Source organism: Oreochromis niloticus, linkage group LG22 (genome assembly GCF_001858045.2).
Source record: "Oreochromis niloticus isolate F11D_XX linkage group LG22, O_niloticus_UMD_NMBU, whole genome shotgun sequence".
Taxonomy (NCBI): domain Eukaryota; kingdom Metazoa; phylum Chordata; class Actinopteri; order Cichliformes; family Cichlidae; genus Oreochromis; species Oreochromis niloticus.
In genome coordinates, this window is record NC_031985.2 from 28,329,666 (window position 1) to 28,445,879 (window position 116,214).

Here is a 116,214-nt window from a genome sequence, read left to right on the forward strand (position 1 = left end):
TTACAAATTTGCAAATGCAATTTACATCACTAATGACAGTTAGGATTAATCAAGAATTTAGCTAACCTAATACTCACACAACATCACTGGCCAGCTCATGATGATTACATCATGCACCTTTAAATCTAGTGGAAACAATACAATTATATACATTTCACTCTTGCTGGGAAACACGTACCTTTTTTTAATACTTGAAAGAGTACACATAATTGCCTTCCAGTCCAGTATTTATCCCTAGGTGTAGCAAGTACCTGTAGGGACACTTAATCCTATTTCTGAGCGCGTGACAAAACAGTCATATTGTGCGAATACGAGTATTTGATTCCAAACTTTCATATTTTTCCATAGCTCATGAAATATGTGTATCCTACAAGACAAAATCCTTTCAGTGGAAGTCATTTATTATCCCCACAGGGCTACAACAGAAACTTTTATGAGCTTGTAATCAGACCCACTGTTTAGGAACTTTAACAAGTAATCAGCATTTAATAATCAACATCCCTTTCCTCCCACGTTCTTACTATGTAAGTCTGATCACTTTATTCATTTCTTGTAAACGAGGAAAAGTTATACTTGTGTGTCTGAGTTGCTGACAAAAACACTTGGACGTCAGCTATGAGTGCATGTGTATGTGTCCTCGTATATGCAACCCACTCAAATCTTACTTATCTCACCATTAGAATAAAAATCACTGGAATTTGAAGGTAGGAAGAAAGGATTTACAGACTGTGTGGTGAAGTATGATAGTATGATGTTACTACCACAGGCTACAATTCCTCCACTATTTCGTTCTGTGCTAATTATCTCCTTGGCCCAGTCATGTTAACAGCTTGATCGCACGTCATATTCAGGTCACATGTAACACCATGTTGTACTTTGTGCAGTCAAACTCTTTCTAGTACCTTAGAATATAAGGCTGGTAAATTCTCCAGGGTGTACCGCACATTTTGCCCTTCGAGTCTAAAGTGGATAAGCAGAAGAAGGATGGATGGATGGATTTCCTGAATCCTGAAAGGATGCATGACTGTGGCTCCCTCTAGGACTCTAGGACCCTCTAGGACAGCATGTATCAGACGTGTACTGTTAGAAAGACTGAATTCCTGAGTTTCACGTGTTTGCTGGTAGGTAGCATAACAGCAGCTGTGACTGCAGTCACCCCTGACATGCTCATAAAAGTATTGGGACATATGCCGTGTGTCCAGAGCAGGACACACTGAGCACTTACGAACAGTGTAATTTTGTATGTAAAACATTATATTCAGACATGTATTTTAGTTTAGTTTATTTCCTCCACAATTATGTAATCCTTTTTATGGGACAGTGCAAAAAAAAAAAAAAATTCACATAATCCACCATGAGATGTTCACAAAAATAAATAAAAATTAGAAATCTCCTTCCACAAGCTACATTAACCCCTACAACATCACTAACTCCTGACACCTCTCAAAGCTCCTCCCTTGCTGCCACAAACATTTTACAGGCTGAGCAGTGACACCTGAGCACAGCTTAATGTGTAAAATCACTGGATTGCTTTTTGCTTGTCAAATCCTGCTGCACACATTACCCACAAGCCACTTCTTAAAATGTGGGGAAATTGAGTTTTTCCACTCTTGTGCTTGTGTAAGTGCGTTGGGGCGTTTGTGCACGAGTACCAGCACGTGCATTGGTTTTGTTGGTTCAGCTGGGGCATTTAGCAACATCACACTTCCCATGTAGCAGGAGGCCTGGTCTTCCTGCGAGGACTGTGCAGGTGCTAATTGGCTCTGAAGCTTCTGAATGGAGGTGCCTGCCATGAATGGAGTGAGTGTGTTAAGCCCGGGGTGATGGGGGGTCAGCATGTGTACTGTACATCAGGTGTGTCAGCATTGCGACAGACTGCATAAACACACCTCTTCTCCCGTACACACTGGTATCGGTTTCACTTGAGTTAAGTAAACCCTCCCGCATGGAGGGATGGCACCCCTTTGGGAATGATGCAGAAAAAGAGATGCAAATCCATTTAGTCACAGGTCCCTAAGTGGAGTAGAAGGCAGACGTGAGGAGGGGGAAGGAATTAAACCAACACAACAGTCGGCTGCTAAGTGTGTCAGCGTTTATGAACTGAGGCGGGCGGGGAGCTGGTTGATGGCGTAGGGTTTGTGTTTCTTTAGGGGTATAATCAGTATGACTGATCGCCGCTTGATAATGTATTGCAACCTGTGGGCAATGGTTCATTCACTCTGAGTAATTCCCCAATGGGGCCAAAACTCAAACCCACCCTAAAGCCCACACAAATAAGTCGATCTTAGAAGAGGAGAAAATATCAGATGAATAAACAGGATCTTGATTCAGAGTTTGGAGATAAGCCAGTGCTCATCATCTCTTCTCTCAGAAAATCTAACAGTCCTATCTCTCCATCGGGTCTCTGAATTGACATTTCCCTTGAAGAAATTAGAGAACTAAAACTATCGAGGAGGAGATGAGACTTGATAACTCTCCCTGCTGTGTCAGTTATGTAAAAAGAGCCCATGATATAACCCAAGAGGAGAGGTGGAGATCGGGGAGAGAGTGAACTGAAGGACAAGCAAGAACGAGGTCATGGGTTTGCAGTGATGGAGGCTTGATGACAGGATGATTATGTACAGATATATAAACACATACTGAGAGTGGCAGCAGCAGCACAGAAGCAAAATATTTGTAATTAAGAACATAGTTCAGTGGAGAGCTGACAAACAAAAAGCATGTAAGAAAAAAATTGAAAATATTACTATTTATTTATTTATTTAATATGGTTTATATATATATGTATATATGTATATATAGTATTGTTTTAAATAATTTTATTTGATATAGTTTTTATACCATGGATGGATGGATGGATGGATGAATGGATGGATGGATGGATGGATGGATATCTTCCATGTGTCTTAATAGCCATAAACAAAAAGTGTATGGCTAATTTGCATTGAGCGAATTAACCTTCCATACATGGGTTGACTTGGTCTGCAACGACATTTGGGTTGGTGGCGTATGTCAAAACACATACATGAATAACAGGAACCAGTATACTTGGTCTACAATCTCCACTTTACGATTCAATGGTTTTAATGTTGCAGCTATAAGATTAAATTCACATCTTTTCAAATGTAATCTGGATTTATTGTATTTCCTTCTTGTTTGACCTAATTAAATCATTCCAGTTAAAGCTAATAAAAAAATTAAGGGGTTCACAACCTTGTGGAAAGTAGAAAATCAAATAATACTTCTACCATTTCTACCTTTTTCTGGTTTATAAGTGTGTGTATTTTATAACACTCTATTTAAGCTAAGATAAACTAAGCTCTAGTTAAGCTAAGATGTTAGCTAAAACGTTAGCTTGTTGATAACATATTTTAGCTTTTTTTAATTTGTTTTTGTTTGTTGTGGATGGGGGTGGGGGACAAAACAAAAACAAATTTTTGTAATTTGTCAATCTCATCTGTTTAAAATTCTTCTGAGTTGTTTGCCGCTAGCCTGTCTCATTAGCTAGCTTGGCTCTTTACCTAGCAGCATAGTAGAGGTGGTGATTTTGATTTTAGATTAGATTAGATAGATTATATAAAACTTTATTAATCCCTCTGGTGGGTTCCTCAGGGAAATTCAGTGATTTTAAGGTTATGTACATTTTTGGGGGTTATTGTATGGTGAAAACAAAACTGCCATAAATGTGTGTGTGCACAGCAAACATAGCTAACGTGAAATAATAAAACAGGTAATTCAAAAGTAAAACAAAAGTCTGACCCTCTTATTCACTTTAAATTTGTGGAGAAAGAATCTAATTTACGCTTGTAAAATCTTCAGTCTGAATCTGGTTGAAAAAGCCATGTTGACTCATTCTGTGGGCCAAATTGTTAAGAGATCTTTGTTTAGCTTTAGGGGTCAACAGTGCTTTACTCAGGATGACAGTTGATGCTAACTTTGAGAGCAGTGGCTCAGATCGTCATGTGGCACACATTTGGGTTAGGCTGTGACCAAACCGTCACCGGGTAAGAGAAATGGGTAAATACAATATTTGTGTATGAGTGTTCATCTGAATCAGTGCCAGCAGGGGAAGCTGCAGGGCTGGGGGGATGGGGTGTCCCAGAAATTGGCAATTGCCCCCCTCCTCGCCATCCACATGGTTAGTGTCAGACGAGAAAGGGAGCAGAGAAAGGGATGGAGAGATGCCAGCGTGTCTTCCCCCTTGGCACCCAGATGATCCTCGTGGTCTGCATGCTGCACCCTCTTTGTGCAGATCCACTTTAAACACTATCAGCTGAAAACAGATCCTGGATTAATGCGGCTTTAGTGCATGCACGTTCCCTCTATAGTGCATAAGAGCAACGACTCCACTACATGCTCTTCACTGTGTGCGTCTAGACTGGAGTTTCCCTCCACTTTCCCCCGAGGCTGAGCTGATTAACAGTTACGGGGAACAACACAACGCATGATAATGTGAATTATAATGGACCGATGGAGTTGGCCTTTGGCCCCGTGCTCCACATGAGGACAGTGGCACAGTAATGGTGTGCGCGCGCCCTGCAGGGACAGGCCAGACAAAGACAAAGCCATGCCAGGCTAATCTAAGTGGAAAGAACATACAAGGCCTTAAGGGTGTGTGTATAGATTCCCAACATGGTCTATAAACACAGACTAGTATGAGGATATTAGTTTATTTTGAACTGCACATATGCTCAGGCCTGCCACTGTACACAAATTAGGGCAGTGAGGTTATTTCTTGGCTTTAGCTTTCATAATGTTAAGCTTAAAAAATGAACAGCAGCTTCAAAAACACTGCATTTTTCTGTTTCCTGGAAGACAGATATTTCACATGTTATGTCAGTGTGGTCAGAGTGTTTGGTTTTGGCAGCAGCCAAAGCAGTTATTGGCCCTTTTCGGTCCTCGCTCGTCTCCTTTCAGTGGCCAGCTGTCTACTCCCTGTGCCCAACACACTGGGCAGAAATATACAGTGCAGTGAACTGGAAGCGAACACACACCCTGATTGTGAGATTAGAGGTGAAGAGGTCAGGCTATTTTCTCTGGATTCTTCTTTGTGTCTCCGGTCCAAACACGCTCACATAAAGCGAAACAGAGGGAGAGAGACGGAGTTTGTCTCCTTTCACCTCGTCTGTCACTCGGCAAATTGGACTCCCGTTTGGTGTGCGGTGTCCAACCGGAAGGAGCTGTAAAACATGGAGCTGACAGCTGAAGGATACTAATGAGATTCTCTTATTCTCAAACTCCTCACTCCTCCTCTCTTTTTTCCCCTTTTCTTTAAATGCTGCATAGAGATTAAAACCGAAGACTGTGGAAGGCTCAAACCCTGGTTTCATGATCTTAAGCTTGATGTTTCAGGAGTTCGCAACTATGAAGAACCATGATTGTTGTTTTTTTCTAACAGAAATATCATCCATCTAAGCTTTAATCATGTTAAAATGTATATACTTTGGTTTAAAATGTAAATGCGGAGATATAGCAATAACCAGGACTCCTCTGAGGGTTATTTTTCCATCCCAGACACTTCGCACTCTGTCCAGAACTTATGTGAATTTCTCCCGTGGCAGGCGCTAAAGAGCTCCGAAACAGGCTGACACAAGAACTGCTTCTTCCCACAGGACATCACACTCATAAACAGTTCAGTGTGTGAACGTGTCCCAGGGTTATTCTAGTTTCGTCTCTTTGTTTTATATTAGATTTTTACTTCATTTTGAATTTTTGCTCAGTTTAGTTTCACTTCAGTTTGTATTAGTTTTACTTTTAGTCTTTCTAATCATCATAGTAATTTGTGGAAAAGTAAGCGGTACTAAAAGGAAACAGCTGGAGAAACAATTTGCAACTAATCGGGTTAAGTGGCAACAGGTGAGTAACATGAGTAAAGATGGGTAAAGTTCACCGATCTGCCAAAAAATAAATAAAAAAATAAAATGTGTCAAAGATCGTAAAAAAAAATAATGTGTTTCAACCTTAAATTGCAGAGACTTTGAATACCTCGTCAACTACAGTAAATAACATCGTCAGGGGACAGAGGACGCTACACCTCGTGGTAAACATGGCCCAGTACAAACTTTATAAAGACTCGTTTCTGCCATCAAATGAAAAATGACTTTAATCGTTTACTTAGAGTTTTAAGTTTTCTCAGTTAAAACATGTCACGTTTCCTGTGTTCTAATGTGAATAAAATAAGTTTATGGGATTTGAAAATAATTGTTTTTATTTACATTTTATTACATCAAACCAACTTTTCTAGAACTGGAGATGTGAAGCAAAAGATGTGATCAAACTGACAGAAACTACAGAGATTTCCTGTATATTGTAATCTTGTTGGTTAGCTCGTGTAAGCAATAGTGTTTATGTTTTATTTATGTATTTTAAATGTGGCTTGATAAGTTGATTTAACCTGTTTAATGTTTGTAAAATATGCACAATTTAGCGTTTTTATCCTCGTGTGCACACGGAGCACTTGTTTGTCGTGCTGCTGTCTGGTAATATTTTATGTTACGTAGTTACATTTTAATCATTTAAACTGTGAAAGTGAGGAAAAAGTCTTATCATTTATTTAAGTTTGTTTGCCTGGATGTTGGCCCCATTCCATTCCTACATATTTTTACTGTTTGCATGAAAAATCCACAACATTAAGCGATGCAGACTTACTAAGCATGCTCTGTAAACTCGGCACACTAGAGTTTGAGTTCTGATTATTTCAAATGACCCGTTTCAGTAATAAGAGAAATACTTATTTAGTGAAATTCTGTATGCTGCTTAAAAATTCATCTCTTATTTGTTTTATTGTTGTTATAAATACTAATAACAAGAAAGAGGAAAGATTAAAGACAAGTCAGCTTTTTGTAAATGATGAATGAAAGTGAAGCACAGAAGATGAAGGACTATGTTAACACATCCGTCTGACAACAGTAGAATTAGCTGCAGATGCTGAGTGGAAGCACCTGTTCCTGTGTGAGGACAAACGTGTCCCAGAGCTTGCATTTATACCCTTATCCCTTAATCGAGGAACTACTGCAGCTCCAAGTGGGCATCCACACGGAGTTACACTAGTTACTCAATGGGAGGGTGCAGGGGACAATTGGAATTAGGTCATTAGCACACTTGACCAGTGTTCAGCAGTAAGGCTGGAACCTGTAACATTATAATGATGCAGTCTTCTTCCAAATAGCTCTGGCTCCATCTAGTGGAGATCTCAGGGAATTGTATTTTGGGTCTACAGGTTGGATCTTCAGTTCAGGTCCAAAACACCACATTATCTGTCAAACACTGTGTTAAAATTGAAAATCTGCACTTCATATTTTAATTGTTTAAATTAAAATAATCTGTGGTGGTGTACAGATATTCAACTATTTATGTGTTTATTGCCTGTGGTCAGGAAATACTGAGATTAGATTTCAACATGAGCACACAGAAAAATTGAGTTTTTTTTGTCTGTGAAGGTTCTCAGTCATTCAGGTCACCGTAGTTTAAGGAGCTTGGAAAGAAAAGCTCCTTAGGCATTTTTTAAATTCCTGTTCTCCGTCTAGCTTGGTCATCAGAGCTAAAACTCTAATTAGACAAAATCTAACTCAAAGCCATTCAACAAGCTATCAACACATTACTAAGAAGTCTTATTTGTCTCTACCCATCTTGCAGCCACTGTGTGGCTGTGGTCTTCCTTACAGGAAGAAAAAAAGCAATAAATAAATAAACTGTACCAACCACAGAAACTTTACTCAAGAAAAAAATCTCAGTAAAAATCCAGGTTTATTACAACTTTTAAATATAAGGGCTGTGTACACTGTGTGTGATCTGTTCAGCTCATTTCACACAAGAAAATAAAAAAAGCACAATAAACAGCTCATTAAGGAACTGAGTTAAACTGATACCTACACACAAAAACCCCAAATGGCACAAAGTAACAAATACACAACCAATAATAACAATATCGTCCTCTTTCACTGGCAAAATGAAAATACTGGAAAACAAAATCCTCGACTTCTGAAATTTGTAGTCTCTGTCCAAAACAGCAGGGATGGAAAAAAGAGAACTCCAACAAAATGAAGAAGAGAAGTAAAAGAAGAATCAATATCTGTATTTTGTAGAGTAATCCTTGGGAGACACTACCAGACCTCGGCCTTTTCTTGCTCCTCGATACACAGTTTCAATAATGTCTATCATCTCCTGCTTGTCCTCCATTGTCCAGTTGATCTTGTTGTTGTTACCGGTGCCCAAATCAATCATGATGTGTTTGTTCCTGAAAATGGGATGAAATGAAGTTTGATGTTGAGTTCCTTTAAATCACATTTAAATACCAAAAACTGGGTTTCCATCTGTGTTCTAATGTGGAAAACAGATTAAAACTAAAAACTGAAGGGTTTTTTTTTTTTTCTTTAAATTTCAGTGACATAATGTGAATTATTTCAAGTATTCTTGTTTTAACTTTTATAATTATGGTCTTCAGTCCAAAACAAATAAGTAACTGTCCATCTGTCTAGTTTGATACAGCCAATCATAATCATGAGGAAGACTGCTGATAGATGATGCTCCTGATGATGATCAGAGCATAAACTGATGAACCTTCCTGCTCTATAGGAATATAACCAGAGTACAACCAGCTGGCAGCCGGATGAGTCGACTTGCCTTCAGCTTTTAACAAAGACTCATTCAAACTGATGGCAACATGCTGGCAATCTGTCTGCATTTACAAATTAGACAGCACGTATTTACAAACCTTCGGCAATCTCTCAGAGTGTGACTGCTTATTCAAGTCGGACAGCAACTGTTTGCATAAAGGTTGCCTCCCATCAGGTACCTTGTGTAATCGCCTTACAATCAAAAAGTGATTGTTTGCTCTGAATTAGGGGGCAGCTGCGTTAAGATAAGCGTGTCCAGTGCTGGGAAAGTTTTCGGTTAAGTTTTCTCAAGATGGTCATGCATGAGTTGAGCTCTCTTGTTCAAAGTATTCCCAGAGTATGTTAACTTCTTTATTAAAATATCAGTATCTGGTGTTTTCCCCCACGCACCATCATACCTCTCTAGTACAGTCTTCTGGTCTGCTTATTTAATGTGTTGTGAGTTTGATGTGAAGCAGAGTCCAGAAGAGCACAGCTGAACACTTTTAGTGTTAAAAGAACTAGATTATCCTTACATAAATGAAGTGTACAATGACTGCAAGATTTAGCAGTTTTGTTAATATGATTAGTTTTAATAACTAATAACCTGAGTGCATTCCAGCAATGCCAGTCTACTAAATAACAACAACAGTGACAGAATGCAGGGCTGACACTGACAGCCTCACCTGAAGAAGAACATGACAGTGCAGGGGTCGTACAACTCGTACATCTTGTTGAAATCAGGTACTTCTGTGATGTCCACCAGGTAAATGACTGCAAAATTCTTAACCTGTCAAGGCAAAGTAAAAAACAAAAGTAAATACAGACAGAAAAAAAAAAAGAAGAAGAAAAGTGCTGCTCTTAGCAAAATGTTTTCCTGGACATCAAGTCAATTTTATCTTTTAAAAATTACACAAGGCCAGGTTTCTTTTTAACTTTAACAGCTCTGGGTAGCAAGGTTACATCTGGAAAATCATCAACCAATTGCTACCTCAGAGCCAAATCCTCCAGCAAAAGCCTTGGTTGTAAAATCAGCAATAATCTTCCATGACCAGTCAATGTAGTACGGAGCCTCCAGGCCCCTTTAAGAGGCATTAGAAAGTCTCAAACAAAAAAAATCTGGGTTTAAATAAATAAACAAATACTAGCTCTGTTGGTGAGCAGGCCTGTGGCCAGATAGCAGCAGGCCTGGGTTCGAGTCTGACCTGTGGCCCTTCGCTGCATGTCTTCCTCTCTTTCCCCACTTTCCTGTCTATCTATGCTGTCTCTATCCATTACAGGCTAAAAGGCCAAAAAAACTAAACTAAACTAAATTGAATCAATGGAAATTGATACAGTAATATTGAATCAAACTGCACTGACACTACAGTTATCATAGTGAAAATGTAGTTAGGTGCACTTTTTTTCCCTCTTCTTGACTTGCTGTATCCATAACACTGCTCTCAAGGAGTGACCCAGAAACATGGGTGAAGTTGGCTCTCTGAACTGAGTCATTACTAAAGTCATACTGTCTTTTATGGCTACTTTTCCTCCGGGTTTTGAGTTTACCAGTGAAAAAATAAAAATTGTTGCCACACTATAAGGACTAACATATGTCAGCAAATTACTGAAGGTAGCTTGCTGAAACTCAAAGACTTGGGAAAAACCTGAACCATGAAAACAAACAAAATGACCAAAACAAAGACTACTTGGGAGAGGGAGGGGGAAAAAGTGCCAGCATTACATTTGTACAAGTTATAGGCTCTACAAACTTTCACCTCTTAAGTTGTAATTAACAGTAAGAGAAAGACTTGCGTTTAGAAAGATTATTTGCAGGAGAGAAAAATCACTACATCCCAGAATAAGACCCCACCAAGGATGCTGTGCATATATTTTCAATTTGTAAGATTTTAAGACGTATTTAAATGTTACAATAAATGGTAAAATATTCCACGTATTGCCCTTAAAGTACTAAAATGACCTCCTCTATACTGAATTTTATCAGCTTAATAATATTACATGCATCCGGTTAAACCCCCACAAACAGCGCCCTCTACAGGAGTTCAGATAAGAAACATAAGCTAGCAAACAGTCGTCGTTGATAAACTACTCAGACCTTTTCCGCGATGCTGTAAAGAACTTCGTCCATCTTCATACATGTCGGGTCCCAATCGTGTCCGAAGCGGATAACCAGGACTCGGTCCTCCTCAGACAAGATGGCTTGGTCGACCTGCCAGCCGTTGTGGAGATGTGGTAGCATGTACGACATGTTGATCCAAAGTTTTTGATTCCTAAGCTGCAAATAAATATGTTTCATTATAACAGTAGCAAATGTGTAAATTACATTATAAATTACATCCAATAAAACCTCTGTTTTTGTTTGTGTTAGTCATAATAGGCAGTAAGCCTGCTGCTAACGGGGCAGTCTGGGTTGAGGTTAGCAAGGAAAAATCTGGAAGGAGAAATAGAGAGCCCTGCATAAAAAGAAGTGAACAAACTTCGGAAACACTTACCTAAAAACGTAAATAAATCCGTGTTATTAGGCCACGAATGTAGTGTTTGTGGTAACAATGCAATTCGTAACTCCAAGAAAGAGAAACTTTGTTGAATAATACCTCTGCTACAGCTCTTGCCGCTGTGTACTTTGTCGCAAATGGTTCGTTTCTAGACACGTGACGTCATCAATCCAGCGCCAGACGTGTTTACGTCACGTCCGTGTGTACGTTTTAGTCAGATGCAACCACATTTTAGGTTTTTCCTTAGTGAATTATGCTGTAAGACGTCCTGACCCTATTCAATCTGCTTTAGGTAACCTCTGTTTTTCATTTATGAGAAAAATGACTTCCAAAATCAGATTTCAGGAAAACACGGCATCCTTTCCAGCTGCAACATGGAAGAATTTTCTTAATATTAACTGGAACAAAGGGCATTTCCGGGATTTTTTTTTAATGGGGTGGCACAGCGGGTTGGTGGGGTGTGGAAGTCATAGGAATTCAGAAAATCCGATCAGAAACAACTTGTCACTTGTTTCTACGTTTTTCTTTTCGGGTAATTTTAGTGTTTCCACACCTGCCAAATCTCGATGTAGCCCTATAGTCGTTTTTCTATTTAGGTGTGGAGGCAAAGTCAACGCTCTACAATTTAGACAACAGCAAATACAGCTACATTTTTTACTGCCTTTGTTAAGATTTTTTTTAATAATAATAATAATATAACATGAGTTTTAATTAGTTGTCAAAAAATTCAAAGAGCTACTTTTTATTTTTGTATAGAGTACATTTCAGAGCCTGTACTTTTTAAAAAAAAACAAAACTTTTGAGTAAGGACATTGAATGGGTATGTTAATATTTACTAGAGCATTTTTAAATACAACTATCTGTATTTCTACTTAAGTGATGAATGTGTGTGAAGAAGAGGAGCAAACAAATTTCAGATATGTCAGTGCCACCACACCCCACCCCTTTAGCCCCGCCCCTGTCTGGAAGAACTTTTGGTCTTTACCAGTGATTGTAGAAGACAGGTTTATACTGTGGTTACACTGAAAAACATTACACAGTTACAGGTCCCTGCACAAAAGTACTTTCAGACAAATACGGTTTAGAAGAGCTTCATTTAAGGTGATTTACCCAGTGAAACATTTCTATAAAGGTTCGAGAATGACATAGACAAAGTACTGTGAGCTAATTACTGAAACTTGGTGCCATCTATTTTGGTCTTATCTTAATATCTTGATGCATGCTCAATCATCCGGGTAAGTAAATCCCAAAGGCTGATTCTGTGTATCTGGATGTAGCGTTTTCAGTGGGAGAAACATTTCGTCACTCATCCAAGTGACCTCTTCAGTCTCAGCTGACTGCGGGATTCCACAATCTTATAAACAGTACATTTGCATAATGACTGAAACTAGCACCACTGAAGGGACAATGGGTGGAAGGTCAGTTCCTTGATCATTAATATGCAAATTCTCATGACCATTGATCAACAACTACTGATCAAAGACCACTGATCATTGGCCATGAGTAGAGAGTTGATAGAGAGCTGAGCTGAGACTGAAGAGTGATGAAATGTTTCTCCCACTGAAAACTCTACGTCCAGACGAACAGAGTCAACCTTTGGGATCTATTTTGGTCCTTTCATTTTACACATGGGCTGTGAAAAGGTGTTCATGTTTCATAGTTGATAACATTTTATTAGATTTTATTTTTTTATTATAGTAACATTACATTTGGTTACTGTTTAATGTGACTAAGGCGCAGCTGCATTTTATCTACTATATTACATCATATCAAATGCTCCTCCTTGAAAATGTATCCAAAAGTTGATTGTCACAAAACTACAAACCATTAACTCACCAAATGTCTTTGAGTGAACTTAGATCAAGCTTATATATATATATATATGTATATATATGTATATATATATATATATATATATATATATATATATATATATATATATATACATATACATATATTATATATATATACATATATATATATGTATATATATATAATATATATATTATATATATATATATATATATATGTATATATATATGTATATGTATATATATATATATATATATATATATATACATATACATATATATAGAAGGCAACATTGCAGACATAGAGGACAGTTACAAGTACCTGGGGATCCCGCAAGCGAATGGGAACCACGAAGAGGGCGCTAGGAAAGCTGCAACCACCAAGTACCTGCAGAGGGTCAGGCAAGTCCTGAGGAGTCAGCTGAACGGTAAGAACAAGATCCGGGCCATCAACACCTACGCCCTGCCCGTGATCAGGTACCCTGCTGGGGTAATAGGCTGGCCAAAGGAGGAGATAGAAGCCACTGACATAAAGACAAGAAAGCTCCTTACCATGCATGGAGGGTTTCACCCCAAGTCCAGCACCCTGAGGCTGTATGCTAAGCGGAAGGAAGGGGGCCGGGGACTGGTGAGTGTCAGCACCACAGTCCAGGATGAGACAAGAAACATCCACGAATACATCACGAAGATGGCCCCAACTGACAGCGTGCTCAGTGAATACCTCAGGCAGCAGAAACCCAAGAAAGAGGAGGAAGGCGAGGAACCATCATGGAAGGACAGGCCCCTGCACGGTATGTACCACCGGCAGATAGAGGAGGTGGCTGATATCCAGAAATCCTACCAGTGGCTGGACAAAGCTGGACTGAAAGACAGCACAGAGGCACTAATCATGGCAGCACAAGAACAAGCTCTGAGTACAAGATCCATAGAGGCTGGGGTCTATCACACCAGGCAAGACCCCAGGTGCAGGCTGTGTAAAGATGCCCCAGAGACAATCCAGCACATAACAGCAGGGTGCAAGATGCTAGCAGGCAAGGCATACATGGAGCGCCATAACCAAGTGGCCGGCATAGTGTACAGGAACATCTGTGCCGAGTATAACCTGGAAGTCCCGAGGTCAAAATGGGAGATGCCCCCAAGGGTGGTGGAGAATGACCGAGCTAAGATCCTGTGGGACTTCCAGATGCAGACGGATAAAATGGTGGTGGCTAACCAACCGGACATAGTGGTGGTAGACAAACAGAAGAAGACGGCCGTAGTGATCGATGTAGCGGTTCCGAATGACAGCAACATCAGGAAGAAGGAACACGAGAAGCTGGAGAAATACCAAGGGCTCAGAGAAGAGCTCGAGAGGATGTGGAGGGTGAAGGTAACGGTGGTCCCCGTGGTAATCGGAGCACTAGGTGCGGTGACTCCCAAGCTAGGCGAGTGGCTCCAGCAGATCCCGGGAACAACATCGGAGATCTCTGTCCAGAAGAGCGCAGTCCTGGGAACAGCTAAGATACTGCGCAGGACCCTCAAGCTCCCAGGCCTCTGGTAGAGGACCCGAGCTTGAAGGATAAACCGCCCGCAGGGGCGTGCTGGGTGTTTTTGTTTTTTTTACATATATATATATTATATATATATAATATATATATATTATATATATAATATATATATATTATATATATATAATATATATATATAATATATATATAATATATATATATAAATATATATAATATATATATATAAATATATATAATATATATATATATATATATAAATATATATAAATATATATAAATAAGCTTGATCTAAGTTCATATATATATTAATTATATATACATATATATATATATATATATAAATATATATAAATAAGCTTGATCTAAGTTCATATATATATTAATTATATATACATATATATATAGGTATACATGCATACAGTAGTATGTTGATTTTTGTTTTTTGGACTTCTGTAAGGAGACTTTCAGGATTCCTAGAAGTTTGTTTTAAAGCTGTCTAATCTTGGTGGTAGTAAACTACTATCATCAAGACGTATTGTCATATTTTAACTTGTTATAAGATAAGAGATAAGATGGCCTTTATTAGTCCCACAGGTGGGAAATTTGTTTTGTTACAGCAAAAGTGCTTGTTGTGCTTTGCCAGAGGACATTTTCCCTCATATGAAAATACCTTCTCTGGCACGCATACATTTCATTACCAAACACTCTGTAACCAATGAAAAGATTGCAAGTCCTCAGACAAACAAATAACTCCTGGCTCTTCATGCCTCTGCTCACCCACTTCTAAATCGGTATTACACATCATCCCTGCATTTTTGTAGCTGGTAGTTTTAGTACTTACTGTCAAAAGGAATGGTGCCATTAAGATTTAATTTTTCTTGGCAATTAAAACAACAAAATAATGTTTCCAGGATAAACTGCAGATGTTATGTAATACCGTTGCGTGATTGTAAGCAAGTACAGCTGTTGGTTGGAAAGAATGCAAACTTCACACTTTTACTGAATTTTTAATTGGAGGGCGAGTGTAAAGACACATAAATGTACATTAACAGTTCTCATGCAGGAAAAGGACACAAAGACAAAACATTTATTGTTGTGCAACTCATCACAGTACAAACAGAAAGAACATTGACCGAAAAGGTTCAAAGGTTATAGAAAAACTTTCCAGTCTATCACATAGCAGCATATTATGGCACTCTTTAGAGAGAGAGAGAGACAGAATGAATCACCATTAGATATGTTACAACCCAACTTTTTAAAAAAACAACAAAAAAACCCACAACTAAACTACGCAATCACAGTAATGTGGTTCTAAATGGCCGAGTGGTAATGGCCGAGACTGCTTGGTCTATGACACATGATTGTTTACCAAACAATATCGACAGCCTATTTTGCAATAACATTGAGATCTGCTTCGTTACGTCAACACTGCAATCATCCCTTAAAGCTGATAAAGACATTTTTTTCCCTCCCCATTCCCTGTGGCTGCTTTTCATATTGCACAACATCAGCCTTCTCATCGTCTCTCTCCACAGTCTGTTGGCCTCAGTCCCTCCTGAAGAGAGATGTCAGTCTTAGAAGTCCTCTCCTATAAAAACCACGCCCAGCTCAAGAAAAAACAGCCCGGCTCATATTCCAGGTTGCATGAACCTTCTTTAGGCCAGTAGGTGACACGAGGGATGTCACATATTTTGAAATGACTCCACCGGTGTGGCTCCTTGAACATTTCACTTCACCTAAAGAGGCATATCCAAAGTCCATGAGGCAATGTGAAAACTGCACGCAATAATGTCTTATAATCCCTGAGGAGCGCTGATGCGTGACTGGAAAAGACAGTGTTGGGATGAGGTCAGGGCACACAGTCGATCCCAGTGATGTACTGTGGTAGCGGACATTTGCAGCTCCTAGTCGCTGGGATGTTCCGGGCAGGAGCGATTCACCTCAAACCACGCGTCTATACACCTGCAACAGTAACAAGGAGGCGTGATTCAAACGGAGCTGGAAACATATTTAGTGTTTGTGAACACAACAAATGGAACCAGTTTGAAGTAAAAAAAACAAAACAAAATATTTTTATTTATATTTTAATTTGTATATTTTTTAAGTTAAAAATGGAAAATAAAATATTATCACAACAATTATGAAGAACTTATTCACTTATGCCAATGTGCTTGTGTATCGTTTTGTTCCTCTCACTGATTTTTATTAGTTTTTTAAGATCTATATGGAAAAGCTGTAATTCTTGCTCTTAGAACCAATGAGGTTAATGTAAATATTATGCTTGTTTCAACTCCACATTTTTATTCTGGGACTCCTCTAGTGTATCTTGGCATTGCTCCCAGTCGAAACACTTGACTTTATCTCAGATTGTTATGCGGCCCCTTAGTCCAGCCTCTGCATGGAACTGCTCATGCTATCCCCAGGCTTCCTTCAGGCCCCACTTCACTAAAATTCTTCCCGATTGGTCAACTTCTGAAAGTCTGCGGAGGGGACAGCACCCACTCGCTGTTAGCGCTGTTTATTCCTCTCGCTGGCTTAAAAGGTTCCTAAACAAAACTGTAGCACTACTAACTACATTCCCATTCCTGATTGGGAATGGGGCTTTCTCACGACCTTCTGTACATGTTTGAGCCCAGATCTGAGCACCTGCACCAACAAAGGGAACAGCAGGATCTCTGTACATATTATAGCCTTTACATGCTAACTGTGGGACATGCATAACTCTACAGCTGATGATAGGTGCCCATATAAGAAAAGTGCTAAAATGCAGATTAAAAAGAAAAGAGCCTGTTGTTAGGAAATGTCAAATATGAAATAGTGAAAACAATTGTATAGTGTTTCCTTGTAACATCTGCTTTTTGAATGCTTTAATGCATTAAATGCTTATAATACCACCAAAGCAGACTGATTGGTGAGGGATATTCTGCTACAGTTGGTGGCAAGTTAGCATAATTTTGTTCAAAAAGTGAAAAACAGCTAGCCTGGTTCTAGTCCAACCTAACAAAAGAACACACAGCAAGCACACCAAAACAACCGCACTGAGACCTGTTGGAGGTCCAGCTCCAAACAAACTCCAGAGCGGTTCGTTTATGGTGTGAACGTAATCCCAGCAAACTACAAGGTGTATGCTGCAAGTTTGAGCTAAATGCTTTCTTGTAGCCAGGTAGGCTTTGCATTCTGGGATGCTGCAGGGTACCATAAATGTCCAAAATGCACAAACGGGGGTTTGGGCTAGCAACTAGCTGTAAAATTAATGTAAATTCTTCATGTTATCCACAAGACCAGAACACAGCACCTTCTTCCAGTATTTACTTTTCTTGCTCCAGACCTTTTTGTTGTGACGTATTTTAGTTCAGAGTTTGCTGAAAAGTTAAAAGTTAAGTTTCCAAACTTAACTGATTTGGATCAGATCGAACAAACTATAGGTGCAGGAACGCACTTTACATATCACCAGACTAGCTGCTTTCTCTTGTTTTCAGACTTTGTTAAACTTAGCTGCTAGTAATAGATTCATCATTTTATTTTATTTCTGCAAGAAGGCTAACGATGCTTTCCATTTACAGGTCTTTTTTTTCTTAATCTGACAGGTTCAAACTTGTCGGTGCTTTGCACAGATAATCAAATAGGCCGGTTAATGGTGAAAGCTAGTAAAAGAAAAATTAAGATTGCACTATCTTAGCTTAAAGATTAGAAGTAGGGTGAAATTGCTAGACTGGCTGCTAGCCACTATGACGCAACTACTTATGTCTTAGTTTTTTGAAAATGCATGCCATGCACGAGAGGCAGGTCTGACTTTGAAACTGAGGGACTCGACATAGTCATCTAGGAACTTGTATATCACAAGGTAAAACATGCCCCATTTTCTCAGACACTGATGGAAACCACAGTATTTTACAGGATGCAGTAAAGTTTCACAACCTGTTTTTAAACAGCTTTCTGTATTTTTTTCTAAGCTGGCTTTACATTAATGTGGTCTATAGGTTTAAACATGAGTGCTTTATTATCTTCCCATCTAACAACAACAACAACAACAACAAATGGCCCTTTGAGCATTAATTGGAATGTTTATTTATGTTGTGCATATACGTACTACAGGTTTTAAATTAACTTTGTCCATTAGTCAAAGTATTCCCAGCTGATTCTGTTTATCTGCGTGTGTTTGTGCACATTAGTTACCCTTTATGGTAGATGCAGAGGCAAGGCAGTCTGGCAATGGTGTCTCCTTGCTCCAGCTCGTCTAAACAGATGGCACATTCCCCAGAGTCTCTGGACAGGATGTCCTCTGAGAAAGACAATACAAACACAGACCAAATGAGCAAAAAGCTGCCTCGCACACCAAACCTTGTATCGAATAATCACTTCACCGAATCCCACACAAACATCTGTTTAACCTTTGATACCAGAATACCTGCTATCATCTGTGCGGAAATGTGCTGCTGACTGGGCTGAATGCAATTTCACTTTTTGTTCTCCAGTTCCTCTGTATGAAAATGTGAAGGTGTAGTTTAATAATGGTGGAGAAAAACCGAGCCTCAGATTAAGCTGAGATGGATGATGATTATTGCGTTGCGTAACAGCCTACATAATTAACTGTAACACCCTCTTGTGCCCATGCCTGAGGCTAAGGAGAGAGTATTGCCTGTATGTCAAGTTTGCAGTCAAATACACTTTGAAAAAATAAAGACATCTGAATGTCTGTGCTAAGTTAATAAACAGTGTACAGCAGGGGGATCAAACACGAGGCCTGGGGGCCATAACTGGCCCAGCAAAGTCTTCAGTCCAGCCCATTTGACAGCGCACAGATTCTGAACTTCCATCTGAATTTTCATACTTTTTACAGCTTTTCTATTAATAAACTCCACCATGGCCAATGTGTGTGTGTGTGTGTGTGTGTGTCTGGGAAGAGTTAACGGTGAAGAAGAACCTAGTGTTATGTACTTTTGTTTATTTAAATGGAACAAGCCTGGGAGTCTCTAGCAGGAAGGGTGTGCTCTGCCAAACTCTTTGTTTATGATTGTTTTTGACAGAAAAGATGTGTTTGCCGTTCCTGTGTGTACATTACACAGGTGTTGCTGTGCATATTTGCACTATGCATGTGCACACACAAACAAAATCTCCATGCAGACGAGTAGACGTGTAGCTGTACGGCCGCTTTTGCTTTGATGTTTCAAGTTTAGCATTTTATTGCAGGTGCACTGGTGTCGATGTATGAACTCGTAACATAAAGTTACATATAACACATGTATAATTATATATCACGGATTTTCTGAGGATTCTATTTTTATGAGTAAGCTCTGAATTATTTTACAAATTATATCATTTTATGTTATAATTTAGAGATTAAGATTTTACTACGGTGTGTGTACACTGGATATTCTACATAATTATTTATCATAATTTAGACATTAATATTCTACTCAGAAAAGTTGTGAGGATAAAATAAATACACTAATTCAAGCTAAACACCAGTACATAACAGCTTTTTGCAACAATAAATTGCTACTTACACAGTAATGACCATTACAATAATTATATTTTAGTGGTTTCTAACATCGGAATTAAAAATGAAGAAAATTAACGACGAACAAGATAAAGCTTAGAGATCACATGATGATTAAATTGCTAAAAAAGAAAAATATTTTGACATTTATTCGAGGACAACTGATATTTTGATTCTAGCTATTTGTCGATCTATCATTAGGATTATCTCAGCATTTATTAATTGTCGCGAAATGAAACTGAAAAAAACTAAAGACAACGTGGGAGAAACACCATTCAACCATGTTACGAATGTTGGCATGGCATAGGTTGCCCACCAGGGGGCACTCTAATACTTAAAACGGGACTATCATCCAAGAGGTGTTCGGCAAGGGCAAACAAGTAATTGGTGACTTGTTGTAAAAATAAAACAAGATTATTTTTAAATTGCATTGTCAGATCGTCTTCGTAAGGACTCAAAAGAAACATAACAAATATTATGGACATCTTTTTGTGTGCCTATTTATCGGGATTTTAAATCAACAAATATCGGCATTGGTCTGACAGTCCTATATCAGTCAGGCTCTAGCGCTTATATTTTCAAAGCATAAAAAGATTTATTTTAAAAAGGTTAGGGGGCCGCAGGTTTAGCTCAGTGGGTGATCAGGCGACCATACGCTGTATGGTTTCCACCGTCTCTACCCAATAAAGGCTAAAAAGGGCCCAAAAAATAATCTTAAAAAAAAAACAAAAAACGCTACGCTCTGATGGCAGCTCGTTTGCACCTGTAATTAGCTAGGGCCGTCATAAAATTAGATTTGCATTTCACAATTATCAGGCTAATAAAATCTCACATTAAGTTCAGTATTGCAGAAAATGGGGAAAAATGGAAATAAATCTGTAATGCACTCACATTTATATAGTGCTTCTCTAGTCTTACTGACCATTCAAAGCATTTTAGACTCTAAGTTACATATAACCATACATTCATACAGTGTTGTATTCCATACACTTTATCTGAACAATTGAGAATCACTAATAAACTGTGGGAGAAAGTCGGAGAACCCAGAGGAAACCCAGGGTTCGAACCAGGAACCTGCTAGCTGTGAGGTCACCCCATTATTATCAGTCAAAGTCTTTTCTCTTTTTGGAAGATTATCTAAAGTCAAAGACTGTGGAGATGAAAAGAGAGTTGGTATCCATTATCACATGCATATCAGTGGTAGAGCTTTAAATATCAGTTAGCTGTAACCACTGAAGCCAGGGCCGTTATAGTAACCTTTAGAACAGCTGTACATCAGTGCAGCAGGTTGAGACCTTAAACCACTAGAGCATTTTATTACAATGTAGAATTGCTACATTACTTAAGGACACAATTTAAATGTTCTTGCTTTGTCACTGTGCAGTTTCATTTAATAATTAGCAGTGGGCAACAAACTAAATCAATAAAATAACAGTCCCAAAGGCTTTCAGAATCTCCCCCTCAGTCTTACTGTTGTAGGTGAGGCGCGTCTTGCTGAAACACATGAGCAGGTGCTTCTCGATTTCATCCGACGCCATGAACTTGGAGCAAACGGGACAGTGGAAGCCTGGAGGGGAAAAACACAAAGAGAAAACATTAAGGGACCCTGATGTGGCAGTGCACCGATCATAACCTATTATTGTACACATGGCAGGACGTGGGACTGTTGGCTTGTAATTAATCTTGTGACCTACGGGACCTTTTGCCTGCATGAACTTGGTTCTCCCATAAACTAACAATCTGCTTACCTCACACAGTTTGCAGATGTCACTGCAGTGCTGCAAACTTACTGCAAGCGCACACTTAAACGCAGATGTGATGTTTACTGCAAAAGCATCTATAAAACATGCGATTGGCTGATCGTTTGGTTCCTTCTGACCCCCTGTATCTGCACAGCTGTGCAAAGATTAATAGGCCAAGAACCGCTGGATGTTAGATAAGCTCGCCTCAAGACCTGAGATAAAGTCTCAGGCCTGCAGAGTCCCAGTCATGTGGTTCTCTTGAGCGAAGATTATTGATGGTGCGATTAATGATTACATTTCCTCATCGGGGGAATTATATGCCGGTAAGGAAAAAGGAAGAGAAGAGGGCAGGAACACAGCTGGATATGGAGATCATGTCACAACTTTTTAGGCCTCTAACAAAAAAACCTAGAAAATTCAATTCAACCTGTGCTTAAGCAGCGTTTGAGCTCTCAGCGACACTGGCGTTTAAAGGCTGTCTGAGTGTCGTGTTAAGTTAGTTTGACTCAGGCTTTTGTTGCAGGTTGGCCCGGTGAGACACCCCTTCAGTTGAGAAACAGCAAGACCTGCGGATTCAGGAAGTTTGTTGTGCATGTGTGCGCGTGGTGTGTTTCTGTCAGGCAATGTGTAACCAGCAGGAAGCTCTTATCTGCTGACCTACATAGTGCACTACTCTTCCCTCTCATAGCCAGAGTGACAAAACAGGCTGGTTTTGCAAAACAAAGAAGCAGTAGAAGAAGAAAGAGTCCCCAAAAAAGGGAAAAAAAAGAAAGAAAGAAAGCAAGCATGGTGCAGCAGAGCCACCTGTGGCTAGAATAAAAGTGCAGAAGTGCAAAACAAAGGGCTCAGTCATCAGACAGCCTTAGCCATATGCCAGGTATCGCATGTCAAATGGAAAAATACTAAGTAACTCTGACACCAAAATTACGCATACAACTTTGGAGATGAAACTGAGAAATAATGATAGGGTACCTTACATTAAATAGAAATGTAAGTCACAATGAAGTTGCTCGGATATGCAGTGTGGGCAGTTATGTGCTGCAGGATTTTAAATGTTAATTAGAATCGTTAGAATAATGAGTAGTAATATCAGAGAAGGCGAAATGCATTAAATGCATAAAATGCATAAAATGATATTAAACCTTTACTGACACTGCGGAAGTGCACCTCGAGTACAAAGAGGAAATCAGTGCATTAAAAATCTAAGTGTGCACTGAGCAATAATGGGCCTGGGCTCTCCAGGTGTACTTTTATGAATTTGCGCCTTACCCCCGAGCAGGCGTGAGGACAGTTCGGCCGGCAGGGACCCTATAAGCAGCCTGTGTCCCTCTGGGGGCAGCTGGCCCTCATCGTCACCATCTGTGCCGTCGAGGTTCTGGTTGCCGCCGGCCGGTATGTTGAGCCCAGAATTTGTTGGCCCTCCACTCGTGAACCGGATTCTTGGGCCATCGGGTCCATTTGTGTACCTGAACCCCGCAAACCTTTCTCCTCTGCTGGAATTTCCAGATGGAAGATCGGAGCTGGAATAAGCTCGAGTTCTGCTGTCAAACACAGGGCTGCTCTGCTTGGACCCCATACTGCCGCAGGTTTTAGGGGTTTTGTTTGTCAGTGCGTTTTTCTTTCTAAAAGAAGTTTTTTTTTAGCCACGACACATGATCACAGCAAGCCCCGAAGAGTCGAAAACAACAAAGGAAATGCAGCCAAACAAGTGTGCAGCGATACAGCCGAGGTTATTCAACATGTCAAAGTTTCACTGTGCGCACTGTGCGTAAAGTGCGCACTCACTGACGCAAAACTTCCTTTCCAAAGGTTCTTTTTTTCTTCTTCTTCGTTTCAAAGTCCTTCCCCTTTGTTACAACAACAGAAGTATTTTTTTTAAAAAAAGAGAGAAAATCTCTTTAGTAACACGGTTTGTGTTTCTCCGCTTTAGCCGAGAACACACGCACAAGTGTTGACCCCACAGCCCGTCTGGTTTCAAGTTTGTTTTTGTGATCAACTGTGGCGTCTGGAAAGAAAAATATAAGCAGGGATTGCCCTCCTCTTCCGGTAAGCCAGCGCTGTCAGTCGTAATCAACTCCACCGGATACAGTACATTTTCTTTCAAAGTAAAAGCATCCAATTGTTCAATTGACAGATGGCGATTCCTTTTATTGTTTACTCTATGAAAGTATTACACAAGCTGTGTGCCACGCTTTGCAGCAGCCTAATTTATTACATGAAGTTCAGTGACTTTGCTGCTGCAAAGCATGGCACACAACTGACCTGCTGTCAAAGAGGACTTACCAGGATTGCAAGTACTTTTTTTCATTGCTGCGTGTATTTTTGCTGGAAATTTCATTTCTAGAAGTATTATTTTGAAAATTAGCATTTTACTGTCATAGTTTGTCCAGCTGATGTTAGATTTTAAACAATTTCATTCACTGTTGAGCAGTTTTTGTGGGTAAACTCATCATATTTTCCTCCTATGTAAAACCTAAACGAGCAAAATACACAAAGCTCCCTCTATAACTGTTACAAATACTCAAATGTATCCTATAAATGTGCATGTGGGGACGAGACAGAGAAAAATGCACATTTGCAATGAATTTTGTGCTTTTAATTTGAATACTAAACCACTACTTCCTGTCCGCGATTCCTGTTTCAGTTCGAAGCTTAACTCGGCCCTGAGTGGCTGCGTGACGTCAACCCCAGTAACACCAGCAGGCCTTTGGCACAGCAGCAGGTCACCAGTCCACTCTGATATGAAATGCCCTCCATATTTGGAGCTTTGTCTTTCATTAACTCATGGCGTTTGAGATTAAAGAAAAAGCAGCTCTCGGGACACTCTGTTCACACTGTTTATTGACCAGTTTCACACACATGAGGACAAACAAAAGATACACTGAATGAGGAACGCTCAGGCAACAAAGAAGACAAAACTGTACAAGCCAAAAAAAGTAAATGGGTAAAAGGTCTGAAAGAGTCTTGCATGTAGATCTAGTGGTTGAAGGCAGCTGTGGGTGGGCGTGGGTGGCCTGAAGCGTTGCAGTGCATCAGGTGTGACACTACAATACTGAGGTTAGAAAGTAACAAGGCTAAGCTGAGGGTGGCTAAAAACAAATATGTCCCCCCTTCCCTGTGATACCACTCAGGGGTCTGGGTGTGTGCCCTTATTACATTTATGATGATGTACAAGCTTTAAAGAAGGTATCTCCTCAGATGCTGCCGAGAAAAGAGGGCAAAGTGTGAACCACCAACAACCAGGAAGACTACTGGATACAAGAACTTGGAAGGGGGCAGTCTGGGACACCCAGTCTGGGTAAGGGCTTATCAAGCTGCAGCATGGGTCATAGCTGTGACGGTCATACCATAATTACATGATTAAAACATCCTCATAAAGTGACTTGAAAGTCTTTTGAGGTGTGCTGCATTTGGAAACATTAACACAAACACACCTTGGGGGTTGGGGGGGAAAAGGTTCCATGCTACTGTTAAGCTGCACACTTTGATTTCCACGCGAGGAGCGACTGTAAAATGTCTTTAAAACGGTTTCCTATATGACTTCTCTAAGCGTGTGTTTAAAACAGGGAAGGGTCTGAGAGCCGTTATTCAGTTCCCTCCCTCTTTCCCTCCATGAGGTGGAAAATGAACTTTGCTAGAGCGCCGATTGCCTCACGTTGCCACAAACCGTTAGTTTTCACCCCTTCGTGTGTCAGGTAAAGAAAGCAGGCTATCTGCAACATTCATCTCCCCGTTTGAGAGCAGGTTGGTGGTGGTGGGGGGGAGTGGGTATTGCGGTAACATCTGACTGTATTCCTGCATAAGAAAGCCAGCTGAGGCTGATGTAATATTGCTGTGCTGTGGAACTTTAACTAACCAGATGGTGAATGATTAAGATACTTGCATTGTACATGGCTACTGCTCACGCAGCCTCCAAATTGTTGTGTAAGTGTGTTCATTTTATTTTGAGAGGCGAAGGGGAGGGGGCTGAAAAAAAGTGCCGCAGCGTGCACTCTTTGGGAAGCAAAGCCACTGAGACATTCAAGAACATGGCGGTGCAATTTTTTTTGTTTGTTTTGTTTGTTTTTTTTAAAGCAAGTTCACTTTAAATATGTACGAATGTGTGTCATTAAGTGATTGGGCTTAATGTGTTGAGGCCCGGGCTTCTCCTTGGGCATTATCACTGCTGGCTGACCCCCATCTGCTGGTGGTCGGGCCCGGGTTCCCCCTCCATGTCAGCGTGGTAATGCTCAAAACTGTCGTCCTCTATGTCTGGGAGACCCAGCAGCTAACAGAGACAGGGAGGAAGAGAGAGAGAATGCAGTGTTAGACCATGAAGTGTGTTTACGTTGTCTCTCTCTCTCTTTTTTGCTAATTAACATGAAGACAGTTTCACAAAGCAAACAAACTCAGTGTCCTTCAGAAAGAGCCTTTATGTCAGCCGTCTAGTTTCTCTCTCTTCCACTAAATAAACAATCCTGCCAATTCTGCTCAGTTATTCCTTGATTCACTGCTGAAAAACACACCTTGCAGTGAGAGCGTTATATAATATGATACCCCTATCACGTCTGTGCAGTTACAGCCAGAAGGCAGTGAGCTCAGTTTAGCATAAAGACTGGAAACAGCAGGAACAGCCCAACTCTACCTCGAAATAAGTAAACATTATGTAAAGCTTTTTTTGGAAACTAAACATTTTTCGTTTCTTTGATTTTTTCTCCAGTTTTGACTTGATACAAGACGCCTTCTTCTCTTGTGTAACTTACTATCATCTAAATGTGTCTCCAAGCCTCACCAGTTTCAGGTTTGCATATTTATTTATTAACATTGATTAAAATATTATAAAATTAAACATTTTCATGCAGTTTTTTTACGTACACTGTTTAAAAAAAAGGCAGAAAATGTCCTGGTAATTTTCTGCTAGTACATTATCTGTGTTTTTAATGCAGGCTTCCATAAATGGTAAATGTTGAATTGAATGTGTGGAATAAAATTCGTGAAAATGTCCATAAAAAATGAATACGGTACAGTGTACTGTATCTTTACAGATGTTTTTACTGTGTAAGTACCGTGTAAACCGTTAAATTTAGCGACAGCTGTTCAAATGAAATTGACCTGATTGATATACACTCAGTTTAAACCAAATGTATTTTCTTTCATGATTATTTTTTTGAGTGAATCTTTGATTTGATATATTTCAGATGCATTTTACACAAAATTATTGTTTCACGTTTATGACGGCAAAGAAGCGCTGTTGCTAAGAGTAGTGCAACTTGCAATACTTAAGTAAATAGATAAATGGATTGTTGTTTTTGTGATGATAACCTCCAAGCAGTAAAACCTATTTCTGATTTTTTAAAACTGATTACTGCTTGTTACACCTTTTAAATGTATTATTTACCAAAAAACTGCTTCAGATTTACATTTTGGGAAATAAGGATCATTTCTCTTATTCCTGAGAGACAAGAACATTGCACAAATGCACAAAATCCTTAAATGATGAACAAGCCAACAGTGAAATGTCTGATTTCTAAGAGTATGTGTTGTGATGTTTTTGAGAGAGAACAGAATTTTTCAGGACTACAAAAGATGCAGCAAACAGAGCCGTGGCTGATGCAGCGTGTTGGGTACAAAAACAAAAAGTGAAACGCGACCCCGGGAACATCCCTGCTTCTGTCTACTTACAGGCCTGAAGGATGTGAAGACTTTCTCCAGCACCTCCAGCAGAGTCTTCTTCCCGCAGGAGGAGATGTAGTCCTGGGCCAGCTGGAGGAAGGGAAGGCAGTCCTCGCTCTCACTCCACACATGCTGCACACACAGATCAGGAAAATCTTTCAATTTCTGTCCATGCACTTTAAACACAGCACATGATGTAACAGTGTCACACTTCCTCCACTGGTGTAGCCTCATGTGGGCTGTACACATCTTAATTAATGGATAAGTGAGCAAAACTAAGTCACAGCAGATGTAGCACAGGAAAAAAAACCAGAGCAATGCAACTAAATCTGACAAAGACATGTTGTCATGATGTTGTCTGTTGATACACAGTCTGTTGTTTTAATCCTCAGTGTTTCTTTTGCTTTTTGGGGGATTTTTACTTCCTCACACTGCTTCAGTAATGTTGAGGTTCAGACTTTAGATCATGACCGATTTTGTGTTTTACTGCATGGTCAGTGTGTTTGGGATCAGTGCCATGCTTCAGATACAGTTCAGATGGAATTTTATGTTAAATCAAAATCTTACTGTGCTTTTTTGTGTTCACAATTCCGTCAGTTTTGACAAGATCCCAAACACCACTGGCTGAAATGATGCACCACATCATTACAGAGCCTCCACCGTGTTTCACAGATGGCCGCAGACGCTCACTGTTGTGCCGCTCTCGTGATCTCGTCCAGGCTACTAGCAACAAACTGCCTAAAGATGCCATTTAAAATTGATTCTTTCCTAAGTGTTTTGTTATGTGTAGGCGTGACACTGGTTTGTCTTTTGAGTTAGGTCCAGTTTTTGATGCTCAGTGCTTGATTCACAGGTCAGTGTTAAAAACATTCCTCCGAAAATGAAACAAGAGATGAAAGTGAGTGAAAAAGCAGCCGATGTCCAAAGAAATCCTGGAGAACTACTACTCAAGATCACATTAAAACTAGTGCTGTCAGCGTTAATCTCCTTAAAATGACGTTAACGCCATAACCGCATTAACGCGGCAAATCTCCGTTAGCGTGGGGCTGCACGGCGCTAACACATTAACGAGCTAACCGCGCTAACGCGTTGACACCGTGCAGCCCCACACACGGGGTGATCTGTGCTAACTTACTAGCTGAGATTTGCCGCGTTAATGCGGTTATAGGGTTAATGTAATTTTAACGAGATTGACGCTGACAGCACTAATTAAAACATTTTTTTAAAGAAAGTCTGGTTCCTTTTTTTTGTTTTTTGGTTCCTAAAAAGCGAAATGTAATCAGATGAGAGTCGGCTTGAGGCTTTTGTACAGAATTCTTGAGCTCAGACTACTAAACAATTCCCATCTCTGTGAATTAGATACATGCTGTTTAGACAATAAGGACAATAACTGCCTTACATTGTCTGTATCTTAGGACAAAACGCACAAACCACAGGTGCAGTTTCGAGTTGGGATCAGTTTACAGCATGGGTTGACGGTTCAGGCACACCTCAATGGAAATGGAAGTGAGTGTGTTTATGGTCAGCACAAAAGCACGGTGAATTATCACCGTGTACATCTGATACGTCAGATGTACGAGTTCCACGCTGATTAAAATCAGCTTCCTCATGAGTACATATTGTCGGCCACCTCAAAGCCTTTACAGGAATTGTTAGACAAATACTGATGACTAGCAAAGCCCATTGGAGCTGCTCTATTTGGCTTATTATTATAGTTTATAGTTTAATTAGAGTCTAAAGGCCATTGTGTTAAGTTATTTATTAGGCAATGTCGTCAGCTAAACCAAATCAAATGTGCAGAATGACATGGCAAAAAAGGAGCAGATGTAAAACAAACAGAAGACGTTGTTTTACATGTAGCTGTGAGGCTTTGTTGGTTGGTTATTGTAGCATTTGATACAATGATACAGTGATCATTGTTATCCTAACATCCTGGGGAAAAAGACAATGAAATTTAATCTCAGTTGAAAACTGAAATCCCTTGAGTACTCTTGCTTCATTATACTGCGTCATCCGTTGATTAGTCCCTTAAAATCTCATCAAAAACTATCTTAATGTCATCACTGCTGATGATTCAGTGAAAATCCAAGATAAGAAATGCAAGAGTCAAGAGAGAGAGCGATTCATGTGGGATGGTATAAAACAGCCCAGGAGGGGGGGGTTGAAAATGTAAACACGCTGTTACAAACTGCGCCGGCAACAGGCTCTTCAGCTCCGACTTTTCTGGGAATGCGGCTCCACTTCGACCCCGATGGACGGCCTCTCACGTCAGCCAGCGTCTCCACTGAAACAGCTGACCCCACCTACCAAGCACAGCTGTGTGCGTGACTCTGTAATTGATTGTGCGGCAGCTACAGCTCTGATAAGCAGAGAGGCGTCTTCGGAGTCACGTGGAACGTTCAATTCTTCTTGTTTTTCAGCAGCTGAACGCCACACCGGGTGATGTGGATTGCTAAAAACAAACACTACTGTATCATATCCAGAGGGAAATTACAGGGAAGGAAACAAATTATCATTATGGTTATTGTTATGGTGCAGCTAGGTGACAAGATGATGCCCTGCATGTGTGTGTGTGTGTGAGAGAGAGAGAGAATGAGAGAAAAACAGCATGAGACGTCCTGCTGATAGCAGTATTGATCGTGGGGAGAGTAACTAGATCTCAAGAGTCCTGCAGAAAGACAGAGAGTTATTCAAGCTTATTTAAATGTGCATAGGAGACGGAGAACTGTTAGTGTGTGTGTGTGTGTGTGTGTGTGCTGTGTGTGTGTGTGTGTGTGTTAAAAACAGAGAGAGAGAGTAGCAGGCCTGCAGCAGTTGGCGAGCACCAGATTAAAAAGCTGTAGAAAACTGTGAGTTGAGAGAGAAACAGAGAGAAAAAAGGAAGTTGGTGCTAACAGACATCGAGTCACATGATGCATTTAAGCACCTGCGCCTTATGTGTGTCTGTGTGTGTGAGAGAGACCGGGTAATTAATTGTGCAGCAGCTATAAACGTCACAGTTTCTTCACACACAGCTATGGAAAACCCCGGCTCTAATGCTGCTCTCCTGTCTGCAGGACAGTCCAGACGATGCCTGCAAACACACAACGCAGACGGGGACTGTGTGACATAATGTGTTATTGACCGAGCAGACGCCCTGGCTCCTGGGTCATCACCATCTGCTCCCCGCCCTGTTGGCCCCTGTCACTGAGCAGGAGGAGCGAGGAGGGCGGGCCTGGCCTCTGGGGCTTTAGGACTCATAACGCCACCACTGCAGCACACTGATATATGATACAGCTATGCTTCAAGACAGCATGTGGCTGATCACAGCAGCGCTGGAGCTACAAAGACACTGAGCTCACAGCATAGCTGCAGTGTAGTGTGGTTGGAGGTTTGGGGCTCTATTGAGCAGCTAGTGCATGCTGTTTTTAAGGCAGATTCTCTTGTTTAGCAGGGCCGTACCCAGGATTTTTAAAAATGGGGTGGCACGGGGGCCAAATGAGTCACGACCCTATTAAAAAATGGCAGTTGCTTCGAAGTACAAGATTCAACTGCAAAGAAACTGAGCTAAAAATTTCTCACTGATTGTCTTATTTTCACGTTCACTTTTGAAAAGTAAAGAAGAGAAGGAACAGGAAGGCAGCGGATCAAACCACTGCGAGGCATGTGAGCGAGGCCATTAAAAATTAAGACTATAGTTTTTCATCTATAAGCAGCACTTTTAGCGCTTTAAGGCCAGATGAAATTGCAGCCAGGGGTGGAGGATGGGTGGTTCTTTAACCACGCTCCTTTTATTTAGGACATTTTCAGAGAAAACATCAGGAATCAGTGTTTCATCACAGTCACAGCTGTTTGGATTATCTTCTAAGGAGGCACATTTGGCCAAAGTAAATCAAGTGTTAGAAATAAAACGTCAGCTGGTAAACGTTGCCGTGTCTAGACAAACATTTCTAATAAGAGTAGGCTTAACCTGAAACCCAGCAGCAATAACTCTTTCAAAATAAAGGCATGATGACAAAAATGTAAAATATTTTTTGCATTTGTGAAAACAATCACTGGCCTTTAAAGTTTTTCAAGTAATAAAATTGACTTCAAATAGGGGGAAACATAAAAGCCCGAAATAAGAAGCTTTTATTTTTATTTCTAAATCAATTTCAATTTAGAAATAAAAATGAACTGTTTGGTGTCGCAAAATCCACATGATGGCGACGGCTTTTATTCTGAAAGTCAAAAGGCTTGCCTGTTTTGTGCCCGTAGCAGAGTTGATTATATGCTGGAGAAATAAGCAACATATACACTTTGAGGGGAAAGGAGGGCGGGTGGTGGAGGGGTGGGTGGGGTGCACCCAAACTGAAATGACATCATCCCATCCTCTCCTCTCCCACATCCATCAGCTAGAAAACCCGGGGCCGAACGCGCACCTTCAGCCGAACCTCGACACACCTAGGAGAGAGCGCGCAGAAACGAGGCCCTGCAGGAGATGGAGCACTTACAAAGCTGTCGGTGCCGCCGGGACACAGCACGTAGAAAGAGACGCCGGGCTCTGCGTAAAAGTCCAGCCGCCTCTCGTCGTCCTCCTCGGCGAAGATGAGGTCGAAGGGGTTACCGGAGCACCACTTCTCCGCCGCCTCCACCAGATGCTTGAACTCCATCCTCCGTTATCCGCTCTGCGGTGTCCCTGGTGTGTCTGTCTCTTTGGCCGTCGCGGCGATGATGCTCAAGACGCAAAATAGGCCTAACAGCTGATTTGCCCGCAGCATCAGCAGCCTCCACTATACCGCATCTCCCTCAGTGCGCCTTCTGCATGGCCCGGGAATAAAGATAACGCTGGTGGCGCACACAGCCTAGCGGGGTCTGGCGCTCATCCGTGCTCAGAGCCCCATTCCTCTCTTCCTCCTCACGTTATGAAATCAGCCCTTCGGTCGCATGCATGCATACGCAGGAGGACGCTGGAGAAAACGCGATGACGACGAGTGGAGCCGGGCAGCCGTCCATAACGGAGACGCTATAAGCCTAACCCCAACTTTCTCACTGCTGGCTCAGGACGATAACAACGCCAGCGAAGCGTTTAACCTGCTCTCATCACCCACAGAGCTGACATCATGCGACAGCCTGCAAGTCCTGTCATAGTTCCATATGGAAAGAGTGTGAGGTCATCATATATTAATGGCCCATTGCTGCCATGACATAGTTACTGGTTTCTAGTGTGCAAGCAATAAAAACACAGACACACACACATTTCCACCCAAACAGACTTCCAATTTTCGACATCTCTTCTAAAGGCCACCTGATGTGACCGAAAGCATGTGAGCGCCCGTCATCTTCAAACGGGGTCAATTGTTACATTTATGTCCCACCATGATATGGTATGTCCTCCCGAGACCCAGCCTATCATTTATGTCCTCTGTAATGGACATTTGTTTTTGGGTCTATATCTTTTGACTTATTTGAGCTACCGTACCAGGTCCTGATACTGATGCTCAATAGTGTTTTTAGGTGGCCTCTTTTAGCTCCAAAGAGGCAGGAAATCACAAGTTAAACTGAAAAATGCTTTTTTCTCGGTTCTCAGGAAATAATGAAAATAGCTCGCCTGATACAGACTCAATGCTGACTCATTTTTGCATTAAAAAATGATTAAGCCATAATTATCACATTTGTTCATTTCACAAGATCTGTCATGGGAACTGTATGTGTGAGTCAAACTCAAAAAGAGCCACAAAATAAATATGCTTTTTGAAGTCACCATATCTTACATGGTAAGCACTGATGTTGCTATAATAATAAGCTGAAATAAGCACTATATCAGCTTTACTGGCAGCCTAAATAAGTGTAAAATATTTACATAACAAGAACTGTTCCATTTTCTTCTTTGTTTACTGATGACCCTTGAAAACTGCAGTGGCATGTAGCCCACACAGTACTGGGAACCACTCTTCTGCATAAACAGTGTGTCTACAGTGTTTACATGAATCCAGCCCGCTTCCATTATTGCCCCCACCCCCAGTCTGACCCTGCCTGCTCCACGGAGTCCTCACCACCAGGGGGCGAGCGAAACCCGTGAAACCAGTAACTGTTGTACCTCCCATGCTGGGCTCTGTCAAGTTGAAACGGGTCTAAGAGGAAGTCTGTTTGAGATAAAAGAATAATATTGGGGAAATTTGGTAGATTGCGACAAAAAAAACCAAAACAATTTATGTTTGTTTTAAAACTGACATGACCGAATATTATCAGCACATGGCTTCCTTGAAATCTCACCTGTAGCAGCATGCTAATCTGATTCAGTCAGTAATGGTAAATAAATACAAAAAATCTACATATTCAGTGATAAAATAATATTACAGTATGGGGATGTATCTGCAGGGTGTGGTTTGAAAGAATAATGAATAATAATAAATGAATAGCTATAACACCACTGAATTACTGCAGATCAGTGGGAATGTAACTTTCCTACACTGACTCTACTTGATATAGATTGTTTATTCAAATTCAAATATCCAGCAGATCATTTTAAAAATAAGTATTCCTCCAGTCATAACCATCAATCAATTAATAAAATAATTAAATTATATTAAAAATAGGGATAAAAATATTTAAAGATAACACAGGATAAAAGACTGTGGCAGTACTGGAAGCGTGCATGAGTGAGAGAAAATGATTTGAGGGCTGCATAGGGGTCAAAGGTTGTTAAAGGGTGCAATGGGGATAAAGGTCCTCCTGGACTGCAGCATGGTGAGGAGAGCCTTCTGCCACTGCTGCTCCTCTACCCAACCAGTAGGCTGTGGAGAGGGTGTCTAATCTAACTATCAATTCAAATACTGTACTTTGTACTCTGTATCATTTGTTCAGTGCCTGGTCTTTGTAGATCAGTTGTGTTATGACAAGCCGGGGATGTTAAACACATTTTATTTCATGGGCAAAGGTGAGCAGATCAATCCAAATATTAACAGTATCAATAACAACGCTAGTATTGGATCGATACTTTGTTTCTATCCTCTAAGTTCACTGAATTGTGTGAAATGACATTTTTTTGTGAATTAAAACATACACCATATATATAAATATATAGAGAGAGGTATATATATCTACATGGTATCTCAAAGTCTTTTTTGTGTTGACTGTTAGGTCTATTTTATTCATAGCTTATAGCAAATGTAAACAACATATGTTGTGCTTTAGAGACAGGCACATTTACATATCAGGTCTCCAAAAATAAACAGTTTCAAAATGCATAAAACGCTGAAAGGTGTGTTTTTATTGTGTTAACTCGTTATTGTAGAATCACAGTGATTTAGTAGACATTAAAGTGTGTTCAGAATTTGCAAACTTTTGATGAATCATACCATACCATGCCTTTATAGATGAAAAGTATCAGTATCTGTATCTGTAGTATTACATAGTATTACTCTGTAGCATGAATGGCAATATGGAACGTCTTTACCAGAAGAAAAAGCCGCTAAACGTATTAAAATACATTTAAAAGTTAAAGTATTTATGCCGTCCTTTACATTTTCAGGCTTCATGTTTGCTCGTGTTATAGACTAAGCTACCCACCGCTATAAAATCTAAGTAATTAAAATGACCAACAGTTGTAAAGTGTCAGTGAATTACGTCACACAATGTGACAGCAGCCATTCCCCAACTCTATGAATGGTACTTATGGCCACTGATCAGTGGTCATTGATCGGTGGTTGCTGATCAATGGTCATGACAGTTTGCAATGATCAAGAAACTGACGTCACAGCCCATTGTTCATTCAGTGCGGTAGTTTCATCACTGTGTAAATGGACTGTTTATAAGGCTGGGCAAACTTGCAGTCAGCTGACACTGAAGAAGTCACTTGGATGAGTGACTAAATGCTTCTCCCACTGAAAACGCTACGTCCAGATACACAGAATCAACCTTGAGGGATGTCCTTACCTGGATGATTGAGCATACATCAACCGATCATGCATGTGATTGTTTATCGGTAAAATCGATAATAAGTTTATCGGTACTTTTATCTGTTGTATCTGGTTTTTAAAGCTTGTGCAGTAAGATTATAAGTAAGTAAAATATAATGCCCAGATAAATAATCTGAGAGCAAGTATCCATCATACATATTCAGTTTAAACTCACGCGCAGCGCCACTTTTAAGCTAACAGCTCTGTAATAAGACACGTGCCCCGCCCCTCCCCCTTTCAGGTCCGGCTTGCAGACGTAAACATTACGCGCCGCTTTTATTTTGAATGTCCCAAACGGAAGTAGCCGTAGGTCTCGCTGTAGTTAAACGCTTTCTTCGTTTGCAGCTCGACCTCCGCGAGGTTGTGGTCCGCTGTAGTTCGTGTGTCCGCCCTCCCCGCGGCTGGACGTCTCTTTAAACTCGCTGCCTGCTTTTAAAAAGCCCAGCTATGCACCGCGCTAAAGGTTAGAGCGGGTTTGGATCGCTCCTGTGCTGTTCAGCACCCCGGGGTCGCGCTTAGTTTGCGCCGAAGACCCTCGTTTGGTAACCAGAAATCTCCCAGAAATTCCGAGAATGGAGCGAAATGGGAATACCTGTGAGGATGACCTGCAGGGTGCTGACGAGGAGGAAGAAGTGGACCCCAGAATACAGGTAAGGTCGGGTTAGGACAATGATTCCAGATGTGGAGTGACAGTAGGTTAAAAAATGTCAGTGTGTGTGTGTGTGTGTGTGTGTGTGTGTGTGTGTGTGTGTTATATTTTGACTGTCTCCAAAATGACCGACTGAGAGCTGTAAGTTCAATAATTTGGTTAACACAAGTCACAGCCTGAGGATTGCCAGTCTTATTTAATCACACTCCTCCCTTTCTCCCTCTGTGTGTGTGTGTGTGTGTGTTTTCTGTAAACAGGGAGAGCTGGAGAAGTTGAACCAGTCTACAGATGACATTAACCGCTGGGAGAGTGAGCTGGAGGTGAGACCCAACAACACACACTGCTGGCATCAGAATGATTGCCCCTCAAACACTGAGAGCAGGGCGTAAGCCGAGCTCTAGCACCCACCCAGCAGTCACTAAGTCTCACTTTTTTAAAAACTATAGTGGTGAGAAATCGTGTCAGCGCTGTGAGATTTGTCTCTCTGCCACTGTAGTGTCAGGGATTTGCCTAGCAACAGTGCCATTGTTTTAAAACAGTCTAAACGGAAAGCTTTCGAAAGATGGAAAACTACTAAATGTGCATCAGTCGGAAGACGTGGAAAAACTGAAGCAGGAACTGTCCCTCCCTGCACTTTATAAACTCCTAGTGCAGCTGTGGTCTTAGTCGAAAACACAGCAGTGGAGCGGTTGGTGAGATTCCTCTATTGCTCCATAATACTCACATTCATTTAGGAGTCAGAACAGAAACAGGAATCAGACACATTATGGAGGAATAAAGGATGTAAAGTGAAGCGAACAACTGCAGGAAGGCGGACGGCACACAGAAGGGCCAGCTTCAGCTCAAGTGTGTGCTAGCTGGGTCACTGTTGAGCAAAAGTGAAAACATTCCAGAGCGAGGCCTCAGTTTTTTGTTTTCCTGAAAGTAGGCCTCTTCTGTTTCTCATTAGCCCTGCGCTCTCATCCAAACCCAGCAAACCACAGCTGGAATGAATGTAACAGCACGCACAGAGACAGAGAGGGACAGCAGGAGAAATTTTCCTGTAATCCATGAAATTCCAGCTGAATTTTAACTTTAAATTCCAGCTGAATTTCAACTTTATACATACATATACATATATATATATATATATATATATATATATATATATATAGATATATATATATATATATACATATATCCTGATTTTATTTTTTAACGTATTGCTTGTTGGTGCTTTTGGAAAGCTCACCTTTTTCACAGCTTTGGCAGTGTTTACAGGAAACAGCAGTATAAGTAGGGTGATCGATGTATATACACGAGCGGACAGAAGAATAGAATAGAATAGCTTTTTATTGTCACTGTTACAAGAACAGTGAAAGGCAGTTTGGCATCTCTCCGTGTGTGGAGTACACAATAGCGTAAGTATTTACACAATAACAGACAAATTTACATTTACACAAGAAAGATATGTACAAGTTATACATACACCTGCAAACATACACGCACATACATACATATATGTATATATACATATATGCATCCGTACATACATACACACACATATTTCCACATACACGTATCTATGTGGTATATATCTATATGCATACACATACATGCCACCTAACTAGAAGAAACATGGATGCATCTGGAGGCAAAAAAAAAAAAGCTAAGGAGGAGCTAAGGACTGTGGAAGGAGCCCCTGGCAGGCTGCAGGGGTTCTTCTGCAGTCTGGAGCTGATTAAAAATGATGTACAGTAGATTCAGAGGATCAGTAAGTTTGGGCGGAGAGTTTAAATCCATGGTTGACTCTGCCTGCCAACGTTAAACCTCTTCTATGTCTGGCAGATGTGGGACTGTGCCCTTGTGACTGCATGCCATCATGAGCCTCCCATAGAAACTAAACAGATTTTAAAATTTTAACCTTTATTATGAAGCGATAACTACGTCTTCTTTATTATTGTCCCAGAGGAAGCGTCTGATTGAATCTGTCAGCTCCTGATGAGCTGATCTGCCTTAACGAGCCTGTTATACATGTCCTTATTTTTTTATCACACATATAGCATTTGCTGTGGTGAATTGAAATAATGCATTCATTGTATGGAAAAGTTAAACTAAGCTTTTTCTACTCTGTATGATGTCACTGAAGGCAGATACCCCTCATCTCGGGTACACATCTCTTGAATGTCTCTTGAGTATTCTGGTCTTTTGCTTGTGGGGAGCATCCACCCAGACGAACTTTGACTTAAACGCAGTGTCTTTCAGGAATTGTTTTTTTAAATCCAGAAAAGCCCTCAAACAGGCCCTGCTGCCACTGAAAATAAGTGACAACAGGACTAATGGAAACATGAATCCAAATCTAAATTCTTCCACAGCGTGTGTTTGTCCTGTATTCGTCCACTCAGCCCCAACCAGTCATGGCAGATGCTGCTGGTTGCTTCCTGTTAAAAGGGAGTTTTTACTTCCCACCAAGCGGTCGCTCATAGAGGGTCATATGATTGTTGGGGAATTCTCTGTTTTCTCTGTATTATTGTAGGGTTTTTACCTTACAATATAAAGCACCTTAAGGCAACTGTTGTTGTGATTTGAAACTATATAAATAAATTACAATTAAATTGAAATGTTTGGTCCCTGAATGCAGAAAACTACCATCATGAAAAGTGGACAGTGTGTGATCAGCAGCTTCATTTTTCAGTATGACAGTGATACCAAACACACTGCCAGTGCATTAAAATCATGCCCGAATAGAAAAGCGCACAATGAAAGAACAGTATCAGTCATGGATTGGCCTCCCCAGAGCCCGGACCTCAACATTATTGAAGCAGTGTGCGATCATGCTCACAGAGAACCAAACAAAAGGCAGAAACATCCAAAGAAGAGCTTTGAATGTCCTTCAACAAGCCTGGAGAACTATTCCTGAAGACAACTCAAAGAAATGGCCAGTATGCTTATGTAAGGGAGTTCAGACTGTGATGATGAGTAAAGGTGGTCATACGAGGGCTTAAAGTAGGTATTGACAGGTGGGGAAACCCCAGGTTTCAGTGTAACGGTGCAGCGTGGAATAGGTGACTCAGACGAAAAATGAGTCATCCAATAAGTTTTATTCTCAGTAGATTTGTCTTCTCTGAGGTTACCTCATCCTTTTGTTGTCTTGTATAATGTTTGCTAATGTTTCAGTAACTCACTGCACGTTTCCCACTTTCCTAGCAAAATATAAAGAAATAAGGGGTGGCTCAAGACTTTCTCACACCACTGTTATTTCCATTTGTTTACAATAAATCTTGAATTTGTTTGATTAAACTAGTTTTGTACAGACCAGCAGCGTGCTCACAGAGTTTACCTCGTAGATTCTGTGGCGCGTCACCCGTCGTTGCAGGAACAGGACGTAGGAAATGCGATGATGTCACAGGAAGTGTGTTTCCTGTAGCACCCTCTCCCTTCTCCCTCTTTAACTGCTCATTTATGCCATTCTGTGCTCTGTGAAGAGGATGCAGCTGCTTTTTAAACCCCTCTTCGGCAAATTAAAGCATACACAGACACGCAAAAGTAGCTGCACAAATGCACATGGATATTGGGCCCTCCTGCAGTAATGCTTCAGCCTTACTCATACTCATACTCATTCAGTAGGTCACCACAAAAAAACATAAGCAATGCTGCTCAGCAACAATGAGAGCTGACACACCCACTGGATGAAGAAAAGAAAAGAAAATATAGTTTACACACTCTACAGTTGTGTGTTACATGGGCAGACCATGCTCTTGTATAGGGGTAAGACTAATGGGGGCAACAGGAAATCGCACACCACAATAAGGCCTGATATTACACAGATATAAATAATAACCACACTTGTTGTTCTGTAGCGCTGCACTGAAGGCACAGTGGTGCTTTGAGCAGTCTACCATGTCCAACCTCATAGTGTGACCCGATAAGTTCCTCTCCTCATTTCTAAGCATCTGAATGTGTGTGTGTGTGTGTGTGTGTGTGTGTGAAGGACTTCCGTCAGAGGTTCCGAGCAGTGCTGGTTGAGGCAACAGTCAAACTGGACGAGCAGGTGAAGAAGATCGGGCGAGCAGTGGATGACTCCAAACCCTACTGGGAAGCCCGTAAAGTGACAAGACAGGTACACACACACACACGCACACACACACACATTCACAAGAGTGAGCTGGAGCAACTCCAAGGTCAGCAGACAGTGTGAGAGCAGGATTACTGAGGATTAGCAATGAGAAGTTTAAACAGCGCCGCTTCTATCTACTTAAAGGGACTACGGTCACATGACGCCTATATTTAAACTCAGTCACAGCTCTGAATCTTAAGCTAGTGTCTCACGCACACACGCATGCACACATAGTCTCTGCGTGGTGATAGACTTGCAACATTTTGCATGGCCTAACTTGTTTCTTTTCGCTGGATCTGGAAGTACTTGTCATACTTGCAGCACTGCTGCAGGGAGACACAAAGCAGGGCAACACAACCTAAAGGTTAGGACACCCAATCTGTGCTTGTCCCTCTGCAGTGGCTCGTCTCATTTACTGTTCTAGCCTGTTGAAGTTTCCACCCCTCCATCCTAGCCAATACAGGAGCTTATGAGTCATGCATCAGAAGGCTGACATTTGCATGTCAAACTGAAATAGATTTTGTACTTGTACACGTGTGTGTGTGAATGTACGTATGTGTGTGTATGTTGCTTATCTCTGTTGCGCTGTGACAAAATACCTGCCGGTGGCATCTGCTTCTGGTATTAACACGTGAGAGCCAGGGATTACTGGGAGGTTTTGAATTTTGATGGGACCGGCATTTGCATGAAAGGATCAAAATCCTTCGCTTGCATGCATGTGTGTGTGTGTGTGTGTGTGTGTGTGTGTGTGTGTGTGCGTGTTTGGGTGGTTTAAACAGAGCAAAGCCGATAACGGTCTCGGGTTTAAACTGGCGTATTGTCTGGTTATGATTTATAGACGAATATTTAATATTAAATACACGACCTACTTTAAAGGGACTCATGCATGACCTCACTGACCCTCCACCACAGACACACACATATTCCATCTACCCCCACCCATAAGCCAGTCTCATCCCCTCAAACACCGCCCCCCATGTTTTCCCCCTTACATTCCAACAACGCTTGGGGTGGGTGGGTGGGGGCTATATAGGAATTTGCCTGCACTGTCCTCTCTTTTGTTCTTTTTACCCAGCATTCACTTCTGCACCGCTGCCTGTCTGGCTGTCTGTGTCCACGCCCTCCAAACCCCACCCTTACCACATTGGGTATTAGTCACCTTTCTCCACCTTTCCCAGCCCTCCAACCCTCTCACCCATTTGAAATTGTAAATAGGATGTCTTTAGAGAGAGTTAGACATCAGACAGGGTGACTGTGTCTGACACATGAATTACAAATGAGTCTCTCACACACACACACACACACACACACACACACACACACACACACACACACACACGATGATACGAGCAGCCATGGTGCATATCACAGCCTGCCAGGCTGTTTCAGATCAAAAGAACATCATATTGTTTGGTTCTGAGTGTCACATGATTTGGCCTCTATGACATCTAGTTAATTAACTGATAACAAAGCCCATTCATTATGTGCGTGGTGTCTGAAGCTCAGTGTGCTTTTGTGCCATGAAGATAATGGCAAATTGTGTTCTCTGACACGTTATTCACGAGGGTGCCAGAGACTTTTCGTCAGGCTTTTTGCAAAAGGCACACAGCACTGACACTTCATGGAAACACCACCAAGCCTGCAATGAGAAAAGCTGCTCTGACTGGGAAGTTCTGGTATTTTTGTGTCTCTTTCTGTCTTCATCTTGTCACAAAAAAAGATGGATGTTGTTTTAATGTTTCAGTTCCTTTTTTCTGTTTTTCTTCTTGTTTTTGCCTCATTAAATATCTATTACCCTCCTTCTGTTTCCCCCCTCAACCTCCCTCCTCTTAGAGCCTGGGAAATGGGTCATGATGAGAGACAAAGAGGAAGGATTCATCTTTAACACTTTGTTAAAATGGCAGATCACGCGCAATAAAAAAGCTGTTATCTTCCGCCTCTTTTCTCTCTCTCATCGCTTTTCACAGGCCTTAACAACAACACTGTCACGACAATAGACGCCAAAGATTTTGTTCTTTCTGCATTTTGTGTGAGTCGTAGCGGACCTCTGATCACTCACCGGTGGTGGCTTTGTCTTAAAGATGGCCGACGTTACACAGCTTGTGTGACTACACTGACCTTTAGTAATGTGAAGTGCGTTGCTTCCAGGGACAAGGACAGAGAAAATCTCCTGGTTGTACTCCAACTTTCTTTTGTAGTTCATTAACACTGCTGTTGTCCACATTGTGTTCAGTCACTCAAAGTATACAGGTGTAAATACCTGCTAGCACTTTGGTGTCAGTTCAGCTCACTGCTTGAGCAGGCTATATGTTGCAGTGGCCCTGGGATCAAGTCCAACCTGCTGCCCTTTGCTGCATGCCTTCCCCTACTCTCTTTGCCCCTCTTTCCTGTCTACCTCTCACTGGTGACCTATCAATTAAAGGCAAAAAGCCCCTCCAGAAAAGTATTAGCAGGTACTGTACTTGTACCTATCTATCACAGACAGACTATTTTGTTGGCAGATACACTATATCACCTTTGAATTCAGGTGGTTTCAGTCTCATTGCCACAGGATTGAAGTCAAGCACAAAGCCATGCAATCTGTCTCGTTTTAATGAGCTCTCTGAATTTGAGCGTGGTACTGTAACAGGATGCACTGTTGCAAGAAATCAGTTTGTGAAATTTCTTTCCTCCGACATACTCAACCATCAGCTGTGAGTGGTATTATTGTTTCAGGTAAACATCGCCAACGAGCTGCTGGCTCCATAACTGTAGCGCTCCAAACTTCCTCTGTTATTAACATCAGCACAAAAACTGTAAACTGGGAGCTTCACCTCATGGATTTCCATGGCTGAGCATGAAGGTGGCCCGGTGCTTTTGTTCAAATGGTGTATATTACACAGTGACTTTGGTGTTGCTGTGTTACATTTCAGCTTTACAGTAAGTAATAAACATAATTCTTTGCACTGTTTCTATAATGTAAATACCAATACCAATGTGTAGGCTACGTGTTAGAAGTGACATCAGTTTCTTATCCTTGGAGTCATGTCAGCAGGATTACATTCATACAGACCACTTCATGCGTTTCAGCCTGGGTTTTGCGTTCTTCTGCGTCTGCATCTGTTTATGGAAAACGCTGGTAGAGAAGTCGCTCTTGGATTTTAAAGAATAGATGTTGGAGACGTTGAGCCGTGCATTCATGTTAACATAAATAATAAGTGTTAACATGAATTCACGGCTTTATTTCTTAGTTTAAATGGAGCGTTTAGTAGAAACAATCGTCCATTGAAAACACGTTGAGATAAAAACACAAACTAGACGAGCAGGTTTGGTTCCATTGTAGTTCACAGTCAATACAGACGAAACCCTCTGAAATGCACAGGGAGCACACCGACAGACAGGCAGCATGAAGTACGTCCCTCTGAACTGCTGCATTGCTCATAGTACACTTGTTAAATACTAATCACCAGAGGGAAGGTTTCTCCCTGATTATTATTATTCTCTCTTTCAAGGACATTGAATTGGAGTTACTGTAACTCCTTCATGTTAGTATTCAGCCAGTGCAATGACCTTGGAGTTATGCCTGTCTGAGTGGGTCCAAATATGTCCAGCGTGATGAGAATAACCCTCCTATTGACTGTGACTGTGGGCAGGAGGAGCCCACTCACAGTGTGTCAGATTTCCTCAGCGACAAAGATTCTGTTTGTCTATTGGATCAAGGCTCAGTTGTCTTTTTCTATGAATGTTGGCCTGTTTGGGCGTCAAAGGGAATCAACCAATTCGATCAATTCAGTTTTATTTATATAGCGCCAAATCACAACAACAGTCACCTCGGGTTGCTTTATGTTGTAAGATAAAGACCCAACAATAATACAGAGAAAACCCTGACAATAAGACAAGCTCCTTATGAGTAAGCCTTTGGTATCAGTGGGGAGAAAAACTCCCTTTTAACAGGAAGAAATCTCATGTAGAACCAGGCTCAGGGTTAGAGGTGTGAGGGGAGGGAGGCCGAGGGAGAGTATGGGTCCTAAATTAAACACACAGGCAACACAAAGACTCCTGCTTCATTCATACCATGTAAGAATAATTACTCTGTGAACTTTTACTTCATAAAAGCAATTTTAAGTAATTTGTCACTATGATTTAAAGGGAACCTGTTTTGCTTTTCTTTAGTTTTTGTCATTCTTCTACTCTTATAGAAGTGGATCCTCATATTCAACATGGATAAAGTTTCAGCTATGAGCCAAGTTTCAGGTTTCAAGATCAGTTTTGTGTAGATTTTTCTAATCTTGGCTCTTTGTGATGTCATATCTCTAACATGGTCTTCTTGGGCACACAGCTCTGGCTCAAAGACACTGGGACTCTGCACGCCCATTGGCTAATGTAACCAATGAGAATACACTGCTTTAGCCTCCCTGCCGAATCTAAGAAGAACTCTAAGAAGCCCAGTTACTGGCTAAAGTGAGAAGAAGTTAAGGCACTTATGCATGAGAGGGCATGTGGAGATGTGCTGTTGTCCATCTTTTATACACAGTCCGTGCTTTGGCTGTGAACACTGCTCTTCAAATCTTTTGTTTTGTTTTTCAAGGGCAGCCAATCAGGATAAAGCTGGCTTAAAGCAAGTAGGGAAAGAAGCATAAGGAGCTTCTTTTTTTTTTTTAAGACTGCACCAAGAAGCAGTAGCTGAGAAATGAGCATTATTTTGACCTGTGAGCCAAGCAAAGGTACTCTATTAGGGAAAATATGGAGCAGGCAGTGAGTTGTTTGACATCAGAAATGTGTGCAGTAATATTTAGCTTCTGAATTGTATTTTTAGGTGGAACATTTGGTTTCCAGTCTGACTTAATAAGTTCTGACCGCTGCTTGTCCTTCCCTGAACTCCAGGCTCAGATTGAAGCGCAGAAGGCCACTCAGGAATTCCAGCGGTCGGTGGAGATCCTGCGGGCAGCCAAGGAGACCATCGCCCTGGCCGAGGAGAGGCTGCTCGAGGAGGACACCCGGCAGTTTGACTCCGCCTGGCAGGAAATGCTTAACCACGCCACACAGCGAGTAAGTATATAAAAGCAGCACAGCCAAAAAATTCCATCCTGAACGAGCGGTTTAGCCTCAGGCGCTTTTTTTCTCGGTCGTTTCAGGTGATGGAGGCCGAGCAGGCGAGAACGTGCAGCGAAGCAGAGCACAAGAAAACAGCAGCCAACTACAATTCCTGCATAAGCCACATGAGGCAGCTGGAGAAGAAACTGAAACGCTCCATCAACAAGTCGAGGTTTGTGATGGGATTTTGGGAAATGCTGCTCATAAGCTCCCCGCCGCCTGAACCTCTTATGCGAGCGTGGTGGGTTTTTTGCCTTTACTGGATAGATTAGCAGTGAAGATGGACAGGAAACAGAGGAGACAGAGAGTGGGAAGACACACAGAAAAGGGCCGTAGGTCAGACTCAAGCCCGGGCCGCTGCACTCTGGCCATGGTGCAAGTGGTTGCCTGCTCGCCCACTGAGCTAAAGTGGTGCTCAAGAAGTGGGGGAAGTGAAATTTCTGTAACCTGATGAAGTCCAGATGTTTTGTGTGTTGGCTGTGCAGTGCTGGGTTGCGCTCCCTCCATAGAGACGTGGAATGTGACTGCACACAGAGGAGGGTTATTCTTCCAGCGGGCTAAATTTCTCTCCTCCCTCTCTCACTTTTTTCTTCTTCTTCTCCCCCTGCAGACCGTATTTTGAACTCAAAGCAAAGTATTACCTACATCTGGAGGTATGTATCACCTACTCATAGACTCGAAGGAGTAAACAGTACATAATCTATATATCTGTTGTGTTACAAGGCGTCGTTACTGAGAAACACCGTTTTATTTCTCACAGCAAATAAAGCATCATGTGGATGAGCTTCAGGCCAAACTTATGGTTGCCAAAGCGGAGTACCGCACGGCGCTGCGCAACCTGGAGAGCATCTCAGAGGAGATCCACGCTCAGCGACGTTCCCTCGCCATAGGCACCAGGGAGCAGGGAGTTGGAGCAGAAGGCGACGGCGGCAGCGACGACATCGCCAACTTCAAGATGGAGTCGGACGGTTTGTCAAGTGAGTGCCACGCCCACTCGGAGATGGGCAGTCACCCGCATCATCGAGCCGCGTTATCATTTCTTTGTTTTTGTTGAGCCGTTTGCATGTGCGTGTCTTCAAGCTCACATCCCCGTGTGTGTGTGTGTGTGTGTGTGTGTGTGTGTGTGTGTGTGTTTCAGTGGTGTCAGTGTCTATCGACGAAGAGGGCAGTCACAGTAGCAGCTCAGAGGAGGAGGCCGACTCGCACTCCACCTCCTCGCCCCAAGCAACCTCTTCCTCGCCTTCCACCTCTGCCTCCACCCCCGTCGACATGCTCCAACCTTACTCGTCCTCCTCGCTCCGCACCCCCTCCTCATCCTCCTATCTCTCCTCCTGTCCCTCTTCCTCTTCCATCCTGTCCTCCTCTTGCCCCACCGGTGTCCTGGAGGTAGCGAGCCCCTGTGGCTCTCACAGCCCAGACTCAGTGTGCAGTTCCGGGCACGCCTCGCCTCTCCTGGGCCCTCGCAGCCAGTGCAGCGGAGCCTCCTCTCCAGACTGTGACCAGGAGAGAGGTGTGTGTCCCACTGAGCACTGATGTGAAACCTGATCCTGAGCACGTTTCCTGAAAAACAAAAGCAAATCTAATGATTGAGGAATTATTTTGCAAAGGATGTTACACGTTTAAAATAAAAGTAGGAGTCCTCGTGAAGGACTCTTAATTTAGAAGTTGTTGGTTAACTTTTGTCTAAATCTCTATGTCGGATAATTTCCCTGATTTAATTTAACCTTTTCTTGCACTTTTCTTCCTGCATGTTTTCCAGGCGACAGAGCAGAAGGAGCAGAGGCGACACTGGAGAGCGGTTTGAACAAGGTGACCTTGAATGTAGCGCAAGAACGAGAAGAGGATCCCACTGATGAGCGAGACCCCCATTACATTAACCCCGAGATCACATCTCCCACCTCCGCCACGTCCATCCTGCTCCTCAACAGCGTGTGACGAGGATGCGTCGTGGCGCGAACACTCGCCGTGCGCAGCTTTAAGACTCAGTGGATTCACTGGCAGAAGACACAATGGGAGGAGAGTGAAGCCCTGCACACCCGCATGACTTTGTGTCTCATTCGTTGTGTTGTCTAAACATCAGTGCTGTCACATGGAAGATGCTGCGCGTAGCGTGTTTAACATCTTTCATTACAAACAAATGAAATCAGGGACAGGATGACTGATGGACTCTGCTTCACCCTTGTGGTGTTGAGTGTCAGCACTGCATTTTCCCTGGACCCTCCCCTTCCCTCCCGCTCTGTATTTGCTACAGAAGACAAAGTTCTTCTCATTTTGTGCCAAAAAAACTCTTTGTGTAGTACAGCTGTGTGACAAAGTTCCTCTACAGACTCTAGAAGATGTTGGTGATTCATGCAGGATATATCCAAGGTAACACAGGAAACTTAATAGTTAACCTGCTACTGTTGACACCGGTAACATGCATTTCATTATATTGAACAGCGTTACGCTCCTTTCTTACTCCATGTCTAAATTCTTGGACTGATTTGCAGGTCAGATACAGGGGGTCAGTTCATCCTTATTTTTACCCTCCATTTAAGCCAGCTTTCCTTTGATTGGTTGCCACAGACCTAAAATATCCCCTTTCTGTGACATCATAATCTTAAAAAGTGTTTGAAACAATCTGAATTAATCACTTGTACCTAAATTGAACAAATTTTTTAAGACTTTGGCCCACCGCTGTAATAGTATTTATAAAGGTTAATAGGTCCCCTTTAAGTGAGGGTCAAACTGGGACAAAGACGAGCTGTCTCCTGAAGGATTAGTCCATTTTCGAACCCCTCCCTTCTACTCCTGTTTATTCCAAATGAAGAACGACGGCGTCGGCTCTGGAGAGCAGAAGAAGGACCTGGAGTGCAGGCGACGCTCTGAACACTAAAGAGACTTCTGGGGGACCGAGCCCTGTTTTTGAGGCAGAACTGGTCTTCCATTTGGATTTGTGAATGAGTGACTGAATGTGTGTCAAGTGCAAACTGCACTGTGGGGTCAGTGGTTTGCACGGATGTGTGAGCGAATGACTTTTTGAATGCGTGTCTTGTGTTTTTTGACCGATCCTACCCTGTAGTACAAATACTCTATATTTATACTCCTGTATTCTTGTATATGAACGATGTCGTGTGGTTATCGTTGTAACTGTTTAACACCAAATAAGCAATAAACACGTACTTCATCTAACTCAGTGAATTGATGGTGTGTGTTAGACGTTCAGGTTGTTGATTGTCATACTGGTGATCACTGCAGCCTGGTGTTTGGGAACTTTTTATTTTATGTTAAAATATGCCACCGGTGGAAAAAAAGTGACCCGAGTCATCAAATGAAGCACCAACAGCTGCCTCGTACTGCCACAGCTGCCAGCGTAGTGCAATAAAGATGGTCTAGAGTAACAGATTTGCTCGGCAGCAAGGCCGACTGGGATTGCTGAATGTGAATCTTCTTTATCTGAATGCTTTGTTTGGGGATATTTGGTCGTATCATTTGATAACCTTCCACTTTTCCTGCTGATTCCTTTTCCAGTCAGCTGTTTTTTGTTTTGGTTTTTTGCAGCGACACACACTCACTGTTTTTAGGTCTGCTGAGCTGTTTAAAGAGTAACCTCATGACTTCAGTTAGCGCCCTGAGAAAAGATCGTAGAACGACTTCTCACTCCAGTCCTGTCTGTCTGTCCATCTGTCTGTCTGAACAGGCTGCTGCCAGCAAGCTACCTTTCAGTTATTTAATATCCTGTGATCTCCCCGTCTGTGCCAGATCAACTCCAGAGGTTTCACTGAGACGCAGGGAAACAACACAGCAATGCTCTGTCACACACTGACACCTAGTGACAGGGTTGGGTTCTGCTTTTTATGAAGCACTAAAGACTGATTGTCTCTCACTCTCAGCATATTAAATGTTGTTTGTGGTTTTAGGTTATTAGAATTATTTAGAATGAAATAAAATAGAATCACATTGCGTAAGAATAAATGAGTACATTAAAACATTTACCATACAAAACTGAATAAGAAAGTATGCCCTCTGTCACTTTTAATGTTCTTAAAGGTTTTTAAATTAGTTTCATGTCAGTGGTAACACAGCAGAGATCAGATTTCTCACTTTATTTGTTTGGTTTCATTTAAAATTAGGCCAAAATGCAGAAAAACAGAGTACACGCTGATATTTAATAGCTTATGGAACCTCTTTGACCAGTTATCATTTTCTGTGCCACTTGATCAGTCTCTTACATCTCTGTGGAAGAAGATGTAACATAACTTCAGTTCACTAAGGTTTGGGCATTTGCTCATGCACAGCTCTCTTGAGGTCCCACCACAGCATCACAATCAAGTTGAGGTCTAGAGTTTGGCTAAGCCGCTGCAGCACCTTGATTCTTTTCTTGTTCAGCCATGCTGTTGTAGATTTCCTGCTGTGGTTGGGATCATCGTCCTGTTGCCTGATTGTGTTTCAGCCAATATTTAGTTTTCAGACAGATGACCTCACATTTGACTCTAGAATACTTTGCTATGCTGAGTTAATGGCAAATTTAATGACTTCAAGGTCCCCAGTGACCCATGGTTGCAAAACAAGTCCAAATCATCACCCCTCCACCACCAAGTAACAGTGTATGAGGTGTTTGTGCTGATATGCTGTGTTCTGTTTTCTCCAAACCTGGTGCTGTGCATTATGATCGAACAGCTCCACTTTGGTCTTGTCTGTCCAAAGGACACTGTTCCAGAGATCTTGTAACTTATTCAGGTACAAACCCAAGCTGTGCTGCCAAGTTCTCTTTAGAGAGAAGCGGCTGTCACCCTGCAGTCCTTCCAAACCAGCCACACTAGTTCAGCCTTTTCCTACTTGTACTGTGATGAACTTTAACATTTAACATACTAACCGAGGCCTGTAGAGTGTGAGATGCAGCCCTTGGATTTTTTTGTTTTACAATTCAACTGAGCATTGGGGAGAATTTCCACTCATGAGAAGACTGTTGTTGTAGTTCACCTGACATTTGATTTGTCTAATTCTGAGACCTGCTAAGGATCAAAATTTTGTTATCCTGGTACATAAAACCTCAGAACTGACAGGAGCCATACTTTCTTTTAACAATGAAATTATAAATATTGTAACTACAATGTATGTACAAGACATTGTCACTAAGAGTCAGGATTGTCTTTTTCTTTAAAATGTCAAAATGTGCACACGTTGGTGTTTTTTTAAATGCACTGGAACATAAATGAAAAACATTCAGCATGTAGTTAATAACACAGCTGTAAACGCTGATGTTACTGTGTATTAGCTTTTTGTACAATAACAACTATTACTTTTGAATCTCCACCAGCTTAACGCTCACAAACATACATACTCACCCACAGACAGACAAAACACACACACACCTTCACAGCTCTACACTTTCCAATCAAGAAGAAAATCAGCAAGATGAATCTTTTTGCATGCAGACTCACCCACAAAACCACATCTTCTTCTTTTGCAACAACTCTGCAACCATCAGAACGTGTCTTTAACACACAGAGTTAGAGAATTAAACTAGATTATTTATTTATTTTCTCTCTGTTTTGGTGTTTTACAGCAGTTTTTTAGGCCTGTCACTTCCTCCTTTGTCCTCCACTTGTCCAGTTTTCTTAGTTTTTTCAATGACACACTGCACACCATGCTGAGTATGCCAGGTTCTCTGACATTAGCTCTTTTAGAATCAAATTGTTGTTGTAAAAATAGTTTTTCATGCTTGTCAAACTGTATTTTCTTTGACATTTTTCAAATATTCAACAAAAGAAACAGGGATAAATTCTGTATTTTTGCAACAGGCTATTAGAAACAAAGTGCGTAAAGACGGCATTTAAAAAAAGTTCTTCGTTAACACCATCACCCTTCACAGAGCACTAAACCATCTGCAGAACAGGAAGAAATACTTGACGATGCTCTTTGTGGACTACAGCTCAGCGTTCAACACCATAAAACTATGGTGTTGAGTGTACCCCCCTCCCCCGACATCCAGCACTGGATCCCACGCCCTGTACACCTATGACTGCACACCAACCAACGTCATCATCAAGTATGCCAATTACTCATCTCTGATGGAGATAAGACAGCATACAGGGCGGAGTTAGAGAATTTGTCCCGCTGGTGCTCCAAAAATAATGCAAAGCTGAACGTCCTTAAAACAAAGGAACTCATAATGGGCTTCAGGAGGCACAGACAGGTCCACTCCCCTCTAATTATAAATGGAGAATGGGTTTAATCTGTCTCCACCTTCAGGTTTCTGGGCACCCACATCTCCCCTGATCTCACCTGGACCCACAACACCAACGCCCTGGTAAAGGCCCAGCAGCGGCTGCACTTCCTCCGTGTCCTGAGGAAGAATAATGTGGACCAGAAGCTGCTGCTGACCTTTACTGCTCCTCGGTGGAGAGCTTGCTCTCCTACTGCCTGGGTGTTTGGTACGCAGGGACCACTACTGAGAACAGGACGGCTGCACAGACGGTAATTAACACCACCCAAAAAAATCATTGGCTGCCCTCTGCCACCCCCGGAGGCCATTGCCAGATCCATCCAGGAAAACATCACTGGTGACCCCTTACACCCTTACACACAGCTTACCATCTGTTTACCTGCTTCTCTGGTCAGCGCCTCAGGTCAATTAGGTCCCACACCTCCAGGCCCAGTAATAGTTTCTTCCCCTAGGTCATTCAGACTGTTAACAAACACCCACCTCACAAATCTGAGCCATGGTCTGTGTGACCCTCATCCCTCAGGCCACTATTTGAAGCTATTTTGTTCTCCAATGTGTGTCTTTCTCTTATTTCCGAAAATATTCCTCTTGATTTTATATATTTTTCCTCTTTTGTTATTTTTTCCTGCTGTCTACTATTTATATTTTATTCTGGCACTGTTGGTGTGGAGCACCCACAACTTCGTTTTACACGTACAATGACAATAAAGGGCTATTCTATTCTATTCTAAATAAATAATAATAATAATAATAATCATGGATTGCATTTAAATAAATAAAATGAATAATAGAAATTGTTTTAAAATTTTGTTTTAAAAACTTCTGGAAATGGTCAGGTATGAGGATTGGACTGAACGTGAATTAAGAAGCAGTCATTGTCCAAAGAATACTTTGAAAAACCTTCAGAAACTTTTAAAGACTATTCTCGACATCACTTTATTTATTTTTTAAACTGGCTCATTAGAATCAAAATGGGGCGACTTGACACTTTTGCACAGGATTGTATATAAAGAATAGCTTTACAGAAAGTAACTCTTCTCTATAACAAACAAAACCCAAGAGGGAACTCTGACTGATCCTGTTGTAAATGTCATTTAACATACAATTAGCTCACAATTAAGTTATCTAATCAAAATATTTATTTCCGTCTTATTGAATTAAGGATTTTAAGAGCTCCAAACAAAAAGAGGAAGCCTCTGCCTTTCATGAAACGCAGTGGTAGTTCACACAAACACTGCCCTGTCCGCTGTTTTCCTATTATTATCTAGTTAACTACAGTCATATGACATACTTCACATGATGTGCGTGCAAATAAAACTGTGATTGGAGGAGACACTTCCTCTGCGCGATGTGATTGGTGGACCGGGCAGGGACCGTTCTCCATGATTTAATCATTGTTTTGGAGGTTAAAGAGAGTCCGCAGAGCAATGTGTTTCTGTGAGGTTTGGCTTTAGTCTGCCAGCTGTTCTCATTGTCTCTCTGAGCATACAGAAGAAAACATGCAGCTTTGGTACATTGCAGCTATTTTTTTGTGCGCTGTCGCTGGTAAGGAACTATATTTCATGTTTGTTTGTTTTTTTCAGGTTAGCTGTTTACAGTCAGCCAGCGTTACATGCTGTGGAGGTAGCTAGCACTCGGTGCTCTTATTACGCCGTCGTTACATGCAAATAAACATGTTAATAAACTTTCATTAGCATTCAGTTTGCTAAATAGGAGGCTATCTTTGGGTGTAGGTAGCTATACAGTAGAGCAGGAATACATACGATAATTTTTAACTTTCACATTAAAGTCTTCCTGTTTTAGCTTGAGAGAAGTGCTAATTTATGAGCGCCACTAACCACACTTTACTTTATTATTTACCAAAACTAAAACTGGTCCTTTTATGATAAAGTGGACTTTAAAACTTAAAAAAGGAAGGTTGAGGTATGCGAAGTTTATCTAATTTTATAACTTATATACTTATGTTTTATCCTCTGCTCCGTGTGTTAGAAGTTAAGAAAGCGTCTGTAAATGACCAGTGTTTGTGGCATCCATGTAACCAGTTATAGCAAATATCCAGGGATAGTTGTCAGTATTTCTTACTTTGCCATCTGCTGCTTATTGCACCTACACACAGCTCTGCAGTTATATTACTAATATGTATTGTTTTAACTCACCTCTGCTTCTTTGTCAGGTACAGAGGCAAAGGCAGTACATAGCCTTCCTGATTTTGGAAAGAGCTATCACGTCAAAGGTAAGCTGTGAACTAACAGAGGGTTACACAGTATGTTTTGGGCCTTGTTGGAAGTTATGTTTCATTCAGTATTTATATTTCAGGAATCATCTCTCTGCCCTATGCTGAAATCGAGGAACCATTTGAGGCCTGGTTAGACCTACCAGCAAAGTCAAGCCGAATAGACTACTACCACGGTGAGAAACCCCCTTCAGCTGATTCTCCTGAAGCAGATTCTGTATTCCCCTGCTTGGCTAATCAGTAATTTGAAATTGAGTGCCTGTTGTGTAAGAGAAACGATACCAGACTGTAACATTATCGCAAAAAAACAGAAGTGAAAAAAGAAAGAGTAAGCACGAGTGATGAACATAATCTGATGACTCGTGTTGCATGTGACTTTGTACCTTGGTTATGTTCCCAAAATTGTGTTTTTATATGCTTACAGTGCTGATGACGGCTGGTGCAAACTTACCCATGAATACTCCTCTTTATTTAGTTATTCCTCCATCAGACAAATCATCATCTTGACTTGTACATAACTGTAGTCTGTTAGGAAAAAGGAAGAATGAACACATTCAAAGTAGTAATGAAATAATAATAATAAAATTGAATCCTGATATAATGCATTTCTACTGACTGGTGTATATGCCAAAAGGCCCTGACTATAGCTAATAAAGGTTTTGTCTGAGCCACACATAGAATATTCATTCAGAAATCTTGAGTTATTAACAAAATAAATGTACTATTGACATTAGAGAAGTCAGTAATGTCAAATTTTAACACCCTTTATCACCAACAGGCCAGGTTTTGACTTACCAGTTAGCATCAGAGCAGCAGTATGGCACTGCCTATAAGATCTCGCCTGAGACCACTGAAGAGGAGCTAAATGTGATGAAGTGCTTCCAGATTAATGGAACAAAGGACGAAGCAGTCACACCGCAGGCTGCGCTCCCCGATTTGCAGGACTTCAAGGTGTGTGTTTTATTTCTTTTATTCCACTTTTCAGTTTTATCTTCATGAGTAAAAGTGTATATATGGAACAGTCTCCGTTTGTTAAAACAGAAGCCAAAGCAGAAAAGTCTTAAATCTGTATACTTCTATCATTCTAATGGCCAGAAGGGGGTAATTACCCTACTGCAAGAAGAAGTCAGAGTGTACTGAGGTCATGCACACAGGTCGAGTTGACCTCGACGTTGGACATGATTTAACCACCGGTTGCTAGGGAAATGTCTATTCCCCAACCAGTTGGAAGTGTTTCTAGTAGATTGCCAGTGTTTGTAGATAAGCCCTTCACTTACAGTCAGACCAGTAAATGGGAATATGCTACCATTGCCAGTATTACTAACACTGGGGGAATACTAATATTTCTTTAGTGACAGGTGGTTTCCAGGAAGTCACTAACCTGTCTGTAGGCCTGTGTGACTTTGGTTATAGCAGTCATTTTACCAGTGACTGCCATCAGCCTCCAGCAATCATTCACAGCTGGTCTTGGAGTACTCATTTTCCTCCTCACGTTCAATGGTTGTCAGATGGTCACTCTCTAGACCTGTAGCACTGTAGATGCATTTACTTGATCCTATGTTGTCACCATGATTGTCACACAATTATGTTATTTATGGTTAAGAATTTGACGTCACGTGGTCAGTGGTGATGTGTCAGCAAAACCTCAAAAGAAAACACAGGTAAATGACTCAACTGCTTACCTCAGCTCTTACCTCAGCTCTTACCACCATTTCTGATGGGTTTATGGTCTCATAAGTCATGAGTCAGAGTCTTCTTTATTACAGTGTCATGTTCATTTTGTAAATTAAAGTTCAGTTAAAGAGCACGTCTTAATGGAAAATAAACAGTCATCATTTATGTGTATTTATACCTTAGTCACATATTTCATTGAATGCTTTTATCTTTTATTTTGACAAGTCAAGTTGTTCATTTCCCTCCTTAGTTCCTGAGGGTGGAGTACTACAGAGGTTCCCTGTGTCAAGTCTGGCAGAATGTGACCACTGTGGGTTACAAGAAGAACACGTACACACTGTGGATGACACATTCAGAGCGAGGTGCAGATGGAGGAAAAGACACCCCCATTCCCATTCACTATGAGATGATGGGATACAACACTCTGCTGGGGTCCCATTATGACAAGTACTTGGTGGAATACAAGGAGTTCAGCACTGAGGTGAACCCCAAAGTCTTCCTGCTGCCTGAAGGTTTGTGTAAATATATACCTGCTCGACCTTCTGGAAGACTCAGAGAACAAAAGAAAAACAAAAACTCCTTCTTGTTGTGTTTCTATACAGGCATGAGTTGTGGTGGGTTTCCTGGTCCCGGAGTGGAGCACCACATGTTGGCCAATCCAATGAAAGATCTCATCCACACCTCAGCGTCAGGCCAGTCACAGCGCATGTTCAGCCATTTCAAGGACAAGTTCCAGCGGCAGTACAACGATGAAAGGGAGCACGAGAAGAGGGAGCATGCTTTTGTTCTTAACCTACGGTGAGAGCAACATTTAATACTTTAATAATAATTGTGAGGCTACAGTTTTAGCAGTAGTTTTTCAGCGGTGTGTCTCTGACTGGTTTCTTGTTTTTCTAGGTATATTCACTCTAAGAACAGAGCGGGCATGTCTTTCTCTCTGGCTCTGAACTCTCTGTCAGATCGCACCATGTCTGAGCTGGCAACCATGAGGGGAAGAAAAAGGGGAAAGACCCCAAACAGAGGGCTCCCCTTCCCCTTCAAAGCTTACGAAAGAGTAAATCTTCCCGAGTCACTCGACTGGAGGCTTTATGGTATGTATAAGCTATAAATATTCACCAAAGATGCATCTGTGAGGAAGGTTTGTTTTTTCACCTTAACTCTGGCCTCCCAGGCGCCGTGACCCCAGTAAAGGATCAGGCCATCTGTGGCTCCTGCTGGAGCTTTGCCACCACTGGAGCAGTAGAGGGCGCTCTCTTCGTAAAGGTAAAAAGGATAGGAGGCAGCTTGCTGCACAGTCCTTGGCCCCATTCCAGTGTTTTCGAATAATGGGGCTCCTTCCCTATTCTCTTTGAAGCTGCAGATGCTCAGCTTGATGCTTCATCTGTACTTGTTTGGGTTTATTTGCATTGCAGTTACGTTTGGTATAAATTTATAGTTCACATCTTTTGATGTTTTATGGAGAAATTAGGTTTTATTTTAATACTCCTTGTATGAAAGTGGCTCGTGCAGGCAGAAGAATACGCCCAGTGAAATGAGTAAAATGCAAAGATGCAACTTATTCAAGGTGCAGGACTGATATAGATTCTTTGTGACAAAACCAGCAGAACCATATGCAAAATTAAAAATAACCATTTGTAAATTAGATAGATAGATGTGACAGTCTGTCACATTTATTCAGCGTAGTGCCGCTGTTTGAGTCTACTGACCTTTTTTAAAAAACAAAAAAACAAACAAACATCCTTCTCTCTGAAGTGCAGCCCTCCTTTTGGGGGCAGGTCCACAGGAAGATTCATTGTGTAACTTCAGTCGTGTTGGACAGGCTTTACAGTGTGTGTGTGTCTGTGTGAATGAATGAACCTGAGGGGATGTCAGCTTTGGGCTGCCTCCATCCCGTAGAAAGCTGAGCTCAAAGGCATTCCTTATCCCGTGTTGCCTAGCAACGTGATCCAAACATAGGATCAGTTTATTGGGACTTGACGGCACCCCATTGAAGTGACCGAATTCTGTGTCTCTCCCTCACATAGGAGACTCTTAATTATGTGTCCTGTAGCTCTGTAACTCCTAGTCTGAGGTCCAGTGATGGAGGAAGTCTCAGGTCTTATACTTAGATTAAAGCTCCTGCTTCACTGCGGTGTAGTAACAACTTTTAAACATTTACTGAAGTAAAATGTGTTTGCATCACAGTATACTTAAGGTGCTGCTGGAAAGCTTGGAAATTTCCCACTGAGTATCAGTAACATCTGATCTCAGTGTTTATTTACACATCTAGTTTTAAATTACTGATCAGAAAATGCAAAGGACATAATGAACACCAAAATCCAGGGTCGAAAAGTAAAGTAAATGTGGAAGTGAGCCCCTTGAGACTGGCTCCAAAGGCGATTCACTCAAGTATAAAAGATCGATAGAGCTTCTGGGTCTGAAAAGTGAAGCAACTGCAAGTTTATTCTTTTTTAAAGCCACCGGGGAGGTGATATCTGTGATTTCAAAAATACTCCTGCCTTATAAAAGTCTGTAGGAGAAGATCCCATAAATCTTTATCCCTTTTGTAAATTTTAGTCATTTGAAGTGTCAAAAAGGAGGATTATCCAGGACATGCTCCTTGGCATCAGCGCGGTTTCACGGTCAGATTACCCCTCACTGTCACATGTGGTTCAAAACACCAGGATGATGTTGCAATAAGATTTCACAGTGCAGTTATGGTAGCTATGTCCATGTTTCACACTGTCAGTGGTCATAAAAGACTTCCATGTAAAAATGTCCAACTTTAAACCAAAACATGTTTTTAAGGTCTGGTTTTGGTCTCTGTAGCTACTTCTTGTTTATATATATAAATGTAAGGGATTCATCCGTGTAATAATCTTAACATTTCTCACTGACATAAAGCTGCTTGAACTGCTAATTGCTCTGCAGTAATTGCAAGAACAATTTGTTTTGGCTTGGAGGAAGGACTGCTGTGAGGCTGCAGCAGGTCGCCTTTGAACCTGAGCGATGCAGTGACCCTTTCCCCACGGGCAGGTTCATAAACAGAGCCACTCAGTGGGGGGCACGCTTTGAATTTAGTTCTTCGTGATCTCACAGCATCTGCCTAGAAACCTGTAGATTGCAGCTGGAGTAAAAATGGTGTAGGAATGAGAGCCCATTATAAATGTTTAGCTGTCTTGTTTGTGTTTCATATAATCAAATGTCAATAAAAAGTGGATCAGTGGATTAAAATGTCTGCATTTTAGTACAGTGTGATTCATGATTAGTGCAGAGTAAGCGCAGGCTGTTATGATCATGCCGAGTGTAATCATACTTTTGCTCGTGTCTTTCAGACGGGCTCCCTGCAGGTTCTGTCTCAGCAGATGCTGATTGACTGCTCCTGGGGTTTCGGTAATAACGGCTGCGATGGCGGGGAGGAGTGGAGGGCGTACGAGTGGATCATGAAGCACGGAGGCATCGCCACAACGGAAACATATGGCGCCTACATGGGAATGGTGAGATGATTTCACAACAACAAATCAAAAAATTAAAAAGAGCTTGAGCCGTTTCACGACATTAATAGTGTAATTTTACAAATCTTATAATTGTGGCATTAACGGCATGTTTGATTTCAGGCTCAGGAAGCCTGAAATTACAGTTAAACAAGCTTTTGACCAGAGATTGTTTCATGTGTCTCTTAAGTACTTAAAGCATTCAGAAAGTTACTGTCAGTTTGCCCCACTGTGTATAACTGTGTATTTATTAACATGAAAGGAAGAGACTGACTTCCAGTGACCTGTGATTATCCCAAATTGCTCCGGTGTCACCCAAAAGTAGCAACACCTGAACAGTATTTTGCAAAATTCAGTCATGAATCTAGCATGCTCTAACTAAGCAGACATAGGTCTGCTGTTAGAGAGTAGTATTAAATATTATACATGTATTTAAAAATAAACTACGTGACATTCATGTCTTTAACCCGGCTGCCCCACATGTGCTAGGTCACAAAAAACCAGAGGTGGGCAACAAGTTGAAATGACAACTGGTGGTGTGGATAAATGGGCTTTACTGGGCAGCTATTCTACCACTCTCTCCAGTGCTCCTTGTTAAGTTTTCCTTTGTAATAAAACATCAATTTTAAGGTCCAGAAATATTCAGAACCCAAACAAAGATTCACATTTTGTTCCAATAATTCCTCCGCTCTGGTATTCCAAATAAAATAACATTCCTTGCAGCTATCATAGAATCATCAGGAGCAAAACATCACATACTCTTTCTGTGTTAAATAATGGATTGTTTTTCCATTAATTTGCCCTCCACAAACCCCAGTAAATCACATGTGTATGATTCATTTCAATACATTCTTCCCTAAACTTTAAAGCAAAACCTACAAATTTACATTTAAAAAACAAGCCACCAGAATAACCGCCTGCTTGTTTCATTTACCAAGTTGGGACAGCACCTCCTTATTAACAGTGGATTTCAACACAAAAGAGGATTTCGAGAAGCTGTGAGAAAGTTTTACAAATATCTTTTTCTCTATGAATAGAACGGATTTTGCCACGTGGACTCATCCGAGCTCACCGCACGTATCCAGAGCTACACGAACGTCACGTCTGGCGATCAACTGGCCCTCAAGATGGCGCTCTTCAAAAACGGCCCCGTGGCCGTGAGCATCGACGCATCACACCGCTCGTTTGTTTTCTACAGCCACGGCGTCTACTACGAACCTGCTTGTGGTGAGTTTTTTTCTTTCCCCAGTGATTACGTTAGCAACTATCCTTCACGCTCACAACAACGTAACCCGCTGGTTCTGTTTTTCAGGGAACACTGTGGATGATCTGGACCATGCTGTGCTCGCAGTGGGATATGGCACCCTGAGTGGAGAGCCATACTGGCTCATCAAGAACTCTTGGTCCACATACTGGGGCAATGATGGCTACATCCTCATGTCTATGAAGGATAACAACTGTGGTGTTGCCACTGATGCTACATATGTTACACTGGCATAGACTGCGTCTTCTTTTAAAGCCTTTATGTTGCTGTTGGTGCCACTTCATGACTGATGAATTACACTTAATCTTGATGTGTGTGTTAGGCCAGCTTTATGGGGAAAAAATCCTAAGAACTTATCGTGGACTGAACTAAACATGACGGCCTGATTGGGAGGAGACAGCACTACAGTGTGTTGCATTGATAACAAGACAAACTGGATCATTGTGAAACAAAAAGTGTTACGTCCCGATAATCATTTTTGTCTCTGTGATGTTAGTTTTTTTTAATTGCTGCTTGAAGGCAGAATTTTTATTGAAAACAAATTTAAATAAATTTGCTGGTCCCAGGAAGTGACTAACTCTGGTTGCTTAGTCTGTTTCTACTTGGTGGCACACAAACACACACAGAACAAGTTCACTTAGTCATTAAAATTTTCCTGCTCAAGGCACACTGGCTCAATGCCCTTATTTCAGGTAAGTCCCAAATTTCCACTCGTCCTTTACAGACAAATTATTCCTGCTATAAAAAGAAGTTGCATTTGTGACGACATCTAACATCACATGCTGTGGCCAGCATTAAGGCGTGCACTCTCACATCATGCATATCGACATTTATACAATTGGTTTCTTTAATTTCTTTGCAACAGGAATTTAGATTTTTTTTTTTTAAATCTTCACAAATTTTTACAACAAATTGTTTTCACAATGGAACACCATAATATCAAGTGTTTCAACTGACTTTACTATTTTATTTTCTTTTTAAAAAAATTGATGGAAGGTCACAAAAATATTAAGTCATACAGGAACATGATAAAGAAATGATGCCGTCTTCTGTCGGCCCAAAATGGACCGGAGGAATTGGAAAACTGCTCTGTGGTCAGAAATGTGAAATTCCTTTTGGAAAACATGAGCGTCGTGTCCTCCCGGATAAATCCTGCGTCTTTCACAGTGTGTGAGTGCATCAGGGGCTGTGCAATTGGCAGCTTACACATCCGAAAAGGCACCATTAGTGCTGAATGGCATATGAACGTATGAGGGCCCAAAATAAAAAAGCAGGGTGGGTATAAAATTTTGACAAAAAACTCAAGATTTTTGACATTAAAGTGGCAAATCTGAGAGAGAACATTGAGCCTACAGTGCTTAAGACGCTTCAAAGCTTCAAAGCATGAGGATTGAATACTTTAATAATCTGTTGGATTGCGTCCTGATGTACCACAAGTCCTCAAGATATCAATTGTGCTGTAGTACTTCACACACAGGCTGTTACCTCATTCAAATCAGTGTGTCTTCTGTAGAATAGCAGCTCACGACAACGACTCTTTGAAGCTCAGACGCTTTTGAAAATGTGGTGATTCTGAACTTAAATCACAAGGATTTCTTTATTGCAAAGTCCAATTGAAAAGTATAATTAAATTAGGTCATCTAAGAAAAAGGTTATTATTAGTGTTATTCCTGGCAAATTTGCCATTTTTCTCATAAATTTGCCATTTTAATGTAAAAAATGTTGATATTTTTCTGTTTTTTTCTTGGAATTTAACCTGCAGTCCAGACCTTCCACCAACAGAAAGCATTTGGCACATCATGAAGAGATCAAGATATAAAGACTCAGGACGGATGAGCAGCTTGAATAATTTTTTTCTGAGTTTAAATGTTTCATATTGTTTCCATATTCTACTGTGAATCAAATGTGGGATTATGAGGTTTGCAAATCATTGCATTTTATTTCTATTTACATTTTACAGTTGGAGATGCTTGTGCCTGAGTAACAGCACAAACATACGGTGTTGTGAAAAAGCATTTGCCCGCTTCCTGATTCCCTCTTTTCTTTTTGCTCATCTGTCACAATGTTTCAGATCATTAAACTAATTGTAATATTAGACAAAGATAACCAGAGTAAACGCAAAATGCAGTTTTTAAATGATCATTTCATTAAATGTGTAAAAATAAAATCATGAAGGGGCACAAATACTTCACAGCAGTGTATGGCATCATATTGCACGTTCAAGTGCATCCGATACATGAATCGAATTTCTTCTATAATTCATAACAATAACAGCCCTTGATTGCTTGTGAAGACTCATTGAGTGTTATCATTGATACATGCTGCAGTCCATTTGTATTGGACAATCATAAAAGGAGAACAAATCTAAAAACAACAACAACAACAACAACAATGCTGCAGTCAAATATTCTTCCACATGCTGATAACAGTCAAATCTTTTTTTTCACCCAAAACTATTAAATACAGCAGTCTAACCAAAAGGCTTCATTAGTGCATGCAGTCTCACTTGACTAGTTTCATTTTTCTTGGCTTGAGACGAGGATGAGGCAGTTGCTTGCAATATAAATTTGTGCTACAACGAACATATGCCCAAAACAAAAACACTTTCATACAAAAATATCAAACACGTTTCTTTGAACAAAATGCAGTAAAAACGTTTGGAGAATAGGTGTGCTGCATTTGGCAGTTTGCTAGTCTTCTTCTCCAGTCTTTAAATCACGTTTAGTTGTGCGTTTGATCCCCCCCAATCATAAGAGCAGCACGTCCAGGGATTTCGCCCTGAACAGCAACCGCACACCCATCTTGAGTGAAAACAATACCTCATTTTAAGTGGTGCGAAACACAGTCCCAAGATCTTTGCTAATTTATAGCACGCAGCACACAGTGGGCCTATGCCCAGATCAACAATCAGCACCGTTACAGTCACGTGAAACAGAAAGTTTTCACTGGACTTGTTTTACTTTACTGCTTCCAAAGCAATTAAGAGGATAACAGAACACAGTTTATTTAACTGACTAACAACAAGCGTGACCACTTCTATAAAAGCAGATGTTTGATGGTCTGGTGCATTCATACCCAATCTTTAGAGGAGTGGACACCCCAAGGTCAGACCAGCTACGTGAGCTACATCTCAGACTCTAAACACTTCAGTTAGCATGTGAAATGTTAAAGTTCCCGACAGTACAATTAGAAAAAGACAGAAAAAGTCGCTTGCTTGTGAGGAGCTACCAGGAGAACATCTCCTCTCTAAAAAGAACATGGCACCACTGCTTGGTCTGAACAAACCACAACACTTCTGAAGAATGTCTTTTGGCAAAAACCCAACTTAGCATATCAGCACTAACAGCTCATATCAGCTGTGAAGCACAGTAGTGGATGGGTGATGATTCAGGCTTCCTGTTGGCCATATGACCTAAGCATCTTTCAGTGACTGAGTCGACCATGAACTCCTCTGTACACACAAGTGATCTAAAGTCAAATGTGTGACTATCTGTCCGTCAGCTAACGCTTGACCCAAATATGGTCATGTAACAGCACAGCAGGAACAGAATGGCTGAACATGAAGAGAATCCAGGCGTTACAATGGTCCCGTCAAAGTCAAGAAATGCTGTTGCAGGTGCTTAAGAGAGCTGTGTATAAACAAATGCCTGAAAAAAAAAAAACCCTCAATAAACTGAAACAACGCTGTAAGACAGATGTCATACAGAGAACTATTACTTCAAGTTAATACATGTGGCTCTACAAGAAGATTCTGGAGTTAACGAGTGTCGCAGAAGGAGAGAGGAAGTCGCTTTAGCTTGCTGTAGCCATGTCTGACAAGCTAACTGTTAGCTGACTTACTAATTAATTTTTGCTACGTTTCATTGTTGCTATAGAGTTATTATTAAATTGGCAGATTTAACAAATGTGAGTTTTTACTCTTTAAATGTGACTTAAATGAAATACATAATTACAGAACAATTCAGTTCAGTTTTACATTAATGTAAAGACCTACAATAATAGACTGAAAACCCCACAATCCAGTGACCCCCTGTCAGCAAGCACTTGGCGACAGTGGGAAGAAAAAACTCCGTTTTAACAGGAAGAAAGCTCCGGCAGAACCAGGCTCAGGGAGGGGCGGCCATCTGCCCTAACTGACTGGGGGTGAGCCAGAGATGAACAATTACTAATGATTAAATGAAGGGCGGTCTATAAACACAGGATTCAGCAACTTTTCAAGAGGGTGTGACTCACTTTTCAAACACTTTTACACTGATTGTTTTCACCCAAAAGGCGGTGCCAACGGTCTGGTGGCAGGGAAGTGATGTATGAGTGCTCTCATGTATGGATGAATATATACACATATGCAAAATCCTAATAGGAGCTATTATTCTGCCTACCCACATTCAAACCTCAAGTAAAAAGTGTAAATCTCTGATGGATTTACAAGATTGTAAAACACAGATATTTCTGACTGTTTGGTGCTTTTTTTTTTTGTTTCCATTTGAAATATGTTCTGCTCACAATCAAACACCTGACGTGTAATTGCATAGAGGATTTTGTGAAAAGTAGTATTTCTGGCATCAAAGCTGAGGCTGTGCATTAGGTGCGGCTTGCCAGATTGCATAACTCCAGCTTCTCTGTGCTGCGTCCTGATTGGCTATCATCTTCACACATCTCTGGGTTTTCCTCGGTTGGAGGTGTCCTGTGAGAGAGGAATAACAAAAAGCAGACACTCATAACTGTACAGAAGGTTTACGTGGGAATGAACGGGGCAGATTTCATGTGCTTTGGTGTTTAAATTGAAGACTGTGTGTTAAAGTTTGCTAACCTGCGTTTTTACTTTCATCCTTTCATGTATTTGGCACAGAAGCAAGCAGTTTTTTTTAACAATTACCTAACATCCCAGTTCTCTGCATCCTCCACTGTGTCTGGAAGAGGTCTGTCGGCAGTTTCAGGAAGGGCCAGGGCTAGGACAGCTCCCAGAAGCGGAGAGATGCCGAAGATGGCGAGGGGTGTGGCCGGGCTGTGGTTATGCAGCATGTTGATAATGGGTGCCAGTACACCACCCATCCTTGCAAACATACAGGATACGCCTATTCCTGTTTGCCTTTTGGCACAGCAAGGGAAAAGGGACAGTTTCAGGAATGCATCACTGAGAAAACGGTTTGATGATTAGGACAAAAGTCTCACCGAAGCACCGTGGGGAATATCTCAGCAGTGTAGACATAGATCACAGCAAACGACGCCGCTATGCCAAACTTCCCTACCATGGCGAGACCACTCAGGAGATTAGGATGATCTGCAGACAAAAGGAGAAAAACCATTCATTCAAACCATCCATAAATTTTAATATCAGTTATTTGAGGAAGAAAAAGCATCTTAGCAAGTTTCCATCTTACCTGCAGGCACTGCAAGCATGAGCAGACAGGCGAGGCCTCCGATTGCCAGGAAGCCACTCTGAGTGAGTCGACGGCTAAAGGGCAGCACGACGAGGACCAGAGAACGAGCGGGGATCTCAACCAGCCCGAACACGAACTGGGTCAGGTAGAGGTCTGTCCCCAACCTGGACACGCCCAGTGAGAGACCGTAATAGACCAGCACATTCACAAACCTGTGATTTCAAAGGGGAGAAAGAGATTGGGTGGTAAAAAGCTACAGAGACGTTGTCTCTGCTGAAAATGACAGTGAAACAACAAAAAGTCTTACCAAACGTAGAACAGGATCAGAGATCTTTTCCTCATCTGAGGCGTGCGTACCAGATCGACAGCCGAGTGACTTCTCTTCGCCTCAACCGATATCTCACACTTCTCAACCTGATGGTGACGCCACAAATGAATCAGAAACCTTGAAACAGGCTTCAGAGATTTTACATTTTACCTGTACATTAAAAACATCCCTACACTACTTGATGTACTGTAAATGTTAAATCAAAATATTATATTTAAATCTAAGTGTTACATTAAAAATCCTCAAACCAGATGTTTTTATAAGGTTTACAAACCCCATACAGTTATGTGTAGACTGCAGTGTTGTGGTACAGGTGCCTTTAGCCACGCTGGCTTTAAGCAGTCATGATGGCTCATGTAACCACTGCTTATATCTTTGCCGAATACATTTAGCTAAATCCACAAGGAGCAGTAAACCTCTGAGTCATCAACACCAGGCGTACAGGTCAGCTGATCACCGGCTGCCCACAAAGAAACTGTTCTGTAGCTCCCAGTGCACATCATCATGTGACTTATTTAAGTTAATCCCCCCGTGGCACTGCTCCATCTATCTTAGGGTTCCCCACCTAACAATTTCAATTTAAACCCCTGTACATGATCAATAATAAACATGTTTTAGTATAAAAATATATTTGAAGTACATAAAATACTCAGTAGAAAAGCAGGATGGCTCTCACAGCCACATACAGGATATTGTTGGATCATTACTGGCCTGATAGCACTGAAATAGAATTCATTATGTTTATTTGTAATTTCATTCAAAAAGGTAAAGTTGCATATATTCTTTACTCATTACATGTACAGTGAATTAATTTAAGACTTTTCACATATTGATCAAACAATATATTTACTGCGTATCTCTCCGTCTAGCCCTGTACATGAAACCACGGTAACGGGAAGAGTGCTGATTCGTCTGGAAGGCCGTCACTACACTGCAATAGTGTATCACCAGCCGTGAGTCGTGACACCCAGTTGTTGAAGTTTCATCTGTGCCACAAACCCGCAAGTGTTCAGCACACAGCCAGTGAAAATCCCTGCTATCCTGACCATGCATTACACGCTGCATTAAAACAAATCAAGAAAACAGTGTTCTCGGCACGAAACCTCAAGTCCTTCAGCTTTCATGTGACCATCATCAAATCAGAGGATAAGGATTAGAAAACCAGCTTAGAAATGTATGTATGTATGTATTTATTAAGTTTTACTGTATAAAAGTTGTACTCCTCATTCCGTGATTGTCCCATTTTCCTCAGGAAGCTCAGCTTTCACTTGATTCATATTTAATTCTTATGAATATCTTGCAAGATAAAAATGCCAGAGGGACCCGTTTCATGAGAGAACTGCAGCATGAGTCCTACGAGACAAAACAAAACATTTAATATGGCTTTTTTTTTCTTTTTCACGTGGAAATGATGAAGACGACGAAATCTCTGCGGCTTTCCCAAGGTCATCATGTTTACTGTATGCAGATGTTTCAGTAATCACGCTGCTGATATAAAGGCAACTGTAAGGAGAGGAGGTTTCTCTGTGATTATTTTCTTTTAATTTTGTTACAGAATCGCACGAAGCTACATGAGGATCAAAGGAGCAAACATTTGCTTCCAGGACAACATGCCCTGTTCACTGTTTTCCCTTAGTTTAATGTAGCGTGTAATGAATGCTCACACCACTGGTGTGTGATCTAAAACGCAGTTAGGTTTGTGTGTGATCGCTGCCGGAGGAGTACAAGGTTTTTGTGAGAGTTTACAGTTTAGAGGAAACAGCAGAAACGTGACTGTAAAAATAAAGCCTAGCACTGTCACAAACACTGTTTTTGAACCAGGTGATCCTGAAGCTGAGACACACACACACCTGTACGGTGGGGGGTAAGACACGACCATTAACCAGTGCTGCCTTGCGAAGGAGCGCGATGGCCTCCTCTCTCCTGTTGTTGGCCAACAACCATCTGGCAGAATGGGGAAGCACCCTTGTTGGCATTGAGAGGTCAAACAGGGAGGTAGAGAAAAGGATAAAATGAGGAATGAAAACATGCAAGACACTCATAGAAATGCAGGCGTATTTTCATGTCTGAGCAGGGCAGATTTTATATTCAGATCTCAGTTGAATTTCTCACCATATATAGAAGCTAAGCAGGAAGCCCGGGGCTGATATAGCTAGTTGCAGCTTTCTCCAGTCTCTTATAAGATATGCTACTCCTGCTAGCAGCATATAACCCAGGCCATAGGCATAGTCGGTGATGATACCAGCCAGCATGCGTCTCTTGGTGCACGTCCACTCAGTACCTGTAGAACGAAGCGAGGAGAGGAGAGGAATTGTGGCAAGGGCTTTGCAAAGACAGCTTTCAACCAGTGTATTTGCATATCTGAAGATAATGAAGGGTCTGCACAAATGTGTTCCTTTCTTGTTAGCATAAAGATGAGGAAAGCCTAGCACTGTCTAAAGCCTGAACTTACATCTAAAAGTTCTGTTGTGTTTACTCAGCACAAAAAATGACTGTATGAGAACTTAGGTGAAATTAAGGAAAGCGCTAGACAAGCTCTTAAATGTCTGGCATGGTGGTGCATTAGTGAGGTTTTGAGTCATGTGACCACGAATCGTGTGACCGTTAATCACATGATATAACCTGTCTGCTTTTTTGGATGTGTAACAAGGGTTAAGTGAGTAAGGCCACAGTCACACAGGCTGCTCTGTAACCATCTGACAACAACCAATCATCAGGGAAAAATGAGTATTCTTCAACTAGTTTTTGAGTGGTTTCTGCAGGTTGCTGGCAGTTGTTGTGAAATAGACTCCTAAACCCTCAGTCACACAAGCCTGGACCCATTCAATGAAAACCTGGCAACCGCTGGTCACGAGGAAAAAATGCGTATTACCCCGCGGGTTGGCAAAAACCTCCTTGAGGTTGCTTTGGTCAGTGGCAGGTTGTCGCAGTCAGCGTTCTGGCTTTATCAAGGCTTGCTGCCACCCTGGCCATGGGGTGACTGTAGCTCAGGAGGCAGAGCAGGTCTTCTACAAATCGGTAGGCTTGTAGTTCAGTGTTCTTGTTCCAGTCCTTGGGCAATGGGCATGGTACTGAACCCTGATGTGGCCCCAGTGCATTTATCAGAGTGTGAGTGTGAATGTTAGATGCAGATGTAGAAAAAAGTGCTTGTAGGGTAGAAAACTTTAACTATAACTATATAAGAACCAGTCCATTTACAATTCACTCAGCTGGCAGTCACAGACTGTTTGGAAACAGGTTGATGTGTTGCATGCAAACGACTGGGAACCACAGCAATCTCAAATCAGAAGCAGGTTTATGGTGCAGCATCCTCTTTGTAACTGATTTCATTCAGCGAGAACCAGCAGCCTGCAGGAACCACAGATCGGCATGCTATAGCTGTGTACTGTTCCCTAAGAGCGGTGTCAAAAACACGCAGAGCTGTGACGTGTTCATGTTTCACGTCTGTGCTGATATTGTTCTGGTTGTATGACAATAAGAACTTCTTTGTAGTGAAGTGAAACCAAGTGAAAGAATAAATATTAACCATTGCAAATACTGTCTGTGCTTCCCACGCACGTTTTTTTTAAATATATATTTTCAACCAGTCAGCTGTGAACATATCTGCAGGGCCACCAATGTCGGTTTATGTGCTGTTGGCTGTTTTAGAGAACTGTGCACAAATATATCTTCATAGACTCAAATCCCACAATCCCTCAGACACCACAAAGACACCAACCATAAATTTGTATTAGCGGTGTCTCTCAGTGTATCTAATTAGAGCCTCGTTAGCTGTTTCCATGTTTCCAGTCTGAGTAAATAAAACTGAAGTTTATCAGCCAGAATATAAAACTATCTGGGTTTGAAATAGTGACGTAACCGTTAATCTGCACTCAAAGTAAATGTAATCACATTACAACAGGTACCAATGTGGTTTTTTATACATACACTTTTGGGACACTCAACCAGAAACACACCTGTGCTGGATCTGTGACGATTAATAAAATTTAATAATAACTTAAAAAGTCTTAACACTGAGGAGGAGGATGATTTCTCTGAGTTACATTGTTGAGGAGTTTGTCATTATGCTTTCTTTATTAAAAACACTTCTGAAAATGACAAACCCTGAAGTCATCAGAAAAGTGTGAAAAGTTTTGAAAAATAATAATAATAATAAAATTAATTGTTTAATTCATTTTTAAATTAACTACCAAATTAAATATTTAATATTGAAATGTAAGTTGTTATTAGTATAAAAGTTTTATATGAATAAATGAGGTCCTTATGTGTCTGAAATGCATCTTATTGATGTGATATTGCTTTAAAATTAAAGTCATAATAAGGAAATTAAAACAGGAATGCTAACCTACATTTAAAAAACATAAACACACTATCCTGTGACAGCAGTCCTGTCATACATGGCATTATTGTTAAATAATTGACAATTTAAAAAAATATTAATGAATTATCTTTTGTCACCATTTAAATGAACCTGAGATTATATATCAGCCACTGTGTTTTATGAAAACATCACTTTTTAATAATTACTACTTTTTCAAATTTTTCATCCTGTATTTACTTTGACTTGTTGACCATTAAGTTTCGAACAGGCAACGTACGTTGAACATGACTCGTGAAACGTGATCTATCTGAAAATCAAAAGAATTTGGATTTATTTAAAACATTTTTTAAAAACGTATAGATGTTAATAATTGTTACATGCATGACGACGTTCGTGCACAGCTTCATTCTGATTGGCCCACCCAACACATATGCATACATACACTACAATGATTTCAGTAGGAAGGTAAGTGCCTGTCGGTTATTCTGTGCTGATGCTCCACTACAGCAACCTCAAATCATCGACCTCACGCAGGGTTTGAGTGTGTGTGTGTGTGTGTGTGTGTGTGTGTGTGTGTGTGTGTGTGTGTGTTTGTTTGTTTAGTACCAAGTACAAAAGCATTGATGATGACACCAGATATTGTTGTGCCAACTACAAAGCGAAGAATCACATAGACCGGGAAGTTGGGTGCAAAAGCCACAGCGACGCCGAACACAGTCTGGAGAGCGAGGGACAGCAGCAGGACGAAGCGTCGGCCATACCTTGTAGACAGAGAGAGGACACAGGAATGTGAGCTAGCCCGCCCTCATTATTAAAGCTTTGCACCAGTAGACCCAACGAAATAGAAGTAAAGATGTCACACTAAGCTCCAAACACATGAAAGAAAAAAATACCAAGTCTTTATGTAGTTCTAAGTGTAGGAGGTGCAGTTATCAGAAACCAGGTGCTTATAACTTTATGTTCACCAGAGAAAACCTGAGGTTTGAAAATTAGTAACAAAGCTGGGAACATCAGTTTGTTCCCTGGGCTGTTTTTCTTTTCAGGTGCAAACGCTTCCTTTTCTTCACTTTAGCCCTAACTTACCAGGAAAACCACATATTGCCACCTGCTCACTACCACCCACTGCAGCCTTCACTCTTCAGTTTCTTAACCCTTTCAGCTCCGTCAATAAAAGGGAAGCACAGGTCTCATGACCCACTCCCACTTCCCCTTTGTCTTTCTGCAATAGATCTACTGTGTCAGTTCAAAGACTTTTCCAAGATATTGATGATACTACTCTTCTATTGTCTCTGGTTTAAAGAAAAAACAGAGAATGAACAACAGTGTTAAAAGTATGGGTGATTTTTAACGTCTCACAGTTAAGTCTGAACAGTTTTATTGTGTGTGTCTGTAGCTGATGAATCAAATAAATTAACTACTCCCCTTACATACAGTCACCACATGCAAAGGCCTCCAGCAGTCCCCATCCCTACAGTCGTGCTCTGATGCTGAGGATGTGACACTTTGTTCTATCTGTGCGCCGAGTGAGAAAAGCCTACCTGTCAGCCATGGCTCCAAACACCACCGATCCCACCAGCAGGCCAAACATGTAGATAGATGATCCAATGTTGTTGAACACAGCTTTGCTGCACACCAGGTCCCACTGGTAGGTGGAAAAAGAAGTTAGTCCTTGTGCATTTGTTTATTTCTTATGTCTTGGTGAATGGCCATGCAAGTGACAGACACTCTGTGGGCAAAGTATCGGGCTACATCGCGTAATCTTAAGCACCTCACGTTTGTAAAAGAACTCAATCAATTTAAGTGTAGTACTGTAGTAGGATGATATCAGTGAAACAAGTCAGTTCCTGAAATTTCTTCCTCCTTTGATACTACACAATAACATGAAAGTGGTATTATTGCAACGTGGAAGCTTTTAGGAACCAAACCACAGCAACTCATCCACAAAGTGGCAGACCATATAATCTTACAGAGCAGGCCTTTCAAGTGCTGAGGTGCATATTGTGGAAAAGTTGCCAACGTTTTGCTGACTCAGTAACTACAGGGCTCCAAACTGCTGCTCACATTAACATCAGCACAAAAGCTGTGCACTGGGAGCTTCACAAGATGGGTTTCCATGTTTATGCAGATCCTGTAGCTGTATCTGGCCCAGTACTTATGTCTATGTAGAGTATTGTCAAGGTCATGGTCTTGGTCTTCGCTGATATTGATTATTGAGAATGGTATCAAACTGGTATTGGACAAAACAAAGCACTGTCATAAAGTTCGAAATGCAAATGGACCTTAGGAAAGGGTTAGGGCCGCATCAGGGTCAGATTGACTGTAACCTCTAAGGAAACATGATTAAATCAGTCTATAACTGACAAAAATGGCAGCTGACCAGCTGTAAATGACCAGACACTGATGATTTTCAGATTACACTGTCATTTGTTTCTGTTCTGGCTCATTAAACATATAACACAGAATATATAAAATACATAAAATAGTCCTTGCACACAAAGTCAACCTTCCAAAGTTCAAGAAGAACATGCGCACAATGTTGAAGTGACTAAACTGTCCAGGATATGGTAGCAGTACAAAATGACGGCAATCATTTCTGAATCCCTTTATAGTTGAGACAGTGACTGTTAGTCAAGGAAAATATGTAGCACTACAGCACAATATCAAGGACACAAGAGCCTTTATGCCAAGAAGACTCTTATGTAATATAATACAAACTGTTGTTGATGAATTCGTGCATACAACAGCAGCAGTGAACAGCAGGGGTGCAGCAGGGTGTGAGTGGGGCCAGTCGCTTATTTTGGCTCCAAGGACCTTTGGAAAGTTAATGTGGATGTTTGCTGTGCTGGGTTCATTACTCTTTATCATCACATCAGCCTTTCATGAAATAACTAATTAAATTTCTCTGATTTTTACATATTTGACTTTTATTTTATTTTATTCATGTTTTTCCTTATTTAGCTCCTTTCTTTTCCATAGATTTTGAGATATTTGCTTTGCCATATTGTATTTTATCACATGCATTTAGCACAAAAAATAAGAACATTTATGTTTGGTTGATTACTTCTTTGTTGAAGCAATACTTCTTGTCAATAATAGTTATACCTGTTGAAAGCCTGTTTGTTTCCCCACAAATGGAGCCACGTTTGGAAGAAAAATGCATTTGTGGGTTGAGCAGCAGAGCTGAGTATGTGGACTGCATCCATGAAAAACTTGCCAATCTTCTCTTAAATCGTGACTCTTGTTTGGTGTTGTTTATTGGGTTATACGATTGAAGTCTGAAGAAACAAGAGATATTGGCAGGTTAACAACTGATTCATTTATCAAACAGGGGCCTCTGCAGCATGTAGAAAAGCCGTACACAGCCACAACAGCCTGGCACCTCCTCCTCACCAGGTTGGTCACACACTGCTTTGGCATGGCATCCCAGTCTTAATCAGTATTTGTCGCAGGTCAGACAATGTGGTTGTGCTGGTCACAGAAAATTTAGCAACAGCGATTAAGATTTGTCAAGTTTTTTACAGCAAAACCCACATACTCAACTCTGCTGCTCAACCCACAAATGGTTTTTCCTGACAAATGTCCCATCATTTTAGGGAAAACAAACAAGCTAAAATTTATTGCCAAGAAGCATTGTCATATGACCACATGTCATAAGAACAACACAAATATTTTACATATTTATTAAAAACAGGCTAAATAAAAGAAAACTATATTGTTATTTATTAGGTACATAAAGCACTAAATTCAGGTTTTGCCAAAAAGTGATTTCCAATATTTCTATGCGTTTCCTAAGTGTAATATTTTTTATTTATATTGGTAAATAAACTTTAGTGAACAGAATTCACAAAGGGCTTACATAAAAAATGTAACCTCTTCATATCTTTATGACTGCGACATTATAACCAGTGTAGTCCTTTATGGCCAATTAAAATATCTTTCTAGATATTTGTTGCAATTTCTGCTACCCACTTGGTCACATAAGTCATAAGTCAATGAGACTTTTTAACTGGATAAATAAAAGATCGATAACAGTCACTTTGCCAAAAACTTATTGCGGCTTCTACTCTGTGACAGAAATGTTCTTTCTGGCACTTAACGAATTAATATTATTCACGCGGGACAGATTTTACACGTGTTTCACATATTATAGGCCAACAATGCAAGTAAATAACCGTAATTTGACATCTTAATATAATTTTTTAAGTGCTTCCCTTTTTTCTGCTTATAAAACAGTAAATTTGGGAATCAGCGGCTAACAACAACGATTATATTTTAGCATTAAAAATATCATTTAAATAAAAGAAATTAAGCAGGCTTGGATTAGGCTTTGCAGAAACAAAAGAAGATGATTTTGGTAAATATCAATATGGTTAATTTAGACATAAACGCTACACTAGGTGCAGGTCTAATAAATGCGTTAAACACTGGTTGTTTTGGCTGCTGTAACACAAAAAAGTCCCAACTTTGGGATAAAGTATACCACATCATAGCTTATAAAGCACACTGGCAGCAAATGATCTTTGGATATGTCTTTTTATATATTAGTGAGATTAAAATCCTTACTCTGATACTTATAATAAGTATTTCATAATTAATATAAGTAATAAAAAGTATTAAATGATAGCCTACCGTTTAATATTTGACACCTTTTTATATCTTTTTTCCATTTCCACCTCTTTTCCCAGCATGAAAGTGAATTCATTAATGACTTAAGTTGATCTTCAGCCCAAACCGAACAGACCAGATGGTCATGTTTCTGTACCTCGGTGACGATGGTGCTCTCAAAAGTCTCCCTGCTGTAGACCCATCCGTCACCGCACGGCACGCGCTGAGTGCCATTGCCCAGCAGCACGACATCCTGGGAGAAGCAGGAGGAGTTGGAGAGGCTGAAGTTCAGGGTGGCTGAATACAGGGACTGATTCCCCGCTGCTGGACTCGAGCCCTCGCGGCACTGATGAGGCGGCGTGGCTCCGGTGAAGATGCTCACCAGCATGTGGAAGGCGAGGAGGATCTGAGGTAGACATATCCATATGTAGAGAATTTTCTGGTATCTACCAAAGCCTCCAATGGCAGAGAGGATCTGATCGAAATTCATTTCAAATGTAGGTCAAACTGGCTCCAATAGAGTGGATGAGCCGGGAGATGGAGGCGGAAGATGGTTGTAAATACCGACCAGATACTGAGGCGGTGTTTGCGGTGGTATGGAGACAAACAAGATAAATTCCCATGTGCTGCCGTGGTCAGTCCGAGTGAAGTTGTTTAACAATTACTGAAACGAGCTGAAGAAGGTATCCTCTCCCTAAACACACTCTCACCTCACGGGCAGCGAGTGTCTGCAGATGAGGCTTCACAGAGATCGATTAAAATGCTCCAAGGTGAGACGCGCGGATAAAGTTTTTCAGTCTCAAACCAAGTAACAAGTGCATCAAATTAAATTTAAAAAATCCACAATCAGTCTTCCGTTGTAAACATTGCACAGGGAGTAAAATCGCGCACCCAACAAAACGCCAGTGTTGTTTTCCACTCAGTGCAAAATGTGCACATTATGGCAGCGGGGAGCGCGTGTGGTGTTACGTATCCGTTACTTATAGGGGAAGGGCCATAGCATCGCTACCACATCTCATATGTAAAAAACAAAACAAAAAACTCAGTGTAAGAATCACGGGCCACCACTGAGGCGCAGTGATTTCACAGATTACCGGATTTAAAGCTCTTCAATGTGGAAATCGTGTAAACCTCACTTGCTGCCGTTCACTGCGTGGATGCAGGTGTAGCACTCAGCTGTTACACAGCCTTCAAACACAACATCTCTGCTCTCAATTTGCAAAAAGCAGGTTGTGCGTTATCTAAGAGGCTCTCTGCTGCCACCTGCCGTTTGATGCGATGGTAGGCACCAAACTTCTGTGAGCGGAGGGGTGCGGGGGTTATCATAGCATTCACCTGAAAGTGCTAGATATGAAAGGTAAAGACCCTAAAGTGTTAGGGAGACAAGCAGGCGGTGGCGAAGGTGGGGAGAAAGAACTGTTTTAAAGGGAAGAAACTTCAGAATCAGGGAGGGGCAGAAAAAAGACGAGCACAAAGGGATCAGGACAAATAAAAAAACAAAAACAAAAAACAAAAAAAAAACAGTAAGATGAGAGAAAAGTTAGTGATTAGTGGCATATGAACATCAGGATAGAAAAGAGGGCGGTGGAGGAGTCCAGAGTACATCACAAGAGTTAATTTTCAGGGGCTCAAGTTGGGAAAAAAATAGAAAATAAAAGCGTAAGAAATCAGAAAAAGAATCAGAAAGAAACACCAACATAAACCATTTAACAAATGACTTATAGTAATGCAACTGTGGACACACTTCTTACTTTGCAGTTGATAATGCAAGGCTATCTTGTTTTGCGTTTATAATCACCACAGGTTACAGCGCATGCCTATTTTAAAGGGGGATCTGTCCTCCTGTCATTTCTGCATATTGCTGCACTGACAGCTGCACAGAATTTATGCTTGGTGGAGACAAAAAATAGAGGTGCAGGGGTGGCACCTCTGGTTTCAGACCTACTCGTTTGCACTGGAGCTGGCTTTCAGAACAGGATGAAAAATGGTTGAGAAACAGTGAGAAGGAAGACCTGAGTGGCTGTTTTTACTTAAGTTACCCCCTCTCTCACTTGTGCAGTTGATCAGATAGAAAGAAAACACTGAGGACTGCTGGGAACTGAAGTTGTGTGTCATCGTCAATAAATGAAAAGAAAGAAACGTGATTATCTGTCGTGACCTGTACATTTGTAACTTTGCACACAATGCAAGTTTTATTTTTAATCTAAAATAATACATTTTTATATAATAACACTCTAAATGTCTCGACGTTACAATAGTATGGATAATTAATTGCACTTTATATTGTGACCACTCTCTACCCTTCTGTACACAGTGCTTCGTTTATTATAGATTTATTTTATTTATTGGCGTGTAGGAAATCTCAAAGTAAGAATACCATTGCTCAGCGTGACCACTTTGTTCTGGACAAATAAATTTCTCGATTCTTGATTAGAAATTAAATATGTTCCTTATAATGATTAAAGCAAAACTAGCCTTACAAGCTTTTAAAGCTGTAAAGACCCTATCATTTTAAATTGCCCGCAAATGATCACCCCAACCTCTTCCTGTTAGGCGCGTGTGACGTCACTGATGCTCGATCCAGAACGGGTTGGGTCTCTGGTCTGGGAGTCTTCTGGGTGGCAGCAGGGTGGGAAAAAAGTCAAGTCATATACAGTTACCCAGGAAACAGTGCGAAATAAAGCACCGCCTTACAATTAAAAGCATCAACGCGTTTACTAAAAGAAATAACAATTAAATATATAGAAAAAGTATGAGTTTTCAATGTAAGCCGTAATAAATGTTAATCTCAAGATGATCATTGTGCACTTTCACTGTATTCTACAGGTGCTTGAAAAAAGCATACTAACTACGGTGCAACATATGCATCCACGTTTTTTTTTAAAGCTGTTAGGGAATAGGGATTTTATTTTGAAGGTCTCGGCCAGAAGTCCTATTATTCTAATGCTGTGTGGTGTGACAGTGGTGAGGGAGGCTGGTCGCAGGGAAAGTGAGAGAAGAGAGAGACAGAGGGAGATGGCTGAAAGGCTGGAGCAGTGGTCCAGGTCAGGAGCGAGTCTGGAAAGCGGTCTAAGGTGATCTTGATCATCCAGAGGTGTCTGCGCTGTGGAACGAGAGTCCAGACCGCGCAAATCCCCCGTCACGGCGCTCCAGCCCGGCCTGACCGCGGACTGTGTGGCAGACACCGTCTTCGGCTGCCCATCCTGGAAACAATTTCACTGTCTAAACATTTCCTAGCTGCAGGATTGCTCAGCTTCACCCGAGTCCTCCCTGGATCACTGACAAGGAACCGTGTTTGGATCCGTCACCGTGAGTGTCTGTGTAGTGGCTGATGCACTGCTGTCACGATTAAATGCTTTTAATGGCGATGCCGTGCATCAAAAGGTCAGCTGACCAGGTTCTGGTACTTACTGTCATACTTGTAGGGTGACACGATTTGCAAAAACCCAGATTCGCATCCGTGACGGGTGCTGATGTAGATGAAGCCACGCCCTCAGACAAGGCATTGTGTATGCCCCACGCGTGAATGAACCCTGGCCTATTTACTGCAGCACAATCAGCAGGAGCAGCTGTCAGCGTTCACTGCGGGACAGTCGTAATATCTGGGCCTGCAGGACATCCAATAAGCACCTCACGTTTATCCTCGTCAGCACGGGATTCCAGCTTTAATTCATTCAGTCTTGTCTGCTTATATGTACGAATCATATAGAAACTGGATGTTGATATTTTTCTTTTTGGAGGACTTGTTTACAAGTTTAGGTGGTTGGAGAGGGAGGTTGTAATGTGTTGTTTTAATCCCAAATCTGCATGTGCGTGTTGTCAGTTCAAATCTGGAGTCATCTCTCACCCACAGATTATGTGGTGAGGTTTTTAAAAATAGATAAATTCCCATAAGATGCTGCTGTCACAGTGAGCAGTGTGAGTTCAGCTTTCAGACTGCTGCAATGGGAAAGACGTTCCAAGGTTGCACTGCAGCTACAGTGATGACAGAGAGCCGGGCTTGCCCGTGTGTCCCGTTATACATGCACTTTCTGCACCGACATGTCTCTCCTAAGCAGCTACAGAGGTAACCGGCTATTCATGCAACTGGCTCACACAGACACTCATGCATATGCACAGAGACTTTTAGTGAGGCTCTATTTTTGTTCAGAGCTGCAGCACCGGCTGTTTGATCTGACGCTCAGGTGAATTTGTTTCATCTGGCTTGTGTGTTTTTACCCTGCCTCGACATGCTGATCCCTGCAGGATGCAAACTGAGATATACAAGGTCACCATGAATGAGCAGCGGTGTGTTTATTTCAGACAGGGATCCCAGTACAGTGTGTGACTGCGAAAGAGGCCGTCTAAGGTGACTGTGAGGTCAGGTGGAACAGGCTGAAGCTAAAAGGTTTGTCCTTTTAATTTAACATTACTGGATCGATTAGGTGGAACACTCTTTCTTCTCTTCTTTGGTATAATGTCTTTATAAAGAGCTGCACAGGGGACCTCTTATGCTCATTTCCAGCTCCATATTTTAGTTTTATTTTTTTTTTTGGAGTCTGCTGGAGTAGATCTGCATGTTTTACAACTCTTACACAAGGCCTTTGCACCATTTTTCTTCCTGTTGGCTATCCCTCACAAACAGAAAGGTTAAAAGCAGGTGGGTGGAGCTTATGTGCTTCAAGCCAGAGGTGGATGCCTGTGATGATCGTACCAGAGATGTCCACTCTCATTGACACCAACTGGAGCCAGATGTTAGGAAAAGTGTTAGAAATGGAGAGTTTAGAGACGTCTGAAGCGCATTCTTTTGACCCACAGAGATTATTTGCTCATGATTTGAAACTTTGGCCATGTTTCATATGGGCATCCACTACTGTACTGTATATATGACAGGAAATAGAGAAAAGCATAAATGTTCCCCTCCAACCACCGTCTGTTTTTATTTAAGTCTTGCAACTTATGAAACCCGGTGTCTGCAGTGGGTAGGCTGTGGTTTTATGCAGCTTGTTGGCAGGAAGCACTCTGCAGAGTCAGCAGCAGCACTTGTGCTAAAGACTCTGTAGGGAAAGAGAGCCACACTGATTGAAGTGGACTTTGGATCACAGCGGCAGAAAAAGTAAAGATCTCTCCTTCTCCTCTCTTCTGTCCCCTGCAGGCGTCTGTGTCTGCCGTCTATCGTCTGTCCCTGTTACAACAGTGGAGCTCCAGCTCCATGGCCCCCGTCTCTCTCCGCTAGCGAGAGGTGAGCCAAGCTGGCCTCCCCAGCCCCCTCCTTGTCCCAGGACCCGGAGTCAGAGCCTGAACCCGACCGGCAGCACAACCACGAGGAGCAGTATGTGAGCGAGGGCGAGTACAACCAGCCTGAGACACGTCCGGCGCCGCCCGACTGCAGGGACGCCGAAACCATCACAGGTGCAGAAGAACTCAGATCATCCAAAAGTCCAAATATAGCAACAAAGTTTTGAGTATGCAGCTCAGCGTCTGGTGACAGTGTTGAAATTACTATTCTAATAAAGTTACTTTTCCACAGTTTGCACATAGATGTAGCCATGCATCAAAGTAAAGCGATGCCAGTTGGTGAAAGTAGTCTTTTACCGTTCTGCGCTTGCAGTCATAAGTAAGTTAAAATGCACAAGTGTTTCTTTTTGTTTTTAAAGTACAGTATTAGTTGTTTTTAAAAAATATTTCACATTAAATAGGACGTGTTAGCTCCATATTTTCATTCATAGAGTCCATGAATGAAAAGACTGACAGATCAAGATGATCCTAATTTTGCTATTGGTGCAGCCCCTCAGCTATTTTTCTGCCCTTCCCCCTTCCTTTAAGCCAGCTTTCAGCTGATTGGCTGCTCCGCGTAAACGGTAGCTTTGAACCGACAGGTGTCCAGGGGCCAGAGCCGTGTGCCTGAGATGACTCTCAGTGACATCATATAGAGCCAAGTACAGTAAAACCTGTCTAAATCTGAGCATTTAGAGCAACCTCAAGCCTGAGAGCTGAGCTAAACGTGATTGTACATACAATTATCTCTTTATTTGAAACATTGCTGTTTAAAACGGGTCCTCTTACAAAAAAAAAAAGAGTTTTGTGAAGTGTTATCTAATTTTATTTTAGCAGAATATTTTTTTATCTCTGATTAAAGGTAAACCTGCCTTTCAAATGTTTGATCAGATTTAATGTCGGCCATCACAAACCTGACTCGCTGTGGTCACACAGGGAATGAGTGGAGAAAAAACCCACCCGTCTCATCCACCCTCATCCTCTCTCTCTCTCTCTCCCTCCCTCTAATGTTCAGATGTCTGTAACAGCACTGACCTGCCGGAGTTTGAGATCATCAGTCTTCTGGAGGAGCAGCTGCCGGTGTACCGCTTGCGGGCCGACACCGTCTACGGCTACGACCATGACGACTGGCTCCACACGCCGCTCGTCGCTCCCGAGGCCAGGCTCGACCTGACCACCGAGCAGATCGAAGAGACACTAAAATACTTCTGTAAGTCTGCCCGATCGCATTGGTACTTTAAATGTTTCACACCGAGACAGACTGAAAGCAAGAAGGAAAAGCTGCCGAAGGCAATGATAACAGAACTCTATTTAAAGGTTTCAGGTTATAACTGCAGGATTAAAACTGAAACGTTGTTTAACGTTATTAAAACTGCAGAAGTGTTTCAGTTGAAAAGCTTTAGAATACAAATAATTCTAATGACAGCAAAAAGTACAAATTGTAGTCGACATGCACTCAAATGGGGTCGATGTTATAAAGAGGTACTTGGGTGTTCTACTTGCCTTTATGGGTCTTTCCCTTAAAATCATTTGAGAACCCCTCCCACCGTAGATGAACAAGACAGGTTTCAAATAGCCCTTTGATGTCTTTTATGAATCTGTTTGACTTAATGCTCAAAGTTAAGCCATGAAAACATTTGGATACCAAGCCTTTTATTTCTGTTTGGCCCTGAAACATGAATGCATCTTCGTTTATTCTGGATAATTGCTGCACTCCTCGTATATCATATCAGCACTCTGCTTAATACGCTGCTTTATGAGTAAGGAGAAGAGGTTTATGGAGTAAGGGGAGTGCTGTCTGCAGAGGCTTTCTCACATTAAAGATTAATGTGCAATATTAAACAATATTAACTCTTGCTGTCATCGCATTACATTGTTCTTTGAATCTTTGATGGCATCTGTTTATAAAGTATAACCCGAGCCACCAAGCCAGCCTACAAGTCCCAAGCCTGGATAAATGCCTCTGTCAGGAAGAGTATCCGCCATAAAATCTGTACAAAATCAAACATGCGGATCATCAAGATGCAGGTGAAGGAGGACATGCAGCTGGTGGGCGTGACACAAGAAGATGTGATTGACATTTTGAAGATCAGATACATTTGAGTAGATTGATCTTCAATAAGATGTTAATGTTAGATTTGGATTGTTTGTTTTCTATTCTAATCTAGTCTAGTCTGTCTTTGTCCTGTATGGATAAAGCTGGTATTTCAGCTTCTGTCCACATGGTTGTCTCTAATAACCCAGTATGAAAAAGTGGACACAATGAAAATACGGTGTGTAAAATGTAAATAAAGGCAGAATGCATTGATCTGCAAATTGCATAAATTTAAGTTAAGTTTAAACATTTCATTTTTTTCTGCTATCTGTGTTCTCTTGTGGATAAAATATGGGTTTATGAGATTTGGAAATCGCTGCATTATCTTTTTATTCACATTTTTACACAGCACCCCAATACTTTGGGATGGTATAGTTGGTAAAATCTCTCTTATGGCTTTTGCAAATGACTTTTTCCTTGACCCATATGGAAAACTTGCACGATGGAAAGATGTGAAGAAGAATTTAGGTCGTCTAATGAAAAGAGGAAGAATCCGACTCGCTTACTGAGACGTTAGATCGTGTCATGTGTGGGATGTTGTCTGAAACTTTGTTGAATTTTCTTCTTCATTTATTTTGTGCGTATCTGAGATTGATCGGAAGAGTTATAATTTCTAAGAGTGAGTTTTTACATTTTAGATAGACTCATCTCTAATCTTTACTAAAATATGATTTCAGCTTTGACATCTTAGCATACAGCTAAGTTGTTTAATTGCTGAGGAAGTTTGATTACAGGTTCCCAGTCTATTGTGTTAGCAGCATGATCGGTGCTTAAGAATGAATCAGAAGACAGAGGAAGTGAGGTAATGAAAGAAAGGTAAAAATGAGAGAAGTGGGAGTCACTTCTATTGGCTCGGTCCTGCATAATGCATCCCCTCCTGCCCAATCATAACACATCTTCCACTTCACCTCCGCAGCTGTGGAGCCAAAACGGATGCACACACAGTCTCTCTCATCTCTCCGCCTACCTCGTTCTCGCTCCACCAACACAGGGATGTCGGTGTGGGTGGAGGGTAATATAGTCTGTAAGCCTGTGATACAGTAGCTGAACAGTGGCATGAGAGAGACAGAAAGTGAATGTATCGGTGTTTTGGACCAGCGGTCGATTGTTATCAAGGCAAGTGGAGGATACAGACAGCAAGAGCATGATAGAGAGATTATGAAGGGATGAGTGTGGGCCGGAGGACAGCTCAATGTTAAGATGTGATCAAATGATTGGGATATTAGTTTCTTTTCAGTACTCTGATTTTTGTTGAATGTCGTTGTTCCTCTTTGCTTCCTGACTGCGGTGGATTACAGGTTGCAGTCTCATCATTTCAGAACTCCAGTAATGCAGAAAAGCTGTAGTTTCTGGCTGATAGTTTTGCTCCGGTGTTTGTTTCTTAGTTAGTCCGCCTCACTAAGATGACACATGGTTCTCTGCTGTACCCGTGTGAACCAGCGTGGATCACTATTTCAGTGCCATCACCTAAATTTGCTTTCAGAAATGGGACATTTTTGTGTTGTTTAAAGTACCAACAGGATTACAGAGGCTTACCATAATGGATTCGATAACTTCATGCAGCACGTTATTGATTCGAGCTCTGAAGTCAATAATTGCTGCCACCCCCGCGGCAGCAGAGCCACACTCTGTGCGCCATGGAACACGACCCTTTCCTCTTTAACGCCTGCTCGTGCATTTCCAAACAGCGGTGATGGAAGTGTTGCACGCTATGCGTGGCACGTCCACTTCCTCTGAGTGTGTAAATACTCTTTGTGTTACATAATGGGGCCGTTTTTGCATGCAGTCACATATTTGCAGGTCACAACTCAAGTGATGGGATGACCAGAAGGTCATTCGGCATTTTGACTCTCGGTTGGGTCTTCTTTTTTTGTTCTTTCCACAGTGCTATGTGCAGACAGAGTGGGCCAGATGACGAAGACCTACAATGACATTGATGCTGTCACACGTTTGTTGGAAGAGGTGAGGTATTTTAATTTTGCCAGTTCTTTGAGGGTAAATTGAAGCTTTTCTTTTTTTAATCGGACCAAATGATAATGAGATGTTCCTCTCCTCCGTTTGCTTCTCCTACATTGCAACCAATAGAAAGAGAGAGATCTGGAGCTTGCTGCAAAGATTGGCCAGTCGCTACTTAAGAAGAACCGAACTCTCACAGAGCAGAATGAGTATTTGGAGGAACAAGTGGGACAAATCACAGAGGAGGTTTGCCTCACAGAAATTTAGACCAGGAAAAAATGTTTTGGTGCTACAGGTGTTGAACAGTACCTGTCCTCCTGCAGGTGGCCCAGCTGCACCACGAGCTGAACCTGAAGGATGAGCTGCTGCAGTTTTACACCAATGCAGCTGAAGAGATCGAGGATGAATCCAGCAGCTCCCCAACGTTAGTTTCCTTTCTTAATGTCACTCCTAAAATGTGTGAATACTGTTGTTTACCATTTCACTTGTACAGACAAATGACCCGCTGGCTGTAAGTTTCATGCTAAACTTGTTCGTCTTCTGAAGGGGTAAAAAAAGCAAAGTGGAAACTGCTTCAGGAGGCTTTGTGAGCGACACGCTCCAGAAGAAACTCAAAGAGCTGGAAGAGGAGAACCTGTCACTCCGCTCAGAGGTATGACACGCAGTAATGAGGGCAACACGGGAGGTGAGGTACCAAAACGGCTCAGAGTATTTCGTGTAATTGTGGACGTCTACTTGTAGGCTAACCATCTAAAGTCAGAGACCGAAACTTATGAAGAAAAGGAGCAGCAGCTCGTGAACGACTGTGTCAAAGAGCTCAGTGAGTTTTGTCTTGCCACCAATTTCTTTTTTGGAGCTTCTGTGTGTGAAATTGCCTGTTTTTCTTTACACAACTCCCTCCAAGAGTTTGCATGCTGTGTAATATTTGAATAAAAACACAATGCAATCACTCTAGACAGAAATATTGAATATTGAAGCCAGAGTGGAAGTGCCTTAAACCTGGATTCTACTGGATGGCAAAAGCTGTGGTAGACTTCCTGTCTTATATGTAACTGTCCCAAAAGTCTACGAGAAAATGGCTTTATGACTTGAACCTCTTGAAACACTTTCCTGCTGAGTTTGACTTGGTTTGGATCATGCTGGGTAAAAGGTTAAGTCTGTGAAGGGTTATTTTTGGTAAGAAACTCCATGTTCAATGGCTGATCATTTTCACATTTTGTCACATTTTTGTCAAGTAGTTAGTAGTAGTTCGAGTTTGTTGTTTCATAGCGAGATCCACTCTTCTTCCTCACATCTGCAGCTTTGCAATCAAGCAACAGCGAAAATGCATCATCAAAACAGTTCTTCAGAAATCATTGAGTAACGTCATGGTAGCTACAGCCACCTTTTATACTGCCTATGGCAATGATGCAACTCATTTAAAATCATATCCTGTTACAAATTTATCTAATTTTTAATTGGATTTAGTCACCATTTTTGAGAAGCAGACAACAGACTGAAAAATATATAATGAAAAAAAAGTTTTGTGGAAGATGGTTGCTGCTCCCTGAGCCTGGCTGGAGGTTTCTTCCTGTCAAAAGGGAGTTTTTCATTTCCACTGTTACAGAGTGGTTGCTTACAGATGTATGACAGCTTGTTTGTAGCAAAAAAATGCCCTCCGTGACTCGAAATTTAGAGAAAATAACTTCAAATTTCAAATAATGGACGGCAATCAATAATGGGGGATCAGTTGATTGTTGATGTTGTCTCTCTAGTGCTGTAGGGTCTCGATCGTGCAATGTAAAGCACCTTGAGGTGACTGCGATTGTGAATGTATATAAATTGTACTGCATGTCCCTGATTTTTAAATTTTTATTTCAGTATTTCATTGCACTTTAAATATGAATTTGAAGTGTTCTGATTTTACTTATATTTTATGTGCAGTGCAGAAAAATGTTTTTGCTTGACACATTTTGTTCTCATTTTTCTCTGTTCTCCTATTGAACTTCCTGTCAAACTTTAAGGGTTGTCCAGTCTTCAGATTTCTACCATAGCGGAGGAACTGGCCCGTAAGACTGAAGACGCATCACGACAGCAAGAAGAGATCACACACCTCCTCTCTCAGATAGTAGACCTGCAAAAGAAAGCCAAGTCTGTGAGTATATAAGCACACAGGTATATTCTTTTACTGGTTATATTTTTACTGGTCTTGTCCTGTTTAGCTGTTTGCTCAGTCAAAGCTGCATTTGTGTGTCTAGTATGCAGTGGAAAATGAGGAACTCTCTCAACACCTGCTGGCAGCTAAAGATGCCCAAAGGCAGCTCACAGCAGAGGTAACTTCTCTTTTCTTGCCAAGCTTGTCCCCAATCACAGTTTGTTCCCTAAATACTGTGAGTTTTAGTTTAATTGCTGTGTTTACAATACAACAGCTCCAGGAGTTAGAAGAGAAGTACTCAGAGTGCATTGAGATGTTGCATGAAGCTCAGGAGGAGCTGAAGAACCTGAGAAACAGAAACTACCCTGCAGGAACCCCACGCCGCTACCACCCGCTGGGACTGTACCCAATGGTGAGTTACTGTAAAAGTGTGTGTGCCTCTCTTTGCTTGTGGGCATCGTCTTCCCCTCTTAAAAGTTTATATGTTGCAGGACTCTCTGGCAGCTGAGATTGAGGGAACGATGAGGAAGGAGCTGAGTCTTGATGACCCAGAGTGTGAAGAACAGAAGTACGTATTCATGCATGCATACTAGATGCCAATTCCCAAACATGGGAACAGGTTTGGGAATTGTTTGAGCAAGAGTTGGCAATAAGTAATGGACAGACAGTAGAAATAGATAGCTAAAATAAATATACTACGATTAAAGGTAAATACATAAGTAATTGTCAAAGAAAGTGAAAAACTAGCATAGCTCACTAAAAGTCTTTTAAAACCTTTTTCCAAAAGTATACATAAGCATAGTAACTAGTAAAAGTTTGAATACAGTGTATAAAAGAGAAATGTAACCACTGTGACCTCACTTACTGAGTTTGGACTTTTGGAAATTTTTAGCTTTAGCATTAGCATTGTAGCCACTGTCATGTTCGTTTTACAAGCCTGAAGTTACCATGTCTGAATGAACAGGTGGCGTATTAAATTATCAGCTAATGCTAGCAGGCTTTTATTTAGCAAGCTAAAAGCTAAAATACAAAGACACTGTTAATTTGTGCTAAATAACAGATTTGATGCAGTTGGAGAGGATTAGCTAAACTGCTAAATATCATTGTAGCTAAAATTGTTAGCTATGATGGTTAAATTGTTAAAAGTGGTAACAAAACTTAATGAATACACTTATAATAAAGTAGTAGCTTAAAATAGGCAAAGACTGGTTGAAATGTAAAGTCTAATGAAATGAAGTGTAACTGATGAATGTTAATCTTACAGAAAATCCTTATTAAATCACTAATAATGGACACTACTGTATATAACCCACACTGTCATGAAGTTCTGTGAAAAACTAAGCACACCATGTTAAAAGGGTAAGTTGCAGCCAGGTGCTTAGAATCAAATGCACTTGATTAACTGATCATCAGCAAGTGTGAGCACCTCTGTTTTGGGAGTTTCCTGGTCTGTAGCATTCGGGTATGTGTTAACATAATACTACAGTCTTCCTAGTTGTGGGCATCCAAACAAATTCACCCAAAGTTCAGACCATGCAATGCTTAAGAAGCTGCACAAAAATCAAAAGCTACTTCTTGGACTCCACTGCTTTCTGACTTCTGGTCATAATTCACAACCACTCAACTATCAAAGTCAAAGTATTCTGGAGTCAAATGTGAGGCCATCCGTCTGACAGCTAAATCTTAGCATTAGCTATGTGACATTGATCCCAAGCAACAACTGTTCAAAAGCATGAAAAAGAAAAGAATCAAGGTGTTGTTATGATCCAGACAATGTCCAGACCTCAACTCTACTGAAATGATGTTGCAAGACCTTAAGAGACTTGTGCACAAATGAATGCCTGGAAACCTCAATAAACTGAAGCAAAATTGTAAAGAAGAGTGGACCAAAATTCCTCCACAACAATGTGAGAGATGGCTTAAGTCATACAGAAAACAATCACTTCGAGTTATTGCTGATGGTTCTATAAGCTACGTGGAGTATTAGTTTTTCACAGAACTCCATAGTGTCACATGAAAACTTTCGGCTATGGTGGTTGGTGTTTTTCACTCTGATTGTTAGTCGCTTTAAACACTCAACTTAAAGTTGGGATTTGTTTAATGTTAAGAGTTCAAATAAACATAATCTTGGTGAAGGGTTCTTGAGTCCATCTTTGGGAATAACTTAGGTAAAAAGGTTTGTGAACCACTGTTGATGAGCATCAGTATAATACTCCTATGTTTGGCTGTGTGCAGGATCCATCGGAAACGTGTATTTGAGACGGTCAAAAATGTTAACCAGACAGTTCGTCAGCGTTCTCTGACTCCAACCAACTCCAACATCCCGGGTTCTAACCAGTCCCTGTCAGCTCGAACGTCACCCCAATCGAGTGGTCTCTCCACACCCCACTCTAGCATATATGGAGGTGACCTTAGTGGAGAAAGTGTAGCCCTTGATAACCGAACGCAGAGCATCCTAATGGAGACGGCATCCAATCAGGACAGGTAAGACCGAGATAAGCTGCTGTCATCTGCATGAATCAAACTCATTTTTCTCAAGAATGATATTATTTTAAAACATTTGATTGATTTTTGTTTTAACCCTGCTCTGTCAACAGCACAGAGGGCCAGGAGAAGAAGGCAAGTGGGGCAGAGGACTTGCGGCTTGCTCTGCGTCGCCTGTCTTTGCGCCGACAAAACAATTTAAGTGAAAGGCGCTTCTTTGAAGAGGAGCGAGAGCGACGGCGGGGTGGACACCCTGGACTCCACGATGCCCTCAGCCAGGAGAGTCTCTTAACTCCATCCGAAAGCATCATGTCCCTCGGAAACCTCCACCTCTGGGCCTCGCGAGGGCCCTACCTCCCCGACAAGCTTCAGATCGTCAAACCACTCGAAGGTGAGGTAGAAAGGGAGCACGGAACGAACGGCAAGGCGGGGAGGAACCTGGAAGGAGAGAGGCACCGAGGGGCCGGGGCAAAAAAAGGGAGCAGGCAGGGCTGGGGAACAGAGGGGGAGAGGAGGCAAGATGGCAGTCAAGGGGAAAGGGAGAAAGTGTGGGGATGGACAAGGAAGACTGGAGCTGGAATAGAGAGGGAGAGGGGAAGGAGGTGGGCTAGAGACCGAGCCGGCAGCAAGAAGATGAGGAGTGCGCAAGAGTGGACAGAGAGGCCCCTGTCTCTGATGCTCTTCAACTCTTTCTGGTCTCTGATGCATCATCACAAGTCTGGCAGCTTTGCATCTCCACACAGCTATTACAAAGAAACCCAGCCCAGAGGGTGGCTTTGAGCACTCATGCACTACACGGAGGAAGTAAGACGGAGTCTATTCAAATCACTGGCTGCTGCTCATGAACTGATCCGGGGCTAAAAGGGGAAACAGGCAGACCTTAGGATCTATACAGTGTGTTAAGAGTCACAGTAGTAGTCAGTCAGCATGTACAATTAAGGAGCTGGTGTCCTTATATTTAACCTTAAAGAAGATTATGCTCATTTCCAGATCAGTGCCAAATATTTATTACTGGACTCTGTGCTAGATTAGTTTTATATGATTCACAGTTCAAACTAACCTTATTTATCAAATCTTTGTCAGAAAGGGACTGTTGTGGCTTCCTGCCTGTTCTTTTTAAGGCCCGTCTTCTGATTGGTTGTCCCTCGCAAACAGAAGCTTTAAAACTACTATTTCGGGTCACTTTTGCCGGTACCAAGCCTGGATAAAGGAGGAGGGTTGGAATTGTGACATTAAAAAACAATAATTGCTAAAAGAAACTTAATTTGTAGTTCCAAATATGTTCTAAATGCATTTAGGCTGTTTTTTACTCACTTTATGTCTCTTCCATGATGTTATTTCTCTCTCCTACAACATAGTTTACAATTACATAAGCATGACCAATTATGCAAATTATGCGATGACGTCATTTAGAGACTTCTAGCGACTTTTGGGACAGCCAATAGCGATTTTCCTTACTGAGGAGTTGTCAACACTGCTGACAACGTTGACAAAATTAGGGAAATCTGCTCTTGCTGGCCATTAAGAGAAGTCTGAATCGTGAGCTTCAGGGATTATTTGCACATACTCTGAGGTCTTTATATGTAACTTTGGCTATGTTCATTATGAGCGTCCACCACTGTAATGGTATACTCTGTATGTAACAGAAAATAATGCAAAGCAGAACAGAGCCCACTCAAAACAGGTTCCTTTGGCCTATGCTGCCCTCTGCTGGTAATATTTTATACTTTATTTAAACTGTATAAAAACACCCAGATGATATACAGAAGCCCTGCTGTTGTGGATTTGTTTATATGTATTCTTATATATTTATACACATTGTTCTGTCCATATTCATTCATAACTTTCTGTTTTTTAAGCTTTTTCATTTTTTCACTGCTCACTCTGTCACCTCTTTGCTGTCTCTGTTTATTTTTCTGTCAGTAATCCATGTGGCTGTCTTAATAAAAAGATTCTCATTCTGCTTTGCTCCTCCATTTCATTTCCTTTTCATATCATTCCTCTGATATTCATAGCTTTTACTATTCACTTTTCTCTGCCATCCTCTTCACTTATATTATTATCTTCATTTTCACTTTTTTATTGAATGGATGAGCTCTTTAGAGAAAAGGATTTAAAATACTTTTTGTTCTTAATCGCATGAATTACTGGCTGACAGTCTGAGATACGTGTGTGCACAATATCTGTTTTGTTGCTATTACTTCTAGTTACTTCTCAGTTACATATAATTCTTAAAACCTGTTAATGTAGGAAGGTCTTTTAAAATGCTAACAAGCATTTTTAGGAGATTTAAGGTATAAAACATCTGCTAAAGGTAAAGCAGCCAGCTGAAATAGTTTCATATTCCTCTAAAAGTTTTTTATGTGTGTTTGGAGATGGTGCAGGTGGAGTTAAGTACATTAAGTTAAATCCACTTCTCTCCACCAGGATCTGCCACTCTGCACCACTGGCAGCAGTTAGCCCAGCCTCACCTGGGTGTGATCCTGGACGCCAGGCCAGGAGTTGTGCCAAAGGGCTACAGACCTCTAGAACTAGAGCTGGAGCAGGTCTGTGTGTGAGGTTTCTCTGCATGTATCTGTTGTGTTCATGCTAAACGATCTCAGTTGATTACATGTACCGCTGTATTGGTTTAAACTTAGGCCCATCCTCTTGTAACGAGAATCAAACCTTATCGCCTGTAAAGCAGCCCTCTCCCTTCCCTGCATGACTCTTTGTTTGTGTTAAGGCGTACCCATGGGGCGGCTTTGAGGAGGATGAACCAGGAGAGCAATACTTCCAAAATCTTCCCACCTCCTCAGCTTCTGCCTCACCGGCAGTGCTCCCCACCTCCAGTACAAGTGACGCCAACCTCGTACAGCCTTCAGTCACCCTGGCCCCACCTTCTCCGCCCTCACCATCACCATCACCACACCTCAGCAACACCGATGCTCTGGGTGAGGACATATAGTAAATTTTCATTGACTCTAAATACATTATACTGCCAAAAGTATAATTAAGAATGGATTTCACTCAAGTTCATATGCGTGTGAAGGCAGACGAGCAAACACTAGTGCATGAATACTTCCACATTGTTGAACATGTATAAAAGGCTAAAATGTGGTGACTGACAGTGACGGGTTGTGTGTGTTTGACTTCCAGCTGCATACTACCCAGGTAAATGCATGGCTCACACCAGCTCCACTTACACCTTTACAACCTGTCGGATCCTCCATCCAACTGATGAGCAGACGCGGGTTACGCCAAGGTGAGCGGCATCATGAAGTGTCTGTGATCAGAGTCGACTCTTTGTTATTATTCAAGCCACCAAAAATCAGGCGATGATAATAAACAGTTCTCACAATGGGCACCTTCTTTAAGCTCCTTTAGCCTGCCTATACCTGCTGCACATCTGCATGCTGCTTTGTAACCCACCTCCTCCCCATTTTTATAAAAATTAGTAAATGTTTTTCTTCGAGAAGCGCCCTTTTAGAAAGTTAAAACCGCACTTAATGCCATTTCACGCACTGTAGTGACAAGAAAAATTAAGTGGGGAAAAACTAATGCAGTTTTTAAAAAAAGTCATTTAAATACGCCGTTCAGATACGTCATGCTTCTAGAAGCCGAAAGAGTGCTAAATGTGAACTCGTTCTGAATTTGAGTGGATCTCACAGGACGGGTCTAGGCAGGACAGTTTTCTGATAGGCAGTGGGAAGGTGCTGAATAATACATGCAGCTGCTTATATTTCGAACACCTGCTGTAGTTCTGGTTTTAATGATGAGACCACCTGAAAGTGTGATTTATATTTTTTATTTTTTTTGTTAACCTTGCTGAAATCTTCTCATTCCCTCCAGTTTAAACCCAGTGCCTGCATCGTCCTCCTGTGTGATGACCAGCACTCTGCTGGGTACTCCTGCTGCTACTCCCTGCACGTCCCGCAGGCTCAGTCTCAGGCCCTCTGAATCCTCAACTAACCTCAGGCAAGAAACTCCATACTCTGACATTTTCCTTTTTATTTAAAAGACAAAATAAAATCAAAAGATTGTTTTAGCTAATTTCATATTTTGTATAATGTCATATTTAATTGAGTGTATATAAAAAGTAAGTTTGCATTGATCTGCATGAGATGACAGAGTCGTGGTATTGTAAGCATTAATGCCTTCCCTCTGTCGGGCTGAATGCTTCCTTTGGTTGGCAGGTGTAGTTCCTTGGTTATAGCTGGCTGTTTATTTGGATAAATAATCAGCACAAAAACTATATGCATTTGAGTTTGGTGTGAACTGTTCCTTTAAGAAAGGAGATGATGTGTCTATTTTGTCTCATGTCTGTGCAGAGATGCTACACGCACCACCAGCACCTCCCTAGGGTTGGTACGTCTTCTCCAGGAGAGAGGAATCTCAGCAGCTGTGTATCACCAGAGCCAGGGCCTGGAGCAGGGTCAGGGCAGCGGAGGAGTCCTATTAAGCACCTCCATTGCCCCCAACCGAACACCTAATCCCGATCCTCTGCGGCCCTCGACCCCTCCAAACTCTCCCACAAGACAGGGAGCTTCAGCTGTGCCAAGCTCCGCCGGCTTTGACTTCAAGAGTCCTTCTTATGAGAACTTCCTGGCTTCCAAACCAGCCCGTTCCATCTTGAAGGAGGTGACAGGGGGGATGAGAGGCAGGCAGCGAGGGAGGGACTGCGAAAGCCAAACAGACGTTAGCGTGGCCGTCCACAATCTGAACCTGGTAGACAAGGTGAAGCGGCTGGGTGTGGCTGGAGCTCCCGGAAGCAGAGCGATGAGCCCTGGTCCCATGCTAGGGCCTCTGGGTGGACTGCGTAGATCTGGCTCCCCTTTTGGACCCGATGGAATGAGGAGGAACCGGAGTTATCCAGGCATGGTTGGAGCCAGCATGGTCATGAAAGCCCCAGGGCCCCAGGAGTAGACTGGATAGCTGCTGGCCAACAGGGTAGACGAGTAGGAGCCCAGCAGGGCCAAGGACTGGCTGTTGATCAGTCACCTGGAGCCCATAATAATGTTCACACTGTATAACAGCAACATGGCACTACTGACCTATTTCTAATAACAGCTACAGTTTTACACAAACACTACACCTCTGTAGTGCTTTACAGTGGTGATTCACGCTTGAACAAAGAGAAAAATAACTTAAAGGGTTAGTTCATCCAAACTACACAGCAACATCTTCTGACACAGCCCTGCTGGTATATACTGTCTGTGCTGTAGTTTTGCTTTTGTGTGCCCAGATTTTGAGATATTGCTAAAATGACCGGACAGATTGGAGGCTCCTCTGTGAAAGCACTGAACAGTGACATTTAATGACTTTCAGTTATTAAATTCAATTATTAAATTAAATTAAACGGTGATGACGAAGCTTACATTCTTTCTAGCTTTAACAGGTCTGAATTTTAAATTTTTGCCAGAATGCCTGCAAAACAAGTGCTCCCACGTCAGCTGCCTTCATCTTCATTTTTATAAAAATTAGTAAGTGTTTTTCTTCGAGAAGCGCACTCTTTTAATACGCTGTAATGATGTAAAAATTAAGGGGGGAAAGGCTAATGCAGTTTTAGGGGGAAAAAGTCATTTAATTATGCCGTTCAGGTACATCATGCTTCTAAAAGCCAAGAGTGCTAAATGTGAATTTGATTGGATCTCACAGGACGGGTCTAGGCAGGAACACTTAGTCAGTTTTCTGATAGACAGTGGGAAGGTGCTGAATAATACATGCAGCTGCTTATATTTTGAACACCTGCTCTAGTTCTGGTTTTAATGATGAGACTAACTAAAAGTGATGACGAGGCTCACCTTCTCTCTAGCTGTAACAGGTCTGAGTTTAAATTTTTGCCAGAATTCCTGCAAAACTGAAAACAAACACACCCGCCTCAGCTTTATTTTGACTTTAGTCATTATTAGCAAACCTTAGCATGCTAACATGGTAACTCTTAAGATGGTAACTAGTTTCTTCCATGTCATTGAGCAACAAATGCTTCTTATTAATCTACTTATTAATTATAGTTGATTCTAGTCACAAAATACACATTTTTTAAAATTTTGATAAGTGGAACACTCACAATATGTCTGAACCGAAATAAAAACAGATTTACTTAAAGTTTTCTTAATCGGAAGCTAATAATGCACATAAATATTTTGTCATTTTCTAATGCACACAGATTGATCGGGAAAGAGTTTATAGCATTTACATGCCATTAAGGGAGGAAATCTTAATGGTAGCTGTCCCTACCCTGTGAGCTATAGATGCTGACATAAAGAATAAAGTTACAGATGCAAGCAGCAGAAATGAACTTCCTGCATCGGGTGTTTTGGGTCTCACTTAGAAATAAGGGGAGGAGCTTATTGATTCAGGCGGGACTTGGAGGACTACTACTCCACATCGAAAGGAGGCAGTTGAGGAGGTTCAGGCTGAATAGGATCACCTGATGACAAGTCCTACCCGGAGGAGGCAGATGATGCATGGATGGATGCACAAGCACCCCCTATGAAATGCTTTTGAGCATCTGGAAGTCTTTCCTTGTCATTGTTAGCATGTTGAGTTTAGCGTGTAAGTCAAAGCACTCTTTATAGAGCTGCTGTAATCTCTGCTCACTCTCTAATATTCAGATATCTAAAATTCTGGACACACAAAGCCAGTTTTATGTAACTTAATTTTACATAATTGGGTGAACTGACCCGTTAAAAACAGAATACACTGAAAGCGAGCTACTGAAATATCACTCGGATTCCTGCTTTGGAGACTGACTCTGCTGGCTAGATGTAGTACTCCCACTCTTGCCTTTTCTGAAACACATCCACAGAATCCCACGCACATCCAGACTCACACAGGTGCACTCTGCTAAATCTTCCATGCACTGGCTGGCTATTTGTAGTCGCTGTAGCACTGAAACATGCCTTTATACTTCAATACTAGCAGATAAAAATTTCAGAAGTGGTTTTAAAAAAAAAATACACCGAATTCATAAAATATGTCATCCTCTGTCTCTCCCTCCTTTCTTTTGAAGGGATTAAGTGTGAGTCTGACAAGTCACTTTCACTAAATCATCGAATAGATTTCACGCCAGTGTTAAAGGTACTTCAGTTTCATTTTCTAAATGGCCGTTAGACAGTAAAGCTGATGGTACTTCCACTGAACTGGAGAGATCAATACACTGAGGGATTGCTTTATCGTGGTTGGAAGCTTTCAGCTATTTTTCCCTTATGGTTTTATGGTTTTATCAGAGACATGAAGCAATACATGGCCTCAGCCTTTTGTGTTTCATGATTTTTCCTTGTCATGCAGGTCCGATGGCGCTCACACAACCATAGTTTGCACTTGTGTTTATTTATTTTTAAAACTCCTGATTTTAAGATATTTTTTTGTAAAAAATAGCATTGTCTTACACACTGTATATATGCTGTTCACAGTCACTATAATGTCATGTGTAGACGAACCATTATGTGTAGTGCTTTAACCAAGAACCACACATCGCTGTATCTGGGTGAGCATGTAATCAGGGTTTTTCCAAATAAAAAGTCGTCAAACAATAATTTATTAATAGGATTTCTTTTTCCTTTCTGTGTGATGGAGTTTTAAAACATGACTCAGAATTGAACCGGGGTAATAACGACATAAAGAAAAGCCACACACGCAGGAAATGATTGCTTGGCCTCCTCCAGCAGATGGTGCTCACAAATAACTCGGCACGCGACGGCGAGGATGTGTATTGCGTTCATCTGTCTGTCTGCAGTCATCATCCATTACCCATTCACCATCTGGATCTCGTGGAGGGGATATGACGAAGGCTGCTTATTAAACTTAGGCTGGCCACAGGTGAATGAGAGGTGAGCAATAACCAAAAAATGTCACAGTGGCAGGCGGCGAGTCTAATTAGAAAATATAAACTGGTTTCAAATGCCAGTGATGTCGCTCATGTCGGATATTTGTCATCTTAGAGAAGCATTTTGATAATCTTGTTTCATAACCTTATTTTTGTTGGATGTAATGACACAGCCCCAACAGATGAGCTTAGGTACCTGTCATATACCAGACAAGCTCATTTTAGGTGACAGTAGACAGGAAGTCTGGAAGCATCATTTTTATTCAATAACTACCACCCAGACTACCCTCACAGGGTTTAGTGTTTATTAAAGGTTAGGGTTAGGGTTAGGGTGTTCAAGTTGGGGTATTTTTTTGTTTTTTAATTTACTGTACAACATTGTTTCTCTGTAACGTCTTCGCTTAGCCCCTGGATTGCAGACTACTTGGTGGTCTTTATAAATGCTGGGCTATGGTTGGTTGTTAACCGGTTCATGTGCCGACATTCAAGCCCCTCGCTGCGATGCTCTTTAGTTCGTTTCTGGTGCTCTGCAGTCTGGATGTACAGTAATTCCCCTTGAAAGTCAAACACCTAAATAAAAAGATTTTTTTCCTGTGCGCGTGTTTCCTTTTTCCCACTCAAATGTGGAAGAATGAGTGTCTGGACCTGATTTGTGCAGACAAGTGGGGGAAAAGCACCTAAAACAAACAAGATGATATTCTCGAGAAATGGGATTAGTAGCTTTTACTGATTGCAAAGATGAGCAGTACAGTGAGTGAAAAGATTACTTATTGATGGAAAACATCCCTCAGAATTTTTGATTCAGTAGCATCACACAATTGCCGTAGATTTGTCTGCTGCACATCCGTGATGGGAATCTCCTCTTACACCACATCCTAAATGTGTCTCCTTAGGTACTGGACTGAGATTTGGTGACCATGGAAACCATTTAAGTGGAGTAAACTTCCGGTCATGTTGAAGAAAACAGTCTGAGATGATTTGAGGTTTTGAGACATGGAGCGGTATCCTGCTGGAAGCAGCCATCAGAAGATGCGTACACTGTGGTCATAAAGGGATGAACATGGACTCGCGTAGGCTGTGACATTTAAACAATACCTAATTGATACTAATGGACCTAAAGTGTGCTAAGAAGATATCCCCCACACCATTACACCATCAGCAGCAGCCTGAACTGTTTATAAAAGGCAGGATGGACCCATGCTTCATGTTGCTGACAAATTCAGACCCTACCATCTGAATGTTGCAGCACAAATCGAGGCTCATAAGACCACACAACATTTTTCTAATCTCCTGTTGTCCAGTTTTAATGAGTTTCCTCAGTTTCCTGTTCTGTGACACTAAGTGTGTTCTTCTGCTCGTGTAGATGATGAAGGTTTGACGTGTTGTGAACTCAGAGATGCTCTTCTGCATAACTTGGTTTGTAACCAGTGATTAGATGAGTTAGAAGCAGTCTGGCCATTATCCTCTGACCTTCGGCTTCAACTAGGCCTTTTCACTAGAGAGCAATGGCTCACTGGGCATTTTCTCTTTTTCAGACCGTTCTCCGTGAACTCCAGAGATGGGTGTGTGAGAAACTCCCAGTAGATCAGTTTCTGAAATATTCAGAGCAGCAACAACCATGTCATGTTCAAACTCATTTAAATCACTTTTCTTCCCCATTCTGATGCTCAGGTTAAACTTCAGCAGACATGTCTACATGCCTAAATGCACTGAGTTGCTGCGATGTGATTGGCTGATGTAATATGTCGGTTACAAGCAGTTGAAAAGGCGTACCTTAAAAAGTGGCTGATGAGTCCACAAAGACATTACGCATATAAGATGTGTGAATATAAACTGTAATAAAGACATTAAAAGACACAAAGACAATTTATTAGCAGGAATAAAGACAATAACAGTGACAGGTAAATTGCTTTTAGCAGGAAAATGAATACAAGCAATAATTCTATCAGGCTTAGAAAGTAGAAAAGAGTGAGGAGGATACTGGAGCTGCATAAACTGTAGGCTGTGGATGGTGTGCAGGCAGAAGAGCAGTTATGAATTAAGAGAAGTCATGGTATGATTCAATTTCCTTTGAGTTCACCTCCAGATGAGGTCAGGTTTTGGTCGATAACGTTGTTTATTGGAGAGGAAGTGGTAGAGTATTTGAATAATCTTAATGCAGAGACAAAAAAGGCAAGATGAACAATATAAATAGTATATAAATATAAATCCCACAGTCCAAAGATATCCATGTTAGGGTTACTGCTGGCTCTAAATTGCCCATAGTTAATCTGCAATGGCCTGTTTAAGGTGTACTGCCTCCTGCCCACAATGACATCTGGCTCCGGAGGATCTGATTGAACTTCTATTGTATTAATATCACTACATTCCTTCCTACAGTTCTTCTGTTTTTTTTTTACTGTCACTGCTTGAACCATGATCACTGGGTAGCAATAGCTACCAAGCTAAATAAAACACAATAGCTATCTTTTTCCTATTTTAGTTGCAAAACTGAGCCTCTCGTACGGGGAAATATACCAGCTAAGCCTTTTATATATCATGTATTCAACTTTCTCTATAATTATAAGTTAAAATTGCCTGTATAACAAGCATTATAGGAACTACTTAACGAGTCCTATTAGCTAACCAGCCCCTGCCATACAGTGGGATGCAAAAGTTTGGGCAACCTTGTTAATAGTCATTATTTCCCTGTTTAAATCGTTGGTTGTTACAATAAAAACTGTCAGTTAAATATATCATATAGGAGACACACACAGTGATATTTGAGAAGTGAAATGAAGTTTATTGGATTTACAGAAAGTTTGCAATAATTGTTTAAACAAAATCAGGCAGGTGCATAAATTTGGGCACTGTTGTCATTTTATTGATTCCAAAACCTTTAGAACTAATTATTGGAACTCAAATTGGCTTGGTAAGCTCAGTGACCCCTGACCTACATACACAGGTGAATCCAATAATGAGAAAGAGTATTTAAGGGGGTCAGTTGTAAGTTTCCCTCCTCTTTTAATTTTCTCTGAAGAGTAGCAACACGGGGTCTCAAAACAACTCTCAAATGACCTGAAGACAAAGATTGTCCACCATCATGGTTTAGGGGAAGGATACAGAAAGCTGTCTCAGAGGTTTAAGCTGTCTGTTTCCACAGTTAGGAACATATTGAGAAAATGGAAGACCACAGACTCAGTTCAAGTTAAGGCTCGAAGTGGCAGACCAAGGAAAATCTCGGATAGACAGAAGCGACGAATAGTGAGAACAGTCAGAGTCAACCCACAGACCGACACCAAGACCTACAACATCATCTTGCAGCAGATGGAGTCACTGTGCATCGTTCAACCATTCGGCGCACTTTACACAAGGAGATGCTGTATGTGAGAGTGATGCAGAGGAAGCCTTTTCTCCGCCCACAGCACAAACAGAGCCGCTTGAGGTATGCTAAAGCACATTTGGACAAGCCAGCTTCATTCTGGAATAAGGTGCTGTGGACTGATGAAACTAAAATTGAGTTATTTGGGCATAACAAGGGGCGTTATGCATGGAGGGAAAAGAACACAGCATTGCAAGAAAAACACCTGCTACCTACAGTAAAATATGGTGGTGGTTCCATCATGCTTGTGGGGCTGTGTGGCCAGTGCAGGGACTGGGAATCCTGTCAAAGTTGAGGGACACATGGATTCCACTCAGTATCCGCAGATTCTGGAGACCAATGTCCAGGAATCAGTGACAAAGCTGAAGCTGCGCCGGGGCTGGATCTTTCAGCAAGACAACGACCCGAAACACTGCTCAAAATCCACTAAGGCATTCATGCAGAGGAACAAGTACAACGCTCTGGAATGGCCATCTCAGTCCCCAGACCTGAATACAGGGTGGGCCATTTATATGGATACACCGTAATAAAATGGGGATACTGGATGCCTGTGCTGGCATTTCTCCTGCGGTGTTGCTATCAGTGTGTGAAGAGTGGGAGAAGAGGGTTGCATTGACAATCCAACACAATGGGCAGCACATTGAACACATGTTATAAGTGGTCAGAAACTTGTAAATAACTCATGAAAGAATAAAGTTACGTTGAAACCAAGCACACCATTGTTTTTCTTGGGACATTACCAATAAGTTTGATGTGTCACATGGCCCTCTTCCTATTGAAAAAACAAGTTGTATCCAAGATGGCCGACTTCTAAATGGCCACCATGGTCACCACTCATCTTGAGGAGTTTGCCCCCTCACATATACTAATGTGCCACAAACAGGACTTTAATATCACCAACCATTCCCATTTTATTACGGTGTATCCATATAAATGGCCCACCCTGTATTATTGAAAACCTGTGGTGTGAGTTAAAGAGAGCTGTCCATGCTCGGAAGCCATCAAACCTGAATGAATTAGAGATGTTTTGTAAAGAGGAATGGTCCAAACTACCTTCAACCACAATCCAGACTCTCATTGGAACCTACAGGAAGCATTTAGAGGCTGTAATTTCTGCAAAATGCAGATCTACTAAATATTGATTTCATTTCTTTTTTTGTGGTGCCCAAATTTATGCACCTGCCTGATTTTGTTTAAACAATTATTGCACACTTTCTGTAAATCCAATAAACTTAATTTCACTTCTCAAATATCACTGTGTGTGTCTCCTATATGACATATTTAACTGACATTTTTTATTGCAACTACCAACGATTTATACAGGCAAATAATGACTATTAACAAGGTTGCCCAAACTGTTGCATCCCACTGTATGTATTCCCAACTAGCAGCAACACTAAGAGCATCTTTCTAACGGTTCAAAATGCGTAGCTATCCCATTTTCTCATCAGCGTCTTTGCTGCACTGTCAGGTGGCGGTGCTGTTAGATGAATCTGTGTTATGTAAGCTTGGAATCGGAGCATTTTGGAGTTCAGCTCCAAACATCAGAGGCATTAAAGACTCCCGTTTTTACCACAAGCCCTTTTCTTCTAGACGCCTGTGAAATGTGTTTCAAATGACAGATCTGAAGTCAAAGGAAGGAAAGTTTTGGAGATGGATAGAATAGAATGAAACGCAGCATATTCAGCCAGTTTCGGGAAGAGCTCAGACCATCTGCTCGTCAATGTGGCTGGAACTTCATTACAGCCTCACGCCTGTTCCTTTCATGACTGCGTGGTTTTGCCCATAAACAAAATCTTGTGCATATAGGAATGCTCAAATTGCCTAACATAGGATATGGTAGGCTTATGGTAGGCTTTGACCTTTTTTATTTCTGCATTGACAGTTCTGAAACCACACACACATACAGATGTGCACGATACAAATGGAGACATTTACAGCTCGTTCCACTGAAGCCTTTAAACCTTTCCTAAGCCTTTTTAGCTCTGTAGCCTTTCTGGCCTCAGCTCTTTAAACAGAAAGTTGAATCGATTCCCATGGATCGCTGTGAATCTCAAGGCTCTGTAGGTTTTTGCTTCATGTCCGACCTCAGTCCGAGCCAGTGGCTTTAATGCCCAAAACACACACACACACACAGGCACAGCAAAACCAAACTTTTCCCCCCAGGGTTTCCCAGCCCACTTCATTGAATAATTCACCAAACCTGCTTTGTTCATCGATCTCCCTCTCCACCTCTCGCTCACAAAGACACATCTTTCACTTAACACACACAGCCAGGAGCAGCATAATGGGCATCATTCATTATAATTCACCACCACTGTGGCTATTGTGTCTGCTAATACTTTCTACAGGCTCAACTTTATAACCCTTTGTAACCACTGGTATTGTTTTCAAGATCATTTCAAAGAAAAGAGCCAAAATGTCAAGTAGACTGGAGTAAACAATATGACTAAATGTCAGTGCCAAGCTATCAAATCAGCTTTTCTCTTTGCCTACATTGTTTTCACAGGACGCCAAAATATACCAGACTCCGCAAAAGCCTTTCCTGCCTCTCAAGTGGAGTCAAAAGCAATTATTAGGATTTAGATTCAGACCTGCTTTAATAATTCAATTGATACCAGTTTCCCCCAGACACTTCAAGCCATTTCAATATTTAGCGTAGACGTTAAAGCTCATAACGATCTTACTGTTCTTTTGAAGATATTTTTGAACTTTCTCCAGCTGGCTCCCTAAATGATACGCTCACTGACTTTCATCTCCTTTGTGCTGCTCCAAGTTGTCCCTTTATGTCAGGCTTAGACGTTTTCTCCTTTACATTCATCATATTCTAAAGCCAACATCATTACCCATAATTCTTCATGTCCCTGCAAGGTGTTTTTAATCTTCTGCATAGGATGACCTCTGTGTTCGCGTGATTATTCAATGCTTGCAACGCACCTCTCTTTCCCTTTAACATGAGATTGATGTTATAGATTTTTTAATAAAATACTTATAAATAATCACTGTCCGCCAAACTGTAGTGAAACTTGAAAGAGTGCAGTGCAAATGAGAAGTGAAATTAAAAAAGTGTCATGTCTTGTTGCTGTGACCAACAAATTCCAAAATATGCAACTTTTACTTTAAAGGCGAACGTTCTCTGTTTTCAATTGGCGCTATACTTTTTACAGATTCAGTGCAGCTTTACGAGTAGTTGGCAACTGTTTGCAGACAGGCTGGCAACTTGCATGCACACTATTACTGACTGCGGCAACCTGCTTGTGACAAAAGCAACTGCAAGGAGGTTTTGGTGCAGCACTGCATACCTCTTTGCGACCAGTTTCACATTAGAGTCTGCCAGCAACCTCTAGCAACCACTTGCCAACCTGTTACAGAATAAAAACTTCTGCCTAGTTACCAGTGAGTCACTGACTGGTCTCTAGACCTATGGGCCCTCAACAATTTCTTTTACTGTTAGCAACAACTCACAACCAGTCAGGTAATGCATATTTTTCAGATAGACGCCAAAGTCATCCAAACTGGATGACAAACAATGGTCTGAACTACACAGGAGACCATGTTATTTAATTTAATTTAATTAAAATGTTCTACAAGGCACTAACACTACAAGCATGGTGGAAACATCCAGTTAGTGAAGGTAACAGCAAGTACACAGCTGTTAGCTGAAGCTAAAGCTGCCTATGTCAGAACGATGCTAACCAAAGCAGTCATTTTGCCATCTCCCAGTAATCAGGAGGAGTAGCTATTTTAGAAAATGACCAGGGAGAAACCATCCATAGAGACCAATACTGTTTTTATATGAGGTTGTAAACATGCTGTAAAGCTTGTAAAGCTGTGTATTTTAACATTTAACAGTCACTGGGGATTTTTTAAGGTAACTTCAAATGGCCACTAAAGGAGCTGCAGTAGTTCCAGGTGACCACTTAGTGAAAGTTTTATTTCCTGAAACTTGTGGCTGCAAACCAGTCATCTACTGCTATCACCTACTAACATATCTTAGTTATCAAATTAGCTACACATTCTCCCAAGGACCAGAAATGGTGCGCATGGGCTCCACTCTAACATTACATTTGATTCATTAGGGGACATCAAGCCTGAGTAAAGTGTAGGCTATATATGCTGTGTTGCATATATAATTTATGCAGTTAGCAGTAGTTTCTTACCATGTAGTTGTACTTGCTTACAATGGATTAGTATTATAATATTCTTGCAGTTCAAGCAACTTTACTGCAGCAGGCCTTTATTCACACAGTTTCATCATGTGTACGAAAAAGAAAAGTAGAGAGCAGTACAGTGAGGAGAAAAGTCAGATGATAAAAGCATATATTAGTAAGAGAGATGAGCCAATGTTTGCAGATACTGAGATCAGAAAATGTAATTCAGTGGGGGAATGATAGACCCCACACTCCCAGCTCTGATTTACTCCATCCCCGTCACACCAAGGCCATGGCTACAGCCCAGTTGTGGTGTGTATTTTTATTCTTCAGGCAGAATCAGATAGTAATTGTCTTTCTCTACCACTAGCTCCAAGGGAGTCACTTTCGGTACTTCATCCTGAAGGTTCAGCTTCACTAAAAATGCACTATAAATGAAAATAAACAGCTTGCTTGCAACAAATTAGTGCTTTTAGCTCAGTTTACGCTAATATTTAAACTTTGCTTTCTTACACCGGCTTATGTACATTTTACATACCTACTTTAATTTAATATTTTAATAACTTGTTTTTCTAAATATATAGGATTTTCTTAAATGTTATTTCACATATGCAGCATTTAAAGGTGCAGTCAGTCATTTCTAAGGTTATTTAATAGAAAAAAAGAAAAATGTACTGATAGACATAACATAATTATGTATTCCAACACATTGATGTGTTCTCATAAACTTAGAATCCATTAAAAATGCAAAGGAGAAGGCGCCAGTTAATGGAAGCCACCATGTTGTCCTGACATGAACTGACAGGAAGTCAGCTAAACAACAACAACAGCTAACATTAAGGCAGCTAATGTTAGGCTCGAGTGTGCTAAAAATAACACTTTCCCTCTGATAAGCAGTTTGATTACATTCTTATATCGTATGAGAGTTCATTCACTAAGCATCCAAGTTCAACAATATTAAGTCCACTAAAGACAGTTTCACTAAAGCCAGCTAACAGATGCTAACAGTAGCAAAACAGCAGTATTTACTGACAGAGAAGTTCAGGATATCCTCAAAAATCCACCTCTTTATTGCTGTCATTGAACAGAAGTGAACTTCACTGACTCATCGACTCATAACAGACTCCTCCAGTCTACAATCTACTAGCATCTAGTGGTGACATTTTACACACTGTGCCTTTAAACTTTAATTGTAGTGAATGTATCACGTGGTTTCCAAAGTTCTGGCCATGACCAGGGATAAGGTTTAGTTAGTGACCACGACCAAGACGACTCGGAGATTCTCTGACTCGGAGATTAAAGATTTGGACATCTCTGTCAACTGATATGTAATGTTGTTGTTCATTTAAGTACTATTGACTGGACTCATAACTCAGACGCCCTCTACAGGAAAGGGCAGAGCAGGCTGTACCTGCTGCGGAGACTCAGGTCGTTTGGAGTAGAGGGCCCACTCCTGAAGACCTTCTATGACTCTGTGGTGACCTCAGCCATCTTTTACGGTGTGGTCTGCTGGGGCGGCAACATCTCTGCCGGGGACAGGTAGAGACTGAACAGGCTGATTAGAAGGGCCAGCTCTGTTCTAGGATGCCCTCTGGACCCAGTGGAGGTGGTGAGTGACAGGAGAATGGTGGCTAAGCTGTCATCCCTGTTGGACAACATCTCCCACCCCATGCAGGAGACTGTGACAGCACTGAGCAGCTCCTTCAGTGGCAGGCTGCGGCACCCACGGTGTGGGACGGAGAGATTTCGCAGGTCTTTCCTCCCCACTGCTGTCAGACTCCACAACAAAGACTTCAACTGATCAAACACACACATCCACACATGTGCAATAACACTAAGTGCAATAATCTTTTTCTGACATAGTTATATTTTTACTCAGTTCTATAAAGCATTTGCATTCTATTTTTATCCTATTGTATATTTTGTTCTATTTATTCTACTGTATATAGTATTTTATTTTATTCTGTACAGTTGTGTACAGTATTTTATTCTTATTGTATTCTAATTTTGCTATATAACTTTTGCACTGTCCACTTCCTGCTGTGACAAAACAAATTTCCCACATGTGGGACTAATAAAGGTTATCTTATCTTATCTTATTAGCTTTCTACAATAAATAAATAAAACCTTTCATGATTTGGTGATTTATCTTTAAGTCGGCTAAACTAACTTGCAAGCAGAGCTTGCTTACTTTGGAATTTATTAAGTTTGAGTTTTATTCAACTATCAACCTTTGGCTCTTTCAAAATGGAAAAGCTAAAATCCCCACTTCCTTGAGGCGAGAGTGAAAAACCAGTCTTTCCCCACAGACTCCAATGTTAGACTCAGACCTTCAAGTATCACACTAACATCTTCAAAGCGCTCTGGATCTCTATGCATAGTTTTCTCCTTTATTTACACAGGGAGTGATGTCTTATTAAAACTGTGGACTGAGAGGCAAGGATATATAGATTAAGAGGCAGCTGTGGCAAATCAGTGCCTGCAGTGTTTCACTCCACAAAGACCGGTCACTGAATTGGACCACTCCATCATTTTTTGAGGTATTTGTGCCGTTTGAAGAACATCAGTTAGCAGTAGTCTCTGTGTTGCACATGTAGAGTTTATAGATGTTGATATTTAAAGTAGCTAGCATTAACTGATGATGATAACTTGCTCATCTAAACATAGCAACTTCTGACATGTTAGAGTTTCAAAATGTGAGTCAACAAACCAGTGGGCAACTTCCATTTTTTATATACCGCCAGTGGTTTTATTACTTTAATCACCGGGACTCAAAATAAATGATAGCAGTTACAACATATAACTTTATTTAAATGAGGCAATAGGTTATTTTATTTAGGCAAATTGAGTAATTAAATGGTGCAGTAGTATGCACTGTTGCCTCACAGCAAGAAGGTCCTGGGTTCAAATGTGCCTTTTAACTGTTAATCTGAGATGTAGAAACACTTAAATAAAGTAGACCCTAACCCTGACTGGGATGTTTTATCTGCCACCTTTGATTTACAAGGCCTCTACCCTCATAAACTGTCACCAAAGTAAATATGTACTTAGTATCAGTCCACGCTTATGTTGTCATTTCAGTTCCTTGCTATATAAAGGCGTATGATTGCACTAGAAATGAAGTGTTTCAGATAATCTGGTTCTTCGGCACGCATGTTACGTAACAGCAGTTAATGAATGTTAATGGATCTACTTTAAGCAGCGTGCATTTTATTGGAAGAATACTTCTGCAGAGCGACAGTTTAAATCTTTATTTGGTTACTTTCCACAAGCCCTGACACCATCCGACTCCTTTCCACTTTGAATGATAAAGAAACCAGAGAAATCCAAAAAACGAACAAAGTTGGACAGTGAGAGCTTTTCTGCAAAATTTGGCATACTGTATGTATATTGCATTATTACAGTTTTACAAACAAATGTACAACAAATACATCATAAATAGACTCTTATTGTGAGACAGCTTGCGCAGGTTTTTTTTTTTTTCTTCTTTTTATCTTGTGCCCATATGGTGGTGGTGGTGTGAGCCGTGACTTCCCCTTATGAGGAGTACTCATACTCCTCTGCACTGCGGCGGCCGAAATCCATCCAGCCTAAGTAGTCCCTGTCTGCTATCCGGTGGTTGGCACTCGGTCCGACGCCTTTGCTGTTTGCCGTGGAGTTTCTGCGCACAGAACCTTGGAGGGGAGGAGGGAAAAAGCGTGGGTGGAGGAGAGAAAAAGAGCATGAGTGAAATTAGTATTCCTCTGAGTGAGGAGAGCATGAGAGAAGCTGAGAACTTCTCTGCGGTGAGATCTTACTTTTGATTTCTTATTTTGCATAGAGACGCTCTGATTTTCAAAGTAAGAGACATGAATCAGACTTTTAATTCCGCAAGAAACTTGAGCGGAAACCTCAGAGAGGTTTTTAGCACATGCAGGAAATTAAAAAATGTGGGAAACGCTGACGCAAATAAGTGCTCTCATAAACCAAGCAGTTTATAGACTTTATATGGATTTATCTTTTGAATATCTAAATTTGCATCTCTTTTCTAACTTTTTAAGGCACATTTTGTGCACTTAAGGGCACTTTGGCAGTTAGCTGTGTTCATTACCAGCTTACAGCTTAACTTAATTCTTTATTTGTGCCTTCTGGAAGAAAAAGTGCCCACAATATTCGAAAACTGGCTCTCCGCACTGAGGATATTTGGCTGGTGAGCTGGGCTTTGAAAAAATGTTCTCATCTTTGCTTCATTTTGTGATCGCTCTGCGGTAAACTGGGTGGCTTTTGGGCATTTTAATTGCCCGGTAGTGATTCTGGGCTTGCGTCGTCATTATTTCTATTTCTCTCTCTCCCTCTCTCTCTCTCTCTCTCTCTCTCACACACACACACACACACACATACACACACACACAAACTAAAGACACAGCTGAAGTTTAGCCTGACAGCGTGCCATTAGCCTCCCTTCCTGTGTGTCATGATCACTGTATCAGTGCATGTGTGCAGAAATTTGTGTGTGCTTTGCAGTAAAATGACCGCACACACACACACACACACACACACACACACACACACACACACACACACAGATCTTGTAGAACACGTCTGCTTCCGATCTTTTGATTTCTGTTCCAAGTGAACTGGAGCAGAACTGCTCTCCGTTTGGTAATCAATTGCGCGCTCACAGAGATGCAGTTTTTTTTCCACCCACATCCTCCTACACAACACACACACACACACACACACGCACGCACACGGCGGCATGCACATGCATACACACTGCGTTTCAACTCCCTGGCGTGCTGAGAAGATTGGCTGCAGAAAGACTCGATAACGACACCTCCCACACCAAAACATGCAAGTGAACAGCATGCACATGAGCACAGACACCCACAATCGCACACGCACGATTAACAGAAACACACATTCCCCGAGGCATTACATATGAGTTTCACGGCGCCCTCTGACATTTTAGAGTGTTCACTGTCTGGCCCGACGCTTTCTGAGTCTGGGGAACTTTTATAATCGATATTACACAACAGCAAATAAAAAGTACGGCTGTACCTCAAATACATATTTGTGTTTTACTTAAGCTGAAAAACTGAGCTAAAGAATGGGGTAAAATCCAGTTTTCTCACTAAAGCCACTGATGCCAAAATAAAAGATTTCGCTGTCCGTCTGTAGCTCTGCAAAATGTTTCAGTCTGTACAAACTGTCCTACAAAGAGACACGCAAGGAGTCAGATTCAGTATCTGGAAGCCAAGTGGAAAAGTCTGATTCTGACAGTGTGTCTGTGCATGTGTGTGTGTTTTCTCCTGTCCGGTCAGCTGTCCGAGAGACGTCAGTGCTGGACGTTATAATCTACGACAGGATCGAGGGTTTGTTTCCTTAGCAAAAAAAAGAAAAAAAAGTGATGTGAAGTCAGATAGGGGGAAAACAAAAGTGAAATAAGATGGTATGAGGCAAGTGGCCGGAAGGCTCTACACAGTAATACATGCTCTTTCAAACCACAAAAGCTTTTCAGAGCCACTAATTCATTTTACAAAGCTGGTTGTGCACTAATTCCCGTAATTAGCATGACTGAGGGGAGGGGAAGGCAGGAAAAGCACTGCGCTCCAAAAACTACTGTTGCCAGATGTTTTTCATTTCACACTCACATGGACACAGACACTTCTCTAAACACATATATCATTTATGGCTGCAGGCATGGAAAGGATGCTACCTAAATCCACATCCTTCACACTCACTAACACACCTTTCCTGGAGGAGATGAGTCTAGCGAGCAGCTCACTGAGATTGGCTCGGGAGTCTGCATCCTCCTCAGCCAGAGGAAGAGCTTTCAGCTGGGGGGCAGAGCGCCTGTGTCGGAGGTGGAGATCTCCCAAGGTGTGGGTGTCAGCCTCAAGGACAGCTGCTCGAAACAGGCAAGAAAAACACGAGTCAGGCACAAAAATTCACTGTGATGGCGAGGAATGTGTCGCGACTTTTACCTTCAGAGAGAGCAGAGACGGGGCGCTGGCCCTCGTCTAATGGCTGGGAGGAGAAGGGGAGCCCCAAACAGCTCGCACACAGGACTGCCAGCACGACACACACACACAGCCCAGCATTCATCTGGGAGCGGTGGGAAAGGAGCAAACAGAAGTTTAATGAGAAGGAATCAGAGATGCAGTCCAGAGTGAGAAACGACAGCTTGGACCATCTGCCAGACAAGCGCTCCTTCACAGCAAACAATTACTCTGACTCAACACGTTAATGAGGGCAGCATATTAACATATTAACACAGTCACCCGCGCGCAACACACTCTGGTCACATTAGATAACTGAGGGTAGATATCACGAAGCTTCACCAGGTGGAACTGACTTGATTTTTATTGCAGAAAAAAAATGTCTATTTTGATTTTGGGAAACATCTCTGGAAATTGGTTTATCAATTAGTGTCAAATCATTTTCATCTAATTGTACACATAAGGAGGGAGCATGTGTAGCTTTCAAAGAATTAAAGATTAGCACAAAAATATCAGATTTTATCCTCTGTACCTCACTTTTTGTCTGTTTTAGAATAGACTCTGTGTTTGAATTCTGAAATGATTGTAAAGAAAACAAAAGAATAATAAAAAAGAAGGAAATTCTTAGTTTAACAATCCTCATAAAAGCCTCAAATCACCTGCCATAAAGCAAATAAAGCTTACCTTGAGAAAAGATCTTCAGCAGGTTATAGGAGTGTGTGAGAGTGAGAGCACTTCTGCGCTGAGTGGGAAGGATGCCCCTTTTATACTCCCTGCTCAGCGCCGTCAGAGTGTGTGTCTGCGTGTGCGTGATTTTCCTTGAGTGGGCATCCTGTGTATCCCTCTGAGTGTTTGAGAGCCGTGCGCAAGCGTGCTCGTTACAGTGATACAACGGAGAGCTTCACTTTTATTGTTTGTTGGCTTATCATAAAACTCCACATCAAGAGCTGCCTGTTTGACATCCAGTGACACTGCGTTATATGTGTGTGTGTGTGCGTGTGTTTCATGGTGAACAATCTGTGAACATTGCACACAACATTGAATCATTCTGATCTGAAGTAAAGCCTCAAAATGTTGAGAAGTTCTACAGTATCCATGTAGGAAAATCGAGGACATTCATAATGCATGTGTGTGTGTGCGCACACGTGCATGTGTGTGTGTGTGTGTGTGTGAGTGGGGGCCGTTTGGCCAGGCATGCGTAGGTGTGAGTGTTTGTGCACACCCACATATGTGTTAGATGTCAGTGGCTGCTTAAAAAGTGGGCGGAAGCACAAATGAGAATCTTCGGTTTTGCTCATTTAACAGTTGACCGATCTTGAAGTGAGACATCCTCACCATCCACCTACTGTCTCTCTCCCCCCACCCTCTCTGCTTCTCTAACCACGCAGGATTAACCCGCCTCATTGATCATGCAGGTGCAAATCGGTTGATTGCTATTGATCAGCTGTTATGGGTTAACAGTTTTATTAATGAGGCTGATTTTCCCGATGCTGGTGGACGACTTAGAGCGCCGCGGCTCTTCTTACCTGCTGAGATAAGCGTCAATAAGGCTGTTAAATAAGGTTAAAGTGAACAATGAAACTGTACAAGAGGAACGCAGACGCCCTTTTCTTGCAAATAGTCTAATTAATAGAAACATGAGTGGCGGGTCTGAAATGTAGAGTACGCTGAAGCTGTACTCGAGCAATGTTTCAAAGCAGCTACAGTTTACAGTATGCTAACATCTCCATGAAATATGGATTAATTGCTTGTTTGCTGTCAAATAAGTGAAAAACAGTCACAATTACAAGATTCTCTGAGGGGTTTCTGTTAAAATCAATAACTGTTCCTGACACTTAACTTCTTTACCTTGCTTTTTTTTGCCAGTGCAGATGAAAAATCTCTTAAAGGCACCATCCACTGTTCAAAAGTCCTGTCCAGAAGTTGTAGTGCCAGACATATATAAAGACACTGAGAGTTAGCTGCATTTAAGCCACAAGTCAAAAATAGCAGCTGTATTAATGGTGTGATCCTGTAACAGAGAGATTAGAAAATTGCTGCAGTCTTTCGCACACATTTAATATCATGTTCGTATTAATATTTTTGCATTAACAAAGTGGAAAGGTTAGTAAAATACGCAAAGCTGCACCAGATAAAAGCTTACATCATCAGTGTTTAATATGAACGAGGTCACTCGCAGTGTCAGAGACCCTGGCGTTAAAAGGAGCGAGACAACACTGAAGTCGAGTGTGAACTGTGCCACCCAGACTGTCCTGGTATTAACGCAGGGGAAGGTCTGGGAGCATTTCATCACATATTTTTGGTAATCGCAAAAGCATCCTGAGGTGTGCCAGAGGAGGAAATAAATATGTCATCAGTACCAATATTTATTTCACTGTATCCTGTGCGCTTTAAATAATTACATATTAGTCATAAAAGTCTTCCTTCTCTCACCTCAACTGGTCGCAGCAGATGGCCCCGCCCCTCCCTGAGCCTGGTTCTGCCGGAGGTTTCATCCTGTTAAAAGGGAGTTTTTCCTTCCCACTGTCGCCAAAGTGCTTGCTCATAGGGGGTCATATGATTGTTGGGTTTTTCTCTGTATGTATTATTGTAGGCTCTACCTTACAATAGAAAGCGCCTTGAGGTGACTGTTGTGATTTGGCACTGTATGAATAAAACTCAATTAAATCCCACTTCCTTCATTGCTATTTGGTCAACTGTGCCATTCAAACACATTTAATATTTCACCAGAACAAAATGCCATTGGTTGAAAAACAAATAAACAAATATATAAATATCACCCTGCAGAATAAATTTCTACATATCAAACTCAGAAAACAATCCACTTTGATGATGTACTCTTTCTGCTTTTTGCAGAACATCTCCTTCAGCAAATTTCCTGCCTTTAACCCACATCTGCATCTCTAACCAGAGGAGGACGAAACTGTTCCATTTACTGAGATCAGCTGCAAACTTCTGGAGTTGGAGAGTCAATAAATACGTGAAAATGACTCGCCCTGTCTAATGGAGCCCGAGTTCCAGCTGTGACTGATTAAGTGAATGGCGGACAGGTTAAGGTTTATCTTTTCACTCAGGAGGGTAGCTGCTCCTCTATATCAGCTCATCACAGCAGCTGTACTATCATTTGCAGAGCCAACAAACAGTGCGGGTAATTTCTTCAGAGACACCCTTTATAACACGGTTTTCTACCTGGAGAATGTCGCAAGCACTATAGCTAACAGAGGAAGCTGCACACTCTGAAACACCAGTGCTTGGTAGCTTAATAAAAAGCTGAATAAATCTAACTCATCATCATCTGCTGAAAGCCCAATAGAGTTCCTGGTTTTAGTGTTGTTTGATCTGTAAACTGTTTTAAGATATAAATACTGATCCCCACCAGGAATGAAACTGGTTTAGCAGATGAACGGATGTAGCCCAACACCCCCAATAAATCCCACCATGGACGTAGCTACCATGATGCCACCTATTGGTTTGGGATTGAGCATTTTGAAGCCCCAAAGTTAGCATTTTAGTTAGTTAGCTGCGATGTTGGTTGTTTGTATCTGGTTGAACAGGTGCAGTGCTAACATATCAGCTAGCTAGCTTAGTAAACTAGCTTACCAAGCTTGCTCGTGACCCTGAATTGGATAAACAGAAAAAAATGGCCAGATGGAACCAAAACCTAGTGGGTTCCTTGCTTTTGGCAGTGGCTTAGTAAGCTAGCTTACTAAGCTTGCTAGTAAGCTAGTAAGCGAGATGCATCCATACACAATGCAACACACAGACACAGATACCAAGACAACCAAATCTCCCACACTGGAGCGCACACTTGTTAGATGGGCCATTAGCTGTATTAGCCATGAAGCCATCAATATTATTTGTCTTAACTGCATTAAAAATGCACCAAAATGAAGAGTAAAAACTGGCCTCACATTTGTCAGATGGACATTAATATGAATCTAAATAAATGTCAGAAATCCAGTGTAGCTGCTGGATGTGTAAAAAAGTCATTGTTCAGCACCAACTGCTGGGATAATTTGTCAGTGTTTTCTGCTTTCATCAATGCTCCCAAGGAGCCAAGAAAAAATCTGGTTTTATGTTTTATATAATTTATACCACATGTACCACACTGAGCACACCTGATTTAATCATCTTAGTTACACGTGTACCTTTTACTCTGAATCTTCATGCCTCTCCGGGCTATCTTGCTGCTTGTGGAAGAACAGGGAAAATGACTACACCGCAGGTTAAACACCTTTCTGTATAGTCTTAATATTCACAACGGACAGTTTTTCACCACCACGGCACTCGTCTCACCTGCACGTACATCAAATAATGTAACTCACTGTATATCTGTATTACAGCAGCAATCTCATTGTCCATATGCCATCCATACATGGAGGTTTGAGTGGCACATTCAAACTTAAATTTTTTTCTTAATTAGCTGCAAGACATGAGCACAGATGTGGTTATCGCACCAGTCTCTATAATCCCAGTAATTGCATTAGATATCATAACCTCACCAGGTTGTGTAATTGCTGTAAACTGTTTACTGACATCATAAAAGAATTATGGTACTTCAGTGAGAACCACTGTAGTTAAAAGAAGATTGATTTTTCCATGTACTGTAATATTATCTAATCTATGTGGCAACATGATTTCATTTTGGGACCTCCCCAACCTTTTTTTTGTGCATACATGGATTTCATAAAGCCTCGAGAAGCCAGCACTGAACACCAGGCATCAGTGGCACCATGTACAACACTGATTAAGGCACATACAGCATGGGGGTGGGGTGTGTGTGTGTGTGGAGGTAAGTAAGTAAAGTCAAATATTTATTTGTATATCACTTTTCAAGATCAGTATAACAACAAAATAATAGAACATAATTACAAAAGGCTCCAGCCTCCTCGTGACCCTGAGTTGGATAAACAGAAAAAAATGGATGGATGAAACCAGAAGCTAGTTGGTTCCTTGCTTTTGGTCGGTGGGTTGTAAAGCGGCTTGCATTTGTACAGTACCCGTGGACAGGCTAAAGCAGCCAAAGTAAAGCACCTTATATCAGTTGTGTAAATTTGAGCTATCAGCTGATGTGTCCTAGCACTGATTGCAGCCGAGCTCGACGTTGTGTCCTCCAAAAACTATCACCACACTTGATGACCATCTCCATCCAATTAAGCCAGCACTTCTGGCTGCCGCTTCCAAAGCTGCCTTTAAAACTTTGAGCCAAACTCCCAGCCACCACACAGGAACAATGAGTCTCTGCCAATCACATCACCTCCCCCTGACATTTTTTCTATTTTCACATTCATTCTTTTGCTTCACTCTGCTCGTCTTTTCCACTCACTGAAGATCACTGAGACATTTTCTCCAAGCACCATCAGAAGGCATGAGTGTAGGAGGTGAGGCTACGGTCGTTCAAATTAGAATTAATTAACCATGCGGTGTGGGAGGCGTGCATGTGTGTGAAATGTGTGTGTTGTGTCTCAGGCACTTGCTTTTGGGCGTCTCTTCTTGGGCTGTGTATGTGTGTTTGGGATGTGGACAGACGAGATGGCAGCCAAGAGGCAACCTGTTGCTCTCACTCTCAGGTTTTAGTGGAAGTGAGCAAAAAGTCTGCACTCCAAGAGCTAAATGTCTATCTGCAGCACACATCTAGCCTGACAGGCGGGTTTTACTGCTTTGAATGAAGAATTTAACTGATGACGCTGAAGGAGATTTCCACAAGTAACTATTCTAAAGCGCGTAATTATAGAGACAACCGGCAGAGACCCCTCGCTGAGGGTATTACAGCTTTGGTATACAGTTAGTAAACACACTAAATAATGCATAGATCTATTAATGCATCTGTCTCAGTAGCATTGTGCTCCACTCAAACAAGCGTCTTAGAGCAGTCAGGATTAAATGGCTTACATATTTACGTGTTTTATTATGCAAGTTTTAATTGATTGATTTTGAAGATGTCAACAAAAATAATATAATGCAAATAGCCAATAGAAATACGGCACAATTTACATACTGAAAAAGGAGTAGGACAAAATATAAACTTATGTTATTTGGTAATTATTATCTCAGAGTCCACATAATATCTATATGTACGCACATATATACACAGATATACACACATAAACAAAATAAAAACTGCAACATGTAAACATTTTGAAAATTTTTTGTTTTTTTCTGTGCAGTCGCTCCGCGGTGATGTAGATGCTTGAAGGCATTTCCTCTCCATTTCTTCATTTCCCAATTATAGTGGCTTCCAGGCTAAAATGGCATTCTGTGGATTGACTGGACATTGTGATTATGCTATACTTGCCACAGTCACAGCCTTAATCTGTCAGGGTGTGGTATGGGGGGGACACAAATGCAGGAAAACCGCCAAACAAAAGAAATGAAAAGGTGTCTATTATTTAGCTTATTGCAAAAATCCCCCTGAAAAAAGACAAACTGGGACAAACACTGGAGATGAACCAACTATCTG

General features: G+C 41.4%; 8 protein-coding genes and 1 long non-coding RNA gene across 11 annotated transcripts; 4 read left to right on the forward strand and 5 right to left on the reverse strand.

The window, feature by feature from the left end:
• Window positions 1-7,727: 7,727 nt before the first annotated feature.
• On the reverse strand, window positions 7,728-11,262 carry txnl4a (thioredoxin-like 4A). Its single transcript, XM_003458493.5, has 4 exons — window positions 11,087-11,262; window positions 10,690-10,869; window positions 9,281-9,384; window positions 7,728-8,236 (listed from the first exon to the last, which is right to left on the reverse strand). The coding sequence occupies exons 2-4, from the start codon at window positions 10,840-10,842 to the stop codon at window positions 8,065-8,067; spliced, it is 429 nt and encodes a 142-aa protein (XP_003458541.1). The 5' UTR covers window positions 10,843-10,869; window positions 11,087-11,262; the 3' UTR covers window positions 7,728-8,064.
• Window positions 11,263-15,399: 4,137 nt separating this feature from the next.
• LOC100707411 (E3 ubiquitin-protein ligase znrf2) lies at window positions 15,400-23,639 on the reverse strand. The gene is made up of 4 exons (XM_003458503.5): window positions 22,920-23,639; window positions 21,380-21,475; window positions 18,585-18,690; window positions 15,400-16,370 (listed from the first exon to the last, which is right to left on the reverse strand). The coding sequence occupies exons 1-4, from the start codon at window positions 23,224-23,226 to the stop codon at window positions 16,313-16,315; spliced, it is 567 nt and encodes a 188-aa protein (XP_003458551.1). The 5' UTR covers window positions 23,227-23,639; the 3' UTR covers window positions 15,400-16,312.
• LOC112843473 (uncharacterized) lies at window positions 23,625-25,016 on the forward strand. The gene is made up of 2 exons (XR_003215833.1): window positions 23,625-23,696; window positions 24,295-25,016. It is a non-coding gene; the product is annotated as an uncharacterized LOC112843473 (long non-coding RNA).
• On the reverse strand, window positions 24,474-32,345 carry mturn (maturin, neural progenitor differentiation regulator homolog (Xenopus)). The gene is made up of 3 exons (XM_003458494.5): window positions 31,775-32,345; window positions 27,312-27,434; window positions 24,474-25,917 (listed from the first exon to the last, which is right to left on the reverse strand). Exons 1-3 carry the CDS (start codon window positions 31,931-31,933, stop codon window positions 25,810-25,812), a joined length of 390 nt encoding a protein of 129 aa, XP_003458542.1. The 5' UTR covers window positions 31,934-32,345; the 3' UTR covers window positions 24,474-25,809.
• Window positions 32,346-35,505: 3,160 nt separating this feature from the next.
• Window positions 35,506-48,210, forward strand: LOC100707679 (SH3 domain-binding protein 5). Of its 2 annotated transcripts, XM_005463566.4 has the most exons (9): window positions 35,509-35,871; window positions 36,128-36,190; window positions 39,841-39,969; window positions 44,830-44,994; window positions 45,081-45,211; window positions 45,650-45,692; window positions 45,800-46,016; window positions 46,178-46,549; window positions 46,799-48,210. In XM_005463566.4, the coding sequence occupies exons 1-9, from the start codon at window positions 35,794-35,796 to the stop codon at window positions 46,972-46,974; spliced, it is 1,374 nt and encodes a 457-aa protein (XP_005463623.1). In that variant the 5' UTR covers window positions 35,509-35,793; the 3' UTR covers window positions 46,975-48,210. The 2 variants fall into 2 exon arrangements, with proteins under 2 accessions (XP_019206346.1, XP_005463623.1); XM_019350801.2 differs by lacking the exon at window positions 46,178-46,549 and having other exon boundaries at window positions 35,506-35,871.
• Window positions 48,211-52,630: 4,420 nt separating this feature from the next.
• LOC100705280 (digestive cysteine proteinase 2) lies at window positions 52,631-60,464 on the forward strand. Its single transcript, XM_003458495.5, has 11 exons — window positions 52,631-52,792; window positions 53,421-53,480; window positions 53,564-53,656; window positions 54,259-54,431; window positions 55,405-55,666; window positions 55,757-55,952; window positions 56,052-56,245; window positions 56,326-56,417; window positions 58,469-58,630; window positions 59,665-59,854; window positions 59,940-60,464. Exons 1-11 carry the CDS (start codon window positions 52,747-52,749, stop codon window positions 60,125-60,127), a joined length of 1,656 nt encoding a protein of 551 aa, XP_003458543.1. The 5' UTR covers window positions 52,631-52,746; the 3' UTR covers window positions 60,128-60,464.
• si:dkey-166k12.1 (solute carrier family 22 member 6-B) lies at window positions 60,072-75,037 on the reverse strand. The gene is made up of 10 exons (XM_005463574.4): window positions 74,684-75,037; window positions 71,460-71,563; window positions 70,528-70,682; window positions 67,713-67,881; window positions 67,451-67,565; window positions 65,580-65,686; window positions 65,273-65,484; window positions 65,064-65,172; window positions 64,768-64,980; window positions 60,072-64,575 (listed from the first exon to the last, which is right to left on the reverse strand). Exons 1-10 carry the CDS (start codon window positions 75,014-75,016, stop codon window positions 64,473-64,475), a joined length of 1,620 nt encoding a protein of 539 aa, XP_005463631.1. The 5' UTR covers window positions 75,017-75,037; the 3' UTR covers window positions 60,072-64,472.
• Window positions 75,038-79,751: 4,714 nt separating this feature from the next.
• trak1b (trafficking protein, kinesin binding 1b) lies at window positions 79,752-95,971 on the forward strand. Of its 2 annotated transcripts, XM_019350925.1 has the most exons (18): window positions 79,752-79,917; window positions 80,798-80,992; window positions 83,763-83,839; window positions 83,963-84,079; window positions 84,157-84,257; window positions 84,380-84,485; window positions 84,575-84,653; window positions 85,837-85,967; window positions 86,071-86,145; window positions 86,242-86,379; window positions 86,459-86,535; window positions 88,203-88,451; window positions 88,565-88,842; window positions 90,879-90,997; window positions 91,177-91,384; window positions 91,590-91,695; window positions 92,283-92,408; window positions 92,762-95,971. In XM_019350925.1, exons 3-18 carry the CDS (start codon window positions 83,789-83,791, stop codon window positions 93,354-93,356), a joined length of 2,556 nt encoding a protein of 851 aa, XP_019206470.2. In that variant the 5' UTR covers window positions 79,752-79,917; window positions 80,798-80,992; window positions 83,763-83,788; the 3' UTR covers window positions 93,357-95,971. The 2 variants fall into 2 exon arrangements, with proteins under 2 accessions (XP_019206470.2, XP_025758059.1); XM_025902274.1 differs by lacking the exons at window positions 79,752-79,917; window positions 80,798-80,992 and adding an exon at window positions 82,895-82,993.
• An 11,289-nt stretch (window positions 95,972-107,260) lies between these two features.
• On the reverse strand, window positions 107,261-110,486 carry cck (cholecystokinin). The gene is made up of 4 exons (NM_001279730.1): window positions 110,439-110,486; window positions 109,740-109,860; window positions 109,505-109,660; window positions 107,261-107,447 (listed from the first exon to the last, which is right to left on the reverse strand). The coding sequence occupies exons 2-4, from the start codon at window positions 109,858-109,860 to the stop codon at window positions 107,311-107,313; spliced, it is 414 nt and encodes a 137-aa protein (NP_001266659.1). The 5' UTR covers window positions 110,439-110,486; the 3' UTR covers window positions 107,261-107,310.
• Between the last annotated feature and the right edge of the window lie 5,728 nt (window positions 110,487-116,214).

What these genes read in the sequence shown, in the direction of transcription:
- txnl4a (XM_003458493.5), bottom strand. Translation starts at nt 10,842, where the DNA reads ATGTCGTACATGCTACCACATCTCCACAACGGCTGGCAGGTCGACCAA. An exon ending in TTTACAGCATCGCGGAAAAG is followed by an intron (nt 9,385 to 10,689) that starts GTCTGAGTAGTT and finishes TTGCCTTGACAG; the next exon opens with GTTAAGAATTTTGCAGTCAT. An exon ending in ACTGTCATGTTCTTCTTCAG is followed by an intron (nt 8,237 to 9,280) that starts GTGAGGCTGTCA and finishes TCCCATTTTCAG; the next exon opens with GAACAAACACATCATGATTG.
- LOC100707411 (XM_003458503.5), bottom strand. Translation starts at nt 23,226, where the DNA reads ATGGGGTCCAAGCAGAGCAGCCCTGTGTTTGACAGCAGAACTCGAGCT. An exon ending in GTCCTCACGCCTGCTCGGGG is followed by an intron (nt 21,476 to 22,919) that starts GTAAGGCGCAAA and finishes TTTCCCCTCCAG; the next exon opens with GCTTCCACTGTCCCGTTTGC. An exon ending in GACGCGCCTCACCTACAACA is followed by an intron (nt 18,691 to 21,379) that starts GTAAGACTGAGG and finishes TGTCTTTCTCAG; the next exon opens with AGGACATCCTGTCCAGAGAC.
- mturn (XM_003458494.5), bottom strand. Translation starts at nt 31,933, where the DNA reads ATGGAGTTCAAGCATCTGGTGGAGGCGGCGGAGAAGTGGTGCTCCGGT. An exon ending in CCGGCGGCACCGACAGCTTT is followed by an intron (nt 27,435 to 31,774) that starts GTAAGTGCTCCA and finishes CTGTGTGTGCAG; the next exon opens with CATGTGTGGAGTGAGAGCGA. An exon ending in TCTTCACATCCTTCAGGCCT is followed by an intron (nt 25,918 to 27,311) that starts GTAAGTAGACAG and finishes TGTCTCTGTTAG; the next exon opens with CTGCTGGGTCTCCCAGACAT.
- LOC100707679 (XM_005463566.4), top strand. Translation starts at nt 35,794, where the DNA reads ATGGAGCGAAATGGGAATACCTGTGAGGATGACCTGCAGGGTGCTGAC. An exon ending in CCCGTAAAGTGACAAGACAG is followed by an intron (nt 39,970 to 44,829) that starts GTACACACACAC and finishes CCTGAACTCCAG; the next exon opens with GCTCAGATTGAAGCGCAGAA. An exon ending in CGCTCCATCAACAAGTCGAG is followed by an intron (nt 45,212 to 45,649) that starts GTTTGTGATGGG and finishes CTCCCCCTGCAG; the next exon opens with ACCGTATTTTGAACTCAAAG.
- LOC100705280 (XM_003458495.5), top strand. Translation starts at nt 52,747, where the DNA reads ATGCAGCTTTGGTACATTGCAGCTATTTTTTTGTGCGCTGTCGCTG. An exon ending in TTTTTTGTGCGCTGTCGCTG is followed by an intron (nt 52,793 to 53,420) that starts GTAAGGAACTAT and finishes CTTCTTTGTCAG; the next exon opens with GTACAGAGGCAAAGGCAGTA. An exon ending in ACTCGACTGGAGGCTTTATG is followed by an intron (nt 56,246 to 56,325) that starts GTATGTATAAGC and finishes CTGGCCTCCCAG; the next exon opens with GCGCCGTGACCCCAGTAAAG.
- si:dkey-166k12.1 (XM_005463574.4), bottom strand. Translation starts at nt 75,016, where the DNA reads ATGAATTTCGATCAGATCCTCTCTGCCATTGGAGGCTTTGGTAGATAC. An exon ending in CTGCTTAGCTTCTATATATG is followed by an intron (nt 67,566 to 67,712) that starts GTGAGAAATTCA and finishes AATGCCAACAAG; the next exon opens with GGTGCTTCCCCATTCTGCCA. An exon ending in CATGCTTGCAGTGCCTGCAG is followed by an intron (nt 65,173 to 65,272) that starts GTAAGATGGAAA and finishes TTTTGTCTGCAG; the next exon opens with ATCATCCTAATCTCCTGAGT.
- trak1b (XM_025902274.1), top strand. Translation starts at nt 82,954, where the DNA reads ATGTATCGGTGTTTTGGACCAGCGGTCGATTGTTATCAAG. An exon ending in TGGGACAAATCACAGAGGAG is followed by an intron (nt 84,080 to 84,156) that starts GTTTGCCTCACA and finishes GTCCTCCTGCAG; the next exon opens with GTGGCCCAGCTGCACCACGA. An exon ending in AAAGGCAGCTCACAGCAGAG is followed by an intron (nt 86,146 to 86,241) that starts GTAACTTCTCTT and finishes ACAATACAACAG; the next exon opens with CTCCAGGAGTTAGAAGAGAA.
- cck (NM_001279730.1), bottom strand. Translation starts at nt 109,860, where the DNA reads ATGAATGCTGGGCTGTGTGTGTGTGTCGTGCTGGCAGTCCTGTGTGCG. An exon ending in CGTCTCTGCTCTCTCTGAAG is followed by an intron (nt 109,661 to 109,739) that starts GTAAAAGTCGCG and finishes TGTTTCGAGCAG; the next exon opens with CTGTCCTTGAGGCTGACACC. An exon ending in ACTCATCTCCTCCAGGAAAG is followed by an intron (nt 107,448 to 109,504) that starts GTGTGTTAGTGA and finishes CTCCCCTCCAAG; the next exon opens with GTTCTGTGCGCAGAAACTCC.